Raw genomic sequence first — 134,659 nt, 5'->3', positions numbered from 1 at the left:
ATTTCTTTCAGTTGCTCATTGTCATCATTTGTAGTCCCTTAGGGTGTAGTTTACAAAAAAGTTTAACTAAAATTGATGTTTTCTTCATCAGATAAAATGATGGAATCCCATGGATGGACATGACAAAAATTGCCTTAAAATAGCTTAAACCAAGTTTAAGGAAATTTAATCAAAAGATTTTTAGTTTCCAGCTGTTTAGCAAATTTTATCAAAATCAGTTTAACTTGCTTGTACCTCAGTTTTAAATGTGGCTTACGTAGCCTTCACTGAATGGCTTTGTCACACTGACTTTAGCTAAGTAGGTGTATTCATAGACCTATGTTGGGGTAGTTTCTAGTGCTTCCATAAAATACTTTAAGAATAATTGGAATTGTTAACAAGATTCATATCTTGTATGGAATGACTTGACTGATGCATAGGCCCATGGGTACCGCAAGCTGTTTGAGTTCACACGTGTCCTAAAAGCAGCAGTCTTACCTTTCCCCAGTCCTTGGCTCTGGGTCTTGTGCAGCGTGGTAAGCAGGATCAGGTCTCACTGGGTTGTTGCTTTTTGACACTTAACAATTTTTAAATGTTGTTATTTTTGTTCTAAGAGCTTGTCAGTGCTTTATCATAGTTCTCCAGATCCCAGAGAGCAAGATGAACTCTGAACTGAATGTATATATACAAGCATTTCTTTTTGCATATATTACTTATGTATAAAAGAGGAGAGAATCTTAAGAAAGCTCTTAGTCAGATAAATCTAACCATTGCACTATATTTATCAATAATTTGGTTATCACGGCATGCATACATAGTTAGTAATGAATACTTGTGTTGCCTGTTATTTTGATCCTTTCTGTTGTAGACTAGGACTGCGCTTTCCCAGACCCAGTGAGATGGATGGATTGCTGTCTTGCTTTGTCAGTCAGCTAGCAGATGATATACGGTACTAATGATAATAGTAAATACTCGTGTCAATATTTCATTTTTCAAAACTGGCACAGTTGTTTCGTTGCTTCTTAGTGAAACCAGCTTGTTTTAGAGCAGAGCTAAGCATTTGTATTGGTAGGTTGAGGCACAGTTCAAGTACTTTTAGGAATCTGTGCGTTTCAGAATAAGTTGGAGCTAAATGACTTAAGGACTTGTCTGCTCTGCCACTGCTTCTGTGTAGGTGTTCTTATAGAACAACACGTCTGAAATTCTGGGAATTTGATGCATTTTTTTTGAGCTAGCTGTTTTAAATGCAAAAACCCTTGATCTGATTCTGTTTGCGCTAAAGGTGCTTGCCCTTCTGCGAGGATCTGCCCTTGACATGAGGTTTATGGGTGTGCTGGAAAGAACAGGCCGTGCTTGATTGGACTCGAGTGGACTGCCCCTGTATTTGGGTAACACTGGCTGATGAGATGGGATGTTTCAGTATGGTAATTGAAGTACTTGGTGTTTACGTTTGATGTCCTATAGATTTTGTCTATTCTGAAATTTCCAGGGGAAGAGTGAATGAAAAGGATCCATAAACCTGCTAACACTTTTTATACTGCTCCACTTGCAGAGTGGTTTCCTACTGATGCAGATGACAGCATTAAGTACAAACTGGTCAGAATTCACTGGCTCTGTCCCAGATGAGGTTGATGGAGAGGATGCCAAGGAAGACTGCATGGCAGAGCTGCTATTTCCAGTTTGCCACCAGCTCTGGCCTGTGGCAGTGTGAGATGCAGGAGAAAAAACATGCTGTGAGTTTGATGTGACTGGTAATGGCTTGGGAGCTTAAAGATGTGTAAATCATTATGTATGGAGCTCATCCTGTATAGGTGACCTGTAGGCTTGCAGCTGAGCATGGAGAAGAGGATGGCAGTTATCCTTTGCACACTAGTAATCCTGGGTTGTCAAAAGTCTTGGATCCATGTCCAATTTTGGGACTTCAATAACTGGAGTTGTTGGGAGGTATGGGAATGGTAAGGGAAGCCATTGTTTGTCCTTTGCTGTCTGTGAACAAGAGATGTGCAAGAAGTGGTCATCGTCAGTGCAGGCAGAGGGGATTTCCCTGTCCTATCTGCCCTGACACGTGCGTAGAAGTTGTGCATAATCAGAAAAGGCTTTTCAGTTTGTTCATTATGTGTTTTGTACCAGTGTTACCTTCTTATTGTTCTCGGCAATGTGCGAGACGCTGAATGCGCAACATTAAAATATTTCAAGCCCTCTGTAGACACAGACTCACAGATGTGCACTGATGCTGCAGAGATACAGGCTGAATCTCTCTGTCCTCCCCCTGCTTGCTACTTGCTTTATTCTTGAGTCTGTGACTGTGGGAGAGTGCAAGGGGAATGGTCTGTCCGCCCTGAGATTGCATAGCATCACCTGAGCAGCACCAAACAGTGATGGGGTCTGAGCATCTGAATTTAGGTAACACATGCAGTCTGTGAGGCTGTGCCCAGGGTTTTGCCTGGGGGGTGAATTTTTCACAGTGCTCACACCTATTTTGTAGAGTCCTGTCACCAGGTGTTGCACACCTCAGGTGCACAGAGGTGTCTGTGAGACTGGGACGCTAGTGAAAACACGAACGACCACATCTTGAAGAAGGAAGCTCTAGTGAGCTGTTTAACTGACCATGCTTGATTGTCCCTGTTAGTACTGACTTTTAACACCACAAGTAATGAAAAGAGTTTCCAGCAGTAAATTTTCTGCATCTGCTTTATTTGTAACATGGCCGACAGTGGTTGTGGAAGTGAGCCAATGCAGCGCTGCGGCTGTTGCATCCTAAACAGAGTTTTGAAAATTAAATTCATGGTTATAGCAGGTGTTGCCTAACCTTCTTTGCTTGGCCAGCTTAGATTTATTACAGTCCTTTCCGTTGATCCAGGATGTTACCTCAAATAATTAGATAGCATATATTCACATTTTTGCTAAGGCAACCACTTATGGTTTTGATCTGAAGGTGGGCGACTCCTTTGGTGTATGACTTGTGCTGAGTGAGAACTGGAGATCCCAACACTGGGGTGGCTGTGCGAGTGGATGTTCATCTGGGCTGTTTTGATGATGTTGGGGAAGACCAGGTGTCTTTATACTGGTATGACTGGTTAAGGAGTGTGGGGAAAAAAATATATCTTTAAATCCTGCGTTTTCAAAACCAGCTAAATAATATTTACCTGTTAGGCCATCAAAACTCCTGTTTCCATTTGATTTCAGGAAGAATTGTGTCATAAGGGAGGCAGGTTTGTGCCGTGGTCTGAAGCTCGTCAAATTTGCATTAAGACTCTGAATTTTAGGAAAACTTCTTCCAGTGGCACTGGAGAGAACTTGGTGTGACTTTTTTCTTCTGTACAGCTGTATATTTTTTGGGGGGGGAAGGAGCTTGGGGATTGTATATACAGGAAATTAGCCAGTTCGATGGGTGAGCATTTTGATCTCAACCCCAGTATCTTCTGTGCAGGCTCATGTTTTGGGTGTTACCAAGTTTCATGAAGACCAGACTGTAATCTAACCCAAAGGTGACGCGGTCTTGGTCAGCACTTGAGATTGGTCTCAGCGATTTGTTTTGAATGTTACGTTGTCAGAGTTGAAAGTACACATAAAACAGCAGCAACAAACAGCAAAATCTGAGTATGGGTGATGGTTGGGCAAGTACTGCTGGGTCAACACAAAAGCGACTGAACTGGAATTTGCCTTGTCTAACCTTTCTGTTTGGTATTTCGTGTTTCTCCAGTAGTCTCTTTCCCAAAAGTGGGAGTAACCAGACTGTTTCAGTGCAACAGCATTTATACAGTATTGATGGAAGGAGAGTTTCTTATGAGAAGTGGCTGAAAACTTGTCCCAGTTACCCCAAGACTGACCAGATATCCTGTGACTCTCGAGTCCAGAAGCTGCACCTGCAATCCTCTGGTTCTGCTGAGTCACGAGTAGGCAGGAGGCTGGAATTTGTCCTGATGAAATCTCTGGCTGCTGCCAGCTGGGTATGGTCATGGCAAAGGCAAGAGATCAAGGCGGGGGGGACGGGACGGGGACGGACGGACACGGGACGAGACGACGACACACACAGAATCTAAGCAGATATTTTAAAAGATTTGGGCTGGAGCAGAGAGTTTTCTGTGTCCCTTAAATGGGAAGAGTGCTTCAGACAGTGAGAAACTTGTCCGATTTCTTTTAACCTTGTGCCAGAGTTTTATGTGACTCTGGGTTGACGCAGGGATTGATGTCCGTAGCTTTTAACTGTATTTTAGCAGCAGTTTGTCTCATCTGGTGTCAGTGTAGAAATCGCAATTCTGTCACAAGCATGAGAAAGGATAAATGAGACACTTCCTAAAGGTCCTTTTATTTTTCTTTTTATTTTTCCAGAAAACACACTCAAGGACACCTGGGCTGTCTTATGTTTGAGCTGCTTGTGAGCTTAGTCCTGCCAGTTTTCATCTCCCACCTCCCTCTGAGACCATTGCTTTGGGGCATAACAGGGAATTGCCACAGACCACTTAGAAATCTTTACGTGCTACTTCTGTGATTTGCTGTATGCTTGTCATATTATCAGAAGGAGTTCTCTTAGGGATGTATACCGAAGAAGGAAAATATTTCCTTGCGCTGAGAGAAGTGGCCTGTCTTTTAAGACAGGAAAAGGCAATACAGTATGTGACATTTAAACTTTCTGACTCTCTCACTCTTCCTTCATTTGCCCTTGTCATGAGTGTATGGTTTTGTGTTTCTGGGGTTTTTTTTGTCTGTTAAACAATGGCTGGACTATGGTGTCCAAAGGCAGTTCCCTGTGAGAAATTCACTACCCACAGGAAAATTTGGCTCGCGGCCTCTCTGTAACCCAGGAGGGTTTGCTGGCAGAGCCCGTGGGATGCCGAGGAGCACGCAAGGGCCGGCTGCGAGGGCAGGCTGGCTCATCCCTGCTCAGGGAACAACTGTGGAAAGTTATTCAAGGCTGCCCTTAAAGTTTAACGTGCAGAGAGGTAGCTAAGTTGTCTCTGCTTTTCCTTGGTTTTGGAGCTACATTTGCCTTGTGCGGAAATGCAGCCTTTCTCTGTGTCGTGGGGGTTTTCTCTAGAGCTGCATAGAATAATAGCTCCTTTATGAATGTCTGTGTTATTGAGGTTATTTACATAACGAGGAGCTGATCCCGTTTTACCTCCGTCCGCCATCCGACCCTTGGAAGTTGGCGTTTATCGGCAATTTTGTTAGCCGCTAGCAAAGCACTGTGGTCGGTGGGGAAGGTGGGGCACGGGCTTCCCTGCCGGCCCGAGCATGGCCGGTGGCTGCTCCCCATGATGCTGCCGTGACTCACCCCGGCTCCCCGCACCGAGCCAATGGCCCCGCCGTGCTCCTCGTCGGAGCGGCCTATGCGCGAGCGCCCAGATGTCTGACGTGGCTCTGCCGCGGGGAGGTGTCAGCCGGGATTTCGGAAAGTCTGGGCCCGCTGCGCCAGGGCTCACCGGACTGAGTAATCAGTGCAGAATCCAGGACGGACCTCACTTGCCGAGGGGAGGCCGCTGGTGGCGTGTGGGATAGCCGCTCTGCCGGTTGCGCTCGCCCGTGCCGTGGGCCCAGCGATTGCAAATTGAAGCGGATCTTGAGCAGGAGGTCTCAGCTCTGTCTCATTGTCCTCCCAGATGGGGCTTTGCCTGCAACTTGTTTGGGGAAGGAGTTAGGAAATGCTGATGGAGGGCTGTGGGTGAGAGGTGACAGCTGCTGCTTGTGTGCAGAAGCAGCTAATAGATTGCTTATCTGGTAATTAGTCCTAAGTTTAGTTGGGGGAGGGGGGAACTATCATTATCGGCTTTATAGCAGAGCAGATCATTGCATGTCAGTCCAAGACTGTAAGGAAAAAAAAAAAAACACCTAAAACCCCACTGAAGTACTACCGTCTACCTCTTCCCTGGCCCTACATGGAAAATGGAGTAAAAATGATGCAGCATGTCACTGATGGAAATCTTTTTCTGCTTCTCTTTTGCTGTGAATGCCTTTTTTAGGGATGTACAGGGAGACCTTGTCCTGTAACAGAGATGCAATGCTTTGTTTCTGCCCCGGTAGGTTTCCCCATGTCCGTGACGTGTTGGCCGAGGCTCTGCGGCTCCTCTCCGCCCTCGGAGCGGCCAGTCGCTGCCCTCTGGACTCCGTGATCCCCGACGGGCGTCATGAGCATTGCAATCCCTCTGGGAGTCACCACACCAGATACGTCCTACTCCGACATGGCTGCAGGATCGGAGTGAGTGTTACCCCATGGAGGAGGAGGAGGGGAGGGCATCAGAGGGCTGTCCTGGAGTGGGGCTGCAGGATCAGGGCCGGTGCTTTCTCCACTCGGGAGAAGGGAGGTGCTGGTCCACTGGCTGTGTGAGATGAACGCAGAGACAGACTCTGAGTGTTCAACAAATGCAGTGTTACAGAAGTCGGTAAGTGTGACAGGAGATGGGGGAAAGGAGAATTCTGACAGTATGAGGCTCTCAACCGTGGGTTTTGTGTCAGTTTGGCTAGTAAGTCTGTGCTTAAGTGCAGGCAGTTGTGAGTTTGCTGTACCCATGCTTGACGTTGACAAGCTACAAGCCAGCTCCTTTTCCAAAAGCTGTGTTATATGAGGGATCAGTGTGCTGAGCGTACTAGCTCAGACTCAGTACCCGTCTGAGGTGACTGATTTCTGGCCCCTTCTGGAGCTTGGCCAGAGATGTGAGACAGCATCAGCCTGTGTAGACACCTTTATTTTGTTTCTGCCCCTGAGCAGGGTCCAAGAAGCGCATCTCAGTGGGCAGTCCTTCAGAGTCCCTACCATGGGACCCTGTGCAGGGCTTTCATCGCGGTCCTGTCTCTGAGGGCTGTTGGAGGGGACATAGCATTTCTTTTAAAAGACTCTGCTTCTGCAGGAGTCGGGAGCATTTCAAATCCAGAAAATATGGCATTGTGGTATTTTCTTAAAACCCTTGTTCGAATGATGTCAGCTCAGATGAGTACTATGTTTTTGTTGGGGGCGAGAGGGAGGGCTCAAGTTATTTCTGTGTGCTTCTACCTCCTGCTTTGCTGCATCTTTCTTTGAAATAGGAACAGTAGCACCTCTCTACAAAAATTTACAAAGGACATTTTGGACATAGATCTCCCCCATGTATTATTTAAAGGTACCTACTGTGCAAATATCTGTGTGTCAGATTGATCAGTGTAGAACAGATACTACTCCAGACTCTATTAATTTTGAACTGTAAGAGCAGTAGGCTAGGGTATGACTCGTTTTTCCCTTCCATCTTGCCCTGATTTGACTATGCATAGAGTCTGACTACACAGTTGCACTCTCTGCAAGACTGCTAATGCTCTTTTTTGTCTGTCTTGGCACTGGTCCCATTCTAGGCATTCTTCTTCATGATGCTTCATTCCATCCTAAAGCCTGTATTTTTACATGTTGATTTTAAATGGGGAGTCAGATTCTAGTAAGTCACTCATCTGCGGTAGGTACTTGAACCTTCAGTTTTCGAGATTTAACATTCAGTATTGCTTGTCACCACGCTTCTCCCACACCAGCTCTTTCAAGACTCAACATACAGGAATTTTAAACTGTTTATGACAGGAGAAAGCGTGCTAAATAGTTTACTCATGTACTAGGCACTTTGCTTTTAGAGCTGAGCATGATAGAGAGGAGAGCCAGATATATCTATGCATGTCCCTGCTAACATTTAAATATCAAAAAGACTGTCTGTAAACCTTCTGCAAAGCATTTTCTTTTTCCCTGGTTGTAAGAAATTTGTAGGTCCGACTTGAGGCTAGGCTGGAGTGCTTTGAAAACAGGTTTTTGAAGATTGCTGAATTGGTTTCTCTGTTTTCTGAAAATTGGGAATGCCATGACTTTATTCTCCAGGCTTTGCATTGATGCCCTGTTACTTATTGCTGAAATGTCCTTCATGAGTCTGTTCAAAGTTAAGGCTATCCTCCAGTTCTCCTTTGAAACTCTAGTTTGATGCATGAAGTCTGGGGTAGCTGAACTTCTTGTCTCTTGATTTCAAAGATGTGCCTCGTGAAGGCAGGGGGAAGGTAAAAGGAAAAGCAGCTGGCCCTCTTCTCAGGCTGAGCTTCAGCATCTTACCCTGGCCTCTCGTACAGAAGGGAGGTGAAAATGCTGAAGGGTGTTTGTATTCATCTGAGGGTGACATGGAGGCCACGGGGTAGTTTTGCTGTAGTCTGACTGCATATTGGAAGTTGCTGAAGCTCCTTGGCAGGCTGCTGCTGAGGAAGCATGGGCCCCAGCGTTGTTGCCCCTGGACACGGTTGCACCAACAATCTTGAAGTTTTATTGCTAATGCTTGCAGCAGCATTGCTGGTATTCCAGGCTGACTGTAGTTAGGAATGTGGGGGACTTGGACAGAGGGCTGATCTGCTGCTTAGGTTGTTTAGGCTCTTTTTCTTCTAATATTGTTTCTGAAAATACGATTAAACCGAATGGATTTAACTCTGTACCAATCTGGAAGTCCTAAAGGACTGTTGCAAAGATCTAACAAGGCTGGATTATGCAGCAAGCTCTACACAGTGTCTTTTATTAAGAAGTGTATCCTCTGAGAGGTATCACCACCTCTATCTCCTGCTTTTGACGATTTAGATGGCTTTACTTATACTGAAAACCATCTGAATTTATCAGTCATGCTCCTGAATCCTGAGCTACAGAAGTGTGGTTTGCATAGGTTTAAGGTCTTCTACTTTCTGCAGTTCTTCGTACAATAAATTATTGCTCCTTTATGTTTGCAAAGGCAGATCCACCTTACTCCAGAATAAGCCAGAAGCTCAGTGTGTTGGAGAGTATATTGGGTTTAGTAGCAGGGTGGGGCAAACTTCAGTGCAGCAGAGATTTCAAGAGCTAATAGGAAGTCCAGAGGGCACAGGGGTTAGTGTTCTTGGGTGGTGCCTAAACGCTGCCCCACGCGTGACCACTGGCCGTTGTCGTTTGAGTACTGCCTGACTCACACTGACAATGTAGGACCCACTGCGAATCCTGCAAGATCTCACCAGAGCAGCAGAGGTCCAAGGTAAAGTTTTCCTTTCCTGTATTTTTCTTTCCTGCTTGCTCAGCTCCATGCTGTAATTTTGAAAAATATTTCACCTGCAGACAAGATTCAGTAATTTTCTGGTGTATTCTGATATGGGCCCCGCTTCTGATGTGTGCTGAGGTTAGCTGACTTGTATCTTCTGCTTGTAACAGACTGTGTTTCCTTGCTGGTATTCTGTCTGTAGCCTCATTATCTAATATTCCCTGCATTGAATTGCAGCTGTCCCTTCTCTGAATAGGGTTTCTGCAGCTTTCTGCTAAGGATATACCTATCATTTTTAGCTGATTTTTTTCACCACCATGTGGTGGAAGAGTGCATTGTACCTCAGCAGCAAATTTCCTGTTCAGCACGTTGCACACCCATGTTGCTGCAGAGAAAGCGCAGGGCAAACCTGATTTGTCTGTGGCCACTGTCTGTCCAGGTCCTGAATTTTATTGCTTCTGTGTAACAGGAATCTCCAACTCCTGGTAGTTGCTGTCAGGACAGCTGCAGGTTTCGTGCAGACTTCATCACAGGATGTTGGACTCAGCTAACAATTAGTATCTGAGGGAGAGAGAAACAAGCACAGATGCAGGAAAGCTGCTTAGCTGCTATTTGAAATAAGCTGTTGCAGAGATAAAGTGGCAGTACTGTTCAGTGGCTTTGAGATTAAGCTGACTGAGTTCAGATGTGAATGCTGAACTAGACCCAACTTCCTCAACTATAAGGAAACTGAGCTTCTTACATGCTAATTATCTTTTTAACTTCCTAGATTGAGACCCAGTTTAATGAGTTATCCAGGGTGGCCCTTAGTTCCTTCCCTCTGAAAGCAGGTTCATCCTGTACAACTTCTGCACACATGATGCCTGGTGAAGCGCATAATAACACCTCGATTTCACGAAGTTTCTTCATTTTGAGCTCATGTGTTGAATAGAAAAGAGCAGTGAAATACTGGCACTAAAAATATGATGTTGTATTGATGGGTTTTACTTCTGGCCCTTTCTGCAGCCCAGAGTCTGTGGAAGCTAGTCCAGCTGTCAGTGAGAAGAATGTGTACTCCAGCCACGGCTATGGGGCCACCCAGAAACACAGCTATCGCGGGCTGCCTTACGCAGTGAGTACTCTCTCTGCAGTGAATCAGCTCTTTACTGTCTACTTTACTTTTTTCTCCTTGTTCCGTAGCTCTTTACCTGTTAAGCCTTGGCTTATTTATTAGGGAACACTGAGTTACAGCTGAGTTCTGCCATACATTTTGCATTTGTGTGTTTATTGTTTGTGAAGTCTTGCATACTCTATAGCAAGTTTTATTAGTGTTCTAGGTGATAGATTTTTAACTGAATGAAGTATTTGAATGAAGTGTGAATATATATGAACACGTGATATTTTCCTGGTAGTAATTTTATGCCCTGTTCGGTTTATTGTGCAGTATTTATACTTGTTTCAATTGTGCAGATTTTTATATTGGTAATTTATAACTATGAGAAACAAGGAACAGTCAGGAAGAGTGGGAGCATGGCTTGAAACTGTGGGATGAACAGGATGTCACAGAATCATTGAGGTTAGAAGGGGCCTCTTGAGATCCCGTGATCCAGCCTTCCTGCTCAAGCTGACTCTGCTTGAGCAGTTTGCCCAGGTCCGTGTCCTGTTGGGTTTTGAACATCTCAGCAGACGGAAACTCTACAACGTCTTTGGGCAACTGATCCCAGTGTTTGACCACTGATGTCATCTCAGATTATTAGCAGTACCACAGTTAACGCCGAGATAGCCTAGTTGTTTTCATAGGTTTTGAATGTAATTCATTGATGCAGAAGATAACCATTCACATCTTTCAAAGCTATTGCTTTACCTCCTTGGTAGATTGAGGAATTCAGGCTACTGTTTTACACCAGTTGTTAAATCGTAACCTGGGAACTGTGGATTTGGGACTTCAGTTTCTAGGCATCATATCTTCATGTTAAAAGTAGTACTGCAAATGCTCGTTTTCAGGATCATAATTATGGAGCCCCTCCTCCTCCAACGCCGCCAGCCTCTCCTCCTGTCCAGACCATTATACCTCGTGCAGAACTGAATGGCCTGCACTCACCTGATGAGGAGAACTCCGGGGACAGTGAGAGCTCCTCAGAAGGAGAATCAATTCCCACTTGGTGCCACTGCAGTGTCTCCCAAGATGGTTTCCTCCTCAAGTGTGAAAAGTGCAGGTAAGCTTTGGTGCAGTGCAGATCTGGACTGCTACTTGTGTTGGCTTCTCATACTGAACCGTGTCACGTTTGGGCTGTGGGACAGACTTCCTTTTGCTAACTGGAGCATTCTTTCCAGTGCTTTACCCAGTATTGACCCTCCTCCTTTGCGTTGTCAGCCTGACAAGTGTTGGTGGCACCAGGAGTGGAGATGAGGATGTTAAATCGATGTTCTTATCATCCTGGGCCCCACTGAGGGCACGCATCTTGTGACATCCTGTTGAATTTCAAGTGACTTTACTCCTACAAACCAGCTTCAATTGTGCATTCTCCTTTGGCAGAGGAATGAGCAGGGGGAAGGTGATCAGACTCCGCCGCCGGAAGCAGGACAACGTGTCAGGTGAGCTGGAAGTTGTAATTCTGATAACGGCGACTTTTGCTTTCTTTCTACAAGCCCTTTGTCTTTTGGCTGCTGTAATCATCTGACTGTGATCAGTGCCTGCTAATGTTCTTTGCCTCCCAGCCACTGGGATTTTCTCCTCTTCTTCTGCCTCACCTCTGCTCTTGGGAAAATCAGATTACCTTGTGAACAGAAAAGGGAAATGTTCATCAGTGCCATTCTGTGAGATATCCGAAGTTTGGGAGACCTGTTACCAGTTTGGGTGGGAAAACTGAGGTGGTATGGTTTTCTTAGGGAAGAGCTATGCAGGGTCATCAAGTCGTCTTGATGAATATGGGCATAGGGGTAAGCTGTTCTCTCTGGGATGAATGAAAATGTTGCTGATGAAGCACTCCTCTCTATAGGTGGGGACAGCAGTGCAACTGAGAGCTGGGATGAAGAACTATCTCCCTCTACAGTGCTATACACAGCTACACAGCACACCCCTACAAGCATCACGCTGACTGTCAACCGCGTCCGTAGAAGCAAACCTAAGAAGAGGAAGAGGAGTACAGAAAAAGCTCGCGCTGCTCCGAAGGCCAAAAAGATCAAGGTATGTGGAGTGAGACAGGGTTGCTGCAGTACCTACCGAACACTGTGTGGACTGTTGTTGAGACCAGGTTGACAAGCTGGCAGTAGACAAGAAACTTTTGTCCTGTCAAGAATTTTTTTTTTCACCTGTAATAATGTGATGCCTTGTATTTGTGACCTGCTAGAGTACGTGGCTGTTGGTTTAAAGATTACCTTACTGGAACTCCACCTTTATTTCCCAACACTGTTCATTCATGCTCAGAGCTTAGATTACATATAGATAGATTACATATAGATTACATATGTATTACATACATAATAGATTACATATTTTCCTTTCTGCTCTTTTAGGATTTGGGGAAATAGCTTTTGGAGTCTGTCTGTGGCAAAGGGGCAGACTGAATGGAATGAAAAATGAAGGGAGCATGGCATTTCTTAGCAGGCTGTGTTAAGGAATCTGGGCTGTAGAGCTTCTTGGCACTGTTCTTCAGGGACAGAGATAGTGCCTGTGTGGAAAACTATGTAGGTAGTGATGAACATTTGTTGAGGGATGACTTTACTGTTTTGTTTGTGAGGGTTTAGGGACTGAAATAATTTTGGATTGCTTATATTGGAATGAAAGTGTGTGAGCAGCTGGTTCTTTCCCATCATCTGCTAGCTTTACCATGATTTTCTCCAGGTTAGTTTTCCCTTGAAGTTCTTCTGGCAAGCACTGATAAAATAAACGACTGGGAGCAGGAGCCATGTGAGGTCTTCAGGTCTTTTGTCATGAACCAGCTTGATTCTGTTGCTGGTCCTTTCTTCTGTCGAAGCAAGTGGGGTTGGTTGGGACAGTTTTGGTTTTGATCTTGACGTTTTTACTAAGTATGAGGCAGGTCTTTTTAGTTCAGAAATCCTGGCCATCAAGCTTTTCAGCAGTTTCCACGGGATTTGCATTGCAGAGTCTTTTTGTTGAAGTCCATTGCTTCTTGTGTAGGTACTCCTGTAATTCTTGCTGTCTTTTGTTAAGGCTTGGTCTGTTGCAATAAGATCTAGTGTGGTTCTGGGATGCTGATTTTGAGGAAGTATGTAATACTTGTTTTTTTTCTCTCTTTCTCTCCTTGTTCGGGGGCAGGCCTTTCGAGAGGGCTCACGAAAGTCTCTGAGGATGAAGGTGAGTAGAACTGTGAATCCTCTGTGGTGATGGTGGGTTTTTTGCCCTGTATGTTGTGCTCCTCTTAGTTTGCCTGGGGAATTTCTGATTGTGGGATCAGCCTCAGAATAATCTCAAGGCTTACTGTGTACCATAAGCAGGCCTGTTCAAAAGCATATCACAGGAATTGCTCCTTGAACCTTGCTTTTGCTTCAGGTAGCTTTCTGTAAGGTAACGTCATCCAGTTCCAAGAGAGATGACTGATTCATGACACTTGGGAGTGGGGTGTTTGATGTAAGGCATGTAGAACTGGTTGTGGCCACCCTTCTGTGAGGTCAGTTATCATTTGATTGCATCAAAGCTGTTTTAAGGCTCAGCATCAAAGTAATACACTAGTTTAACGTTGGGAGTCCCTAGCAGTGTTGCCTTGTTTCTCTCCACATCCTCTTACTAGGGATGGATGGGATGATACCTTGATCTGTGACTTTCTGCAATATTGGTAGGTGTGGTTATCTGATAGAAAGTTTATTTGACAAAAATGTAACTTGCACTTTGTTCTAGGAACACTAAATGTGTGCCTAGAAACACACGAGATTCCTTAAAGTTCACTGAATTCCATCTGACCCCAGTACTGTGGCTGACAGTGGCTTCTAGCAGGTGGCTCAGGGGAAATAGGACAATCCTGTGGTGTGTCTGTCTGTGTGCATCTATCTCCATAGTATGTAAGTGCCTGGAGAGGATAAAAATGCATGAAAATTCTTAATGCTTTTAATATATATGATGAAAATAATGATTGTTCTTCAGTGGTCCTTGTCACTAATACCTCAGTGTCACATATGTCTGAGTCCGTTATGACGACAGTTGAGTTACTGACCTCTGGAATGTTGCTTGTTGAGTTACTTCAACTATTGTCAAGTAAAGAATGAAGTTTAATTTTTTTTTTTCCTACCAGCTTCTTTTTTCCCCCTCCCTTACCAGATGGTATAAATGGATTACCTGATTTTGTCCTCTCTTCTTTACACTGCCTAAGACTTGCAGTTTTAACCCTCTGGGTATTAGCTTATGCTCTGCATTCAGTTTCTTGAAACCCTGATGACCATTTAGCTAGGAGGTTCAGAATTATTTTTGGACCTGTCACTGCCGAGATTGAGATGCAGTCAGCATCATCTAGCATTATGTTGGACATGAGTGGGTTGACTGTAGGACAAGCCTACATGAGATTTATTTGCCTTTGTGTGTTCTGTTCCTTTGCTTTTTTTAATCTACTTAATTATTTTTCCAAAGTGATTTAACAAACTTTTTCTGGCCATGTACTAGCTTAATTTTCTTGTATGTAGCAGTGCCAAGTACCAACTGTCAAGAGGTCTTAGTCCTGCACAGAGTTCTTCGTCGATGTTCTGGAGGATGCAGGTTCTGAAAAAGGTGTCCTCATAACTGACACTTTCTTAGCTTGGAATAGATTTGCCCTTTTTTTTTTTTCAGCATGTTCAGATGCTCAGAGCACTGTGGATAGGTCTTTCCCATTGTGTACTAGCTGTTCACTCTTTGCTCTTTGGTGCAGAATTCCCCTTCTGAAGCTCATGCCTTGGATGAAAACACAGCTGAAGGGTGGGAGAATCGAATACGACTCTGGACAGATCAGTACGAGGAAGCCTTTACTAATCAGTACAGCGCTGATGTACAGAACTTGTTGGAGCGTCACCTCAACTCTAATAAAGAATATGTGGGCAAAACCGCTATGCTAGACACAATCAACAAAACAGAGCTGGCCTGCAATAATACTGTTATTGGGTCCCAGATGCAGGTAAGAACCATTTGTGACAGCAGTGGGGTAGGTCAGGTCCTCTGACGTGAGGTGTGGGCATGGGTGAGCAATATCATAGCTGGTCATATAATTTCAGACCAAGAGGTATGGATTTGATGTAAAAGAGAACAGATTCAGAAACACTCATGTTCACCCAAATCAGTGTTGCTAAGTTTGGGATAATTTTGTACATTTCTGTGATATGGTTCACAGGTATCTTGCCATAAATGTTTTTGGTCACTGAATGGCTTGAGGCAGAACCAGATCTGTCACTTGCTGGAGATAGGAATTTCCCTACTTTATTTACTGTCTTTTTTTTTTTCCCCTCCTGGCTCACGTTGTGTGGAAAGCTATTTTAAAGAACTTTTCATCATTATTTCAATGTTTTGGATGCTTATTTGGACTCTGGTAACTTTCAAATACTGCACAACTACAACTGATTTTAGGGAACTGTCTCTCCCTAACTTTTCTCTTCCGAGATGTGCAGTGATTGGTGTCTTGCCGGCTTTATGGAATGCACGTAGATGAGGAGAGGCAGGAAAAGGATATTGTTTGTATGGTGTACGTCCTCCCCACTACTCTTCTCAGCTGATGTTTTATCTGGTCTGTGCTTTAGTGAACAGAGAGCGGCATTTCCACTCAGCTCAGGCTTTGTGGGGCTGCTTTGTTCGGGAGAATGAAGGTAGGGCTTCCTTGTCTAGGAGAGTGGAGATAGGTGCAACTGAAAAGGATGGGCTTCAAAACAGATGTGGGGCACCTCTTCTGTAGAAGGGGAGCAGAGTCAGAAACCTGAATATCAGGTATATGTTTGTGCTTGAATCATTCTTGTTTATATCAGCTGACTCACAGCTCTGTGAAGTTCACGTGCTTCCTCCCACCTTTCCCTCTGCTTTCACGTAGGTGAAGTACATCAGGCAGAGCACAGATATTGCCAGTAAGGGAGAGTGCAGAAAGAGGACTTTGGACCCAGCTTCCTTCCACTTTTGCCTCTAGTTCTGCAATAAGAAGATTTCGGGGGGGCTGGGTAGAAACACTTCTACTTGGCTGTGTGAGTAGCCTTCCTAAAGTGAGCAACTGAGGAAATATAGGGAAGAAAAAGTTCTGCTTGTCTAGAAATCTTAATATTTTCTGAGTCTAAATGTAAACTCTTCTATCTCCTTCACATGACTTTTCCTAAAAGTCCTGAAATAAGTAATAAAACATATGCTGTTTCTTTTTATCACCTTCATATAGTAAAACAGGACAGATTGTCATGCTGTCTTGCCCTCTCCCTTCCCTGTACAGACATAGGTTTTCCCGCAGGGAAAAGTGGCCAGCATTCCAAATCAGAAGACTCCGAATGTGACATATCCCAAAGAAAAAGATAGAAAGTTGCAAAGCTTCATAGTGAGCTGCAGTTACTCTAAACCAGCTGTAAGTAGGTACCTGTCATTGTTCATGCTGGGAAAGCATAAAGGGACTTAGTGGCTTTGTAGGTCCTCTCGGATACTGAGGAAAGACCAGGTGGCTGTCCCGGGCTCTGCTTGTCGGCCCTTATGTCCTTGTTTTCTCTGCTCAGCAGATGGCTGTGGGGTGTTGCGAGGAGGCTAGCCTGCACAGGCACGGAGTGCGTGGTCTCATCCTGTGCTTTAATATTTTTGTTCCACTCATTTGCCTCATCTTTGTTAGACAAACTGAGAGGGCTTCTTGGTTTGCATCAGTTGTCTTTTAACTAGATATCATTACTGGATGTAAAAATAACTTTTCTCAGAGATAAGGAAATAGGTACTTTGAGCTAGGAAAAAATGAAGGAGGTTGTGTCAATAAGGAGATAGCAGCTGTGTGTAGAAGAGGGGTATCATAACTGCTCTATTTGGCCATGAAGACTCTGGAGAGAGGAGAAAGGAATAAAAATAGAATGTTTTATATGCCTAGTATACTGTCCCAGTTGAGAGTTGTTTGGCTTGGGTAAATAATGATGCAAGTGTATACTTTTAAAAGAGGGGGGAAAAAAAAAAAACAGAGTGAGAGAAGAAAGCGTGACCTAAAAGCTTCCCCCAAGCCAGGAGGGAGTAGGGAAAGATGGGTTAAGAGTTATGCATGCAGGACATGGGATTTTGATCATTGTAATATTTTGGATAAACCATTTCTGAACTGTCCTAATGATGCAAAGGGAAAGTTGTGAAAATATGAAGCTGTTCAGTGTCATGAATAAAATCGTCTTAGTGCTGGCTGCCACCAGATGCTTGACAAACTGAAAGCTGTGAATCATTTTTCTGCCTGCTGTTGCCAAACCAAACCCAGGGTCAGTATTTGCCCTTTGTTGCCTCTGATAATTGCTGACTTGAACTCAAACCCCTGATTGATTTCACATTTTGAAGTGAAAAGGAAAGGGCCTTTATAAAACAGAGCCACTGAGTATTATGCAGATGTTGCTCTGCAAACATATCAGAACAGTTTTGTCTGATTAGCAGTCAGCAATCCCTAGCCTATGACACGAATAAAATCATTTGTTCTTTTCACACATGAAAGCATGGCAGCTAATCCTCTTCATATTTCTGAATTCAGAGAACAAAACCAAGCTGAGCTAGGGTCTTATTTGAAATGCTGTGAGATCATTCCTGTTTCACCAAACTCAGATAATTGTTAAGTTTTTACAGATGCAGAGCTTCTCTTTCCATTATGGGCTCCCTTCTCCCACCACCCCACCTTATCCCACCTGTGTTCCCCAAGCTGTTTTCCAGCATCAGAGCAGTAATGCAAGTCAGTCCTGAGCCAAAGGTGAGAGTGAAGAGTGAAGGCTACCAGACATTAGCCCACGTGTCTGAAAGATACTAAGAGAATTTGATAGAGTAGTAGAGTAATTTGGGTTGGGAGGAACCACTGAAGTTTGTCTGGTCCAACCCTTCTGCGTAGGGCCAGCTTAGATGAGAAGCTGATTATAACAGCAAACAAGTGGTAGTACAGAAACAAAATTATTCAACTGGAGACATGCTTGTGTCTCAGTTGTAATTTATCTACTAACTTGAGATATTTTCTCCTTATCTCTCTCTGTCACACACTAACAAATCTAGTCCCATTCATTTATTCTCTGTTACCACAGTTGGATAGCACAAAATGTATCCAGTGTCTTAAAATAATTTTACGTTATTACTTAATTTATAATAATTATATTAAAATACACTACTCTCAGCAGTATAAACAGTCTTATCCTACAGTTCATTCGTCTCATGGGTTTGTTGATCAGAAATCAAGGCTAGCAGTGTGGCTTCTTAGTCTGGAAATAACATGTTTCTTTTATGCCAGTTCGGTGAACTTGGGAAGTCCTCTCTGAGGCCCTATCAGGACCCAAGATATGAAGAGGTAAATGACACCCTGCAAGGCTTTTCAGAGTCTGCAATACATACATGCAGGTTTTTCCAATTGCTGGCCGATACAGTGGTATGAAAGAGAGATACACCCCCATAGGGGTGATAAATGTAGCACTGGATAGATCTCTAAGAGGAGGTCTGGAATAGAAAGACCATTACTCCCTCTGCATAGGTTTCAAATGAATATTTTTATAAAACCATCTTTATCCTGGGCCTGAGTGAGAGAAGTCAACAAGTAGATCTGTAGTGTAACTTTATTTTCACAAGTTTAGAGCGTCACGTGTTCTGTCATTGGCCAGACTGAGCCGCTTCTTAAGCTAATGTGATGTTTATCCATTTGAGCAGACTGCTCGGTAGCTGTTTCTAACAAGAGAGTTTTATCAGGAAAAGGTAGGTAGATCGCTGTCATTGTTACTGAAGTAAGAACACTTATGCCTCAGTTCACTCCAGAAAAGTATCAATGAGCAGTGAATAGCATGCAAGAGCAGCCACAGCTCTTGTGGTGAGGCAGCCAGCCATCTTCACATAATTTTTACTTGCAGAGAAGTTCAATCTTTTAAGCCAGAAAAGTTCATTTTTTATGGAAGAACTATTTCCTATGTCGTAGTGCTTATAATAAAATGTGTTGTATTTGGATGTCTGTGCTTAAAGAATGTTGTGGTTTCATAATATTAAGACACATTGTTGTGAAAATCCATTGTAATAGAGCTGTAGATTTTAACATAAAGAAGATTCAGCAAACTGTCACTACTTAGTTAAAAATGTATTTCTTCATGTTATTAAAAAAAAAAATCCACAGCACTAGTTGAGCAGGCAGATGAAGATAAGTTTCTGGGTGGAAATAGAAATTGCCAGCTTAAGCCTCTGTCCTGTTAGCTAGAATTTACCATCCTCTGCAGAAGGAAAAGCTTGTTTTTTCCTTTGAATGTGTGACAACCCACAATTTAGGAAAGATTTGAGTTACTCCGACTGTGAAAGTGGCCATAATTGCAGAGTAGTTCCTTGTTAGCAGCAACTGACAGGTCTGGTTATGCCTCCTAGCTGCAAGACTGAAATACTTGGTCTGATAGATTTGTGAGACTTACTGTTGAAGGAAAGGAATAAATACTCTTTGCTTTTCATAAATACAGTGAAGGTTATTGGTCGTTACTAAACTGTTACAGAATAAACAATATATTTTCCTGGCAGAGTTTCTGTGTGTAGCTACTAGAGTAATTTTTCTTTTTATGTAGGTAAAATATTTTTCATGAGTCAGAGGCCTTTGGTTGAAATTCTCATATTTTGCTCTGGTTTTTGTTACAGCTGCAGCTGGGAAGGGTGACTCGGGTTCAGAAGCACCGGAAGATCCTGAGGGCAGCAAGAGACTTGGCACTAGATACCCTTATAATTGAGTATCGAGGGAAGGTTATGTTACGACAGCAATTCGAGGTCAATGGGCATTTCTTCAAAAAGTAAGAGTACTATGAAGTGATTAGTATGAGAGAGCATCATGGCACAGAGAGACTAGTGTCTCTATGGGATAATGCACACCGACAGGGCCCTTGTCAGCTGTGCCATCCGTAGAAATGTGAAATCAAATGTACAACCTCAGCTTGATGCTCTGCTTATGGACCAAAACCCTCTGAAGTAGATCTGTTAAACTGTGATGATGAAAGTGAATAAGCATCCCAAGCAATAGCACTGGTGGAAGCGCTGCTTCCAGTGAAGTGAGGGATACCTGTTTTAAGGACCATGGGAATTGGGTATTTTGGGATTGAGATGTTCTGTTACTTCTCCAGGCCATATCCCTTTGTGCTGTTCTACTCCAAGTTCAATGGCGTTGAAATGTGTGTTGATGCCCGCACCTTTGGTAATGATGCCAGGTTCATCAGGCGTTCCTGCACTCCAAATGCAGAGGTAAATTCTCTCTTCACCATCACTGTAATTGCAAATACTGTTTTACACAGGCTTAGTGCATTCCCTTTTTACGAATATTCAAACTAAAATGCAGTAAATGGGGTAAATTCTCTGCATCTTTTGCTTGTTTGGTGGTTTATACTTGGAAGATGAGAAAGTTTGGGAACATGAGTTTTTCTTTGGCAGGAAAAGGTTTCTTTTGTGACTTTCCTTTGGCTGCAGAATGATAGGGTAAGCAGGCAGTAGTAAGTGTAGATGGAAAAGCACAGAACGAGATGAGCGGTGAAGCAGGCTTTTCCCTATGGAGAGTTTAGGACAATTATTCAGGGAATAGATAAGAGCTACTTTGCAGAAGGAGGCTTCCCTCTTGGAAGTAAGAAGTGCAACTTGTGTAGATGTTAGTTTCTCTCTACTTTGTTTAACAAGGTTCGTCATGTGATTGCTGATGGGATGATCCACCTGTGTATCTATGCTGTTGCCACCATTGCCAAGGACACAGAGGTTACCATCGCCTTTGACTATGAGTACAACATCTGGTGAGTCCTTCACCTCGCCCAGGAGCTCTCCACTGCCCTCCTGGACTGGACATCTTCCTCCAGCCCTTTCCTCGCATTCTACATTTTGCTCCGTTTTCTACTGAAATGCATTTTCCGGCTATTCTGTCCAGTTCTGCTGGCATATTCTACAATAGAGGCCATAAGGTAGCCTGCTGTCCTTGCTTGGCACGTGGTGAGATGTTTAGTAGGAGATGCATTGAATGTCTCTGTGCAAGGGTTGAGAAATGAAGAGTGACACGAATTATGTTTGTGTTTTGGAGCAGCAACTATAAAGTGGACTGTGCGTGTCACAAGGGGAACCGGAATTGCCCTGTGCAGAAACGTAGCCCAAATGCTGCAGAACACCTACCTCCACCTGTTTTAGGCACACTGATTGGGGCAGAAACACGCCGGCGAAAAGCCCGTCGAAAGGAACTAGAAATGGAACAGCAGGGCATTGCATCGGATGAGAACAGCAGTCAACAAACAGAGGAAGTTCCTGAAGGACCTGCAGCAGTCAGTGACAATGAGGTAAAACCCTTGACGCTTTTTGTTATATATATATTTTTATCATTCAGTGCTGTGGAATGTGATCCAATACAGCACTGGGGTCTTCAGAACAGAAACTGCAGGAAGCCTTTTTTAAACCTTTAGCACCCTTGGGTTACCATAGGAATCTTGATAACTTTAAAACTGGATTTTGTTCGACATACTAAGTCTGGGCTTCTCCTTCAGGTGGCAGAGAAGGAGGAGAAACAAGAAGAGGAGAAAGAGGAGCCTGTAGATGAACAGGGAGCCTTGGTCCACAGCCGACGGGCAAGTACCTTTCTCAGTCTGGGTATCATCCCCCTTAGGACTTGCTTCATGCAAGTGACCAGCAGGCCCAGTTGGTTATTCCACTTGTTTCAACGCAAATTTCAACTGTCAGTGGTCTTCAGTTATTTGATTAAAAAACAAACCCAAAAAAACCTCCACAAACACCCAGGTTGAGTCCGCATCACAGGATTTATGTTAGGGTACTGCACATTAGAAGGTATGCGACAGATTTGTTTCCCAATTGAAAGGTTTAACTGTTGCTTTCAGAGCTATTCTATAGTCTAAACCATACGATTAACAAGACAATCAGCACCAGATTCAAAAAAGGTAATAGCACCTGTTTTATGTTCCTGCTGCCCTTCCTCATTGCCAGTACAAGAATTTATGGAGCCGTATAGAATCATAGAATGGTTTGGGTTGGAAGGGACCTTTAAAGGTCACCTAGTCCAGCCCCCCTGCAATGGGCAGGGACATTTTCAGCTAGATCATATGATGAACCAGAACCAGATTTGTGTTAAAATTTTATCTGTTTTGCTGGGTTAGGTTTGTTAACCTATATCTGTTCCCTGTATGGGTTCATAAACATGTTGCCACACGGGAAAAGGGCAGGATCGAGTGACAAAAGTTGAGAGGTACTCCACCAACAGCACTGTTGGCACAAGTCAACAAAATTTGCTGTATTCTTTATTAGGAAATCCCTTTGTGCTTCCAAATCACTATTGCCTTAATCAGTCATCTTGATCAAAATATTTGATCAAAATATTGTCCGGGCTATTCTCAGTGGTGCCCAGCAACAGGACAAGGGGCAACGGACACAAGCTAGAACACAGGAGGTTCCACTTGAGCGTGAGGAAAAACTTCTTTACTTTGAGAGTGGCAGAGCACTGGAACAGGCTGCCCAGAGAGGTTGTGGAATCTCCTTCTCTGGAGATACTCAAAACCCATCTGGACATGTTCCTATGTGACCTGCTTTAGGTGAACCTGCTTTGGCAGTGGAGTTTGACCAGATGATCTCCAGAGGTCCCTTCCAACCCCTAACGTTCTGTGATTCTGTGACAGTCCCTTCTCAGCCGCCTTCTGTACTCGGTATAGCTGGGGTTTGGGGTTTTTTTATTTTTTTTTTTCCTTGTGCTTCTTATGGCACCTGGGATTGCTCCTTGGATTAGAATGCTTTATGCATGTGAATGGAGCTGTTCCGGCTCTACTTAATTCATTAATTAAAAAAAAAAAAGAAAAAGAAAAAAAAAAAAGTGCTCCCATCCTTCTACGAGCCCATAAATGTATTGGAGCTAGGAGTTCCCCGTTTTTCGTTTGTTCACCAAACACCTTAATCACCCGTCTTTCTCTAATCAGAGATGTGGATCTTCCATGTGTAAATTTCCTGAGAATGCTTTAATGGTTAAGACAGTGCAGCAAATTGCAGAGCCGAGGGCCATCCAGTGGAGAGATTCTTCAATTATCTCATGGATTTTTTTTGACCAGGCAAGATAAAGCAGTCAATTTCTACTGAAATTTGAGTAAGAGGAGCCATCCGTCAGACTGGCCTTAAGCTTGGAGGGAAAATTTCATTTTAATGCAGGGAAGCTGATCTCTTACTGGAACAGTGTATTTCAAGAAGACTAAGTGAAGTGTTAGTTTCCCATGAGCCTGTAAGCCCTTTTCCTGTACGTTGCACCAGTTAATCTCCTTTAATGAGATTCGGTTTTCTATAGTTGGCACCAGGTAAATACCTGTATCTATAGTTTTCCTAGTCTCTAATTTTTTTGTGTGTATCGAATATTTTTGAACATAAAATTGTAAAGGTTAGGCTGCTGTGGTTGAGTACTGCTGTGTGCTTCAGGATACTTTCTCCTCCATGACAAGTCTCAGAAGGCACTTGATCCCATTTCTTAAAATTCACTTGATTCAGCCTGGTTTTTGCCAGTCACTGCAGCATTATAGTACTGGGCCTTTTATGTGCATAATTACTAATTATTTCTGACACAACTAGGTGATAAGATTTCCTGACCTTTCTGTTTACCTAATAAATACCTTTGTTTTGCCTTTCTATTATCTCCTGTTCTGTTTTTCTCATCCGCTGTGTAAGCTGCTTAGACAAGAGCTTTTATTTTTGAGCTGGGTGATCTCCTGACATCAGAGAAGGAATGAGTCTGGATGATTTTAGTCAGTTTGTGTGGTACTTGCTGAAAATTACTGATTCACTTACGTCTGTTGCCTCTGGCTTCTGTTTGCTTCTAATGCTTGGTCATTAGTGAGTAGCTCTATTTGTTTCCAAGTTGTCTCTTCACTCTATTTATTCTTTCTTACGGTTTTTAGTTCTTCAAAATTATGCATTTCCTTGTGGCTGTTTTATCACTCAGTAGTATCTGAGTGGTCCTATTTAAGAACAAAGTCTACTTCTTCTAGTTACTCTATGAACACACGATTATGTTGTTGTTATTCTGGGAAATTTGCCATGTTGCAAAATGCAAATATCTGAAAAGAACTGCTTCTCTCTGTCCCCTTTCTGGCTCTTGTCTTTGCTGTTTGGCAGTTGTTCTCCTTCCTGTGCCGCATCCCATGTCTGTTCTTGTCTCCGCCTCTTTATGTGCATAATTTGCAGTGCTGACTTAAATTTACTCTTGTGTTCTAGTCCCGGGAAGACCGGAAGGTAGAAGCCATCATGCACATGTTTGAAAACTTGGAAAAGAGAAAAAGGAGGCGAGAGCAACCATCAGACCGTAACAGCACCGATGCTGAAGTCAGCATCAGTTCTGAAGCTCCTGAGCTGGAGGAAGTAAAAACGGAGACTCCTGAAACTGAAGATGGAAGTTCAGCACCAAGTGCTGCTGCTCCAAATGTTTCTAACAGTAACAACAGTACTGGGGTGAACACGCGACGGTCTTCGCAAGTAGTGGTAAGACAAAGAATGGACTGTTTAGTAGCTTGTAACCAAGCTCAGATGCAGCATATCTGATCATAAGATCACTCAGGTTGGGAGGAGCTTCGTGGGGCTGCTAATCCATTCTGTGTCAGGCAGGGTCAGCTCTGAGGTCAGACCACGTTGGACAGGGTCTTACCCAGTCTTATTTTGAATACCTCCAAGGATGGAGATTGCGCAGCCCCTCTGGGGATCCTCTTCCAATTCTTGACTGTCCTCACAATGAAAAAATCTTGCCTTGTTATTCAGTCTGAACCTTTCATTTCAGTGTATGTACATTGATGGACCACTGCATCTTCTTGGTGGCCTCGATCTGGATGCAGGAAGACTGCTGTTAGGTCCCCATAAGTCTTCTCTGGGCTGAACAAACCCAGCTCCCTCATCGAGCGGGCCCCTTTGGTACTGGCGTGAGCTTAAGTTGGACGCATAACTGCAGTGATTGAGGAATTCTTTTGCTTTTTCTTTGTGTTTTTTGGCCCACTCTACTTTGGATGCATGGGTTCCCGTTATATGGCAGGGCCCAAATACTTGCCTGGAATGATACCTGTCAGCTCAGAACAGAACTAAGAGCAGTTACCTTGAAACGAGGGGCAAGTTTCATACTGCTGCTTTCTTCCTTAGGACCAATGTTCTGGTTGACCCCTTTAAAAACACAGCAGATAAAACAATAATGCGCCAGTGTTTTAGAAGGGTCCCCAAAGTTATCTTATGAGCCAATACAAACGGAGTCCAACCAGATTTTGAGTTAGATAGTGTCAATAAATAAATCTCAATCCTTGATACCATATGCAGAGAAAAGGAATACTCTTAGAGGTGCTTGGACTAACGACAGTTTATATTGTAGGATGCTGTCCCTGAAAAAACGGTTACTAAGCCAGCTCCAGCAAAACCCTCCAGGCCTCGACCAAAAAGTCGATTCTCTCGATACCGGACCAGTTCAGCACAACGACTGAGAAGGCAGAAACAAGCCAGTTCCCAGCAAGCTGAACTTGCACAGGCTGTCCCAGAGGAAGGAAGCACTGCCAGCTTGGTAACCACAACAGATGTCAGCAATGTAGAAGGTCCAGGAGAAGGCAGACAGTTGACGGGATCTGACCCAACTGCTGTCCTGGCTGCAGGATCTCAGTCTAATCGAGCTGCAGTAAAGTACCCCAAAACTAAAAAGGTAAATATGATCAAGTGCTCAAACTAGAGAGGGGAAAAAGAGGTTTTATGTAGCCCTTGGGGAAAAGTTGGCTTGGGGGAAACAGTTCTTCAAAATAGTTGGAATTATGTGACTTTATTTACTGTATTATTTGTTCTATAGTGGCTGTCAACCGAGAAAGCTACCTTAAATCAGGCAGCATAGAGGTGTAGTTAGACTTGCTTAAAAAAACCCAACAAAACCACCTTGAAATAACCAGGGTGTTGCACCTTGTGATGGATAGTAAAACAAAAGGTTCTCTTGTGTATACCAGTAAGAGAACAAAGAGAGAAAATTGGAGCCATTATATAGTAAAGATTAGTTGAAATTTAAAAATAAATTTAGAATGGCATAAAAATGTATTTGATGTGGGAATCAGCGGCAATATCTTTTTGGAATGGGGTGGGATGGCAGGCTGGAGGGTATTTGTTTAGGACAAAGTAGGAGAGGTTAGCTTTCAGCTTACAACTGAAGACCAAGAGGGAGTGTGACTGCAGATTATAATGTACAAGCTGGGAAAAACTTGTAAGGGAAAGGAGGGAAAATTGCAGAAGCTAGCAGGCAGCTTCCCCATACTGGCTATAAATTAGCCACTAATACATTTAGGCTTGCAGCTAGAACCTAGTTTTGAACAAGGTGATCAAGTTTTGGGAGAACCATCTAATAAGATTAATGGAGCATAAAATCGAGCTGCTTCTGTAAAACCGGATTACCTGTTGTGCCTGCAACAGGTGAAAATTGTGTTTGATGCAGGAAGTCCTGGCCGTGTTCCTTCCTGTTAAGGAGGAGGGAGGTTTTAGCATGGGGGCTGACCTGGGCGTTGCTTCCCCATACGCCTTTGTGCCATATTATTCCCCTTCTTCGCCTGCAGTAGTTGCATTGACATGTGTGTTTTGTCCTTCAGTATCTCGTTACCGAATGGCTGAACGACAAGGCAGAAAAGCAGGAGTGCCCTATTGAATGCCCTCTGCGCATTACTACAGACCCAACAGTTTTGGCAACTACCCTAAATATGTTGCCAGGTCTCATCCACTCCCCGCTGATTTGTACCACACCTAAACACTACATTCGTTTTGGTTCACCTTTCAACCCTGAGAGACGACGAAGGCCCTTTCTGTTGGATGGAATTTACAGCTCCTGTAAAAAGGTATGTTTGCTCCTGTCTTACCTTCAGGGGCTATATACTCATCAAGCTCTTACTGGCACCCTTGTAAAGTTATGTCCTCTTCAAGCCTATTTCCATATATTCCTGCTGAGCTGGCCTTGCCTGTTGTGTCGATGCAGTGTCCAGGCCATCACTGCTGACCCTCTCCTAGCTGCGATTCAGTCTTCATCCTTGCGTTTTACCATGGTAGAACAACTGTTCTGTGACTCTCCTCTTGGCAACATGTACTTTCAAATCCGCAGTGGCTGTTTATTATCCAGCATGTGCAATTCAAGGAGTTTTAATCGTTGCCCTTAGAGCATTTTATGTTACTACTTTCACAGTCAGAGGATGGTTGGCATTGTGGGGATAGGACAGTGTTGCAAAAGACTTCAAGAATACAGTGCCTTAGTCAAGATCCATTGTCTTTGGAGAGCCTTTCTCATTCAGCAAAGCTTTGAGTTTGCCTGTTCACAAGAGCAAGCCCGCAGCTCTTTGTTTGGATCATAGACTGTCTGTCTACACCAGATACCTGTGGCCATGCAGGAAGCCTGAACTGAGCCCAGCTGAGCACTTCATTCCTCCAGAGATGGTATGTGGCCAGTAAATGCTGGCATTTACCCATCCACAGGGAAACAGTAGCTCAGGTTAGTTTTCTCAGTCAGATTTTTGTCAGAACCCATCTTGGCCTGTCACATGTCAGCTTTGCTCAGAGGCTCTTCCAGATCCTGTGTGATTACCTGAGAACAATTTTATGGAAATACTTTCTGATCTTCAAGTCTTAGTAGCTTTCGAAGTCATGTACTGTGTCCTGGTTTCTTTGCCTTCCTTTGAGGGAGTTTTTCCAGAGAGAAGCTTTGGACTTCACTGTTTTCCACCTTCAGCCAATTTGTTGTCATGCCCTAACAGGCACCTACAAAAAGAAGCTAAGGTCTCTTTTGGGTATTTCCTTCGTAGATAAAGCTCTTGATGGTTTATATATACTCGTATGAGCAAAACCATGTTTGTTTCCATGTGCCTGGGCAATCTCGCTGTGCATCTTTAGCTGAGAACTGCAAGGCTTGAGCTGCTTTTTTGAACCTTAACAGTGTCTTTGCGCCTCAGGGAAGAGAGAAACATCCAGAGCAAAACTGGCAGGGTGATTCCGAGTTCTGTGCTTGGTGCATTTGCTCTACAACTAGCCAGCAAGCTCTCAAGTCAGTGAAAAATGTTGTCATGGAACAAGTCTTCCAATCTCTTGCTACATTTGGCTGTTTTCTAGACGTATGATAATTCTCACTGCTGGAGAGGGAAAGGACTAGTCTCCCTATGGCTAAGTTGCATTTAGTCCACATGTTCCGTGAAGCTGAGTCCAAAACTGGATGTTTGTAGCAAGTGATTGTTTCTGGCTTTGGTACTTTGTTCTAGCCTGTGCTGAGCTGTGTCCTGCTTGTCCCCACCCATTTACCAATTTAGTAGGAAAATCTTGAATACTGACTTCTAGCATGTTCTTGTTTTGCCCAGGTTGGCGTCATCTGAAAACTGGAGTACACTGCCTGTTCCATTATTTAAATAATAATAAAATACTGAAAGGTTCTGTGTCCAGAACAGGTGTTGCAGAAAATAATTTGTTAGATTTCTCCTTCTTGAAAGTAGGTAACTGATAACTGTTCTAGTAAGGGCTTTCATCCACTTCGTAGGAGTTTCCCAGCTTTTTTATGGAAAATGCTTGGTAGCATTCGGTGTTTTTTAGCACTAACAGTCTGGAGATGTAGAAGAAGTCTGCTTTTCATGTTCAGGAATGTTTAGAAAACACTCAGAGGGAAGACCTCCTTTTCAGCCAGCTGAGGGCTAGAAGTGGTCCAGAACTCTACGACATTGCGCTCTCAAGACCTGATCATTCTGTCTTGTCTACTTCTGACTACTCGATCAGGAAGGTTAATTTATAAAGGCTGTGGAAATAAATCACATATTTTCTTGGATTGTCAGCAGGCCTTTTCCTTAAACTACTCAGGACTGTGCCAAAAAACCTCAGCTGACGATCTCAGTTTGCATCCAAAGCATGCCAGTGACTGAACCTCACAAGGAAACTGAACTGTATAACCTGCTCACATTAATCACACATTGTACAGTGACATGGCTGTCAGGTCAAATGCTGCATTTGAGGTAGCAGTGCTCCAGACTGGCTGGCACTTCTCACTTCTCCTGGTGGCCGCAGTGGAATCCATTGAGTTATATTTGAACAGAGAAGTAGTCTGCTGTACAGTAGGGAAGGCCATTGAAATAGATCCTGTCACCTGCTCTTCATCCTCACATTGAAGTTTTCTCTTCAAGGATTGTGGCCACTGAGTTTCTGATGCACTTTCATAATAGCTTTGAGGAATCGTAAGACATATATGTGTATCTCTAATAGGATACGTATTGCTGGGATGTAGATGAACTGTGGATTACTGAAAGGTAAACTTAGTATTTTAAACCTCTCTGGAAGAAGAAAAGGCTGGTAACACGAGTCCCTTGGGTAAACTACACGAATGAAAATTACTGTTTGGTTTTTTTTTTCAGCAGCTTGATTTCATTTTAGTGAGTCACCTGGGTGTTTTCCCTTATAGTGTGATAGTTATTTTTTTATAGTAAAGCAAGCAAAGGTTTCCTGCCTGCCATCAGGAGTCAGTTTGTGTCAAGACGCAGGGCTAGCACACCCACTGCAGCAGCCGATTTGCTGAAACTTCAGTTCACATTCACTTGCACGAGATGTGAAACATTCTGTATTGCTGTGTTGAGAAGACCGCTGTGACTTGTATCTTTTTTATTAGTAGCTGAAGAAAGGATTTGCCTTTATTATTCTCTTCTTGTTTTAGCCCCCTTGAAAACTGATGCTTGCATTTTCAGGTGTTTTTTGCTCTTTGTTGCTGGCAGCAAGCACAGTCCTGGAAGAATTGTTATGTGATTGAACTCATCCACTTCTCTGCTGGAATTTTTAGAGCAGAATCTCTATTAAGTTCTAAGTCTTAGTGGAGCAGGGGGACAGTGTGTTTGTGGTCCTGGGCAGGAAACAGCTCTTTTGCTAAAATCAGGGGTTTAAGATAGTTCATCATATTTATCTCCCTTTGCTTTTAATTAAGATTGCTTTTAATAGTTTTTAGCTGCCAGAGTTTTGCATTTTATCTATTTATAATTTGCTCTTCACTTATCTTTGTGTTATTGCTGAAGACTGGTGATCCTCAGAATACATCTCATCAAGAGCACATAGTCAGCCCCATCACAGTAGGTGGCAGACTCAGTGCTAACAGCTGTGTTCTAGCAGGTTCCTGTCTGAGCGCACGCAAAGGAGGTAATATCAGTGTTCTGAGCAGCCTGCCCTGCTGCACGGAGGTGTAGGAGTTTGAGTGCATCCTGCAAGGTTGCATAGAGAGTACCGGAGGGGTTGCACGTTTATGTAGTCTCGTTCTGTTTCAGCGCTGGATCAAACAAGCCCTGGAAGAGGGGATGACTCAGACCTCACCAGCTCCGCAAGAGAACAGAACCCAGTGTCTATACCAAAGTAACGAGAACAGCAGTTCTTCCAGCATCTGCAAAGATGACACAGGTAGGTGCTCAGCACCATCAGGGCAGCGTGGGAGCTTGAGTGGAACTGGGGAAGCTGCTGAATAACAAAGGCAGCTGTACAGGTTGACATCTTAACATGTACTGCTGCTTGATGGCACAGCTTTATGGCAGGTGAGAATGTTACTTTGCCATTCATTCAAATTTCTGCAGACCCATTCTAGCTTGAGCATGTGTAAAGTTTCTCAGTATTTTCCTGTGAAAAGATAATCACTTTATCTTGCATCATCAGCCTCAGTGTGATCATTTGTCCAAGGGGGGGTGGGGAGGGCAGGGGAAAAAAGAATACAATATCATCTCTTTTCAGCAGGGTGCTGTTAGATGGACAACTAAATGTCTGCTGACTATAGGAAGATATAGCAAAGTCTCACAGGCACGTATGTAATAAGTGAATGATTAAGTAAGTCTCCAAGATGGAGAAGCTAAAATCTGTGAGTAAAGCAGCAGAATGGTTAAATATTGTGTCTGAATCTTTCTACAGAGGAGGGTGAAGATCTGCCCAGTCAGGGATCAGTTTTCCAAGGATGACAGACAGGAAGCTAGACAACACACAGATAATACAGAATTGATTATCGAAAAGTTAGATGAATAGGAAATGAACAGAATACCAGAACCAAGAAATGCATGTCCCTGAGCAAGACCTGAAGAAGCAAATAACTGAACTGCAGTATTTACTGAATACTTTTTTTTTTACACTGAGCATTAAAAAATAGTAGTATTTTGAGTAGGGGTAGGCCTGAGGGAAAGGCATTAATCCTTTGTGGGAGTGAAATGGGTTTGGACTGTATTGACGTAGCCTATAGGGAACTATTGGGTTCAGGTAATAACTGAGCTGCCTGTGCTTTGTTCATAGCAATGACAGTGACACGTCCTCTGACCCCTCTCCTCTTTTTATCTCTTCCCGTCTTCCTTTCCCCTAGCTCCCTCTCGTGCTTAGTTCTAGTTGAAGTATTTCCTTTCCTTGTTCACTGTATATTCCTGATTATGTATTGTTCTGTTGTCAGTATCTAGACATGTCTCAAAACTGGTATAGAAGTACTTCAGAGGTACCTCAGTTTTAGGAATCTTTCCTAGTCACATTAGAGACTCATGGGCTCTGTTTGGTCTGGGAGTAGGGGGAAGGAGACAGTGTGTGATTTGCACATGGTTAATGGTTAAGGTTAATGGTTCAGCCCTGTCCTCAGCTCAGTTTGTTTTTCAGACTTGCTGAGTCCCCTGAAGAAATGGAAGTCTCGCTACTTGATGGAGCAGAATGTGAAGAAGTTGCTGAGGCCGCTGTCTCCCATCACCCCTCCACCTCCCATCCCTTCAGTTCCTGGCTCAGCGAGCCCACAGCTGGCTACACCCTGCTCATCGCTGCCAGGAGAGGAGGAGAGTCGCAACGGTTATGGCGTGATGTTCTCACCCATTCCCTCTCTGGCTGCTAGTCGCTGCAATACTCCACTACAGTTCGAGGTAAATCTGACCGGGGACTGGGATTGCTAAAAAGAGAGGAACTGGAATATTTGCGGCACGGGTAGTGCTAGGGACACCTTTTTAAGTATGTGGCTATATTTGTGAGCAGCATCACAGTGTCAGACTCAAGAACACTGCTGTCTTTCTCCTCTGCTCCCCTTCTGGCCAAATCTGCTGCCCTATTAGATGTCAAACCTTGCTGCAGCCCAGCCTCCCCTCACTTCGTAGCTATAAGGAACATTAGTCTAATTCTTTTCTCCATTTCTGCACAGTAGCTCCCAAAACTTCACAAAGGCTGTCTGACGTCCTCAGCTCCTCTTTCCCTGAACAGCTTTCAGTAACCCCAGGCATTGTAGAAATACTTTACATCAGCTTCCACTATATCCTTTGGTTTTCCTTTCCCTTGATTGGGTAGAAGGAAAATATCTTACACCTTTGATTTCTTGGTAGTTTTCCTTTTGCAAAAATTTTCAGAAGTACTGAGCAGGCTCTGTAGGTGGTTTCCCTTGCTCTGAGCTCTGTGGGAGAGCTATCAGCATTCATCCAGCCAGGCCCTTCTGCTTTGTGTTGCTGCTCTGTGCCTGTGCCTAGGGATCACGCTGTTTGCAGTTTTAGTTTTATTTTCTAGTATTGCATATTTTCATGTGAAAAAATGGAACTCTTTGGGCCGGCTGCTCACGCTCTGCCAGTTAAAACCATTAAAAAAATTTGTGTAGTGACAGACTGCTCCGTACTAGGGACTGTTTTGCAGGAATCCCTCATCTGTTTTGCAGCAGGGCAACCAGTCCTTTGTGGTATTTTTAGCTTAGTGTGCTTTTGATTATTTTCTTTGAGAGCCCTTTCTTGTAAGCTGCCTGAGAGACAGATCTGTAGAGGGTAGCAGGGAAGGTTGTGGAGCATTGAGGAGAGAGATGAAAGACTGTTTCAGGCAGAGAGCTTGATTAGAAACAATCCTTACCTTGGCAGATCAGGGCAGCTTTGCCATGGACCTCCACAGTCTAGTCACTGATTTCCTGTCCCACCTTAGTGTTAGTTATTTCTGTTGCCCTGTGTAAGCCGTGGGAAGCCTGGATTTTGCTGAACATCTATACCTTACTTGTACCTTTTACCTTTTTTTCCCTTTGAAAAGAGTCTAACAGCTCAGTAGACCATAGGCGGCTTTGAAACTTCTGTATTTCCCTCAATGCAGCTCATTTGTAATATCGACGTTTTAACGTCACGTCTGTTTCATGTAGTTATCGTCAATTTTAACTTGAGTGAATACATCTCCCCATGTGTAAATCTTTATACTTCAGGCCTGTAGCACTGTGGTAAGAGAACAACAGAAAGATTCTTCTATGAGTTCACAAGCTTCCTCAAGCAAGTGGAAGATGCCACTTGACAGCTTGGCTTGCTGGGGAATGAATTTTTGAAAGCTGTGGCTTTTAAGACATTTCCTTCTTGATTGATTTCCTAGCTGCTCTCTGAAGAGCTTGTATCATAAGTTTCTGAAGCTCTGGTTGATCAGGTTTACAGACTGAGGTTTTTCGCACTCAATTTTGGGACTCTTTACATTGAAAACAAGTTGAAGGGTGCTTTAGCCTGTCCCATATTCATAGGAGTAGCTGGAATCATGATGACCTGCATCTGTGTTTTCTGTGGAGTTTGTCAGAAGCTTTTTTTAGCTAAGAAGCTTCTGAGATTCTTTGGTTTTCTGAGTGTTTCTGCCTTGCAGAGGGCAGTGGCTCCTGCTGTATTTCTCTTCTGGGAAACATTCTTCCTTTCTGATTCTATTTTAGGCCTGCTCAGTAGCATGGAAAGGAAGGTGCTTGGGAAGGAGTCCTTAACCATGCCCTCATGTGCATATGCTGCCTTCCACTGATAGCTGCTCAGATGATGTGTTACGGCATTTCATGAAGCTGTCCATTCACACCTATTCTGTTGACTTTAGCTGGCAAGGTGGATTGAAGGAGACATTTTGTTTTGTAGCGTAATGAATGTCTGTGAAAGTTCACTACGGTGTCTGGGGGATCTTAGTTTACTTTTTGAGCAAAACAGGCTTCCCATCTCTCCCATGTTTTCAGACTAAATGCCATAAATGGCTTTCTCTATATTTCATGGTGCAAACTCTATCTGATAGCATCAGAAATATAAAGAATAAGATGCTGCTTTTCTTAACATTTTTGTCCTCTGTTTTGGGTACTAAGTTATAGCATGAAACACGGTAACCCAGTCCTGTCTCTGTGCTTCTAGGAAGCTTTAGAAACCACTTAACCGATGGAGTTGCCGTCCAGGCTGGGGCCAGTTCCTGGGACAGTCTTTGTTTAGAATAGCCGTTGCTAACCTTTATGCTTGTTTTTTAACTGATTTTATTTTGCTTCATGACTTTTTGAGTAGGTGAATAACAAGATGCTTTTCCCTCCTCTAGAACGTATCCTCCCCTGAGAGTTCCCCTGCGCATAGGCCTGAGTCCATGTCACCCGAGGTAGTTATCGCACCGTCTGAATTGCGTTTGACGCCGGGAGCGTGTGTGCTTGTGTGTGTGCATGTGAGGCCATGGTGGGAGGGGAGGGGTGAGAAGTGCAGAGGTGAGTGGGAACAAGGGTGGAGCATTAGTCACAATGAGCTGAGGAGAGTTTTCAGGGTTATCGCAGGAGAGCAAACAAATTGAAGACTGGAATTTATTACTCGCGTGTTGACGCTGGTGGGAAACAGGCAGCGTGAAGACTTGGTGTGTCTCAGCTACTGAGATGAAGGCCAAGAGGTCTGGGGACCCTGGAAATACCATAATCAACTTCAGCCCCAGCCCAGCAGATAGATAGGTGGTGTGTGATATTTACTCAGTAGCAGCAAAATTACTACTGGGGAAGAAAAGGGAAAGCATTTGCTGCTAGTTTTGACTTAGGAGGACACAGTGGTGCGCCTCACCTGCTCTCTTCAGCCTTGATTTATCACCTGCTCACTTGCAGACTTAAAATGTTGAGGAGATGCCAGAAAATAGTATTTGTTTACCTCCTGGCCTGTTGTAAAATATGAGGTGAAGTAGCTTGCTCAGAGACTGTTTCGTAGTAGAAAATACGCGCTTGTCTCCAATGTGGCAGATTACTTGGAGCTGTAATAGAGCAGAGGAAATGTTCTCGGCAGCAGCAGTAGGACAGAGCTGGCGCATGGTGCTGCTGTGTTTTTCCCTGAGCGCTGTAGTCCTGCAAAGAGGATGAAATCTTGTCAGTTATGCTCATTGTCTGAGATCCTGACATATTAACATTGTGAAGGAGATGATTATGCTGTTGCCCTGGAGGGTTTTTGGCATTTCAAGTAGATAAATGGATATACCATTGTGTCAGTGCCTAGTGCTGCAGAAACTGACAGCGCAAAGATGATGCCATTATGGTTTTGTTAGAGAATGTAAAATGTAGACGTGCCGTATAAATTAAATGAATGTACTATTGTCAGAGACTTAGAAAGCTCACAATAAATGAAAACAAATGGCTTGGAGGTCCTGGATATTTTATTGTTAGGAGGCTGTAGTGGCTGACTTGGGACAGTCAAGAACTTGGCTAATAAAACAGCAAATGGACAGCAGATTGGTTTTGTTGTCTTCTCATAACGAACTTAGCTAGTACTCTGTGTTAACATCAACTTTGGGACATATGAGGCAATTGAAAATGCTGGGTTTTCTTCATTGACTGCCTGGGAATAGTGCTGAGCCTTATCCTCTTGCTGCAGTAAGACTGCTAAAGGGGAAAGGACGTCTCATATTGTTTAGGCTCAGTCATTCCCCCCTGTAGAATGAGCAAAACAGTTCAGGAAAGGAACTGGAAAGCAGTAAGCTATCATTGTACAGAGTACTTTCTGACTGAAGCTTCTCTCCCCACACTTGCCTGACCCTTTTCCTGACTTCCCACTCCCTTCCTATATCCTTCTCGGATTTTCCAGCTCTGCCTCCGATCCGACCTGGATTTGAAGGGTGGGTACCTGGATTCCAGTACAAACACCTGCCCAGAACGGCCGTCGCTGCTCAGCTTTGGATCCTCTGATCTGGCTCCACAACCCTCCATAAACTCTACTTCAGAGATGAACTTCCCAGGGAAAAGTGGGGAAGCACAGATGCTGCTACGAAGCTCTGATCAGGCTTTTCGGACAGAGTTTAATTTAATGTATGCCTTCTCCCCATTGAACGCTATGCCACGTGTAGATGGGTTGTTGCGAGGGTCTGCTCCTTTGGGAGAGAGGAAGCCAATGAATTCGGAAGCAGGATGCTGTAGCTCTCCTGCCGAAGGGTATTTCAGCAGACACGAGTCAGGACTGCTTAAAGAAGTGGTGCATGGATCCATGTCTCCCTGCGGCGAGAGGGCTTGTGAAGGCGTCAGATCTGCTCCCCAGAATCCGCCACAAAGGAAGAAGGCAAGTATTCTTGAAAAGAAACTCTTTAGATTGCAGGAACTTCAGTGGGTACAACTAAAATACAGTCTGGGCAAGTAATCCAGGTATCCAGTGCCTGGATGAAAACAGTCTGAAAGTTGTTAAAAGAGCGTGAGCTACCCTTTAGGCAAGATTTTGATGTGAGAGGTGGAAGAAAAAGACCACGATGAAAATTCCTCTTCTGGGAGCACAGAAAGGAGAGCACAATGCCAGCAGCTTTTGTAAACAGTTGTTAAACTGAGACGAGACCCAGAGCACTAACACACTGCAGCTATACTAGTTGGTGGAGGTGTTATTTGTCAGCATGAAAAGGGTCCTAACGAGGAAAAAGGGTCTAATGTTTCAAAAGAAAGCGTAGGCTGTTTATTAGAACATATTAGAATATTTCCATTAGCATGGGAACATAGTAATGTTGCAAGAAAAGTACACGAAGGTTACTTCAATTTTAGCTCTTTCAAACTGAAAACACAGGGATATTGTTTAAAGAAAGCAAATGCATACTGGTTTCTGATAGCAGGCCAGTGACCCTCATGGGACTAAAACTGAGTGAAATGACAAGTCAGGCGCTGCTATGATAAAACTGGGTACTCATGGGACAAATAAACATGTGCTTGTGTAAATGTGTATCGGTGCCTTTTCCTGTGCTTGGAGATTTATTTTTTTTTTTATTGCAAGTGTGGTAAGTCAGATCACTTATATTCCATCCACCTGGACACAAATACATTATTTCCATTCCATTTCTGGAGGGTTTTGATTTTTTTTTTTTTTTCCTTTGGCTTTCTTTTAAAGTTAAGCTTATCTTAATACCTTTATATGTTGAGTTACTTTTGGCAATATCCTGTTCAATATTTTAGCATCATAAAGCCTTCTATGCAGGCATTGAGTCATAGCTGATAAATTCTTCAGCAGAGCTGCCTTCTGTGAGTCCTTTATGGCTCTGTGCCTCATGGTAACTCTAAGGGCAAGGCGCGCTGAAAGGTAAGTGCTCAGCTCAGGGGTATTCTTGGTTGTGCTGTCCTTGTGTTATGAGACTGCATTTTCTGGGACCTTTTGGTTCATGTCTGACAAATCTGGGACTGCTTTGCACAAAATACAATCTGCCTTTGCTAAAAGTCGATTGTTTAGGTGGTAATGCTGGAAGTTTGCAATACCGCCATAGCAGGAACCTGCTCTAAGTGGGTTAGAATTCTGTGCGAGGCTTCACCAAGATGTTAGCATGAATACAGCTGAACTAGTACAGATAAACAGGACTGTCTGAAGATACCAGTTCTGTGAAGACGGCTCTTATTATCTGTTTTGGAGGTGTACAGATACTGATACACATTTTATATAAAGTCACAAACCAGAGAGCTTAAGTGAAAGGTGTTGAGAGGAGGGAGGGTATAGAGGCTTGATGCTGGAATGTGCAAGCATATACTGAAGTAATGTGAAATTCCAGGTTGTTAGAGAAGCAAACTAGCTGGATATTTCTGCTGAAGTATTGGTCATAAAGAGTAAAACGTGAGTGATCGTGTCAGTGGGTGAGCGGTCCAAATTTGTATCACTTAGCTCATTTTCCAGAGTGCCTGCAGATTCAGGAAGATTTTATAATCCCAATATGCCTTTTAAAGTTTTATCTGCAAAACCAGAGAAATAGATTTTTTTTTTTTTTTTTTTTAAATGGTGTGGGGGCGTGTTCCTCCCCCTATCCTAGTCCACTGTGTTCCCTGACTCATGGCTGTATTTTTCTCTCCCAGGTATCTCTGCTAGAATACCGCAAGAGGAAACAAGAAGCCAAGGAGGGAGGCGATTCAGTGCGATGTACAGGGACTCCCACCCGACAGGGCAGCAGCAGTTCTGTGACTGACACAGATGGCAACAGCCTGCCGGGCTCCGTAGTACGAACCCCGTCCTCCCCACAAAGTGGCTTCTCCCCTTCTCATCCCTCCCTGCCTCATGTAGAGGACGTCAGCCCACCAGACTCGAGGGGGGCTAGTTCCTCAACATCACTCAGCAAATCCCAGGAGAACATCAGCAGTAGGTGGTGAGTGTTACCCTTCCAAGCAAGCCTGAGATTGCTCCACCGAGGAGGACCAAGCTCTAGGGGGCATTTCCATAACAATAAGTGCAGTTGGATGGATTCGGTCGGGTCTCTTGCCATTGTTCTCTTTTGTAATTGCTAAACAACCGTGAAGGATACCAGCAGCCTTCTCAGCCTGTCCTTTAGTTCTTGGTTTAGTTATCAAAAATCTGTCTTGAAAGATACAAAGTTAAACAGTTGTCTGTCTCTTCCAGCAGTTTTCTTTTAAGGTTTCAGGCTTGAAGCTCTTGCGATGAGAATTTAATCCAGGTCTTTTCTCACTGAACCTCCACTCTTTTTGGACATGAGTGATACTAAGTCAGCTCCTGTTCAGAAGGAAGCTAACAGAGCCCTCTGCAACTTTGTGTTTGAGAAGCAGGGACAGTGAAACAACTCCAGCTTTCCTAAGGCCTTGCACGTATAGCTTGAAGAGCAGCCACCAGGCTGCAGTCGGTGGCTTGCCAAAGGCATGGAAAAACCACCTTTATCATGTTACCATGAGAAGGTTTGATAAGGGGAAAGGCCGGTCTTCAAAAACTTTTGAACCTGATAGTAATGTCTGGTCCAAAAAATTTAAGTGTTGCAGCACTGAAAATGTGGAATATTGCATTATAGTGTCAATGCAGTGATGGTGAGGAAGTTCTGCTGATTGGAGCTGTGTGCTACACTGGCTCTGCTGCTTTGTGTTCAAGTGCTGTTCGTGCACATGACGGGCAACAAGGCATACCTGTCTTACTGCTGTGCCGCTGCTCGTGTCATGGCAGGGGGATGGCAAGGGAAGGGGTGCTATGCGATGCTGAAGGCAGTGAGAAGTCTGTTCAAAGTGCTTGAGAAACACTGTTTTGGGTGAATTTGCAAGAGTAATAAGATCTGTTTCCTTCCCTTTTCCGTCACTCTTCAAGCAGACTTTAATAGAAATAATTTGTCTTGTACCTCTCTGACAGTACTCTGTCTACCAGATGACCTTCTGCCAGATGGTGGGGCTGGCCACAGCTGAGGCAGTCTGATGATTGGTCTATAATCATCAGTTTATAGTCAAATATTATTCTGTGCAAGTGTTGATACCCTGTGCCCTTCTCCTGTGCCACTTCCTTCTGCCTGTAAAAGGGTGAAAGAAAAACCTAGCTGAATGGAAGAAAAACGTAGTTCGGGGTGACTTGACAGTGTGGCAACCTTGTTCTAGTACCATGTTTTATACTGTCTGAGCTTCTTCTGCTGCTTCTCAGCGGGTGCTCTGGCTTCAGTTTCTCACATGGTTTCACGAGTAAGTATTGTGTGGGGATAAAGATTGTGTTGTTACGGGACGCTGGGTATAAAGTTGAAACCATGCTGATATGTTTTGAAATGGGATTGAGCAGATTTGCTGCCTTTTAAATTTTTGTTCTTCTGTGTTTTAATGGGCAAGGCTAACAAATGTACAGTCACCTTCTGCTTTTAAAAAATATATTAGAAACTGCATGTTACTGGGTTAAAATTGTGACCCAATTTCATCTTCAACTCTGAGCCCTTACATTTCAGAGATTTTTCCAGACATTCACAATGATATAATAATAGGGACAGAAGAAAATGGTGGGAGCTAAAATTACATGCCGTAATTTTTGGAGTTGTCCAGATTTTTGCTGAATTCTACAATAATTGCCAATAGCTTTCATTTAAAAAAAAATAAGTTTCTGTCTCTTTCAGTTGCCAAGATACAGCCATCACAATGTAAACAGATGTGCTGCTGCCCAGTAAACCCAGCCTTGCAGAAAACTGTCTCCAGCAAAACAATAGCAGCAACGAAGGTGTGAATTCACCCCCTCACCCCATTCACCTCCATGAGGTGTGAACTCTGGCCCCTTCTCCCTTCTGCTTCAGTGAGGGGTGAACTTCAACGTCTGGGCTATTTGTTAAAAAAAAAAAAAAAGCTAATGTAAAGCACAGTTTTCAATCTATCTTTAAAAAGAAAAAAACCTAAATACAGAACTCTGTTAATGTGGTGTTAAGCTGCATGCTTCCCTGGTATGCAGTGCATTTAATATTATACTAAGTGTTTCAATTCAGCTATTTTTAAGGCGCATGTTCTTCAGTGTCTAGGGTAAAGGCATTGTGAGGCCCTTGTCAAGGTGCTACTATCTCAGAGGTTAAAACATGTATTTCTAAAGAGCTTTGGATGGTCCTGTACATGGTAGATGGAATATTAACCCAGGGGTGTGGGGTTTGTCTGTGGCTCTTGTTTTTGTTTTTTTTTTTGTTTACAGATTGGCTTTGGGAAAGCCACTTCCCTTCTTTTTCACCCTCAGACCAGGTACATGTAATATATAATGGAACAAGATCTAGCACCAGTCTTGGGAGTTTTCACATTACAAAATAAACGGGACAAAGTAACATTAATGGGTAAAATGGCCAAGCTAGCTCTGCTCCAGGAACGTTGCATTATCTGACTGTACTGTCTTGACACTGTATTAGCATAAAGGTGTTGGGTTTCCTTCTTTTAGTTTGAATAACAGTAATCTATGCAAAATAACTGTATCTAATCTTAAAACGATACGAGGAATTTTCAAAATGCTGTTGAATCTCAAAACAGTTTTTCTGGGAGAAGGTGTCCTGTAATCAGGTGATCTAGTGAGCTGGATGTTTATGCCATGTTTTTGATGAGAGTAAAGACTTTGTCTTTCGGAGGGCAGTGCTATCATGGTAGCCAGTGACTGGCAGTCTAAATCCCACAGGAGGTTATTTACGTTGCAAAAGCAGTTCAGAAGTTTGTTCCTCGTCTGCGTAGAGAGCTGGTGGTCTCTGATCCCTCCCTCCTGTGGTAGGGGTTTGCATTGGCACTAACATTATACCAGTGAATTTAAGCAGAGACTTTAAAGACAAACCTGTCTCGTGATTATACCAAGGTCCCCACAGCCCCTCGTGCGCTGGTCACGTCGCTCTCAGCTGCGTAACAGCGATCCTCAGCGGTTACCGGGTTTTTGTTGCAGGATGGTCCCAACATCAGTGGAGAGGCTGCGAGAGGGCCGAGGCATACTTGAGAAGGTGCTGCGAAGTGGTGCGAAAGTATCCCAGAGGAATGCATCCTCACCTACCTGTGACAGTGCCGTTGAGAGAGATGCAGGTAGGAAGATGAAACTTCTGAACGCTTGGTTGGTGGGAAATGGTGGGCTTGGACAACTTTGCGAACTTGTCTGTGAAGTTAGTTGTGCCTTCCTCTTTATCAATGACTTATAAGAGCCCTCTGCAAACCATACTTTATTGTTGTTCAGATATTGCTCGAGCCTGTATCCCTCTTCTGTTAGACCTGGAAGACCTCCAGGTTTCTCCAGGGTTTGGATTCAAGGCTACCTGCATCTTGTCTCTGGCAGGGACAGCTTCTTTGTCCTTGGATGGATGGGCTAAGCATCATTGCCTCAATTGCCCCTATGTACTGAGGATGAAATTGCTATCATTTAATAATTCTAGTTGGCTGAACATTCAGATAAATGTATTATCACACTGAAGTGCAGGTGTAGGCTTTAGGCAGTGCTAAGAACTAATTTAGCTTCCAAGCCTTACTTCAGCTCTTTGTGAAGTTACGTGATTCCCAGAGTTATGCTATTTGTCAGTTTTGTGAAATGCACCTCCTCACTGAGATGAATTCAGTTCTGTGTGGATGTTCCTTTCTTCTCTGAACAAGGCATTGTCCTCGCCAAGTAGCACGCGGGGTCTGCGTTTGTAACTTGAGCTGAAATTATACCCGGCTCTTACCGTCTGTGGTCTAAAGGTGAGGTGTGACTTTGAGAGATGGACACATCGCTTTGTTGTTGCCTAATTTCTCAGCTGTGAAATGGAGTTATTTCTTTTATTTGTGTTGCAGTCTCTGTTGAACATGATTGTTTTTCCCTAACAGAGCCCTCAGAATCCTGATCGTTCTTGGGACTTAGAGCAGTGGATCATCCTGTTTAAATAACTTTGTGTGTTGCCGTCATAGCTGAGGACTGTTGTTAGAGACTCCTGGCTGGTATGATTACAGCTTGCTGATGGTCTGTAGTAGGGATCTGAATCTCTGGAAGCCAGAGCCTAGTCATGTTGTGTTTTAGACATGGAAAGACTAGAGCCTCTGACCCAGGCTGGCACAGAGCGCTCTTTGGGTAATTCAGCAGCGACAGTGACTTTTTTCTTTGGTGTATCTCATTTCTGAGCATTTACGGGCAAGTGTGTATTTACTTCATTCCAAATCAGACTTTTTTTCCCCCATTTGAAGATGTATTTGCGACCACATTCTGAAAACTGGCCTCTCATCTGGAGTTTTCCTGGTTTTGTACACCTGAGTGCATCTCAATTCAATGCATTTTCTTCATCTAGTCTTGAGAGGGGATCCTCTACCCTGTCAAAAATGTCATGGTTTTGTGACCCCACTGGGAGTCTTTTTCCTGTCTTTCTCATACCAGTGGAAGTGGCTTTCTTCGTGGTTATTTTTCAGAAGGGCAGGCAAAATCCAGGCTCTTGGAACAGATCTTTTGCCCACTGTAATCTGTACAGCTCTGGGTCTTCAGTCTCACCCAAGAGTTAGGCTGGAGTTAAGCTTTCATCTGCATCGATCCATTCTTCTTTCTTGTTACATAAAACCCATCCCACTCCAAGTTGTGAAACCTTAACGCTGTAGCTGGTAAAAGTGGTTTTGTCTCTCGCATCCTAGCGCAGCAAAATATTTTAACCTTCTCTTGCGTGCTCCAGCAATTTCTTCACTGGCTGGTTTAGATTCCAAGAGCCACCTTCCCTCCCCCAGTGGCTGGTTTGCTTCCTAATGAAGCAAAAGAGGGCTGAGTCCCTGCCATTCCCGGTGTCACCTGTAGGAGTTGTGAAGATACCCGTGCTTACTTGGTGCTGTAACCGATGGTAATACGAAGGGAACTGAAAACCCCAAACTTGGATGGTTTGCCGATGGGGCGTGTAGGAATGAAATGGAATTTGTGTGTATGCCACGCTTCTAAGAATTGCGGCTGCTCTCAGTTAAAACCGTCACTTCATATATGCTTTAGGTTGACACAAGCCAGTACTGCCAAGGAAAGCAGTTCTTTATGTCCTTCCTTGTGCAGGTGTTAAGAAACGGGAGAGGAAAATGTTGGCTTTATCTCTTAAGTTTACATAGAGCAAATTCAGGAAGGTTATCGTTTGTCTACCCTTTGAAATTTAGTCTTTCAGTAGTCTTTAACTTGTCAAGGTTTTTTCTGTGAACAGGCACTGCCAGTAAATTGTGCAGCCCTGCTGGTGTGCCTGGCCTTTTAGGGAACAGTTTCTTCCAGAAATCTTTAGTTTTCTTCCGATTCTCATACTCAACTTCTGTTAATCACAACAATCTCCTGGATCGAACAGTTAGTCTCTTCTGTGCATGACTGCTTAACAAAACATGCCTCGGACTTCCAAGTGTTGCCTTTCTGCAGTGCAGTGCTCGGAATGTCACCTACGGCAGACAGCTACTTGGTGCATCAGATGCCATTTCAGAAAATGGAAGGTGGCACGGGACGTGTGCTGGAAGCTTCACGCCCCGGTCTCTGTGCAGGTCCTGTGCCCTGGGGAAGACGGCTGCCGAGCCTCAACAGCAGAGGAGACAACTCTGTCCAGATCCCCGTTTAGCGAAGCCAGCGGCTGTGGTGTAGCACAGAGAGGACGACTGCAGCGAAGCCGTGGGCGCTGCTGACACTGATGCCTGTGCCAGTGCATCTGGTGCCAAGCCAGACCTGTCTGGCAGGAGTACAGAGCGGACTAAGGCAGCGTGTCCTGTTTTGTGACTGAGACACATCTGTCGTATAAATTTGATACTAATACCGACACACTTTCACCAAGGCATTTCAAACGCAGCTGCTGAGAATCCCTGGGATGCTGCAGATAAATAGCTCTGTCTTACTAGACTGTAACACAACTCTGATGTGAAATCTTCTAGTCCCCCAGTCCCACTCCCTCCTAAAGAAAGCACCATCGCCAGCTACACCCCATGGTTACCGTAGCAGGCACATGTGGCAGAGTGGCTGGGTCACTTGCAGGGAGTACTCCTTGCCTACCCAGTTCAGGTGGTTATTTGGTAGGACGAGAAGCTCAGCCACACTCTAAGATACGGGTGCTAGAAAGGCTTGCTCTGTTATGAAGCAGCTTGTTCCTCTTGATCTCTCGCATAACTAAGGCAGATCAGTGTGTACTGTGCTGCTGGTTCCCTTCAAACCTCAAAACGTTTTCATTGTCTTGGCCTGTTTCAAAAATAGGTGTTTCTGAGAGTAACTCTGTTTGAAACAGCTCAATTGACTTGTAAAGCATAATCCCCGGAACAGCAGCAGGGGTGCTGTCGGCCTTGGCAGCGCAGGACCTCGGTCTTCGGCAGCGTCTGGATCTGCCTTTGAGGAAAACCTGCAGCAGGATCCTGCTGGCAGCCGTCTAAGAAGGGACAGTGTTGTCTCCCCGGCTGTAACTGTAGCCAATGTGGATTCCTGTGACCAAGGCTGAGTGGAGAATTGCTGGGTCCTTAGAAACTGTCTCCTGCCTCTCGTATCCTTCTGAAGAGCCGAGGGAGCCCGGGCTGTGCCCGTGCGGTGTCAGATAGGCTGGTCCAAGGCAGGAGAGCTTTGCACTACACCAGGGAGCTGGTGTCGGGAAGCAGCCGTTCCTAACGCGTACGGCTGGTTTGCACGTGCTGAGGTTTTCCAGTTGCCTTTTGCCAGGGTTCTTCAGCTTCTGAAACGCTGATGCTGGAGAGGCTGCTCTGGGCTCGGCTGTAGCTGGGTGCAGAGCAGGACGGCTGGGGTGTGTGCAGGTGTCGTTTGAGAGGGAGCTGCTGTGGCCTCGGTCCTGAGGGTGAAGTTTAACGTCTTGCCTGTGCATTGCAGACACAGCAGAAGGAGACACTCCAGAAGCCCACAAAGGACCAGCGGTTTACAGTCCTTCTCGATACAGCTACCAGGTAAGTTCTTTTGTATATTGTCCGCCCATTCTGAAATAAAGCTTTTAAGAGGATTAGGGGGAAACCGGCTTTGGCTGCCAGTTATTCCCAACCCTGCTGCCCTAAGCACCTGTGGCATGAGCAGGAGGTAGGAGATGGGGCAGTCGGTCTGACGTGCCTTTTCTTTCTTCTCCCCACCGACTTGTTCAGCTCCTGCAGTCTGACAGTCCCCAGGCGGAATCACAGACCCTTCTCCAGCAGAGTTCCTCCCCCTACAGAGGACACCTTACCCCATCTCCTGGATACAGCTACCGAGCAGCAGCACAGAGGACAGGACACAGCCTCTCTCATGGTTCCTCAGAAACATCCCTCTCCTCCACCTCATACTCCAGCCCTGCCCACTCGGTCTCCACAGACTCCTCTGCCCTGTTTGCAGGGAATTCGGGGTATTACAGCAGCCAGCAGCACTCTGGCAGCGGCAGCAGCAGCCTCCTGAAGAAGAGCTGCCCTGCTGCTGCCAGCCCAGCACAGCAGACGGCTGTGGACTCTCTTTCCTCCGAGTCGGGCTCCCAGCCCTGCACAGGCACGTCGGGCTCCACCTCCGCTCCCCAAAGTGCTAGGTCACTACAGTCAGACTTGAGGACTATCAGTCTCCCGAGTTCTGGGCAGTCTGTTCTCTACCAGGGCTCCCGGGGGGCAGTGATTTCCAATGCACAACACTATCCGCACCGCGGGGGAAGCAGTGTCCATCAGTACAGACTTCAGCAGCTTCAAGGTTCTGGAGTAAAGACTCAAACAGGACTTTCTTAGGGCTGCTTGGACTCCAGGAGGACAAAACTGCCCATAGCTCCTTCCAGTCACCTCTGGAAGTGGCTCCTGGGCCAGTGTTGGGAGCTTGCACCTGATACTGGGGTGCCAGGGGTCAGAGGCTGAGGTCTGAAATGCACGGGTGAGATTTGTGAGCAGTATTGGCCTCTGGCCTTGTAGGAGAACACAGATTTCTCTGAGGCAGAGACTGTAGCAAAGCTGTTCCCTGACACATGGGTACATTGGAAAAAGAGGAAAAAAAAAAAAAAAAGGCAGAAAAAAAAAAAGCAAATGGTTCAAGTGCAATGACTGTGGTGCAGCCTCTGTCTCTGGTCCGTGCCCATGGCCATAGTCACTCACGCAGTACGGACATCTTTTTGCATACGAAAGCAGTTTAAAGGAAACGTTGGGGGACGTTGAACTCCAATCCCAAAGCTCTCTTTATAGGTCAGGTTCTCAGTGCGTTCTGGGGAGGGCTTTAATCCGTTACGACCATTCCAGTCACAAGCAGATGAGCGCACGCGGCTGCCTTTGGGCCTAGGTCACGACTGCCGCGGTCGGAGCTTTTTTCCGGGGCAACAAGAGTCTCCGCAAATGTGAACTAGCACGGGGGTGGGGGGGCGGGCTGGAGTGTGTGTGCCTGTCGCTGCAGAGGGTCTGGGGTGCACTGTGGCGTGCTGCTCTGATGGGGCGCGATCGCAGGTCTGTGAACGGGAGCATTGCTGGGGCGGCGCGGCCGCCGCGCCGGGGGGTGTCTCTGGCTGCCAGTGCGCAGACACGCTTGGGGGGTGACCGGGGGCCTGGTAAGTAAAGTGACGCTGCGGGGGCCGCTGCGGAGAGGCGGGGGTTAGGTGTTGGGTGGGGACCCCGATCTGTGCCGAGCCAGAGGCTCTGCGTGCAGCGCCGTGCAGGGTGTCTTTCCCAGCAGACGTCGCCCGCCAAGCGCGGCAGCGGAGCCAGCCCAGACACAGTGCGCTGTCTGTTCAATTCCATACGATTGCCAGCTTCTTTCTCACTTGTTTACTGTAATATCGGGCGTGTTTTTATTTATCTAATTTTATATTCAGTTATAACCATAGTAGGTTAGCTAATATACGACAGGTGTCATCCCTGGTGCTGCAGTGGAACTTCTCCTTTCTCTTGGATAACATAATGCTGTGAGTCTGTCTCCCCTGTCTTTTCAGATGCACAGAATTCTTCCCTTTTTTAGGACTGTTACAGGTTTCTCTAATTCACAATTGAAATCAGGTGTTTGTTCAACCTAGGGGAGACTTTTAAAATATTGAAACAAAGAGTAACTTTCTCACACTGTCTGGCTGTGAGCGTGTTGGGATGGAACTTGTCACCCCGCAGTTGGGTGTCTGTATACTGTATAAAATAGGTGTAAACTTCACTCGGCTTAGCCCTGGGGGTGCAGCCTCCCCTTTCGTGCTCTGAACAGCACAGGGCATGCGGGCTCTGCCCTGCCGGGCGGCGGGAGGGAGCCATGGGGGGCCCTGCCCAGAGGCTCCAGCACCTTTGGGCGCAGCAGGGGGGCAGGAGGGAGGGACCCTGGAAAGCTCTTGGAAAAGTGGGGGCTGTAGCTTCTTACTCTAGTGGAGTTTTTACACCATGCTGTAACATTTGAACTTTCACAAGAGATGTAATAATTTTGATAATAAAAATACTTAACTTGAAAACCAGTGTTTTTGAAAGTTTCTTTCTGTTTCCTTACCAGTTTGAGCGCTGGTGTGTGGGACGACGGGGATGCATGTTGGTCTCTCTTCCCTGTCCCTGCAGGGTGAATGAAACCTCGCAGGAGGAGCCCTGCAGCCCTCCCTTTTGCCAGCATTTCAGGTGAAGCCTGCGGCTGCTCTGGGAGCTGCCATTCCCGAGGAAAGGGAAATTCCCCGAGTGCCCTGGCCGGAGTTGTGAGATTGTGGCTACGCTGCTGCTCTTCTCGCTCAAAGTTCATTTGGGGAGGAGATGGGGTGGAGGATGTTCCCCGCACTACTGCACCTCCTTCAGAACCTGGTTTCTGGAGCGCTGGTGCCCAGGGTTTTAGTTCTGACACTGTGTGCCTTTTCCTTAGGAAGCCTGAGACGGGCTGAGCCTGGAGCGGGGCCCACCGGGTGCTGCCTCCATGTGCTGACCCTCGAAGCTCGCACGTCCGAGGTGCCCATCACCTCTGGTGCTTGACAGCGCTCACCGTGAAAATGTCCCCCCAACACCTTCTGGGACAGCGTCTGCTGTGGCTCATCCTGTCCCCATGTGTCCCCCAGAAGAGTCTGGCTCCATCTCCTCCACGCCTCCCCCCACAGCAGCTGTGGGCAGCCACAAGCTCTCTCCTTCTCTCCCGGCAGCTGACCAAGGCTGTCCCTCGGCCTCTCCTCCGTGCCGTGTGCCTGCGTGGGGCTCGCCTGGGCTGTGAGTGTGTCCTGTACTGGGGAGGCCGAAGCCGGCCAGAGCTTTCCAGATGGCCAAGAGGGCCCCAGGCTGCCCTCGCGCTGGCGTAGCCTGGAAAGCTGTCCCCACTTCTCTAGCAGAGCGCCGCTGGACTGACAGGCCATGTGAGCTGTTCTTCTATCAAGACGCAGGAATTGGATGAATTTCAGGAGGCTCCTACTGGCCTGTGTCAGCCCCTGAGCCAACAGACCGCCCGTGGCGCACTGCGGGGACCCGTGGATGGGCAGAAGGGGGAGGGCTGAAATGCTCCTAGGGATAGCAGAGACCCCTACCCCACCTCCTGCCTTGCCACAGGGCAGGACAGACCCTTTCCCTGGGGATGTGCTCCGGCCAGGGACCCGCCTCGCGTGCCAGGCTGTGTGGATGGAGGTTCAGCCCCGCGGGGCGCAGGGTGGGCTCCCCACCCTCCCGTCCCCACCATGGCTCTGGTGCCCACCCAGCCACTCTCCCTGCCCCGTGTAGCTGTGCTGCGGCCAGCGCCCACGCAAGGTCCTTTCACCTCCTTGCGTCAGCAGTGCCTGGAAGAGCCTGTCCCAGCCCTCCCCACAGCACAGGGCTCCGAGCTCATCTGGTTTGAATTATATTTTTCAATAAGGTTTTGTGAAACACTGTATCAAACTTTGTACTAAAATACAGATATATTACAGCTACTGTATTCCTTTCTCCACTGATTTTCTTCGTTTGTTTTTCCGATTCAGCCGGCAACAGCACTCACAAGCTGGCAAGACCCGGGCGCGGGGGACTCCTGCCGGCCCCGCTCCAGGGGGGCGGCTGCCGGAGGGACACGGGCACCGCCGGGCTGGTGGCTGGCAGAGGCTGTTGGCAGGAGCGCCAGCACCCACGCCGTCCCCGGTGACTTTGGCTCCCAGCCGGTGTTTGGGCACAGCTCCATCCCTCACCGCCGCCCCGCAGGGCCTCAGGGCATCACTTACCTGCTCCTGCCAGCCCCGGGCACCCTGGCTCACCGGGCCGGGCGATGGTTCCCGCAGAGCCCTTCATTGCCATCCCCCGGCAGCCTCCACGCACCATGGCCCAGCCCTGTCGGCAGCAGCTCCTCTGCCTGGGGCTGCCCGTCCTGGGGCCGTGGTCCCGCTCTGCTCCCGTCCCATCCCCTGGCCTGTCGCTCCCCGGGGACCTGCCCTGCTTGGGGCCCTGCAAACAGTCCCCAGCTACTCGCCCTGAGACGTGGCCAGTGCTGAGGACTTTATTGCGTTGCAAGGGCTGCGGCGACCCGAGCCCCCCGCAGCCAGGACCTGGGGAAGCCCATGGCACCAGTCTGGCCAGCAAAGCCGCAGCTGGGCTGCAGCTGCCCGTGCTGGGGAGGGTGCCGAGGGTGTCAGTGCCGGCTCTTGGGTGCTGTGTGTGTGCGACTGAGGCTGGGTCATGCTTGGAGGCTGCCGGGCTCAGCGCTGCTGTGGGCAGCTGCCACCAGCTCCCCAGGGGCCATCACTGGGTGCGAGGTGCAGCCAGGGGACCTGGCCAGGATGCTGGGGTGGGTACAGGAGTGCCTGGGTCCCCCCCGGGCCACGCCGTGTGGCAGGGAGAACCTTGCCGTCACCAGTGGAGATAAAGCACCGTATGGGGATGGGGAGGGAAGGCATCTGGCAACAGCCCGCGGCCGGCTCGGGGAAGGGGATGGCGGGGGGGTCCTCCTGCGCCCACCCAGGGGTTTTGCATGTTCAGCTGCTCCCACTTACCAGGGCTTACATTCAGCGGCGGCGCGAGTTGGGTGTCCCAGCGGCCGGCAGCAGCGAGGCCCCTGCAGTCCCCGTGCTGGGGGCAGCGAGCAGCAGCCTGCAGCCCCGGCCCTGCGCCAGGAACCACCACGTCCTGGAGCTGGGCTCCCGGGGGGGGAGGCGAGGGTGCTCGAGTCACTTTACCCTGTTTAGAGAATATGAATTTACACGTAAAAGTAGGGGTTGGGCCCCGTCCTGGCCGCTGGGTCCCTCAGCTGTGGAGACAGGATCATGGAGCTGTACAAAATGGGAGCGGGGAAGGGGCCGGGGCCTGGAGCAGCCGGCGTAGGGCATCACTGGGCGCGCGTTCGGGAGGGAGGCAGCGGGTCGGAAGTCCTGGGGATGTAGAAATCTGTTAAAAACTCTGTTTTTTCCTTGAAACAAAACCGCAGTTGGATGCTGTTCTTGAACGAAGCAGGTTTGGAGCATCCTCCCCCAGCGGCAGCCCGCGGGCGGCGGGGGGTGCGGAGCTGGCAGGGTGTGTGGGATGGCGATGCCGGCGTGAACGTGGAGGTGGCCGTGGATGCGGCGGGCGGCCGGCACGTCCCCGGCGTGGGCAGCAGGGCCCGGGGGGCGGCGCGGGACGCTGCGTGGCCGCTGGCAGCAGACGAAGGGCAGGATGGGGAAGGAGCGCCCAGGCTGCCGGCTGCGGGAAGAGGGTCCTGCTGCGGGCGCTCGGCCTTATATCCTCTGTGGGGAGAGCACAGCGGGGCGGGGCCCGTGTTGGGCAGGCCTTGGGGCACCATCATGCCACCAGCATGTGCCACGCACACGCCCGTCCCCATCCCTGCTGCCCCCTTGTCCCTGCTGCCTCCCTTCCCTGTCACCCCCTCGTCCCCGCTGCCCCGCACAGCCAGCGTCCCCCCATCCCACCCCACGCGGGGCCACCCAGCACAGTCAAACGCCCAGACGCGCCGCATGGTCAGGGCAGGGGGACGGAACGGTGACATTCAGGACTTACCGCGGTGCCGACAAAATCTGTGGAAACAGAAGAGAGGGCGTCAGGCAGGGCAGGGGCACCGCAGCCTGCTCCCACCCTGCCCGGCCTGCCTCACTTTGCAGGTGGCAGTTAAGCCCGTGGGACCCTCGCCCGGCTGCAGGCTGTCGGAGGGGCTGAGCCCCCCAGGCTATTCCCACCCAGGATCCCACCCACGGGCCCTGGGACCCCCGGCAGCACGGCGCTCACCTTTGCTCTCTGTCTTGAGCTCCTCATGCAGCAGGTCGTTCTGCCGGTTGCCGAGGACGAAGGCCAGGAAGGAGAGGATGAGGGCGTTGAGGATGCCGATGATGGCCAGGATATAAGCCCAGCGCACGGAGCAGTCGCCCAGGGAGTACTTCCCCGTCTTCTCCCCGCACATGTCCCGTATGGTCTCTGCATCCCAGCCGTCGGGAAAGATCATGCAGCCCAGCACCAGGCAGAGCGCTGCGAGGTGGAGAGGGGGGGAAAGCATCAGAGGGGACACAGGAGTGGCAGTGCTGGGTGCTGAGCCCCCCTGGTGGGTGTGTGACTGCAGGCTGTGCCTGGCAGGGAGCCCACCTTGGCCCCACGACAGCCAGGTGGCACAATGGGTGACAGCCACCACTGCCCCAGCAGCCCCGGGGGGGCTGTGTTCGCTCGTGGCTGCCCCAAACCTCACCCACACACAAATGGGGACTTCAGGGTCTTGGTTTCTTCGAGCATCAGCCACAGGATCAGCGGTTCCCCACGGGCCTTCCTCATCACCACAGGCTCCCTGCATGCTGCAGGCAGGGGCACTGCCTGCCGAAAGGGTTGTCATCCCCAGGAGCCCCTGCACCCAACTGCCTCACAGCGTGCAAGTCTCTGTCCTGCACACTCCGTGCCGAGCAGGGGGACATCAGGGAGCACCGGGACGAACAGGAAGGGAAACGCTGAGACAAAGCCCACGGGCCGTCAAGGTAAGGAGGCGATATTTTTCCTAACTACAGCAAGTACAAAAGCTCCTCACCCTGTATCAGCTGGGAAGGCTAAAAGAATGAAGGATGTTGGAGAGGGGCTGGGGCACCCTGCGAGTGTTGTTGCCCTGGGTTAGGGAAGAACCAAGAGGCTTGTGCCCGCACAAGGAACAAGATACCTCCCCATCCCTCATTGCTGGAGGGACAGCAAACACTCTGCTGCCACGGCGGCAGCCCCGGGGGACACGCAGCCGGTGGTCTGGCTGGCAAGCTCTCAGGGTGCTGACTGCTCTCGGTAGGGAAGGGAAATCCCAGAACGGTGGGAAAGCGAGCGCAGGGCTGGTGCAGGGCATCTCACCGGGACTCGCAGCGGCCGTCGCACCCCGATGAGCTGCGCTGACTGCCCTCCCCAGGAAAGGGCAGGGATGCCGAGGCGAGTCGCCCTCGGCGGCCCATGCACCAGCACACAACAGCATCCACCAGCTGCTGCCTCGTCTCTGCCTCCTCCATCCACCTTACAAACCTTGGTAAAGGCGTCTTTGCAGACAGAGGCGAGCTCTGCAAGATGATTTACCACCGTACGCGGTCCCGGTGCCACGCTGGCACTGCATGACTGCACAGGAGCCGACAGGCTGGCATCTCCAGCATGGCTGCGTCTGAGGGACCTCCGTGCCCACGGGGACTGGACCAACCCAAACCCATCCCCTCTGGAAGAAAATGGATAATCAGCACCAGCGCTTGCACGGCACAGTAAATGGTGAGGAGCAACCTGGCCCGCCTGCTAACCCGGGCACCTTCAAGCTAGGTGGCCTTTAATTCAGTGGTGAGGAGGAGCAGCAGACCTGTGCCAGCAACTCTTCCCAGGAAAGCAGAGATGCCAAGAGGATTTTAGGATCCACTGAGCTCCCGGTGCAGTGCAGCTGTGAAATAAGCTAAGGTGCTCTGTGGCCACCCCGCGGCGAGGGGGTGGGTTTGCTCCCACAGCGCGGGTCAGGCTGACACGACCCAGCCTGGAAATGGGCACGGCTGTAACAGCTCTGCTGAAATCGGTGAGGAGGAGAAAAGAGCTGCGAGTGCACGGGGAGGCTGGAGGAAAGCACGGCAAGCAGCGAGGCAAGCATTCCAGCTGCCTGGGTGGGCAGCAGCCTGCAGCCCAGGAGAGAAGAAACAGGGCTGAGCTCCAGGGTGGCAGAAGGCAGCAAATGTAAGTAAAAAACCAACCAAACAAAAAAACAAGTGCCAGTTTTACCTGCACCAGCAAGGGCTCGGGTGGGCTCCCGGCTCTTGTGCACGGCCCTCGGTCCGTCCTTCACAGGAGCAGAACGGCAGCCCCTGGGTCTTTCCTTGGACTCCGCTAGCATTGATATTTCCTCTGCATTTCTGAGCATTTATTTGGGCTCCAGGTGGATCCCACTGCCCAGGTAAAGCAGGAGCTCACTGAGAGCTCGCCACTCTGCAAACACCACAGGTGCACGCGTGAGGGTCTCCTAGGACATCAGGAGGTCCCAAATGGGGCAGTGACACTGGAGGCAGTGGATTAACGTGCTGGAGGGCTACAGCACTCATGGAGGACGCGAGAGAGAAGGGTTTAAGGTGAAAGCAGAGAGCGGCTCAAAAAGGTATGGGAAAAACATACAGTACATGAGCCATTGGTGCAGTGGGTTGTCACAACAAAGCCACAGGGGACAGGCAGCCACGGCCACAGCCAGGACCACTGGGGCCGGCTCTAGCTGGCATCTGCCTGCCCTCGTCCCTCCTGTCCCTGTGTGCCTGCTCTGCACTGGCTCATGGAGCAGGTCCAGGAGCTCTGCCCGAGATCTCACAGCCCGCTTGCCAGAGAGAATTAAACTACAAATCTACTGCCAGGGCAAAGGAGTGTGCCCGAGTCACCGCATGTACCCAAATGCCTCTGCCCAAGGCTGACCAGCCTCTTCCTGGGCTGGGAAGCGTGAGGGCTCAACACCCCTCGCTGCTCTGCAGCTCCCCAGGAAGGACCCACGCCACAGAAGGCAGGTCCTCTCCCAGAGAAGAGCAGAGCAGGTCTCTCCTCTTCCCCTCTGTCCTACACGTTCCCCGCAGCAAGCCGAGTCCTCTGCTCTGTCACAAGCAATTCCCTTTTCCGTGTGTCCCCAGGCCGCCCCATGTCCTGGAAACACCTTCCCGTGCCTACAGTGAGGAGTGACATTGTAGCACAGAGCAAGAACGAGGAGGGGATCCCTGCACAGGCAACAGACCCCAGCGCTGCCCTTTTCAACAAGCCCCTCACAGCAGGTCTGAGGGGCGTGAGGATGGGGCGCTGCCGCCCGTCCCTCTGCCCACAGCACCGTTCCACCAGCATCAGCCTCCAAGGTCCCTTGCAGACCTGCAGGAAAACCTTGGGTTTTGTTTAAAACAGCCTATTTATGCCTTGCAACCACATGAAAAACACCAAGTGATGATTCCTATAAGAGCTGCTATTAAAAAGGGAAAAAAATAACCCAGCTCCCATTTATTTTGCTCTTGATTCCCCTTCTTCTGCGGCTGTGGTGCCAGTCCCCACTGCCGGTGGCACCGAAGACAGCCAGCTGCTTCATCACACCCCACAGCTGCCATCCCTCCCCCAGGCCTCAGGCTCCAAGCTCCCTCTTCCAGTTTTCCCAGTTGGAAAGATGGATTTAGGGCATTTTGGTGATCACCGGGGCAGGGTATGTGTGGAGGGAGAACAAACCAGCTGCGGTTTGCAGGGCTGCCCACAGGATCCTGCTGGGGCTGGGGCTCTGGCCCTGGGGAAACAGGCATTTCTCAGCTTGGTTTTGCAGCTGATTCACAGCTTCCCACTCGTCAGGGCCCCCTAGAAATTAAATGGGCATTTCAAGGGCTTTTGATATCTTTGCAAGAGAAATTAATTGAAGGGAATTCAACGTTATAGCTCAGGCTGCAACACTGGAGCAAGATTCTAGGAGAGAGGGATGAGGAGGCTCCTCCTGGCAGGATAACATCCCCTGGTAGAAGGTACATTCAGCTAATTTGGACCATCTGAGTAACCCGTGTGTTTGCTGAGCACCACAGTTATTCCAGCACCGCCACAGTCCCCTGCAGTTGTGCCTGCAGGATTAAAATCTCGGTTTTTAATCATTTTTGCTGCCTAGTTTATTCTGCAGGTTTGGGTGAAGACTGGCTTTTACTGTTCTCATCCGCCATGGGTGGAAGGGGCTAAGGACATGCCCTGCAGCTGAGAGACGTGGCCTTCCCCCGAGCGTGGGCATGCGGAGCATCACACTGCCACAGGACACGCGTGGGACTGAAAACCAGAAAATGTGGGGTACGTGGGGGGAAATCAGCAACTGCTGGGTCCCAAAGGAGTTCGTTAAACCTGGCTTGGTGACAGCGAGGTCCCCTGGGCATTGGCTTGCTCTCCCTCAGGTTCAGCGAGCTGGCTGTCCCCTGCCCTCATGCACATCGCCCCACTGTCACCACAGACACGTCTCTCTGCCGGGGGTGTTTTGGTGACCCGCCCCAGCCCCTCACATCTACCTCGTGCCGAAGGGGAGGAAGCTCTGGGTGCCATATCCCCCACTGGGCCCACAGCCGCTCGCCGCAATGCCGTGCCATCTCACATCGGGGGTCCCTGCTGGAGATCCCCACCACGGTGCCCCTGGGCACTGCACACCAGCCCCGAACCACCCCCACCAGGGGAACAGGGGCTGTGCCGTGACTTGGGGGTCTGGAGTGGCTGCTTCTCACTAGGAAACCTCCTGAGAACTCAGCACCAAAAGGGACAAACACAGCATACCCCCACCCCCGCTGAAAAAAAATAGAACTCCCTCAAAAATAGATGAAAATTAAAGGCAGCATGCTTGAGACAGCTAGCACCGGCCATTTACACAGACAGGAGCTCCCTTACGGCATTTTGCTCCAAAGGCTGTTTCCGAGCCAAAAAATCAGCGGGATTCAGAATAGAGTTATGAGTTTGCATGAATCAGAACTGACAGTTACTTTATCTGGAACAACAGTCAAGGGATGTAAGCTCCAGGACACGAGCAGCTCCGAAACGCCCGGCTCAGCCCCTCCCTGCGCAGGCACATCAACAGCTACTACCGGAGAGCCACCCTGCCTTCCAGAGCCCGGGGCTGGCTGCTGCGGAGCACAAGGCACTGGGCGGACATGAGGTCTGCATCGCCTCCCTGCTTCTGTCCCTGCTGCACGACAGGAGTGGCAGGGGAGGGAGAGGAGAAATCCTCAGGAAAGCTTTTCTTTGGCACCAGAAGCTGGTAATGCAGCAAAAGCAAACGTTTTTTGCAGTGATGTCTTCTTTTTGCTGCAAGGTCAGCAGGTGGAAGCACTTCACCTGGAAGATCACGTATTGGCAATATTTCTCCCTTGGGCAGAGAAAGGGCTCAAGGCTACTTCACCCTCGTTCCCAGCAGCTGTCCCAGCTCTTAGCCGGATTGGAGCAGCGGTGTGTGTCTCGTTTTCTTCATTGAGAATTTCAATGAATGACTTTTATATCCATGAAAACAATTTTTTTGAAACCTCAAACTCCCTCTGAGAGGAGCTGGCTCTCCAGCAAGTCCCAGTCGGGAAGACAGGCCTGTCCTGATGTGGCTCAGGAGAGCCACTGCATTACTGCCCGCACTGGGGAGGGTTCGGGGGCTGCGGCGTTCACTTGGGCCAGACGCTGCTCTCCCCTAAGGCTGCAGCTACCCCGACACACCACGCAGCTCTGCCTGGCAGCTGGCAATGGGCTCCCTAAACACTCCTCTCCCCGGACGTGCCGAAACGCTGCCGTACAGCTGCGCCGTGTGAGGGGTCCCAACTCGGAGGTGACAAACCCAGCTCGAGTGCAGAAGATGAAGCCGCTGAACAGGGCTCTGCCTCTGCTCCCATTCACGAGCTGGCGGGTGGGAAGGGCCCATCCGAGAGGTGAGTGTGGCTCTGAAGGGGGTGTCCCAAAGGAGAAAAGGGTTGGGATGGATATGTATTATCACGTTCTCCATCAGGCAAGGTGCCTGGACACAGCGCAATTAACTCCCAAGTGCCACTGACGAAGTCAAACCCCAGTTCCACGGCCAATGACATGGCCCCGGGTGGAAAGGCTCCCCATGTGTCATGCTTGTGGAGCCGGCAGGTCTCACCACACTGACTGCCAGACTTGAAGCGTGGGGAAACACCTTCGAACGTGGCCAGTCACTTCCTCCGTGCAAGAGGGCTTGTGTGCTCAGCTGGCTGCTCTTTTGACCCTCAGCAGACAGCAAGTACAGAACCAAAGCCCCTCTGAAAAGAGAGCCCCGGACCCGCTCGGAGTGACCATCCCCACGTCTTAAGTCACAGCAGAGAATTAGGGAATCGGAGGAAATGCTCAGGCTCCTGGGCAGCAGCCTCAGTGTGTGGTGGCGGTGGTGGTGTATTCCTGGGCTCTGGTCTCCAGCAGATGACTGCTACGTGGTGGCTGGAATGGAGGCACCCACAAAATCAGCCCAGATGCCTTTGTCTCGCTCCTGCACCTGCCCTCCATAGGGGGCAGACGAGAGGGCTCACCCATGCAGCCCATTTCTCTTCAAGCAAGCATCATCCCATGGGACTTCTGAAGGAGCTCCTCCACTAATTTTGAGGACTGGGGTGGCATCCGGGTGCTGTCAGTCATACAGTTGTTGACATGCTCACGTTAAAGGCCCAATCTGGTTTTGTAACAGAAGGATTTAGCAAAATCTCCAGTTTTGCGTTACTGGGATTTCGAACAGGGCAGATGGCTACATTTCTATTTGCAATAAAGCAGAGTCTTTCCTCTTAATTAGATCCAGTTTCCTCCTAGGGGGGCAGTGGCTTTTGAGCTGGAGCTTTCTGTGAAGCTCTAATTAAACCCTTCCTTGATTGTCGTCCACTAATTAGACATTGATGATTTAAACTTTTTTTTCCTGAAAGAGATACTAAATTCCTGATCATCCTCCTCTCCTCCTCCCCCACCTTCCTGCTCTTGATTTTTCCTCTTCTGAAGAGTCCATTCATGCCCTTGCTCAGCAGCCCTGTGTTCTGCACCGGACATCCCACAGGGTCAGAGTGCACCCAGCTCTGCCCCATCTTTCTGCCTTTCACCTCGTTTACCTGGTTTTCACCAGCGAGACCATGAAACTTTGGGCCTCACTGTTGCTTCTGCTGTAGTGGTGCAAGTCCTCCTTCAGCTAAAACCTCACTGAGGCAGGAGGAATGCCTTTCCTTTCTCTGCCCTTCCAAGCCCTCTGCTCTGGCACGGCCCTCCCACCTCGCAGGCGGGTGAATCTCCCAAGTCTGCCATCATGCTGTGCTGGAGCCTGTGTCGGACCACATCCCTTCCCTGCCTATGGGATTGGGCCCACAGTGTCCTCTCCGTCAACCACGGCAGCTCCTTCTCCACGCGCAAGGTAACACATCCACCCATGGCTGCCTCTGACAGGCCCAGGGATGTTCGGCCCTGCCCAGCTGCCCTCCCAGATGAGGCTCCCTCTTGCCAGAGACACACCGCCTCTGTGTTCTGGCCCTCCCTGATGGTGACACCAGCCTCTCCTGCACAACAGGAGCTCATCTCAGGGCAGGGTGGATGGCCACTCTCTGTTAATGCCGTCTTGGACTTTCCCCGACACAGAAAGGCCGTCTAGCTGTGCTGCTTTGGGTGAGCTCCGAGTCAAGCCTGGGCTGGCTGGGGCCAGGAGAGCCGGCCCATGGCCCCAGCAAGCCAGGCACTCGGGGTTCTCAAGAGTGCAGTTGTGAGCGACACAAGGGTCGCCACAAGGTGCAAACTGTGAGCAGGGTCAAGCCCCAGGGTAGGGCAAGGGGTACCTAGAGGTGGCAGCAGCAGGGTGCTGCCGTGGCCACCCAAGCCTGAGCCAGGGCAGGACAGGAGGCACTGGGGAGGAAGCCCGGGGCTGCCTGCGGTGCAGTGTCCTCCGTTACGCAGCTCCCTGTGCAGCAGCAGCACCGGCCGGGCGCTCCAAGCCACTTGATTAAGCTGCTGACAATCAGTAGGATTTGGGCTCTGAGCTTGCCTTAAACCGGTAAATCTTCGGGACAGGGAAAATTAAAGATGAAGGAATTTCCTGATAAGCCAAGGCAGCTCCAGGTCTGGCTGTGGTCCTGATCTGGGTGAGGAGAGGTCAGGCTTTCCAGCCCAAGCCAGCTGCAAGGGAGAGAGCCAGGCTAGCTGCAAGCCCCTACCATGGGGGGCTGTATCCTCCCACATCAATGACTGGGGGTCTTCTCCCAGGGGGGGTGGATGGGGGTCCTTTCAGCAGGAATATGGGGGGGTCTCTGGGTCCTTCTGGTGGAAGTTCTGGGTCTGTTCACACTTTGTATGCAGTGGGGAGTAACACAATGTCTTTCCACGCATGGTAAAACTGGCGAGAGAAGGAAGTGAAGGGTCCTGCTACCAGGGGAAGTTCAGTATCTCTTCTCAGGGTCTATCTTCCAAAAGGACAGACCCTCTGTGAGGACAGCTTGGAGGTCTGTGCACAAGGGGCTACTTGGAATCCTCATCAATATAAGCAACATGTCCCCTTCTGGAGAAAAGTTTGAGTTATTGTATGGTGTCCCTTTGAGGAGTGAGTCTATGAAGGTGTTGGAGTACACCTATGGTGAGGTTTCTTTCATGAAAGGAGCTAAGGAGGACCTATAGACAGGGCCACTTTTGGGGGGAATGACTGGGCTTGAGCCTGTGGTCACTTCTGAGGAGACATCAAGGTACATGTATGGTGTCCCTCTGTGGGAAGCGCTGTGCTCGGGGTGTCTTTATGCAGAGAGCTGGGGAAGGTCTGTCCTCAAAGCCCTTTCATGATCTTGGAAGGAGGGAGGGAGGGAGCCTGTGCACATCTCTTTAAGGGAGAGCTGAAGGGTCTGTCTGTGCACAGGTGCTTTTACAGGGCTTCACGGGGGTCCATGCATGGGCTCCTGCCAGTGATGGGGTCCCTTCCAGGGCTGGGAGTTCCCCTAAAGTAGGTATTCCCTGGGGGCAGGCTTGCTCAAGGATGCCCTTGGAGCTGGGTAGATAGGGAGACTAGTCCTTGATGTGGGGTGCCCTGGGGGCTCTGGGTCCCCAGAGGGCTGCTCTCATGTCCAGGGTGTCCTAGGGCATCCTTGTGGCTGGTCCTTGACTCTGTGGGACAGGCCTTGTAGAGTGTCCCAAAGCTGGTCCCTGAGTGGGGTGCACTGGGGAGCCCCAAGGCTGGTCCCTGGCTCAGGGTGTCCTGGGGTGCTCCAAGGCCAGCACCTGGCCTGGCTGTCCTGGGGTGCTCCAGGCTGTCTAGGTGCCCCAGAGCTGGTGCCCATTCTGGGGTCCCCTGAGGCAGGTCCCTGATCCAGCTTTCCCGCTGCATCCCAGGGAGCCTTGTGGTTCCCTGGGGTCAGATCTTGCCTGAGGAGCCCCGGGTGCCAGTGCCCAGAACGGGTGCCCATTCCTGGTGCTCTGTCAGTGCTAGTGCCTCGCCTGGGTGTCCCATGAAGCCCTGGAGTGCCCTGGGGACGGCTCTTGGCTGGGATGCCCTATGGCCCTGCAGTGCTTGTGCCCAGCCCAGTTTCCTTGAGCAACCTGGGTGTTCCCTGTGGCCAACCTCTGCCCGGGGAGCCCTGGGTGCCAGTGCCTACAGATAGCACCCACTTCTGCTGCTCTGTCAGTGCCAGTGCCTGGCCAGGGTGTCCCAGGAAGCCCTGGGGCCAGTTCCTGGCTGGGATGTCCTATGGATCCACAGCACTCGTACCCAGCCCAGCTACCTCGGGCAGCTCTGGCGTTCCTTGTGGCCAGGGGCCCTGATTCCAGTGCCTAGGGAGCCCTGGGTGCCAGTGCCCCGAGCTGGTTCCCATTGCTGGTACTCTGTCAGTGCTAGTGCCTGGCCTGGGTGTCCCAGGAAGCCCCGGGGCTGGTTCCTGGCACCACGGCCCCGCAGTGCTTGGACCCAGCCCAGCTTCCTTGAGCAACCTTGGTGCTCCCTGCAGCCGGGGGCCCTGCTACCAACGCCTGGGGCTCCCCGGTGGCCAGCGCCTGCTGCCCGCGCTCGGCACGGCTGTCCCGGCCGAACCTCGCATCCCCTACACCCACCACCCGCCCCAACTCCCGGAGACAGCCGGTCGGGGGACCCGATGGCCGCCGGGGCCGGGTGGCGGCGGGTACCTGCCAGCAGCTGCATCCAGGCGCAGATCTTGTAGACGGTGGCGGTGTTGCAGAAGAAGAAGAGGGCGAAGCAGGTGATGCAGCCCAGCGTCAGCACCATGGAGAGCAGCACGAAGAAGGCCGCCGCCTGGAAGGCGCCCGAGGGGATGGTGCTGAAGTCGGTGAAGGAGCCGCGGCACGACAGCTCCCGGCCCGCCAGCCCGCTGCCCACGCAGTAGTGGAACAGCCCGAAGTAACCGGGCTTGGGCGTGTTGACGCTGTCGCCCACCCAGTAGGGCTGGATGAAGACCACCACGTTGATGATGGCGAAGCAGATGGTGAAGATGGCCCAGAGCACGCCGATGGCGCGCGAGTTCCGCACGTAGTTGTCATGGTAGAGCTTGGAGGCTTCCTGCGAGGGCAGCATCCTGCCGGCCGCCGCGCTGCCGGAGGGGACGGAGGGAGGGAGGGAGGGAGGGAGGGAGGGAAGGGGAGGGAAGGGGGGGGGGAGCCGCGACGGCGGGGAGCCCGCCCGGGGCTGGGGCGGGGGGCCGGGGAGAGGGGGGGCCGCGGCCTAGGCGCGCCCGCGGGCTGCCGGCCCCTGCGCCACCCGCGCCGCCATCTTGGCTGCCGCCTCTGCGCCCCGCGCGCGCCCCCGCCGCGCGCGGGCGCGGGCGCGCGCGCCCCCCGCCACTGCGGAGCCGAGCCGAGCCGAGCCGAGCCGAGCCGACCCCGCCGCCGCGCGCCCCGCGGGGATCGGGCCGCTTCGGCCGCCTTCGGCTCCGCCCGCCGAGGGCTCGGCCGGGTTCGGCTCGCCTCGCGACGGGCTTCGGCGCCGCTCAGAGGCGTTCGGCTCGTTCCCCCGCGGCTCGGCTCGGTTCGGAACGCGCTCGGCACCTTTCGGCTCGGTTCGGGCCGCCTCGGCAAGGTTCGGGGCGGGTCGGTGAGGTGGGGCTGAGGCGGCGGCGGGCCCGCTCCGGTACCCCCGCCCACCGGTCCGCTCCTCGGCCCGCCCCCGCCCGGTGGCGCTCTGCTCAGCCCCGCCGTGCCGCGTACGGGGCAGCGCCTGGGCACGGCCCCGGTTAACGCCAGCGTGGGCGTGCTTGGCCGAAGCGGGCCCACAGGGAGGGCGTGCAACCTCCCGGCCCCTCCGCCACGCCGCGGGACAGCAGCGGGTTGGCGGAGGAGCCCCCCAGGCGGGCAGAAGGCCTTCCCGACGTGCTCGGTGGGGCCGGAACAAGTGAGTTGCCGCCAAGGTGGCTGCACGGGGAACCGCAGAGCCCAATCCAGCACCTCTCGTGTGCCCCGAGGGCGCAGGGCCGGAGTACAGGGCTCTGCCAGGTCGGGGACATGTGTAGGCTGGCAGGTGCCCTGGAAAATCCTCCACCTGCCCCGGCAGCCTCACGCTGGCCCCAAAACAGCAGCCGAGTCCAGACCGTGCCGGGCCGGTTTTCTTCTCGGTGCGGCGGTGAAGATGCACCGCTGTAGCGGCAGCTGTTGCTGAACGCAGCTGTCACGAAGGCCTCTCTCTGGCAAGGGTTCGCCGCTGATTTGCAAACCAGACACGTGCAGGCGAAGAAAACCTTTGCGTTCCCCTGCAAGCGCGAAGGAGCTGCCTGCTCCGGCGCGACGGCAGTGTCCGGTAACCCCGGCACAACCACGACCAGCTGGCACTGTGCCTGCGCCATGGCGCTGCCACCCTCCCCGCTCCCACCCCGGGCACACAAGCCACGGCCGCGCTCCGGTGCCCACGCTACCGGTCACCCGGCAGCCGCCACCGCGCCTTGTGTGTGCGGTGACGCCCCGAGAGGGGCTTCTTTAATGAGCGCCCGTTTCGGAACAGGCTTTATGAAGAGCGGCGCCACCGTCAGACCCGTCTAGCGGTGCCCGCCCGCCTTTGCCCCGTCTCTCCGCGGGCCTCAACGTGGTTTAACGCAAAGCCCCGGCGCCCCTCACTGCAGCTCCGGTGCCGGGGAGCACAGCCCGCCCCCGAGGGCCGCCCCGCGTCTCGGCCGGGCCTGGCTCTTCCCGCTGCACCGCTGCCACGCCAGGCCCCGCTTCGGGTTCGCACCGAGAGCCAGGCGGCTCCTCACCCGCTGGGGGCTCAGCGGGGGCCGTTCGCTGCCCGGTGAGGCCGGACAGGGCTTGGGGGAGGGTCCGAAACGGAGCGTGCGGCAGCGAGAATGAGCGCGTCGCATCCCGATGACGCCCTGGGGCGGGCGGAAGGGGCGTGGCGCGTGCGCGGCGGTGATTGGCTGGGCGGGCGGAAGCGGCGGCAGCGGGCGGAAGCGGCGGGCGGGGCGGGGCCATGGGCTGGCGGCGGCGGCGGTGTTGAGCGGCGCGGGGATGGCGGCAGCCCGCGGCTGCCCCCCGGCGGGCTCCGGGGACCGCGCCCTCGCCGAGCTGCTGTTGGAGTTCTCCCGGGCACAGTACCGCGCCAAGGACGGCGGCGGCGCCGCCGCTAAGGTGAGGCGGGCCCGGACCGGGCGGGGGGCTGGGGACCGGGGACCGGGGACGGTGCGGCGGGCGCTGACTGGTGGCTGTGCGCAGGTGGAGCGGATCGAGCGGCGGTGCCTGGAGCTCTTCGGCCGCGACTACCGCTACAGCGTGATCCCCAACGCGCACGGCGAGGTCTGCGCCCACTACCCGCGGCACATCGTCCTCCTGGAGCGCGACGCCGGCCGCGACCCGTAAGGCCTCCGGTCCCCCCCGCCGCCTCGCACGCCAGACAGCCGGCGGAGGCGGCTTCGCGGTTTGCCCCGGGGAGCTTCCGCGCCTGCCGTCAGCCATTGACGCTCCGGGGCTCCCGCCGGCCGGGGGAAGCCCCGCCGGGCTGCGCTGCGTCTAATTATAGCCGGCGGTGTCAGCCGCTGGGTACGCCGCTCCCGGGACACCCCTCGCTGCCTGCCGGGGCTGCGCTTGGCTGCCGAGCTCCCGGGGGGCTCCTCCGAGTCTCTCGGGCTTCCTTGGTGAAAGCTGCGAAGTTAAGCCTGTAACTTGAGGGGTGTGAACGAAACGGGGTGCCCCGGGGCAGTGCCAGCCAGATCCTCGAACAGACCCTAATGATGGCTGTGTTGCAACTCGCCCAGGTCTTGCTGGAAGGCCTCCGATTAGAGAAATTTTAGTCTGGAAAGCATCTTGGGGCAGGGGGTGCTGATAGGAGCTGGACAGACAGGACAACCTCGGCAGCAATAGTCTGCCCCCACCGTGGGTCAGTGGGCGCTGAGGTTTGTGGGTCAATGGGAAACGCTCGCTTGCGGTTTAGTGCGAATCTGAGCCAGTGCCTGTCCGGACTTCGACCCACAACTCCAAAATCACGTTGGTCTCGCTTCTGGCTGAGCGGTAGCTGCTCCCTGCAGCTCTAGTGACAGCCTCTCATTTTTTATTTTCTCTTCCAACAAAACATAACACGGTCTTCGCTGTGTCCGTGACAAGAGTGACACGTTCAAAAGGACGGTGGTCACCGAATTCCCCTGGCATGTCCAGATGTTTTGGCTGAGGAAGGCAAACCGCCAGCTGCTGTGCTGGCACGTGGGCCGGGTGCTGTAGGAGAGGGTCTTTGGAAAACACAGTTCATTGTCAGGTGGGAGAGTTTCTGCGTAACGGTTAGATCAGATTAGAAAAGATTAAACCCCTTGCTGCCAAAAAAGGGAAATGAAGTCTGAAGCTGTTGATGTAACTAGGGGTGTCTTTAGGGAAGAGAAACCAAATGCTTCTGCTTTTCCTGTTCTTGCATGAGGAAAGGATGCTTGATTTTTCTAACGACGATTCGAAACAAGTATACTTACACTTGCTGCCCCGTTTTCTTCCGAGACTTTTACAAGCTAGCAGCGGCAATTAACGTTTTAAGTGCTGATTCATTCCGAGTCTTGATTTGCTGTCCCAGAGATGCACAGAAGCAGACTGCTCTTCATCCCTCTCCTCCTGATTTCTGTGTGATAATCTCTGTAGAAGCTGCTAAGTAACTTTTAGATAAATCCGGTTTTTGGTTTCATCGTTGTGCTCTATGGAATAATTATGAAATAGACTGTTGCACCTCTTGTGTTACAGAACACAAGAACCTCTTCCAGTGAACGGGAGACTCCCTCTAGGACCGAGTGTCTTTGGTTGCCTTTCATCTTTGTAATGTTCTTAACTGGCTGGTAAGGCCTCCTTGAAGTGTGCAGGGTGCTTTGCACCTCTGAGAATACTAAGGGTTTTTAGAAACAATTCTCAGTTATGTGACCTCTGCGCTGCCCCATCGGTTCTGCTGGTACAGCTGCTTCTGAAGCCATGCTGGGAAACAGCAAAAAATGGATATTTTTAACCCAGATTGGTTTCCTGATCCCTTTTCATTCTGAGCAGCTGGGGGGAAGAAAGGGTGTTGCTTCATCAAAGTTTGCTAGCAGTACTGTGAAACCCAGGCAGGCGCAGGAGGAATTTGGTGTGTGGGTTTGGCCTGTATGCCCCTTGGCCGGGTGCTGCTCGCGAGGAGGCACAGAAAGTAGCAGAGCGCGTCTGACAGCCGGGAGCACCTTCCCTGTGCTTGGAAATCGGCAGTGTCCCCCAGGAGGAGCGGGCAGAGGCTACAGGCAGTGGAAACAGAAGGATGTGCTCAGGTCTTTACTCACTGTCTTAGAGTTACTGTGACTGTGCTTAACGAAAACATCCGGATCTGAGACACAGGCCACATCTTTGGTTTCACCTGGCAGTTCTGTTATGTGTCTGCACGCCAAACAAATGTGGTCGTAGTTGCACGTAGTCTAATGATGTGAGAGGAAGGCTTTGGTTCCGATGCTGTTACGGCTACCCAAAGAGAAGCATCTCTGCTTCAGACCTGTCTAAAATACACAGTTGCCAAACAGTTGCTTGCTCTTATAGGAAATGTTTCCCTTGTTTAAAAAGATTAATTCAGGTTTGGGGTCTGATTTTGGGGGGAGGGTGGGCAGAGAATTAATACAGAGATAGGGTTGCCAGCAGTATCTTCTGGAAAACAAACTTTTTAAGGAAAAAAAAAACCAACCCAAACCACCTGAAAGTCCTAAAAAGAAAGAGTTAAGATACACATCTTTCCTTCCACCTCATTCTCTACCTTGTGCCAAGCAGCCTTAATGATGATCTTTCACACTGCTGTTGGAAGAGTGCCCTGTTTTCTGAACCTTTTTGAGTAGATTTTACTCCTACCTATGTGGCGTTTGATCACTCATACCTGTAAGAGCGTTGCCCCTGTCCTTCAGAGCAGCCTTTCCCCTTCCTACAGTAGTCTCGGTACAACTGTGTTTACTTTCCACGTTCATCTCTGGCTCCTGTTTGTCTCTGGCTTCACTGACAGTGATTCTTGAGACGAGAAGATCCAAGAGCCCTGTTTGTGGCATGGCATGACGGGTAGCAGAGGGGGTCTCTCGGGTGGGTGTGCAGGTTTCCCAAGGAGCAGACACAGGAGCCTGGGAGAAGGGCTCAGCCTTCCGTGTCCCCGGTGGGGCGCTGGGCTTCCTGCTCGCCCCGTGTCCCAGGTTCCTGCCAAGCTGTTCGGACTGATTCCCCAGGGCTGCGATGCCTCTCTGGGGAAGCACAGTTCGTGTGCTGCGAGGTGAAACCTGTTGACTTGTCTCAGCTCCTGGGGATGTGCTTCTCTTATAATTTCTGATCTTCCAGGCGTTTGATTTTTGCTGAATCTCATCTTCTGTACTCAGAAGCAGTGCCATGGAGCTACTCTGGTAATACCTTATTAAATTTCTTGCTTCCCTCCGTATTTGCTTTTGCAAAGGAAACATAAAGACAGCTGGAGCAGAGTGCAGGATGTGTCTCTTAACTACGTGCATTCATTTAAAAACAACCCCACAATGAAATCTGTACGTCAGAATCTCTCGAAGTTTCAAAATAGTTTGGTATTGGGAATGATGCAGGAAGGCATCTCTTCTCAAACTGCTCAGAGGCCGTTCCTGGGGTGTGTGTTAGCCCCATGCTCTCTGAGGAGGGAAGCAGATTGTGGGGCGGAGCTCTCGGCTGTTTGCAGTGAGAGCGATGAGCAGAGTTGGGGTTGGGTTGGTCGGGCACGTGCTCCTCTCGCCTGCACGCAATCTCACGTACTCCCGTGTAAAGTATATTGTGTTAGCATTTTCCTGCCTTTGTGCTCGGCACCCTCAGGCCCACAGCTTTTAAAGAAGATTAGTCTGAGTTCTTGTTCTTTAAATTCTGGCATATGTCAAAGCTCTCTGGAGGTAGACAGCCAAAATAGTTGTGTGTGTAGGGAAAAATGAAAACCTTAAGCCTCCACTATGAATTTCAAGAATTGATCCCTTTTAAAAAAAAAAAAAAAAAAAAAAAAGTAGGATTTGAAGGTCTTGTTTGCTTCCACTGTCACTACCTTGTGCAATGTTTTCCATAACAGATCCATTTCCCTGTTAATAATAGATTAATTTTTTTAATCCTTCCCAGAATGGCAGCTGCAGGTAGGTTGCTCCACACTCTCACTGATTCTGAAGCTTAGCAACTTTCTTTTCACTTCCAGCATAAAGATATCAATTTTTTCTTAGGCCACCATTGTCCTTCACCTTTGAGTTCTTCTCCCCCTCCATTGTGGGTTCTCTCCTTCACCCTAATGCATATATTGTGTCCTTGCTTCATCTCCATCTGCTCTGCCAATCAATCTGTGGTGGTTTCTCTTGCAGAATACACTGTCCCCTGGCCATTCTAATCATCTTGCTGTGCCTTTTCAGGCACGGGCAGGTCACTGGAATCAGATGCTTTCTCTCCACGGAGGTCTTGTGCTTTTCATAGTAATGCTGGTACTTCTACATCCCAGTGGAGAGTTTCCCAGATCTTATTTGTCCCTTTTTTCAGACTTACCGTGTTGATAATGTGCAAGCATCCAGAGATCAAGCAGTTCATCTGAGCTTCTACTGAGCTTCACTACTGGAAAGGGCTAACTGGAAATGCTTGTTAGTCATCTCTAAGTGCATGGCCATGCAGTTTCGTATGTCCAGGCTTCATCTGTTTTCTATTCTGTCGGTGTGGATGCTTCTCCAGTTCCTTGTGGAAACTGTAGTCCTCCCTGCATTGGCAGTTCCTCCTGAAGGTCTGTGTAGTCCAGAAGTCAGTCTGGATTCCTATCAAATGTAGACCGGTACTTGGACAAATTGCAGCAGTTTTAACTTGTTTCCAAAATGCCTCTGACTCGGAGCACGTTTCTGTTTTAACTTTAACCAGAGAACCAAACAAAACTTAGTGATGGAGCTGACATTATTCTAATTACCCTGCTCAACCCACCCTGGCAGCACAAATGCTCAAGTGACCAGAACTAAGGTTCATTGGGTGTTCAAGTTTTGATTCTCTATTTTGTTTATTTTTCCCTGCAAAATTATCACTGTGGTAGTGAATTCACTCTGATGGTAGTGCTGAGCTTCTTTTTAATGGAAAGGTGGTGGGAAAGAAAGCAGAACATGTATTTTTGTAGACACTGGCTTACTCTGGTAGTCCTCTGTTAGTAATCCACATTTGTCTGTAGCAGACCATTCTGATGACAGTCGTATTCCCATCTCCTGAAGATGCTTGCTGTTACATACTGTGCAGCTGGCCTTTCAGAATAAAGAAAAGGAGGCAGAAAAGCATCCATACATGTTGTATAGCAGCGGAAGCAATTCTTAAAGAAAAACTTCAGAGGTGGCTTCTAAGCGAAAGGGATGGGGATTACAGTGCAGGGTGTCTGTAGCAGCTTCGCTGAAAGGCATGTGGGAAGATGCTCTGTGTACTGAACCAAATCTCTGTCCACTAGGTTTGAGAGCACTGTGCAGGTTGGCAAACTGCAGGACCTTATCAACCGAAGTAAGATGGCGAGGTGTAGAGGACGATTTGTTTGCCCAGTCATTCTGTACAAGGGAAAGGTAAAGCTTCACGGATTACCTGTCTTAACTTAGAAAATGACCTTTCTCCCTGCTGTTTGAACTGTGCAGCCGCATCTTCAGCTGGTTGTCACCTTTCGGAATGCTGTAAAAATCCATTCTTAGGTACGAGCAGGCAGCCCGTAGTAGTAGGTAGCATTTACTGTCTAGGCTGCATAAATCATCTGTGGGGACTTCAGGCTGTTTTACCCCACCATGTCATGAGCATTGCATCAAAGACCTAGTGTTTTCTCCATATATATGTCCCTTCTAAAGGACCAAAGATATTTGGTCTTTGAGAGGGGAAAGACAACTGTTGTCCCTTGCTGTCCCTTCCTCTTCCCAGCAGTGAGCTCCCTTTGAATAACTTTTCTCTAAAGAGAAGTTTCCCTTGTCTGTTCCCTGGGGAGGCAAGATTGCATAAATGGTCTTATGAATGTGTGGGCTTGTCTGCAAGGGGATCTGTAAGAAAGTGAAATTAGATTCATTTTTATGTGGATTACTGAAGCTGTACTGAAGCCCTGTAGGAGTAGCTGCATTTAGAATTTAAGTAGCTTAATTCAGTTTTCTTAGTTCAATTTAGAAGCACTGTGGGAATAGCAAGATCATACCTGTGACAATTTTAATCTGGTTGAACTGAAGCCATCGTGGGCTGAACCTGCTGACCTTTTTCTGCAGGAGCGAACTGCCCAGAGTCGTACTGGGACCATCCATAATCTTGTCCACAGGAAGGTGGAAAGCAAGGCTCAAGCAGGGTATTAACAGAGCATGGCTGTTGCTAACCTGGCAGGAATTGACTGTATTAGTGAATTGGAGAACTGGAGATGAAAATGTGATTTTTAAAACTAGCTACAGATAAAGGCACTTGGGAGTTTGATGTGTTTGGAGAACTTGATCTGGACCAGGGTTGCAGGGGAGACTGCTGAGTGGCGGTAGCTGTAGGTACCAATCATTTCTACGTAACATGACAGCAAATAGGCCAGAGACCTGATAAGGGAAAGACTCCTGGAGCACGTGTGGTTAATAACAGAATCTTCCTGCAGCATATTTGCAGATCAGCAACGCTGGCCGGCTGGGGAGAGCTCTATGGGCGCACTGGCTACAACTATATCTTCTCAGGTGAGTGAGGAGCCGTTTGTCACTGTCTGCCTGGTGAGGCTCGTCACTGCTGGGACAGTGACCTACACACGAGAGCAAGCTCTTCCAGAGAGCTGATATGGAGCTCTAGCATGGACCTGCTTGTATCAGGCATAGTAGAGCAAAGACTGAAATCTCATGTCCATTTCCAAGGACCATACTACAGGACAGAGTTCCATAGCTTGTAAGAAGCAGTGACAAAAGAACTTGAGAAGCATGTAGGCAAGTAAGGCAGCTCAAAGGATTCAGGGTGCTGATTCCCAGACATCAAGGGTGGAAATAATGGAAGAAAGAGGGTGAGAACTTGCTGTTGCTTGGCTAATAATTTGGAATCAAATCCTGCTAGTGGTGAGATGTACTGGACTCTAAGGAAAGCTCTTCAGGGGAGTATTGGGTGTCTGTAGCATGGGACCTGAAGCTTGGTTTAACAAAGCACTGTGTAGCACTATTTGGGTGTCCTTCTGGCTGTCAGTAGTGGGTTAGACCTGCCTAGGTCCTTTGCAATGACAAGGGAAGAGTGGGCTGTGTTAGAAAACAGGCTTTTCAGGAAGAGGAAGTGTGGGGATCTATTGAGAGCACTTATGTGTGGAGAGAGGGTGCCAAACTATGACCTTTTTGGGCACATGCGTGTCTTCTCAGATTGGGGATTGAGTTGGTTTACACAAGGTTCAGTTCTTAATGCCTTCCTTGCAGGAGGTTCTGACGATGCTTGGGCAGATGCAGAAGACATTTCAGAGGAAGATTCTGCACTTAGGTTTGTATGCATCACTAGGATGGGGAAAAGGGAGTTTGGACCAAAGCTGACTGGCTCAGGCACTCGGTTCTGCTCTTCCCTAGGCTGGGCTTTGGATACAGGCTTGAGACCATCACTGAGCTCTGGGTCTTACTTTCCTTGCTTTTGAAAACATCTTGGATACTGATAGCTCATTGAACCCAGTGTAACTGAAGCCTGCTAATCTGTTGCCAGAGGGAAGGGCTGGAGACAGGAATATGTAAAGCCATTTAAAAAGGTGTTTGAATTACACAGAAGTGTTTACTTCATCAAAAAATACATCTCCAGGCTGGAAAACTTGTTCTGTACCTTACGTGCTTGTTGCAGAACAGAGTGGGACGTGGGGAGGGACTCTAAGCACAAAGTTTTCAGTATCAGTTCATTGCAGAGTCTGACTCTGACCTGTGGAGACAAGGCTCGTGCTATGCAGCTTATGGCTAGAAGCAGTTCGGGGAAGAACTGTGGCAGTATTGTGCAAAGAATCAGACTCAACGTGGTTGGTCGTTCATGCTCGTCTTGCTTTGCCTTGTTCTGTCTTGCAGAAATGCAGACTCCCAGCTGTTTGACAAGGTCAGAGGGCACGACATCAAGCTGCTTCGGTACCTGTCTGTCCGATATATCTGTGACCTGATGGTGGAAAACAAGAAGGTGAAGTTTGGCTTGAAGTGAGTCTGGGTTTATTTGTTTTTCTGCAGGCTTTGGGTTGCGGCTAGTGTAGCCCTCTCATGTGAATTGCTGTTGGGCGTGCACTCGGCATCCTGGGAGCAGTCCCTGGAAGAGTGCTACAGCAGGATCAGTTAGTTGATGCTGTAAAGAGAACCTCAGGGTATTAGGCCAGAGAAAGCTGTATTGATGGGCAAGATACCCTCTTTCATCTGTTTTCTGCAGTCTGAGTAGGTTTTCTCTGTAGAGCTTGCAGTGGTGTGACAGTCAGCCCTTCAGAAAGGGGAGAGGAAAGGAGCCCTCTGCTTGTGTGTGGGAGAGGAAAGGAGCCCTCTGCTTGTGTGTAGGAACAGAGGGAGATGTTTCTTCTGGTTTTCTCTCAGCGGAAATCTTTAGTGGGTTTGGGCTATACCTGTTTGTTTGGATGTGTTAAGTAATTTCTACCCCTGCTTGCTAATGAGTCAAGTCATCGTGCAGGGAGATGTGACAGGTAGTTTTTTGTGTGCTAGTATCACTGTGAAAAATACTCTACAAATGTCTGCTGTTTTCCTCTCATCCTGTGCAGTGTGACGTCTTCTGAGAAGGTGGACAAAGCTCAACGTTACGCTGATTTCACGCTTCTCTCCATCCCATATCCAGGTACAGGACTGATGTCCAGAGGGACTCCCGAGGGACAGGTGACAATCTGTTTCTGGGGACTGGGAACTACCTCTGTGTGTGTGTGTGTGTGTGGTAAAATGACTGAGGCTTGCTGAATGTTTCCTGTGCTCCCTCTGGAGAGAAGCTCTTTTAAGAGAACAGCGCAACTGGATGCTCTGGTGGTGTGAGTCAGCGTTAGGCTCTCTTTGAGGTGGCAAAATAATTTCTCAGCAGTTCTGATTAATTCAAGTGCAGAGAAAAGGTCCCAGAGGTGGAGCTGGGGTTAAGATGGCCTGTGGCACCCCTACAGCTCCAAACTACTACTTGATGCAAAATATAGATCTTGTTCTGTGTTACGTAAAACTCCAATTCTTAGGAGTATTTTCTAGCCCTAGTGTTCCAGAGCACCACAGTAAGATCTCCCAGTGCTAGGCGGAACTGTTAACCTGAGCCTGCAGTGTATGACTGAGATGCAGACCACTCCAGCCCGTCTGCCGGGCTATATTAGTCCCTGTGCCTAGCAACCGCTGCTGGGTCACTTGCTGCACTCTTACAGATGAGCTGAATGTTGCTGCCTGCCTGCTGATGTCAGGCTTGGTGGTAGGACTGGATGTGAGACTGCTGTGCTTGAGGTCTGTCTGCAGGAAAAGGACTGTTCTTTCTCTCTTGAGCTCAAAGAAACAGAGAGGAGAAAACAAAACAAAACAGAAACCAATAAAACATGTGGGTGATCCAAACCCAAGCTTTTCCTTGTTGCCCTTAAACATTTTTTTTTTTTTTTCCTAAAAGGTGTATTTCCTTTCATACAGAAATCAGTGACAATTCAGAGAAGCTGCATGAAGATTTCTGTTGAGTTTGCCGAGGTGTACAGAAATGAGAGTATTACTGGTTTCTGTAGCACGTGGCACAGGTGTATGTTGATGCCTCACCAAACTTAGAATGTGAGAGAGACAGAGTACGCAGGTCTTTTGTAGGGTTTGTAAAGAATGAGGAAGTGATTCTATAGAGTTAAGCTACAGAGTTGTGACTGTATGGTGACTTGCATATTGTATGCAATATTCAGCGATGGTCTTTCCTCTTCTGCCATCTGGGACAGCTGCTTTCTTAGAGCGGCTCTTCGCTGTCACGGTAGAGGAGAACCTTATAAAACTGGAGATTCTCCCTGCAGATGTTGCCTGATTTCAGCAGTGCTGGTCCATAGGGGAATGTTGTCATTCTGTTAAATCTAAGGCATACACATCTAAGGATCAGCAGCCCCTCTAGTGACTGGCCAAATGCTGTGATACATTCTTATTGATGTTTCCACGTTCGCATTAAAATAATTTCTGGTTTGTAATTTGTCTCTAAAGTGATTCTGAGATCCTGTTGTCTTAGGTGAGCAAGACAGTGTCCTACCCTCGAGCAGAACACCACTTCCGCCCAGCTTGGTGTTGTCTGCAAACTTACTGAGGGCATGTTTGATCCCCTTGTCCAGATCATTGATAAAGATATTAAACAGAACTGGCCCCAATACTGAGCCCTGGGGAACTCCACTTGTGACCGGCCACCGACTGGATTTAACTCCATTCACCACCACTCTTTGGGCTTGGCCATCCAGCCAGTTCTTTACCCAGTGAAGAGTAATGACTGCCTAGGGTGAGACATGGGTTAAAATGGGGTATCTGTAGAAGCTTTTGTGCTCTCCAGAGAAGAAAAAACGTCTTTTCCATTCGGCTGGTAGTTGGCATTTGTAGATGCCAGTACTTACTGCTATAATCCCGCATTCTTTGCTTTAAGCCATTGTTTAGTTGGAGTTAAATCTCAACTGACAGATTGCTTCCTGACTCTGTGTTTTGAGGGCTAGTCCTGTCCTTGCACAAAGATATTTTTTTCACCAGTGGAGTTACTTGTGACTTGCGGGGTAGGAATCATTGCCTGGCACGGGGATGTCTTGAAAATGTGGGCACTGTGGCAGTGCTGGGGCATGCAGAGTACAGTGGGAGAGGTATTTCGTGTAGCCTGCAGGCAGCCGCAGTGCTAATGGTGCTGCTCAGCTGTGACTAAGTGACTGCAGTTTGCAGCAGAGACTTCAAATAGTTGTTTAAGAATGGAGCCAAAGGACAAACTTCAGGAGGGGAGAGCTTGGGGGAAACCTTGGAAGTGGTTATGTACCTGCTTCCTTCAGATAGGGCAATCCGTGTGGTTGAAAGAGGGGACAAATGTGAGAGAAATCACAGCTGCCTTTGACAGAGCCCTTTCTTGATAGCTGCAGCAGATGCCCTGTGAAAATTGGCTCTGCCAACACCTCCTTTTGCTGATTCCTTCTCAGTCAGAGTGTCAGGCTGATGCCTTAGATCTGTCCAAAAGCCAGTGGCCGTGGAAAGGATAGCTCCTTGGTGAAGCCTCTTGTTTGGGAAAGAATGAAATCGGTCTCTCAAACTCCACTTTTGCTGTGTGTTCAGAGTTTGCCCTTTGCTGTGTGTGAGGTGTGTTCACTGCTGAGCACTCTGGGTTGTTGCTGCTGTGAGGCTGTGCTGCACACTGTACTGATGATTACTGTTCTTCCCTTTCCACAGGTAGTAGTTTTGATTGGTTTGGTGCTCTGGAGCCCCGGGCTGCAAGCACTTGCAGTCCCACAGGGCACTTCAGTTGTCAGGTTATCAGTTAGCTGAAGTGTTGTTCATTATCTGTTTTTCTCACAGGCTGTGAATTTTTTAAGGAATACAAAGACCGGGATTATACAGCTGAAGGTCTCATATTTAACTGGAAACAGGTACATGAATGGTTCAAAATGGAGCACTGTGGGCTTTACTGGGCTTAAGTCTTGCATCAGAGTTCCTGAGCGATGGTGTATATGTCATGTGCCTATTTCTCATCGCAAGGAGGAAGCCAACAGGATAAGCAAAACAGATAGTGAATGTATTAAATTATTCATTGTAAAATTCAGTTGTAAAATAAATGAATCGTTATCCTGAGGTCCAGGATGCTTGACCTCTTGTGGGGGTATGGGCTGCTCCTGTTTATGAGTTTGGGAACTTAGCCTCTGCTCTCAGTTCTGTCTTCATATTTGTCTCCTGCTGAGGGAGGTGGTTGAGTGGAGCAGCCCTAGAGGAATTCAGAAACTAACATGCCTTGTCTCTAACTTTCACTGTTGGGAGCACAGAAAAGCTGATCTTGTCAACTGGCTCCTCTAAGAGGCTATGAGTTAATTCTTACCGCTTCAGGTTTTTGCATCCAAAGATGCTTTGCTGAGATTTTTTTTTTCTAGACACACCATTTGGCATTTGTTTTGTTTTGTTTTGTTTTGTTTTTTTCTGGAGCTCACTGCCTTCAAGTCATGGCTTTTCTCTGACTAGTTGTGTTTGGACTTTCTGCAGGATTATGTAGATGCTCCGCTAAGTATCCCAGTTTCTCTGACCCAATCTCTGAATATTGATTGGAGCGAGTACCAGGTGAGCAAAGCAGGCATTTCTGTGGGAGGCCAGAGATTCGTTTGGGAAGCATCAGCAAAGACTTGAAGTCTGGCTTGCCCCTGTTGCAGTAATCCCAGTGGGAGGGAGGCTGCTTACTCGACTGTTCAGAATGGCAGTGGAAATCCTTTACCCAAAAGCTCCATCTCTTGGTGTGTCCCGAGGCAGCTGACTGGAATGTCAGATCTTTTTCTGTAGTTTGCATAAAGCTTGCAATCCATTAGGGAGGTGTGTTGCAAACAAAGGTAAGGAACATGCCAGGAAATGGAAAGCAGTATTAGCTGTTTGCAGTCTTTGCTCGGCACGTGCCTGCAGTGGGCAGACTTCCTTGTCTGGTGAGTCTTGAGAGAGGTCAGCCTTCCCTTACGTGAACCGTAGCCAAGTGACTGGGCACCTACTTCGTGGCTGTGCAAGGTGCCTGTCCTGTGGGAGAAGAGTAGAGAATCATAATTGGCCATAGCATGTCTCCCTTCCTTGTTACTGTGACAGCCTCGCAAATAATAATTGAACTCTTACATTTGCCCAAGCTTCAGGGTTACCTTTGTCTGTTCATACCAGGGAGCACCACCTTATACTGCTGATTAGTGTGCTTCATTGCACACATCAGTGGACCTACCAATCCCCCCAGATTTTGGGATGATTGAGTGTGCTAGAGCATGTCTGCTTGTGGCTGGAAGCACCACAGAACTAGCAGAGCTCCCCGTGCTGGGCCAGTGATGTAAATAACATTTTAAGTGCCAGCATAAGCAGAATCACAGAAAAGTAGCTTGCAGTGTTGAAGCAGAACTAATGGGACCACAGCTCACTTATGGCTTGTTCACTAGAATACTGAGCAGCCAGTATTTTAAAAAGGATATTAAAGATTGAAGAGGGGTTAATAAATAGGTGCAGAAATTATCTGAGGACTGGAGAAGGTGCTTTACTTAAAGCTGAAGTTCTCAGTCTGTTTAGCTAATCACAAAGGTGATGAAAGGTTGACTTGATTAATGTGTAAGTACTTTTGGAGGGAGAAAATACTAATTCAATCTGGGGAAGAAAAGCTGCACAGGAAGCAGTATCTGCTGTCTGAAGTCAGACAAGAAGGAAAGCAGTCTTGCATGTTATTTTTGAGGATGATCTGTGGGAACATGCTGCCAAAGGAGCAATGAGCTGTCACCCCTAGTTGAGTTTGCTTCTCTGGGCAGAGATGAGCCAAGTGCCAGCTTCAGGCTGTATTTGGGGCAACTGAGCAAAACTTCCTGGTGTATAGTATAGAGAGATCAGACTGGATGATTAGATGATTCCTTCTGGCATAAGCACAAGATGGGGTTGAATTGGGCAGATAAAAGACTTTGGAAGTATGTGTTTGTCTGCCCCAGGCTGAGTGTGTTCCCCATTTCCCTACTCTTTTGTTGCTGTGCAGGCTTCATGGCAGAACGATATGTTCTTTGTCTGACAGTAGTCTTAAGCGTGGTTACACGCACACGTGCACGCATGCAAGCACACAGCAAGTGTTCTACTGCTGGTAGTTAGATGTCACTTATACCGCTGACACTGTCACAATGAAACATGCGTCCCTCTCCTTGCCTTTTCCTTGCCAGTGCTATCCTACTTTCCTTGAGCTAGTTCTGGCTCCGATCAGACCGCTGAAATTCCCTGCATCTTCTCACGGCACAGTGGCCAGGAGTGGCACACTTGAGCTTGTTCTGATGTTTTTCACCTGCATCTCTTGTAGAGATGTGCTGGAGGTCTCTGAGTTCAGAGCCCTTCTGTGGTGTTGCTGCTACTTGGGTGTTACTGCACAAGTCCAGCGCCTGTCTGGAGCAGCTAGGATCGGGTCAGTCCTCGCAGGCAGCCTGCTGGGGCCATTTACAAGGGCCAGAGGGTTTTGAGACAAGTGCTCGGGTTGTGGGAACAGGCTGCTGACCCTGGCCTGCTCCCCCCGTCATGCTGCTTGCATCACGTACGCAGCTGTAGCGTGGCTGCTGAGCCATTTGGTGAAGTGCCCGCGTGCGGTGGGCTGCGGAACTGGGTCAGCGCTCCGGGGTGTTTGCTGGCTCATGTTAGTCTGTCTGTGGTCTGCTTGGAGCTTTGGGGCTGCAGGCAAACAGGTGCTGTGCCAGCCAGGCAGACAGTAGAGGTGGCCTTTTATTATGGTTGTTTTCTTTCCTGGTCTCTTGTCCCAGAGTGCCTTTTGCAGAGGATGGGGGGGTTGATTAGAGCACCAAGGGGAAGGTCTGTTGCTCTGAGGAATGGCCACGAGGTTATTTCTGCTTCGCTGCTGTTCTGAATAGAGAAGCCAAGAGCACAGCAGGCTTTGAACTGCAGAGCAGCCATTTGCTGTGGGCAGACCCTTACCATCAACATTTCTCTTTCTGCAGAGCTGGGACCTTGTACAACAGACACAGAACTACCTGAAGCTGCTGATCTCCATCATCAATAGTGATGGTAAGGCAAACTCCTTGCTCCCAGTGGTCTAACTGGAGCAGTCACTGTCTCTGGAAGAAAAGCTGATGGTATTGGTACCACTGTGGATCAATTCCCAATATAGAAGAGTCACTTTATAGAGAGCTTCACTTCTCTCCCTTCAAAACAGCGTGATGGTCTTAGCATCTCAGGGCTCCAGCTCCCCTCTTAAAGAGGGACTTGCTGATTCCTTGAAAACCTTCTAATCCCAGGGATGGAGGGATCTCTGAAAACTTTACCTAATGTTTTACCCCTTTAAAGCTGAAGAGAAGAAACATTTGTTCCTCTGCTTGTTGACTCTTGCTCTTATTTTGCTGGACACCTGTGTTTTGTCACCCCAACTCAGGGTCCCATTAGGTGCCTATTTAAGAGCCCCTTCCACCCTCTGTCATCGCAGTCACCCCAACTCTTTGAAGGGTGTATATTGCCCTATGTTGGCATCCCATTCCCTCTGGGTACTGTGACTTCGTACCTAGCACTGTTGGATAGATGGAGCCCAGCCAGCATGGCCAGTTGCAGACTCTCCTGCAGTCATTGTGTTGGGACACACTGAATTTTCTGGAGAGCATCTGAGCTGTGCCCTGTGTGTGCCTCTGCTCAGTGTGTATCACTGGTGAGACTGAAAAAGTGTTCAGTTGCAGCAGGTTTCTCTCTGATGTGGGGATAGATTGTGATAGTGGGTTGCAAATGGGTAGGTGTATGTTCTGGGTAGCAAAATGATGTTCATGCCTGGTGACTTCATGTCCTGAGCAGCTGTCAAGACCAGGACAGCACATCAGCTGGGGCTGCTGATGACCCAGGACACTCTGAGCAATTTGTTGGCTGCCGTATTCAAGACAAAATGTTCTGGCTTGGTGGCTGAGCTCTGCTCTTGAGCCTGGACTGTGGGGATGGAGGGTAGCTTGTCTCTACAGATTTGCCATAAGGAAAAGTCATTGCTCTTGTTGCAACATCCTTTTTTTTTTTTCCTTCTCCTTCCTGCCCCTGCCTGGAACAGATGACAGCGGGCTCCTGGTGCACTGTATATCCGGCTGGGATCGAACCCCTCTCTTCATCTCCTTATTGCGCCTCTCCTTATGGGCTGTGAGTACCTGGCTGACCTGCTCTGCTTCTGGGGGTGATTGCTGGGATGGTGAGTGACTATGTCACCAGGAATTGGTGGTAGAGCAGTTAGTGTTCCTTTTGACTATCTTGGCTTCAGAGAGGGTGTGGATTGGCTTTGATGTGGAGCCCAACTTGCTGTCCTGCCATCAGACGCGGTATCGCAGGCAGGTAGAGCAAGCTTGGCGTCTTGGATCATGACAGTTTTCAGTAGATCATGAATTCTCAAGTCCTGATCCCCAGGGCTGCTGCCTGAAGGCTGTTCTCATTTGCTTTGCAGGATGGGCTGATCCATGCGTCCCTGGAGCCGTCTGAGATTCTCTACCTGACAGTGGCCTATGACTGGTTTCTCTTTGGGTAGGCACACTGAGTTTTACTTGCATGTACATCCCTGCGCAGCAGGGGAGACGCCTTCAGGGGGATCATCTTTGGTGTTTGCTCATAACCAAAGGTGGATGTTGGGGCAGCTCCCAGTGAGCTGCAACAAGAGGGGCTGATGCCTTTTTTTTTTTTTTACCTGGAGGCTCAGGCACCGGGCCATCCTTGACAGCTTGTGCTGTTCTGCTGATTCTGTCTTCCAGTGTGTGACTGAGCTTCCCTTGCTCTCTTTCCAGGCACATGTTAGTCGATCGACTCAGTAAAGGAGAAGAGGTGAGTGTCTGGCCTGGGGCCGTGGCTGAGCTCTGCTTTTTGTTCTCAGGGTACTTGTTTATGGTAGCAGCATTCACTGCCTGCTTCTGGTAATACCAGTGGTCTGGCTGGGCTCTAAAAAGATTGTTCAGGTGCTGGAAATATGAGGTAGCAGCCTTGCCCTGTCACTTTCTGATGAATACAGCATGGCAGTGTTTTTTCTCTCAGGCTACAGTTTGGTTTGTGGGTGTCAGTCCTGCCAGTTGCCCTCTGTGCCATTGATGTTCAGGCCCCTGGAGAAAGGGTACTAGGACTTGCTATTCAGCTCAGCAATGAGAAGGGATGCTTAAAGCGTGTGACTCCTGGGAGCTTGAATATAAAGCTGTATAGTCTTGTGTGGCTGTCCTGAGTGCCAGCCCTTCTGCCTGGGTGCTGCAGCTTGTGCTGGTTCCAGTGTGTGTATTTGGTAAGGTATATCTGTGGGTGTACACGTGGGTCTGGGAGGCAGTCAAGATTAGTGGAACAGCAAAAAAAACTTGTTTAACAGCAAAAAATGATTGCTCTGGCTGTAGTTGCAGTACACTGCGATACCGTTTTTGATCGAAATCAAGAGGCGGGGAGTATGTCTAACCCTGTTGCTGCTCTCCAGACTCTTACCTCACAAGGGAATCCTCTGCCTCTGAACAACAGCTGGAACCCTGGCCTATTTTCCATCTTTCGGGGGTCCAGGACCCCTGTATTAGTATCATTCCTCCCATTCATTCCTTTCCCAGAGCCCTGCTGGCTCGAGCCTGGCAGCTCTGCTCTGCTCTGGTGCCTGCTTGGCTGCAACAGGAGAGGGGGTGCATGGCTGCCTGTGGCACTCCCTGCTCCCCACCGCAGGAGGAGAAGGGCTCAGCTCTGTGCAGGAGGCCGGGTGGCAGGGAGGCACAACGGGGTGAATGCTGCAGAGCAGGCTGGTGCGTGGCGGGGCACGAGCTTGGGACCACAGAGGCCGCAGGTACCGCATGCTTCCAGGTGTGGTACAGCTGTGGTGCCGAGGTGGAGCATGGGGCTCGAACCCTGCTGGTCCTGCTGGCTTTGCTGCTTACCTGGGTGTATAAGCAGCTGCTGGGGCCCATCTCTTTTCCTTTCTGCACTGATGGCATAAGTACCTGCCATGTGCTTGCAGCATGTGTGCAAGGCATTGATAAGGAGATTTGTTGTACACCTTCCTTTCTGGGCCTCCCGGTGGCAGGGAACAGAGGGTCAGTTTAATGTGCAAGAGAAGGCCCAGGATGGGATGGTAGCAGCCCATGGCGCATTAGAGGCTGGTAGCTCCAGATTTCTTGCTATCTCCTTCCTACCAGCACCTCCCCAGCAAGATAAGAGGCTGCATGGAGCCTCAGGTTCATTCCTGAACCGCTCTTCTCTCTCCCTTTGCTCAGATTTTCTTTTTCTGCTTCAATTTTCTGAAGCACATCACCTCTGAGGAGTTCTCTGCTGTGAAGTCGCAGAGGTAAGGAGCCTGTGCCTGCTGCTGCATGGGCTGCAGAGCCAGGGAGCTTGTTAGTGCTGTTTCTTTGGGGAGATGGAAGCCCTGGTGTCCTGGCCCAGTTTTCTTTAATTTATTCTGCACTCTGAAGGCTGCAAAATGGGGCCGAGGCTTGTGAGGTGCCACGTTGTGCTCTGAAAAACTGTCCATGCTGAAATGTGCTCTCTGCTTAATGAGTGTCCGTGGCTGCTGTGGCACGGATGAACCCAGAGATGTGTGCTCTGGCTCAAGCAGGCTGCGCAGCACGCTCCATCAGGCACTGCTGAGGGGGAGCCCCGGGGACTGGTTTTTTACAGACCGCTAAACATTAACCCCTTCCTGTTTCAAGAGGGGCAGAAAGAAACAAAGCCCACCCTGGAGGCTCTAAGCACGTGTCTGCCTGCAATCTGTTCCCACCCTCTCAAAGCACAGGGTGTGTGGGCTGGGACTGTTAGGAGAGTCGGATACCGCACACCAGCCCCATCCCCTCCCCTCTGCCCCCGCACAGCTAACTCCCCACTGCTCTGATCCACTGTGTGCTGCAGAGATCTGGCTATGGCCAGCCTCCACGCAGCCCTGAAGCGTGGCTGAGGTAACTTTGCCTTTCCTTCCCCAGAAGGAAGAGTTTGCCACCTGGCTTCACCCTGGAAGAGATCTGCATGCTCAGTGAGTGCTGCTGCCGAGCATCAGCGCCCCTGGGTGCTGGTAATGGTTGATCGTTTGGGGGCTTGGGTTCCCAGCGTCAAGGTGACTACAAATGGGTATGCTTCCCTTGGGGCCTTGCAAGAACACAGCCCCAGGGCACGTGGGAAGTGTGTTGCTTAAAGGGAGAGAAAGTGAGTGAGACCAAGCTGGTCTTCAGTTAGCTCTGTTTTCTTTTCTCTAGAGCAGAGAGACCGAGGCAGCACCACAAGTCTGAGCAGCGACTTCTCCCTGGGGATGGAAAGCTCCCCTGGAGCAGCTGGGAGCTTCACTTATGAAGCAGTGGAGCTGATGCCAGCAGGAGCACAGGCTCAAGCAGCATGGTGAGGAGATAACCACTCAGTGGGCTGCAGAACAAAAAGGGCAGGCTCTGAGCACAGTAGAAAAGGTGTTTCTGAAGTCCCTCACCCTCCAGGTCTGTGGCATGGGTTCCTTACAGTGGAGGGAGGAATTTGACTGTCAGAGGATTTGCTGCAACTTGTGCTACAGAACTTCTGCACCAAAAATTGGAGACCACCCCATGTTAAAGACTGTCAGGCTTCTGTGGAGATGCTCTTGAAGTTTGTCCCCTGATGAGCATAAATCAGCTTTGTTTCATTTTCACTAGTTTCATTGCTAAACTTCATCCAGAAAGGATTTAGTTACTTCTAAAAGATTGTTCCAAACTACCAGAAAAATGGCATTTGGCAGCAGTCTCCCCAGGGAAAAGTAGAGACTGTTTAGCTGCCCTAAAATGAAGCTTAATCAGTTTATGGAAGAGATTATACAGAGGAGTGTCTGCAGTTAGTGGTAGGTGGGCTTGCTGGCCAAGAATCCCCATAAGAGCACGAGGTGTGTGATCTGAAAGCAAGTTGCTGCCTGCAGCGCTGCTTAGAGATACTTCTGGGGGAGAATACTAAATTCTCAGTGTTCCCTGTTGATAGAGGGTCCCATAGGACTTGCCTGGGGATGCGGGTGGCTGTCAGAAAGCAGGGACTAGGGAAGGTGTCTGGTGACTCTGCTGCACTGGGACAGGTGTTGTGCTTGCTCTGGTGCTGTTTGGGGATTCAGAACCTTGCTGTAGGGTTGCCCCTCTCAGTTTAATTTTTCTCTCCTCTCCCTCAGCACATGTGAAGAAGCTATTTTATATTGCAATTATTTTAAATTAAATCTGGGTTGTGCTGGAGGCAGTTGGAAGTCCTCTGGGACTTAGCCTGCAGCCATGCTAGTGGCAGCAGCCTTTCTAAAGCACATGGTGATTCAATTTATAAAATGCTGAAGAGGGGAAGAGAGAATCTTCCTGCAGAATCACAAAATGGAGAGTCCCAAACTGCATTTGCCAAGTGAGCAGCGCAGAGTCCTTTTTAACACGCAGAGCCTGCCTATCCACAGCAAAGTGACTGCAGGAAGTAGAGAACAACTTTCCACTTGCCTGGCTGCTGGGTAGTAAATGGAAGCATTTACATTGCTCTGAGTGCTCTGGACATATGGACTAGATCCTGCAGCACAAAACCTGCACGTGATTTTCACAAGACGTGAAGTGGCCAGAGCATGCTGGAAGAGATCTGCTGCACTTGGGTGACATGTCTTCTGACTCTGGTTTGCTTTCATTCCTGTTGGAGACCCCAGGCGGTGTTGAGGCTAGCTGCTGCTACCACGGGGGTGGCTTAGGCCCATGCTGTGGGCATGAGCTTGGGGAAGGGAAGGCTGTGAGCCTTGCCACGAGTGCTTAGCGAGGGGACTGGTCACAGATGTCTTGCTGCAGGCTGTTGTGGCTGTGTAATCTGGAGAACAGGTAGGGCTCGCTACAAGCCGGGTGAGCTGGGCTGCGCGTAGCATGAGCGGGGAGAGGAGGGGATGTGCTTCATTGCATTGTCCTGAAAACAGGTGGCCTCGAGGTCTCCTTGCAGGGAGAGGCATTTGGTTTTCAGCTGTACAAGCCTGTTTCTGCAGGCTGTGCTTGGAGATGTTGGCAGCTATGATAACATGAGATGAATAATGCTTGAGAGAGGCTGTGGTGTGATGTTTGAGGGTGGACACACTTCAAGAAACGAAGAGAGGATATCATGCTTTCCACTGCACAATGAGCCCGTCTTTAGCTGCACTTGCTGACAGTGCTTGAGATCTCGGTCAAAGCTGAGATGCCCTTCCAGATGCCAGGAAGAACAGCATCTTTTCTCCTTGAGTCTGTTTGCTTTAGCCTTTTCCTGTTTACTTGTGTACATAGGGAGGTATTGGTCCAATCCACTGGTTTTGGAAGGGGAAAAATTCTTGGGACTTCCAGGGAAAAAAAAAAAAAAAAACTAACGTAAGAAAGAAAATCTTCTGAACGTGAAGCAGCAGTGACATGAATTAGTCCCAAATATGCATGCCTGTTTGGCATGTAGCTGCATGGTACTGTGAGGTAAAGCGTGATGCAGCAATGGACAGTGAGTCGTGCCTGAGCCTGAATGTGCTTGCCAGAAAAGAAGCCAGAGCAGTTCTGGGCTGTCAGCACAGACAGGGAGAGGACTGAAATGCACCTACATCTGGAGTGACTGTCAGCTCCGAGCACATGGTCAGAAGTGTGGTCAGTGGTGCCTGAAGGGAATCACTAAAAGGGAAAATAACACTGCTGGTGTGTCCCTGTCACCCTCATGAGTGCACAGCAGTGCCCACCTGGGCTGAGCTCCTCCGCTGAAACACTCTGTAGAGTTGGAGCAGATTGAAATGGTCTTTCCCTGCTGGGAGGCCCCTTGCTCGAGGCATTTTTTACAGCTAGACTAAACAAAGCGATCGCTGTATGTGTGTGGGCTGATGCATTCTCCTGTCTCTGATTTCCAGGTCACGTGGATGGTGATTTATAAAAGAATGGGCTAAGATGGGTTGAGCTCAGTGTACCCTTGTCACTGAGCAGTTACCCGTGACTCATGGTTCCCTGGGAGGGAGGAGGGCAGGTTCAGTGGGAACAATAGCTTGTAGCTGCTGCGGTAAAATCCAGCCTGTTGTGGAAGGGCTTCCTGGTTGGAGTAAGTGGGAAAGCCAGCTTTCTCACCCAAGTCTTCCATCCCACAGGAGGAAGAGCTGCGCATCGTCACCCCAAGCCGTGCTCTGGAGCAGGGCACAGCAGTCTGAAGACAGGCTGCCTTCCGCAGGGGTGGTCGAAGTCAAGTCCTCCAGCTCCTCCTCATCCACCCATTCTGATAACTTCCTGAGGATTGGAAGCAGCCCACTGGAAGTGCCCAGATCCAGGTGAGGTGGCACAGAGAAGAGCATTTCTCAGCAAAATGAGTGTCTGGTAGAGGGAGTGCCGGGCTGCACTTGTGTGGTTCTGAGAACCCTGGAGCACATGTGTTTGTATCTACTAGCAAGCCTCAGGAGGCCTGTTCCTCTCTAGCCTGACCTCATATGAAATGCTGGCCATTAAACACAGAAACTCTGCCTCAGCCTGTTTAGAGGAGTGAGGAACTGTGCCTGTAACAGCTAGGTGTCTGTTCTGCCTGTCCTCAGTGCATGCCTCGACTCCATGAGCTCTGGCGTCTCTGCATCCTGCATGCTTGGAGCTCACAGCACTTTCTCTGTCAAATGCATCCACAAGGGTTTGAAATGACAGTGTTGTGTCCGGGAGGAAGCCTTTCAAACCAAGCAGACCTCGCTCTGCTTCTGTCTTATCCCCCTTTCCACCTGCTGACCTTCCTGACACTGCAGGGTGGAAAAAACTCTGGGTGCTGGTGGCAAGCAGAGGTAGAATCTGCTGGGAGCAAGCTGCGAGCGCTGTGCCGGCACAAAGGATTTCACCCGGAAGGCTGTGTGTTCCTGCTGGGCGACTGGGGAATGGGGACCCTGGACCTGAGCCTAATCTCATGCAATAACAAAGGATATTCTGGCACCCTTCTGGAGTCTGATGCTGTGGCAGGGCAAAGTCGAGCGGTGAGCTAGGGCTAGGGAAGAAAGAACAGAGCCTGTGGAGCAAACACCATGTGTTTAGGCTGACAGGGGATAAAGAAGCTCTTAGATAAGAGGTTGCTGTTAACAGCATCAAATGCTTGTGTAGTCTCTGCAGGTTTTCCAATGAGTCTTTTTAGTGATTCCCTTCAGAAATAGCCACCAGCCAAATTTTAGTACTCTCTCATCACATGGAAAATAAAATGACAAACAAGTAAAGCATTGAAAATTTATAGGACTTTCTTACCAAGTTCCTTGATTCCAGAGAAAAATTACTGTCTTGACAGTTTTCATAAATGACGGTAACTGTTCTCCCCAGGGAAAGAGTTCAATAGGGTGGGTTTGAGTGTTGCTGGGGCCCACCTCTACATTCTCTGTAAGATGAAACAAATCTCCCAAGAGAAGAAAACACTGAAGAGAAAACAGATTGTCTTGGGGGCTGCTTTTGTTCATGACAGCAGCATGGATGTGTGGTCTCATGCCATTCCCAAGACCTGATGGGCTGTTTGGCGCTGGGCTGGTAGTGAGCTCACAGCGATGCTGCAGAAGAAGCGGTTTATAATGCTTCAGCCAGGGTCTGCTCTGTGAGAGCGAAGAGGAGAAACAGAGTAGGCAGCAGAGCACCACAGGAAGGGGCTGAACATGCAGTCCCTGGGATTTGTGTTCTAGGGGCTCAGAGTTGGTAAAGCCAGCAACTGTCTTTCCTCTGGCTGTGTCTGGATGAGGCATCTATAAGCTTTTGGATGATTAGTGCCCGTTGGCATCGGGCGTTCAGAACCGGCACCCCCAGGGGCTTGAGGCAGCAGGCAAAAGTGGTGGGGAAGCTTGTTACTTGCAGGCCAGAATCCCTGGGGGTGGCTTTTCCCTATGCCAAATAGATATCCCTGAGAAGGAGTTGCAGTATTCTGTCATTGTAAGAGATAAACATTCTGTGAATTCCACTCTAAACATTTTTCTGACTTTCATGATGGCTTCTGCCGTGGCAGAAAGCCTTTATAACCCTTGAACGCAGCAAGGTTGCACCAGTCCACTCCCAGGCTCTGTTAGCAGTTGTGAACAAGGCAGTGCGAAGGGCTGGGCTAGAAAAAATTATGGGGGAATAGGGAATAAAAGGGGAGCAAACGCCTTGCACGGCCTGGAACCAAGGGGACAGGAGAAGGGAATCAGTTGTGAAACCAAAGTGGTGAAATTGGCTGCCTGCAAAGATGATTAGCCTGCTACACTCCTGCTGAGTGGAGGCTGTACACCTGTATGCTCTCCATCTCTGGTGTCGCCTGGGTTTGCCCTTCTCTCGGTGTGCAGGCTGGAGGAAATAAGCCTAGAAACCATGCAGGGAGTGGGTGGAATTGTCAAGGCAATGGCTGAACCGAGCTCGTCTTTCAAACCAAATCTTCTGGCACATACATGCTCCTTTGCCTCCTAGTCCATTGCCAGGTCAGTCAGGCTGTGCCCTGCCTGCCTTCCCTGGGGTAATGCTGCTAACAGCTCCGCTAGCTAAGGACTTGAGCGATGTGTTGCCTTGTCAGATGCTGACATGGCCTGCACTTTTTGGGTCCTGAACATGGTGTGTTTCCTCCAGAGAGAGGAGTTACGTCATTCCGCTTGGCTTTGGTCTCACCGCTTGCCCTGTGTTAGTCTGAATTTGTCTGGTGAGCTCCATGCAGGTGATGGATATCACAGTACCTTCAGCCACCATTTTCCATCCTGAAGGAAAGGATGAGTCCCATTTTGACAGGAGAAGGCGTGTGTCTGTGACGGAGGGAAGAGGTAACTTTTGTCCCTTCGCCCCCTGAAAAATTGCGGGACTAGGATGGAAAGGCTGGAGCACAGAGACTGATCAGAATGCCAAAAATACCTTTATCTCTATAGTGCCACTGGCAGGTTAGCACCCAAGGCTCTTAAGATGAAGAAACTACTGTACTTGACTTCCTGATCCTCTGGTTGTGTGGCCATAGCAACAAAACACTTAACCACTGCAGCAGCAGTTGAGGAAAAATGGTTGCTTGTAAAATGCCAGCAGGTGCCCTTCAGGTGGTTCACATAAACAGCCCAGTCCAGGTGCTGGCAGGCAGGAGAGCTCTGGAGGGAAGGGGGAGGCAAGCTGGCAGAGAGGGATGAGCAGAGCCTGGGAGGGGAACTGGGGTGTCCTAAAAGAGGGAGTCAGAAGTGCCGAGTCAGCCGGTGGGAGCCAAGCCCCTGTCCTGGCCGGGCCATGTCAGCAGTCTGCTGCTGCCGTCACCTCACCAGCCTGAGTCCTGCTCTGATCCAGAGGTCCTGGGTACCTGTAAATCCTGGGATGGTGCTTGTTAGGCAAAGCAGTGCAAAGGCAAATTCCTAGCAGTCTTTCTAGTTTATCCCAGCACGATGGTAAGGTCACATCTGCTGAGGGCAAACATGCATGAAGATACCGCATAGATTATCTGCGGAGCAGAGCAAGGTGCTTCTTGTTGTACAAACAGAGAGCTCTGAGTATGGCAGACGGCGTGCATTGAATTGAACTCCCTGCCTGCAAGTGGGTAGCAGCTTGCAAACCGTGTTCTGTGTTTGCATTTGACACTAATAGTCTGAGCGTCCCATGACGCTGCAGAAAAACCCTGTATCTGTTTCAGGGATTTAGTGTGTGTGTACATAGCGCTAATGTGGATTAGCAGCTGGATGATCTTTGGTTGAATGTGCTTTTGCTAAGTCAATTAAACAAAACCCAAAGTACTGTGATCTGAAGAGTTGAGATCTGCAGGAGTTAAATCGTGGAGGATCTGCTTTGGTCAACAGCCACAGAGAACTCCCTAACTTAAAGGGCTGCAGATGGTTCCACTGTGGGTCTGGAGGGAGTGCAGTGAGTGCAGAGAGGGACAGAAAAGCTGCAGTCCCTTGTCTTTGGGTGTTTTGTTGATAGTGATAAGACTGCAAGTGCAGTATGTGTCTTGCTCCTTACAGCCACCTGGCTTGGAAGCTGTATCTGATGTGATGACTTGGGATAGCGATCGCAGCAGGACAGGAGTTGTTTACAGGAATGCTTTCTGGAATTATTGCATGACTATGCCACAAAATGTGCTTGCTGGCTGGCACGTGACTGTGCTGCAATCAAAAATGGTTGTGCTCGCAGAGGACTGGCTGCTCAGGCTGCTACGGCACTAACACAGCCTGTAGATAGCTGCCTGGGACTCAGCCAGGGCTCCCGGTACAGCGCGCTGCCAAGTACTCCTTGCCAGCATTTCCCACGCAAAGGTGGGAAGGGCTGCACTTTACTCCAGGTTGCCACAGACTGCCTGTGCATACAGTACCTACTTCAACGCTTCAATCTGAGGCACACAGCATATGCTGGCAAATGAGCTGCTTCCCAAATAATCCTAGGTGTGTAGAAATACGGCAGGTGAGTGGGGAGCAGCAGGGGGCAGGCAGGATGAGAGCCTAGCTGTTGGCACCCGTTTCAGTTACATATTAAGAAAGGGAAGGATCCCTGACTGTTGCTCTGCCTCCGGTGTTGGCTCTCCTCTGATAGGTGAGTGCCCGTGTGCTCCGAAATACTGTCTCGTGCAGCATGTTGCATGGGGAAGCACTGACCTAATTAAAAGGAACCATTCCAGGCTAGGAGTTGCCAGTTATGGCCTGCTAGAGGTCCTTCCTTGTGTGAAGGAACAGCTTGCAGCTCATATCTGTTTTGCTAATCTAATTTTGTTAATCTTGCACTTTTGAGGGAGTTTCTTCCCACTCGTGGACCTGAAGAGGTGGGTGTGTGAAGCTCACTTTCATTCTCTTTCTGTCTGCCATTAGACGTCTGTGGCAGAGACAGTGACTTGAAGACTTGCTCTATCTCATCTCCCCTAACCATGTCAGCTTCACTGTAGTCATCCGGCTGCTTCCCAAGACCCTCCACGCTGCCCTCGCAGCTAGCCGGCCTCTGGCATGGCTGTAATGTGTTACAAACCTGTTGTTCTTACAGGCTTGGGGACTGGTCCTGGTGTCCCAGCAGCCCCAGCTTGCTCTGAGGGGCCCCACTGAAGCCCTTTTTCGGCCTCTGCAGCACGACTTTACAAGGAACCTGCAGGGACAGAAATAACAGGAAGACTTTCACATCTAGCATTGACTGGATTGCACTGGGATACAGTCACGCTGGAGAGTTGGTCTTGGTCTCAAGCCAAGCTCAGCTTTTAAGAAGTTCTGGTGCCCTTGCAGTGCAAACGCCAGATTTCCCGTGCCGTGCCTTCCCTGCCTATCTCGCCCGGCCTTGGCCCCTGTTGTCTCTTGAGGCTGTTGAAGATGCCTGTTGGTTGTGACACTTCCTCAGGAGCCTCCATTGGCGATAGAGGGGAAAGTCAGGCACAATATTTTAGCCCTGCTGGCGAGGCTCAGATATCTAAGCCAGGAGAGAGATGACCTGGACTCCTTGCAGAGTCAATCAGTTTATTCAAGTAATTGACAAGTGTTTATTCTGCTGTCTGGAGGCAAGACACAGAATGGGCTGCCTTGAACTCCTAGACTCCCGTGCTATTAGGTTAGATGTAACTTGACTGAGCTTGCACAGCTGCTGGGCAGGGTCAGGGACTCCAGTGAGGGTTAGAGGGCTAGAGGGCCACTGAGAGTGAGTCTTGCAGGAGGTACACGATGCTTTTATCAGCCTGTCCAAGAAAGGATTCAAGAGGTGACTTGATCCACCTGCAAGAGGTAGGATCAGTCTAGTCTTAGCTGACAACCATGGAAGGTGACCAGCAGCTGGAAGCCAAGGCCACACACCCAAAGCAGGAAACAATTTTCTGCTCACCCTCTTTAGCACAGACTTCTCTGACCGGTGTGGTTGATGATACTGGGCAGAGGGACATTTCTACTGCCCCTGGAGTCCTGGATCATGTCTCACTCCTTTGCTTGCCACATGGGCGCAGGCTCCTGATACTACTCTCCCTTTGCGAGAACTGCAGAGATCTTCACCTTCACCTGGACATCCTGCCGTAGCCCAAGCCCTCCTCTGCCTCTTCAAAATCTTTGTTTCTGCCTGGCCCCAAACCTATCGGCAACTCATTACTTTTCTGACAGACTCATGTCCCTGTCTACTTTCAGCCCAAGCCCATTGCCTATAGACCTCCTTACCACTTTAGCTCAAATTCTTGTCACTGCGTGTGAAACTTGCGTTTTTCATGTCTGGCTGTGCTGTACTCTCAGGGAGGCGATATCCTCCTCTTCTCTCGGCACTGAAGCAATGTTCCTCTGTGCTTCTCCCTGGCTTCCTGCACTGTTCCCGCTATGCTTATAGTATGGCACCGTGCTCTGGGTCCAAACGCTCTGCCCGCTCTCCTCCTTCACGCTGACTTCCTTGGCTTTATCTTCCAAAGGCATGGAGAGGGGTAGATATCACTGAACAGCAGCTCCCTTTCCCTTAGGAATTCCTTGCATCCCAGGGAAGGTTATCCCTGCCTAATCTCCAAAAGGTCTTTCTAAGAGTATATGCTGCAGTTCCTCTTTCAATTAAATGCCCTTATTCTTAACTGCAGTGTTACATGCTCTAGGAAAAACACCTTTTTGCAAGTCCTCCCAGTACTCTGAACCTCTCTCCTCTTTGAGCAGTCAAAAAACAAGAGCTGTGCAAGGCAGGTGAAGCCCTGCTCTTCCAGTTTTCTGCTGTGATGCCCTTCCAGAGGATGAACTTCCAGACAGTGGCGTTACCTCCAAACTGCAGCTGCAGGACTGTCAGCCCTGTGATGGGAAGGTGACATGCGAGGAGCTCTGTGACTTCCCCTTCTCTGCTTGTGCAGCCAGCTCAGGACGGCGTTTCAGACTTCTCAGACTTGGCTGTATTGATCAGACTAGTTAAAAGGCAGGCTTGGAATTAGGTCGAGATTGCAAATAGGTTTCCTGCTGTGCATCTCTGCCCCCACCCTTGCCTTCCAGTCTCACTGAGGTCCTTCTTGCTGTGGGAGATCCTGTCTTGCTAGCTGTTCTCCTGGTCTCTTGGGGAGCAGCTGCAGTGCGCCACTGCTATTCTTAGCTGCGAAGACAGCGTGCAAGTACCTGGCCCGGCAGAGCTGGAGCTGGTGCGCTGCTATCTGCCCAGCACATCTCAGATAAATTATCCAGAAGATCTTGGTAGTGTGTAATTGAGTAGCTCTGCCACAGGCTGTGCTTCCAGCTATGTACGCTCTGCTGTACAGTGGGGCACAGTAATTGCTTGCTCCCCAGAAGCCAAGAGCTCTGGGTTCATCTCAAGTGATTGTGTCCCCTTCTCTGAGATTTTGCAGGGACCCCGCAGATTCACTTACCAGATTTCTTGCTTCCTCCTTTCCTGGTGGGAGGTTGCATACATCGAACAATTATCCTCCCTTGGCTATTTTGCCTATCCAAGATGTTTTGCCACCTGGTTTCTGGCGCAGTCCACTCTTCTAACACAGAAATTAAAAGATCTTCAGATGCTGGGGGCTGGGGGGGGTGTGCCCTGGGGATGACTTGAGCAGTGACTGGCTCTGTTCAGATCTGGTGTTAATGCCTTGGGAGCGATCTGCTTGCTAAGGGCTGCTGGACCAAGGATCTCGAAGTCTTTCTCGGCACTAACCAAGTGACAACCTTGATTCTCCGTCAGGCCTTGCCGCTGCCTTGGGATGTGCTAACAGCTGCAACAAGCAACGCCGGGGGATGCCCCTTGTACATCACAACGTCCACGTCTGTGAGGGATTTGGGGCAGGACATGCTGTTGCATCTCGCTGACGGGTTTCACAGTTCTGCATGGCCATCTGCTTCTTGCTGGCTCTGTCCTGTCCGGCTCCCGGTGCGCTCCTGCTGCTTTGTTGGCCCCAGCCAGCTTGGCTCTCCCCTTGCTCTCAAAGGAGAGGCTTGGCCTGGGGCCCAGCCAGCGCTGCATGTTGCACCCCGGTCCCCGTGTCAAAGCTGCTGGCACGGGCGCTGCTGGCGGTCAGCCCGGCGGGTCCCTGGCACCAGCGTTAGTGAAAGGCCTGCGGCTGAATGACCTGACTGATGGCGCCGTCTCCCTCTCTCTCTGCCCCAGATCAGCGGACCATTCTCTGCCCGGATCTTCCGTTTCCACAGACTTTGGCAGCTGGCAGATGGTGACAGGGTGTGGCAGTATTCGGGAGCAGGCAATCCTGAGCGCAGACGCCTCTCTCCCTTGCAGCTTCCCGGATGAGTTCCCTAGCACTTGCCTGTAAGTGTCTCAAACGCAGGATCTCTGCTTGAGTGTCTTGGCTGGCTGTGAGCACTGGAACTTTGTCACCCTGGCACTTTCGAAGAAGCCTGGGAGCGCGTAACAAACTGTCCCGTCTTCTCTGCCTTGATGTTTTCCATCCACAAATTCAGTCACTGAGCACTCTTTGCTTATGCTGAACTCGGAAAGAAAACGGCATTTTCTCTGCCTCATGATGGGGGGAGCACTTTGCTTTCTGTAAGAAGAGGCTTTTCTCTCTTCCCTGAAGACGCTGAATTTGGGCATAATTGGGTGCATTTGCGGATGCATGCTTGTCAGGACAGGACTGGTAACCCAGATTTTCTTGCTTTTGGATCTTGCTCATCTCCGCCTCCCCGCTGGGGTCAGGTCCTTGCTGCAGTAAGAGAGGGGATTTCCTTCTGTCACCGCAGTTTTGTCTGACCACACGCAGCATCATTTGCAGGTGCTGCATCTGGCCAGTGCGGAGCAGCAGAGACCCTGCATCCTGCCGCATCTTGCCGTGTAAAAAGGCTGGGAGGCAAATGTTCCTCCCCAAATAAAAAGCCACCTCTGTGGAAGCTTGAATGGGAGGAGGTACGCTTTAATTGCTGTTAGAGGAGAACCTTGGCTTGTGCCTTCGGGCTGCGAACTCTCGATCAAGAATCTCAAAGACCAAATCAGGGGCTGCCGCTAGCTAGCTGTGCTAGAGCTCCCCTGTCAAATGGTTGCGGTCCCTTACCAAGATCTGAGTTCACGCTTTGGAGGCAGAGGGCAAGCGATGTGAAAACCAACATCTCCTGTGAGACAGAGTAGCTGCTCTGGCTCACCTTCTCATGTGGCTGTGTGCTGTGTCACTGAGCAAAGCAGAGCAGCTGCCCCCAAGTCACGGTGAAGCTACAAGACCCATGAATTGGCAGATCAAAAAAAAATCAGGAGAGATGTCGGACGTGGCCTGGCCAGGATTTGCTCTCCTCCTTTCATTACACGCTGAGTGGCTCCTGCAGTTGTTTGGAGGTGGGTGAGGGAGCAGAGGGGACTGAGGGATGGATATCTGAATTAGTGACTGCTTTACTGTGCCCTGAACCGGGCTGTGCTTGGCAGCTGCTGATCACCAGTGAGTTGTTGCTCCACTTGGAGTTGGATCTAACGTCAGAATAGGGAATTCAGTAGAGAAGCGTGAATTGAAGCTGAGCTCTGAGTCTGCCTGTGCTGAGGCCTTAGGCTCCTGCCGTTTGGAGTCCGGCTGCTTGGGACAGACAGGTTCAAAGGGAGGGGAGCAGCGGTGGTGCCTCTCCCTTGGGTGTGCAGCAGATGCTGTGAGTGCTCTGCTCTGTTCGGCTCTGGACGAGAGCTCTGGGGTGCTCGGGGGCTGGGACTAGGTGCTGTGTGGAAGGGGATGAAGAGTTCTGTAGGATGTTGTGTTGAGCTTAACCCAGGGCCTCCACTCTCTCTCTGCTCCGCATCAGGTCTGCTTGCTCAGGAGCCCATTGTGGGTTTATCCCAGTTTTTCACAGCCCAACACAGTATGAGTTTTTGGAAAATTAAATTCCATTTAAGTTCCCACTTTACATCTCAGCTGGCAGCAGCTCGATGAAGGTACGCTTTTCACAGCCTACTTCTTGTGCTTGTGTGGGGCTTGTCAGGGCTTACTTTGAGCTGGGGCTTTGACAGCCTCCTCTCATCCTGCACCCCAAGCTGCAGACGAGCGGGCAGGCTGTAGGAAGTGTAGCGGGGCAGAGTGCTGTGGATTTGGCAGGGAAGCACGACCTGCCTCCCTCTTCGAACTGTCGGAGTGAAATGGTGCAGGCGGTCTGAAGGGCTTGGTGTTGGGCAGCGGCTGGCCGCTTGACCCTGCATGCTCACTCCATGAAAGAGAACTAAGAGTCTAAATACAACATTTGCCCTGTGAAGAGGCACGAGAGCCAGAAGATGCAGGACCTAACTGCTGCACGCCCTCGCTTACCTCTGCATGTGACATTTAAGATCACAGCACTCGGGTGCAAGTAAGTCCTGCTTTCATGTAGCTTATTTTTAATGCTAGCAGGTTTGCGAGTTACACGTCCTAATTAGGTTGCCAAAAAGCATCTTTTTAATGTGTTTAGATATGTTGCCTTTTTCCTTTGCCCTCTGGCTTTTCTTTATTATCAGACACTGTAAACAGCGGCCTGGTTGGCTGCCTCGGCATCGCTTGCTGTTTATAGGCCTCCCACCATATCCTCTTGCTGCTGTTTCCGGACCGAAGCTGTTGGCTGTGGGTGGTTAACACTTCCATTCAAATGAGCTGTGCCAATTTATAGCCAGCCCAGGCGCTGGAGAGATTAAAGAGAATTTTTTATGGGGAAGGTTCGCACTGTGCCCTTGGGGTGACCTTTGAGGAATATCTTATTCTCTCTGGGAACCACTGGCACGTCTCAGAGGCGCTGCAGCAAGGACTGTTTCAGGCTCGAGCCCTTGGAACAGCTGCTCTGGACCCTGTTCTTGCTTTCCCCTGCTCCCTCAGCTGAAATACCGCCTTTGCTCTGCTCTCGTCCCCCCCGCCCCTAACCAAGAGCATGGATCAGCTGGAGAGGAGAGCAGGTCCCAGGGGAAGCCGTGCCCTACTCTGCACGTAGCCCTCCTGCCTGCAAAGAGCAGCCGGGCCGGGGAGCAGACGTAAAGCGCTGCTCAGCTCTGCTCTTTCCATGGCTGGAGCACTCCTTGGGGCTTTTGTCACCTTGTCTGCTCCCTCTCATCCTCCCTTCTCCAAAGCTGTCTGTGCTGCCACAGGCATGAGAGGCTGGGGCCTGTGGAAGCAAGAGATGGTCACAAAGAGGTTGGAGGTGACTGTCCAGGCACGGCACATGTGGACAGGCTCCATCTGGGAACGCTGTGCGAGGAGGGGAGGGAGCTGGCACGGGGGCTGACGTCAGCCAGCACCCACTTGGCAAAAGCAGCAGTTTCTCTATGAACCATGGCCTCGTGCACACCGTGGAGAAACTGGGGGGGTGGTGGTGAAGGAGGAGACTGAGGGGAGAGCAGGAGGCTGGGGCTGCAAGAGGCTCCATGGGAGAGCGTTGGGTTGGGTTGGACAGGGCGGCAGCGGCACCAGCTGCTCTAGCTGGAGCCTTTTGGGAGCGGTGCTTCCTCAGCTCCTGGAGCCCCCTGAGCACCACGGCCCGGCAGAGCCCCAGCCCTGCTGCCGGCCTCTTCCCCCCCGTCAGGAGTGAGAGCTGGGATGGGGAGACTGATGGCTGCAGTCGCTGACCTCCCGCTTCTCTCTCCTAGGCTGGTGTCAGCGAGCGACCGCGAGTCCCGGCTGGAAGAAGTGCGTTCCACCTTTCTGGCCAGCTACAGCCGCACCATCGGCCTGAAGGCTGTGCCCCCCAGCCCCTCAGGCTCCATCGGTGGCCTCCTGGAGCAGTTTGTGCGGGGCGTGGGACTGAGAGGCAGCAGCACGCTCTGAGCGTGGCCTTCCCTGACAGCTTGGTTGGAGAACCGGGGCTGCTGAATCCCCCGAGCCCAGCCCCGGGACCCCCTTTCCTGGTGCGGGCACCTGTGGCACCCAGCGCTCGCTGCCACCCACCCCTGCCCGGGGCTGGGGGAGCGCGGGGGGCTCTGGCAGCAAAGTCTCTGCAGTAAAGACACCCGAGCTGTGCCCTCTCCTGCCTCCTGTCTGGGCTGCGGGCGGGGGGAGGCGGGCGGCGGGGCTGAACCGGGGGGGCGGCGGCGGCGGCGGGAGTCGCTCTGCCGGGGGCGCCGCTCGCTATAAATAGCCCGGCCCACGCTCCAGGAGCGGCGGCATCGAAATAGCACGGAGCCGGGACCGGGAGGGAGCCCCTCGGCGGGGCGGGAGTCGGGGTTGAGCCTCTACCGCACCGGGCTGGGGAGCGGAGCGGAGTCCATAGCCCCGGACGGGAGGTCCCGGTGGGGTGGGCTGAGCCGAGCCGAGCCGCGCCGGGAGCCCGGGACTGAGGCAGCCCCTCGCCGTGCCGGGACGCGGTCCCGGGGCTGAGCCGTCGCGGGTCGTGCTGGTCCCCGGGGCTGAGCCCCCCGGTGCCCAGGGCGGCGCTGCCGGCGGGGCCGGTGTCGCCGTGCCCGTGCCTGAGCCGAGCCGTGCCGTGCCGTGCCGTGCCCGCCCCCGGGCGCGCCCGCCTCGGCGGCGCGGGAGGAGGCGGCGCGGAGCAGCGGCGGCGCCCGGGCGGGGATGGCGTCTCCGGGAGCGCTGGAACCGGCGGCCGGCAGCGTGCCGGGCACCAAGGTGGAGCTCACCGTGTCCTGCCGGTGAGCTGGGAGTGGGGCGGGGGAACGGGCGGGGGCCGGTGCCCGGACTCGGGTGGGTGCGAAACGCACGGAGATGCGCTGCGGGGTGCCCGTGTCCCGAAGCATCCCGCTGTTCGCCGGTCAGTCCCGGGGGCCGGGGGGGGTCCCCCTCGCTCCCCGGGTACCGCTCGGTGCCACGGCGTGTCCCCAACGCCCCTCTACCCAGCTGCCACCCTCGGGGAGAGGTCCTGTCCCCTCCGCCGGGTCCCGGGGGATACCGGCACCGGGCACAGCTCCGCGGCGCGGCTGCTTGGAGGGACCCGCTGCCCTTACCCAGGGTCGGGGTGAGGGACGGCCCCGCTCGGGGTGATGCTGGCGAGGCGCGGGGTGCCGGTGCTGGGCGGGGGCTGCCCGGCTCCGCCCGGCTCCGCGACCCCCGTGCGGGGCAGCAGGGCCGGGATGGGTCAGCGTGGGGCCACGGCGGGACGGGGGCTGCGGGAGAGGGGCTGCTCGGTGCCTCTGGCTGCCGACGGGGTCCGCGGGGCAAGCGGCGGCTGCTGAGCCGGTCTGTCGGTGGTTAAATTTAGCCCGGCAGAGGCACCGCTGCCCTCGTCGCCCACGGCCGGGGGGTCCTGCCCGCAGGGATCAGCACCCGTGGCCTCCCGGGCAGCAGCATCCCTATGCCGGGGGGTGAGGGAAGGCCTGCAGCTGGCCCCACAAAGCCCCCTGCCCCGGGTAGGCAGCTCTGGCACATCCCCGAGCCCTCCAAACTCCAGTCTGGGCCAGGGGCTGCCGTGCCCCCTCCCTGTGGCTGAGCCCCTGCCTACCCTGCCAGCCCCTCTGGGCAGCAGGCAGAGGGGCTGTGGGGCCTGGCAACTCGGGGTAGGGGCTGGGGTTCACTCCTGGAGATGGCCCAGGGCAGGGTCAGGCTTCGGCTTCGCAGCCCCCCAAGGGCTCAGCCCCATTCAGGACCCTGGCGGGGGGAGTCTCTGCCCTGCGTGCTGGGGCCAGGAGAGCTGGCTGAGCCCTGCAGCCCCCAGCCACGCCTCAGCCCACCCTGTGTGGAAAGGATCCCAGCGGAGCCGGTGGCAGCCCCCAGCACTTTCCGGTGTCACACCGTGCACAAGATGACTATCAATCGCTCTGCCGGTGGCTGTGTCGAGGGCACAGAGCTGGTCCCCGCCAGCTGCCCAGCCCTTGCTCCAAGTGTCTCCTTTCTTCTCACTTCTGCGCCCCGCCATTAGCCACGCTCCTGCTGACGGGGTGCGGCGGGCACTCAGCCGGCGCCGGCGGCACAGGGAAAGGTTTCATCTTCTAAATGGGTTCCCTGTCATGTTCAATCATCGTCAGCACTAGAGATGCTGCTCCCTGCTCGCCCTGCTGTCCCACCGAACCTTGCGGTGGGAGCAAGCGTGTCACCTCAGAGTGCCGGGGCTCTTGGCCCCGGGTGCCAGCACAGCCTTCTGGCATGGTGCTGTCCCATGATCAGGGAGAGGAACGTGGGGACCCGCTGTGGGGCTGGGTGGGTGGCATCCAGGGTGGCTCACACCTGGGTCTTTCCCCCCAGGAACCTGCTGGACATGGACACCTTCTCCAAGTCTGACCCAGGTGGGTGGCAGGGCTGGGCAGGGGGCACGGCATGGCACGGCACGGGCACAGCATGGTACAGACATGGCACAGCAGCCTGGCTCTGCTCCTCTCTCCGCAGTGGTGGTCCTCTTCGTGCAGGGCTCAGGGAGCAGCGAGTGGAAGGAGGTAAGCTCAGCCCCTCTTGCCAGGTGCCTGGGGAGGCTCCCAGCCCCGTGTCAGGGGTGCTGCCACCTCCTGTGTCCCTGCTCCTGGCTAATCCCCGGCCGGGTTAAACAGGCCCATATGGCCACTCACGTCCACACTAATGATCCCTCTGCGTCCACGCTAATGATCTGGCCCCACCAGCAGCGCTAATCCCCCACTGGGATTAATGCCAGGGCAGCTGCGATCGGGAGGGGTCCGGGGGGGGGCCTGCCCTCACCCCTCTCCACACAGTTTGGGCGCACCGAGGTGATCGACAACACCCTGAACCCCGACTTTGTCCGCAAGTTTGTCCTCGACTACTACTTCGAGGAGAAGCAAAACCTCCGCTTCGACGTGTGAGTAGGATGGCTGGGGAAGGGCTCGGCCCCGCTCGGGGTGGAACAAAGTGCCAAGTCGGTAATAAATGATGATAATAAATAAGGATGATAAATAATGATGATAAATAAGGATACAGTGGAAAAAAGCCCAGACGGGCAGGGAAGCAGGGCTGTGTGCCAGGGCACCCCTGCGTTCACCTGCTCAGGGCTCTGCTCTCCCACCACCAGCTACAACGTGGACTCCAAGAGCTGCTCCATTTTAAAGCAGGTGAGCACAGCCCATGCTGGGGGGATGCGTGGTGATGCCCCAGTGTGACACCCTGGTGGGGCACCCTGAGGCCATGGCCTGTATGGGTGCTGTTGGGGGGGGGGTACAGGTGCCCCTCAGAGGGCTCTAACCCACTCTCCATCTCTCCGTGCCCCATGGGGACTGGCAGAAGGTAGGTGCCAGCTATGCACCAGCCCCTGCTATGGCCCGGGAACCCATCCCTTGTGGGGATGCCTGGTGGGACAGGGTGCAGGATGAGGCCAAGGCACACCACAGGGGCGGCTTTGGGGGTGCAGAATGGGTACGGGTGTAGGGTGGCCCGAAGGGTGCTGGATGGGTTCAGGGCATGCAAGGTGGCTCTGGAGGGATGGGTCCAGGGCACATGGGGTGGCTCTTGGGGGACAGGGTGGGTCCAGGGCTGTGGGAGGGCCCAGGGGGCACAGGGTGGGCCCAGAGCACATGGAGTGGGCACCTGGGGTGGTCCTGGCGGGTGCAGGATGGGTCCTGGGCAGAGGGGTGGCTCCCGGGGCACAGGATGCGTTCAGGGTACTTGGGGTGGCCCTGGGGCTGGGTGGCTGTAGGTCCCATAGGCACATTGGGAGGGCAAAGGGCGGGTATGGGGGGCTGTGGCAGGAACCCCCAGGGTCTGACATGCTGTGCTTGGGGTGCAGGACTTCCTGGGGCAGGCGTTCGTGGCACTGGGGGAGGTGATTGGGTCCCAGCGGGGCCGCCTGGAGAGAGCCCTCACGTGAGTCACACCCTGTGGCAGGGAGAGGTGGGGGTCCCACACCGTGTCCCCAGCCACCCGCCCCATGGGACCCCTCCCTACATGTCCCCTTCTGGGGACACCGGTCATGCTGCCAAGCACCAGCCATTGGGCATGAGCCCCAACCCCACCTCCTGCCCCTGTCCTGTCCTCCTTGTCCCCAAGCTGACCCAGCACCTCTGGTCCCAGGGGGGTCCCAGGGAAGCGGTGTGGGACCATCCTGCTGCTGGCCGAGGAGCTGAGCAACTGCCGGGTGAGTGCCCATGTGCCGACACCGGTGAGGTGGGGGCTGCATGGTCCCCCCGGCGTGGGCAGCTGCCGGGGCCAGGGATGAGGAGGTGGCCGGTGGTGATGGTCCCTGTCCCCAGGACATCGTCACAATGCAGCTGTGCGCCAACAAGCTGGACAAGAAGGACTTCTTCGGAAAATCTGACCCCTTCCTCGTCTTCTACCGCAGCAACGAGGATGGCACGTGAGCACGGGGGCCCGGCGGGGTGGGCAGGGTGCTGGTGTCACCGTACAGCGTGCCTCGACCCTGTCCTGTCCCCACAGCTTCACCATCTGCCATAAGACAGAGGTGGTGAAGAACACGCTCAACCCGGTGTGGCAGCCCTTCACCATCCCCGTGCGCGCCCTCTGCAACGGCGACTACGACCGGTATGGGGACGGGGACAGGGGCAGCTGTGGGGCCAGTGCAGGGTATGAGCATCTCTTCACAGGTTGGGCCCTGCAGTGGCAGGCAGCTCAAAATTGGGTCCTTATTGGTTTTTTTTTTCTTCTTTTGCAACCCAAATTACATAAAGGCATCCCCCTCCTTTCCAGGGCCCCCACCGTGACCCAAATTTCCCGCTTCCCTCCCGGCAGAGGCGTGGGCCGGGCAGGCGGCTGGCAGGCAGGGTGCTTGCTGCGGGGTGGGCTGCGGGGCTGGGTGTCCCCAAATCAGAGGGGCTGGGGTGGCCATACCAGCCAGGCCAGCGGCTCACCCTCTGCCCACCTTCGCTTTCAGGACGGTGAAGATAGATGTGTACGACTGGGACCGGGACGGGAGGTGAGGCTGTTCCCATGGGGTGGCAGGGACATCGGGGTGCCCCTCATCGGGGTGCCTGGCCACACCAATCCCGTGCTCCTCCTGCAGCCATGACTTCATTGGGGAGTTTGCCACCAGCTACCGGGAGCTCTCCCGAGCGCAGAGCCAGTTCACGGTGTACGAGGTAGGGTGGCGGGCCACGGTGGGGGGCCTGAGGGCACCCCATGCCAGGTCCAACCTGCCCCTGCACCTGCAGGTGCTGAACCCCAGGAAGAAATGCAAGAAGAAGAAATACGTGAACTCTGGCACCGTGAGTGGGGCTGGGGCACCCCTGAGGCTCCTGTCTGTGGGGGGCCGGGTCTGACACCCCCCTGTGCCTGCTGGGGGAAGGGGGTCAGGGTCTGACCCCCCGCTGTGCCTGCAGGTGACTCTGCTCTCCTTCTCCGTTGAGTCCGAATTCACCTTCGTTGACTACATTCGGGGCGGGTGAGTGGGGGGCCGAGTGCCCCCCAGCTCCCTGAGACCCCCCCACGGATGGGGGTCTCAGGGTGAGGACGGCAGTGACGGTGCAGGTGCAGCCTGGGGGTGGTGAGGGTGCGGTGGGGCTGGGGAAGGGGTGCAGGATGGCAGCCCCAAGCTGTGGGGTGCTGGGTGGGGAAGGGGGGGCCCAGGTGATGGGTCCCGGGGCAGGGGCGGACACACACCACGCCGTGGGGCTGGAAGGCAGCACCCCTGCGCCGTGGGGCCGGCAGCCTCCCTCGCTCTCCCCCCAAGGACGCAGCTGAACTTCACCGTCGCCATCGACTTCACGGCCTCCAACGGTAAGTGCAGCCGGTGCAGGGGGGGTTCCCCGTCGGTGCAGCCGTGGGGCCGGCCATGGGGCGGTTGCCGATGGGCACTGTGCCGCAGGGATGCCATCGCAGCCCACCTCGCTGCACTACGCGAGCCCCTACCAGCTGAGCGCCTACGCCCTGGCGCTGAAGGCGGTGGGGGAGATCATCCAGGACTATGACAGCGACAAGCTCTTCCCCGCCTACGGCTTCGGTGCCAAACTCCCACCCGACGGCAAGATCTCCCACCAGTTCCCCCTGGTGAGCCCTGGGGTGGGGGGGGAACACCGGGATGGGGGTGCCCACAGCAGCTTGGCAGCGGGAGGGAAGCACCCTGGTCGCATCCTGCCCCGGCATCCTGCAGCCCGGGGCAGAAAGCCAGAAGCCATGGTCCCCCTCCAAGTGCCTGTCCCTGTCCCTCAGAACAACAACGTGGACAACCCCAGCTGCGCCGGCATCGAGGGTGTGCTGGAGTCCTACCTCCAGAGCCTGCGCACTGTCCAGCTCTACGGTCCCACCAACTTTGCCCCCGTCATCAACCAGGTGGCTGGGTGAGCACCGGGGGACTCTGTCCCCAAATACTAGCTGTCCCACAGCAGGGCTGGCTGCCCTACACCAGTGGGGCTGCTGGAGAGACCCCATCCCTTGTCCCCGTAGAGCGGCTGCCCAGGTGACCGATGGCTCACAGTACCACGTCCTCCTCATCATCACTGATGGCGTCATCTCTGACATGCTGCAGACCAAGGAAGCCATCGTCACCGTGAGTGAACCCTCGTCGCCATGAGTTCACCCAGTCCTGGGTGATGCCCCAGCTGCCACCCTGCCTCTGCTTCACAGGCTTCCGCCTTGCCCATGTCCATCATCATCGTGGGAGTGGGTCCGGCTGAGTTTGAGGGTGAGTTGGGGCTTGGGGACACCAGGGATGGTGTTTCCGTCCCCGGTGGCCACCCCACCGAGGCTCGGTGACACCGGCTGTCACCCCCAGCCATGGAGGAGCTGGATGGTGACGAGGTACGGGTATCTTCCCGGGGACGCTACGCCGAGAGGGACATTGTACAGGTAACACTAGCATTAAGCCTGGTCCCACCACGGGTGAGAGATGCTCAGCCTCTCGCTGACCCCTGCAGCCACAGGGTTGTTTCCAACCGGGCTGCAAACTTCTTTCCCTCTAAGTTTGTGCCGTTTCGGGATTACGTGGATGACTCGGGGAACCAGGTGCTGAGCATGGCCCGCCTGGCCAAGGACGTGCTGGCCGAGATCCCCGAGCAGCTGCTCTCCTACATGAAGACCCGCGACATCAAGCCCCGCCGGGCGGACCCCCAGTAGCTCCTCCACGGGCTGTGGGGCCGGCCGGTGGGGTGAGGACACGTGTCACCTTTCTTCTGCCGATGGCTGGGGCTTAACCACGGAGATGTGGCCCCCACCAAGGGCGATAACCGGCTGCTGCGGCTGGAGAACAACAGGGCTGGGACCCTCCTCTTCTGGCAGCGAGACCACGGGGCTGGACGTCCCCAGCCGCCATGTCCCGCCATGGCGGTGCTGGCTCGGACTGTACTGTCCCTCAGCAGCGCGGGCAGGGCCGGCCTCTGGGCACAGGCTGTTGGGGGGCCATGGCGTGGGCTCCACGGAGGAGGCTGACCCTGGGGCCAGGTGCATACCAGGGGTCCCGGCCCCACCGGCTCCTTGAGGCAGGGGGCTTCACCCCGCTCCTGCCTGTGCCCCGTTCCTGCCTGCACCCCACTCCTGCCTGCACCCTGCCGCTCAGCCCAGCGCCAGCACCCCGGTCCTCCGGCTCCGGTGCCCCGACGCCCCGGTGCCGGCCTGCCTGCCTGCCCGCCCCACGGCCTGCCCTCGGCGGGGCTCTGCCCCCGCAGCCCGGGGGTGCCGGGGCGGCTCGGCGGGAGGGCAGGCGGGGTTCTTGTACCGCATTACCGACTGTAAATAAACTGCTCCAACCGGGCCCGCTGCCGTGCCGGTGCCGGTGCCGGGGGACGGAGGGAGGGCCGGGGCGGGGCGGGGCTGCCTCGCGGTGCCTGTGATTCCGAGCGGCAGATTCGCCTCCGTCGGAGCGGCGTGGCGCGGCCCGGCCCCCGCCGGCCTTCCCGGGACCTCCCCGCTCCCGCCGTCCCCTCCGCCGCCCCTGCCCGCCCCGCCGCCCCCGCTCTCCCCCCAGAGCCCGGCCCGGCCGTGCCGAAAGTGCGGTTGCTAAGGGCGGCGCGGCGCTTTACCCAGCGGCCGCCCCGCGCCAGGCGCCGCCGCCGCCGCAGCCTCCATTGTTGCGGCCCGGCCCGGGCCCGCCGCCGCCGCCGCCGCCGCCCATGGAGCCGCCGCCCGCGCCCGCCCGCTGAGCGCGGCCCCGGGGCCGGTGAGCGCCGCTGGAGGGAGGGGAGGGAGAGGAGGCCGGGTGGGCCACCGCCACCGCCGGGGCCCGGGGAGGGGGCGGCGGGGCGGGGGGCCCGGCGTGGGCCTGGGCTCGCCTCAGCCCCCCTCAGCCCCGCTTGGGCGGGCGACGCCATGGGCGTAGATTTCGACGTGAAGACCTTCTGCCACAACCTGCGGGCCACCAAACCCCCCTACGAGTGTCCGGTGGGCACCTGCCGCAAGATCTACAAGAGCTACAGCGGGATCGAGTACCACCTCTACCACTATGACCACGACAACCCCCCCCCGCCCCAGCACACCCCCCTCCGCAAGCACAAGAAGAAGGGGCGCCAGGCCCGCGCCGCCAACAAGCAGTCGCCCAGCCCCTCCGAGACATCCCAGTCACCGGGCCGTGAGGTGATGACCTACGCCCAGGCCCAGCGCATGGTGGAGGTGGACCTGCACGGCCGCGTCCATCGCATCAGCATCTTCGATAACCTCGACGTGGTGTCCGAGGACGAGGAGGTTCCCGAGGAGGTGCCTGAGAATGGCAGCAATAAGGAGAACACGGAGACCCAGAGCGTCCCGCCCAAATCCGGCAAGCACAAGAACAAGGAGAAGCGCAAGGACTCCAACCACCATCACCACAACGCCTCGGCTGGTACCACCCCCAAGCTCCCCGAGGTGGTGTACCGGGAGCTGGAGCAGGACACCCCCGATGCCCCGCCTCGGCCCACCTCCTACTACAGGTATTGTCCATGGTCGGGGCGCGAGGTGGCTCCCAGGCAGCTCTGGCTCTGCCCTGGGTCTGGAGGCGGAATTGGCCCTGCTCTGTGCAGGCAGCTTGTCCGTGGCTTGTGGAAATGGCCTCTGTCTGCCTCTCCCGGGTCCCGTGGAGCTGGCTGTCCTGTGACTTTAGGCTCTCGGAGCTCTGTCTGGTGTCACACCCCGGTTTTGAGAGGTCCATGTGCCCACAGAGCTCTCGGTTGCTGCTTAGGTGATTGCTGGCAGTTTGATTGCTGCACTCTTTCCTTGCTGGGACAGCACATACAATCGTAACAAAAAAAGAATCTTCCTTCTACCTTCCATACTGCTCTTTGGAAGTATACTGGGACAGCTCTAGAGCCCCCTGGCACCAAGGTGTACCTGTAAGATGTGTCTGTTTGTGGGCTTAATTCTCTTTATTGTCCTACAGTTTTCCATGAGTGGTTTGGTGAGTGCAGTGGCCCAAAGAAATACCTCAAGCAGGGAGTTAATACTGAACCAAAGTAATGCTTGTGTGGCCACCCTGGCCATCCTAGTCATACACGCCCCGAGAAACCAGCACTGTGTTCCAGGGATGGGATAATGACGTTATTTTGTGTCAGGGTGTTAGAAAAGAAACCTTCCCCTGAGGTGTCTGCGGTGCCGCTCGCTGCGATGACGGAGGGGCCGTTTCCATCAGTCACTGGAGCAGCAATCTTGGGGTTCCAGCTTTTCCCTCTAAATAACATCCCCTCACCCAGAAGTGGGAGTGAAAGAGAAAGGGGCGCAGCCACCCTCACTAGAATTAAGGAAACGTGGTGCCTCCGCACCTGGTTGCTGTTGTGTCTTGGGCACGAAGCTGCTGTCTCCAGAGCATCTGGCACCCGCTCGGTGTCTCGTGCAGGCTCCCGGCTTACACTGATGAGTCTCCAAGGCCTGTAGCTCGCCCATTAGACGAGTGTTGTTTTGTCTGTGTCGTGCCCAGTGCGGTGTTGTGCTGCTGCACTGCTCAGGGTGCTGCTTTCTTCACGTTCCTGCCTCATCCCTGGGTTTTTTTTTGTTTAACATACGGCTTGGCTGTAGCGTTTAAACGTTCGCTCAGCCGTGGCCTGTGGGAATTAGGGTTTGGCAGCTACGAGCCCCCACCAGCTGTGCCCTCACCCTCCCGTGCTGTCTTTCCAGGTACATTGAGAAGTCAGCAGAAGAGCTGGATGAGGAGGTGGAATACGACATGGACGAGGAAGATTACATCTGGCTGGACATCATGAACGAGCGGCGGAAGACCGAAGGCGTGAGTCCCATTCCTCAGGAGATCTTTGAGTACCTGATGGACCGGCTGGAGAAGGAGTCCTACTTTGAGAGCCACAACAAGGGGGATCCAAACGCCTTGGTGGATGAGGATGCCGTCTGTTGCATCTGCAACGACGGGGAGTGTCAGAACAGCAACGTCATCCTCTTCTGCGACATGTGCAACCTGGCCGTGCATCAGGAGTGCTACGGGGTGCCCTACATCCCGGAGGGACAGTGGCTCTGCAGACGGTGCCTGCAGTCGCCCTCGCGAGCCGTGGACTGTGCCCTCTGCCCAAACAAGGGGGGGGCCTTCAAGCAGACGGACGACGGGCGCTGGGCACACGTGGTCTGTGCCCTCTGGATCCCGGAGGTGTGCTTTGCCAACACCGTCTTCCTGGAGCCCATCGACAGCATTGAGCACATCCCGCCCGCGCGCTGGAAGCTGACCTGTTACATTTGCAAGCAGCGCGGCTCCGGGGCTTGCATCCAGTGTCACAAAGCCAACTGCTACACCGCCTTCCACGTCACCTGTGCCCAGCAGGCCGGGCTGTACATGAAGATGGAGCCCGTCCGGGAGACGGGGGCCAACGGTACCTCCTTCAGCGTGCGCAAAACTGCCTACTGTGACATCCACACGCCGCCGGGCTCCGTGCGCAGGCTTCCCGCCCTCTCCCACAGCGAGGGGGAAGAGGAGGACGAGGAGGAGGAGGAGGAGGGGAAGGGCTGGAGCTCTGAGAAAGTCAAAAAAGCAAAGGCCAAGTCTAGGATCAAGATGAAGAAGGCACGGAAGATCCTAGCGGAGAAGCGAGCCGCAGCGCCCGTGGTTTCTGTGCCCTGCATCCCCCCACACAGGTACGACCCGCCTCCCTCCCTGGGCTGTGGAGAAATGTCTCCCTTGCTCCGTGCCTCGTGTCCCGCTTTCCACGTGGGCGTTACCTCGCTCCTCTCCTTAGCTTTTCGCACAGGTACTTTCCGCTTTGTTCTCGCAGCGGGCTGTTGGTGGTTTCCTCTGGCAGTCCTGTGGAGAGGCAGGGCGATGTGCTGCCCCGCAAAGGCAGTCTGGGCCCTCGGTGGGGCAGGAAATAGCTGCTGTTAGTTTGACGGCAGAGAACGAACTTGGCCGGACAGGTCAGGAAGCAGCTGGGGGTTCCCAGCGCTCCTTTCCTGTTGCACTGACCTCAGGCACTGGAGTAAACCGGGAAGGGAGGAGGGGGCTGCTCTCCTTTCTGCCGAGGTTTATTTTCTCCTGGGGCTGTGCTGGGGAGAAGAGGGAAGCGTGGGAGCAATTCAGGCCTGGGAAATGGGCTAACCCCGGGGGTTGTTTTGGCTCTGGAGCGGAGAGGTCTTGTGTCAGGATCCCTGTGCCCTGCTGAACACAGCTCATCCATCCCAGCAACCGCTTACCCCTTGCTGGGCTTCCTCAGCGCTTTGTGCCGGTCGCAGGCAGCAGCTCTGCCTCGGTGCTGCCTGTGGGAGCGGGGCTGGGCGGCAGCGGGGCGCAAGGAGCCTCGGCACAGCTGCCTGCCAGGGGTGGCTGGAGAGGGCCAGGACTCCTGCCTGCCGAGGGGCGCGACTGTCGTGAGGTTCACAGCACGAGGGCATGGCAGGTGATGTCGGGACGGTACCTGAGGCCTTGCCAAGGGGTCGCAGTTGTGTCGTGTCCTGACCCTGAGTGCTCACAGGAAGACACAAACACCCGGTAATTGCAGGTGTAGCTGCTGTGTGTCTTGCTCTGGTCTGATCGTTGGGCTGGCTGTTTGCACACCAGCAAATCCTGAAACAAGAGCATCCAAGAGCCTTGCCAGAATTTTTGTCAGTGTAGTTTATAATGCTGGGTGTCCTCGGCAGCGTGCAGAAGCACATGGAAGCGTCTTAGGGCGGTTTTGGATCTTGCTGTCACCCTGCAGCAGGCATCACCCAGCTGAGGCGCTGGTTGGGCACGGAAGCATTTGCCTTCGTGGTTGTGAGCCACCCCCCCTGAGCTGCTGAGCTGTCCTCCTCCTCCTCCTCCTCCTCCCAGCGGTGGGAGCTGTGCCGGGGGCGTAACCCCGTGACACCCTGGCGCCGTCCGTACCTGCTGGCCCGCTGAGTGCGGCTGTGACAGCGCAGGGACATGGGACCGCCACTTCCCTGCAGACCCTCAAGGCTATCTCCCCTGTGGTTGGAGGGGAGCACGCAGCAGCTGTGGGCATTGCTCTCTGGGCAGCGTTCTGGTGACTTGTGGAGGCAGGTCTCTGCTACGAGGCTGCTGGCTTTTTGCCACGGTCTCTTTGTGACCTGACTGTATGTTTTTGCTCGCTCGGGGCTTGCTCGGAGCTTCTTTTCTTATGTGTGGACGCGTTGGCAGGTGGGTCGTAGGCTCTTGCTGCTGTCGTTGCGCTTGCGGCGAAACCCACACTGAGCTAGAAGCTGTTAACCTCTCCCCAGGCCTTCCTGTTGGGATTAATTATTCTTCAAGGGCTGTTGCCAGAATGCCAAATGTCTTCCTGTGGGAGCTGCGCTTGGCCGGCGATGGCACAGGAGGCTGCTCTTCCCAGCCCCTTCAGCCAGGGCTGATGCAGGTCGGATCATCCCCTGCAAAGAGGCGTGGAGATGCTGGGAGTTCGTCCCTTCGGCTCCCCACTAGCAGGGCATCTCTGTCCAGCTTTGCTGAATGAGGCTGTCCCAGCCCCTCCAGGCTTTCTGCTGTTGTAGAGAGTAGGAAAATCCCTTTTGTGGTGTTCTGGGCTCTTTAGGGTAGTCCTTCATTAGCTCGGATAGCAGCTCTGTTGTGCTTGTGCCTCCTGTTCCCTGCTCATGCTTTGCCAGGTTTTGGTCAAGTTACAGGCTCCCTGGGGCTCGTGTTTGTCTGGTAACGTTTGACCAGGGCCTTTGTCACAGCAAGTGGCCCTCTGCCAGGTAAATAATGGTTTTGGGATAGGAGCGCTGTAATGCTCGCAGTCTCAGGGACTGTGGGAGCTGTTAAAGGCCCCTGATACGGCTGTGTTGTACCCCGACCCGGTGCAGCCTGCCCCAGGCTTTTGCCCAAGAGTTGGCAGGAGGTAGAAAGGAAAAGTCCATTTTGGAGAGGCAAGGCTGGATGTTTCCTGGCGTTCTCCATTGTGATTGACTTGGGGGTGAGGGGCAGCTGCCCTGCATGACTTGGTGTTACAGCAATTCCTGCCATGGGAAAGGGTGTTTTCTGCCCGAGGAGCTTCTCAGCTGCTCTCCTTGCTGCTACATCCCCCCCAGCCAGGGCTTCTCCTGCAGCGGCCAGGCGTGCCTTGTTGATGGGGTCTGTGGTTCCTCTCCCTTCTTCAGGCTCAGTAAGATTACAAACCGCTTAACCATCCAGAGGAAGAGCCAGTTCATGCAGAGGCTGCACAGCTACTGGACTCTGAAGAGACAGTCCCGAAACGGTGTCCCCCTGCTCCGCCGCCTTCAGACACACTTGCAGTCACAAAGAAACTGCGACCAGGTAAGGGCGGCTCGTTGGGGCGCTGCAGGGAATCCTGCTTGCTTGGGAATCCGGCGTGCTTCCTGCGCCGTCGGAGCCGCGGGCTCAAAGCCTTTGCTGCATGCGGTGCCTGCAGGCGCAGAACGGGGGCCGGCGGTACAAGCTCCCGGGTCAGGGAAGGGCAGCCCCAGCTGCTTTTGCTGCTTCACCTTCTCCTCCGCTCTCGGCATCCGGAGATTCGCCAGGCAGTGACGCTGCTGGCGGCCTGCCACGGGAAGGGAATCCTGCCCTCTCATGCTGCCACGCCGAAGTTAGCTCCTTCCTTGTGCCCGCGTTTGGCCGGTGGCGATGGCAGACCTGTCCGAAATGGCTCTAGTTTGGGGCTGCCGTGTCAGTGAGTGTTGAGAGAGATGGCCGGAGAGCTCCAGAAACAGTCTGGAAGGAACCAAGGCCTCACTTCGAGTTTCTGAAACCGCTCCAGGAGCACTCCTTGTGGGTGCTGCTTCCAGCCCACTGTCTGCCTCAGCCCTTAGTCAGCGCTTCACAGATGTGAAGTGTCTGGTGCCAGAGAGGAAGGTTTTTCTTCTGGCTCCCTGTCTGAGCTCTAAATCTTTCTTTCTGAGCCCTTTGAAGACTGTGATTGGGCAGGGATTTCTCCTGCCTTTGCCCCCTCTTATTTGCTGGAGAAGAGTTGAGACTGCTTCTGCTCATCTTTGTCTACGGCAGAATAAAAGTAGGCTTTATTTTGGTGCTCCAGAAGTGAAAGCAACCAGAGCTGTGTTCCCTTTTTGCCCTGTTGCCCTTCACTGGAGCTCTGAGCAGCAGCACAGACCCTTGATTGTTGATCTCTGCTCTTGGGCAGCTGCAGGCAGTTGGTTGTGTTAGGAGGAGTATTTCCAGAGGCTTGGGATGTCCGCCTCCTGGCATCCTAAGGGCTTGGTGACCAAGGAGCGGGTATTCAGCTCTGCCCAGAGGTCGGACTGTTTCTGAGCCACGTGCCTAGGTTACAACAAGAGAACCAGGACCTTTGCTGAACCAGCGGGTCAGGCATGCCGGTTCCCTTTGCCAGGGACACGGTCAGGAAGGCAGAGATGGGAAGGCATCTCCTATCTGCTCATCGTCTCTGATGTTCCTGCAGAGAGACACTGAGGATAAGAACTGGGCCCTGAAGGAGCAGCTGAAGTCATGGCAGCGCCTCCGCCATGACCTAGAGCGTGCACGCTTGCTGGTGGAGCTGATACGCAAGCGGGAGAAGCTCAAGAGAGAGACGGTAACGATTGTTTGCCCCTCCTTGGGGAGCTGCTGGGGTGGGCAGGAGCATGGGCTCTTTAGAGTGCCGTAGGGCGAGCGCGGGGGTCCCCTCAGCCGTGCTGCGCCCTGCCCCGGGGGCTCTGAGCAAAGGTGGCTGCTCTGCCAGGCTGAGGTGGGACGCAGGTGCTGGAGCTGGTGTGACGCCGGGGGTGAGGGGCAGTCCCTGCCCCTCGCATGAGGAGAGGTGTCGTCCCGCAGGACTGTGCCGCTGCTCCCTGGGGCCTGTCCCTGCTGCTGGGCCCAGGGCTCAGCCTGGCTCCGTTGCTGTGTTTCAGATCAAAGTGCAGCAGGTGGCCCTGGAAATGCAGCTGACCCCCTTCCTCATCCTCCTCCGCAAGACACTTGAGCAGCTGCAGGAGAAAGACACGGGCAACATCTTCAGCGAGCCGGTCCCTCTGTCTGAGGTAACAGAAATCTACGAAGTAAGAACCCCCTCCCCCAGATTTCTACTTCACTCGAACTTGTCCCTTGCTTGTGCCAAGGGCTGCCCGGGGCGCCCTCTGGTCCGGGGGCTCCCCCGCGCAGCCTGGTGCTGGCTCACAATCCCAGCACCGCTCACCCAAGGGGGGTGAGTGTGCAGCAGTGCCCCTCCTGGGTGAGCCAAACGCAGAGCAGCTGAGCTGGTGCCGGCCAGCAGCCCAGCGCTTGGCTCGTCCTCTGCGCATCTTGCTGGTGACTCCCCAGTGTCTGTGAGAGGCTGGGGATTCCTGCTGGGTAAGGCAGAATGCCGGCCCTTGGCAGGCAGCACGCTCTTACCTGTCCTCTCGTGAAGGCCTCTGCTAGGTGACAGACCGAGCACAGCACAAAAACGGGTTTGACCCCCAGACTGTCACTGCTGGGGGCAAGGGAAATGGTTCCTGACACTGTCCAGCCCCCACCTGGGGAGGTGGGGAAAGGCCGTGCTGGCTCTGCACGGCTCTGGCAGCAGGTCGGCACGGAAGTGTCTCGGCAGAGCTGGGCAGGAAGGCTGCACGGTCCCACCTGCAGCCATTGCTGCTGCCTGGATGGTTTTGTTTTACCTACTGCACTCACCCTCGCCCCCGGGGGCTGCGCTGGCAGCTTCCTCCCCCGGGCAATGCCGTGTAGCATACCCAGCTGCCCACAGACAGGAGGAGAGGACGGGATGCTGGCGTGTGCGCCGGAGCCGTAAAAACGCTTCCGAGTGCGTATCTGCTCTAACAGGTTGAGCACAGCACATGGGCTCCCTAGTCCGGAGGCGTTACTGTGCCTCAAGCTGCAAAAGCAGACGGCATTCCCCGATGTGCATTTGGGCAGAACGCAGGGAGCGGTACCTGATTTCCTCTAACGACTGTTTTCTTGGAGCAGGTAATGCTAACTGGTGGCGCCGGGCTCTTAGCTCTGCCTCTTTCCTCGTGCAGGTCCCAGACTACCTGGATCACATCAAGAAGCCGATGGATTTTCAGACAATGAAACAAAACCTGGAAGCCTATCGCTATCTGAATTTTGATGACTTTGAGGAAGATTTCAACCTAATTATCAACAACTGTTTGAAATACAATGCCAAAGACACAATCTTCTACCGGGCAGCCATCCGTCTGCGGGAGCAGGGAGGCGCCGTTCTCCGGCAGGCTCGTCGGCAGGCGGAGAAGATGGGCATTGACTTTGAGACAGGCATGCACTTCCCCCACTGTGTAACGGTGGAAGAGGCTCAGGTCCAAGACATCGAGGACGGTGGGTACTCATGCCCTGTTCCGGCGGAGTCAGGGCACCCGGGGCTCTGTTCGAGCTGCCTCCCACGGGAGGTTGTCGGACGCCTGGGCTGTGTGTCCCCGCTCCCAGTGGGGGAGGCTTTGCTAGCCAGGTGCCTATCGGCCCCTTGAGGCTGGGTCTAGGCAGTGGATGTCCTGCCGGTCCCTTGGTCCCTCGTCCTCCTCTTGGTCACAGCAGGGGGCTGCCTGGGACATGACCTCCCTGGCCAGCGTCAGGGGTACTGTCTCTCACCCTGTCCCCGGCACTGGCTGTGAGCTGCTGAGGCTCCTGCTGTGCTGCCCAGCTAGAAGGGCTGACTCCCCCTGCTCAGAGCTGTGTGCTTCCCCCTCTCTCCCCAGCTGCAGGCTTTGCTGGCTGCTGCACAGCTCCTGATACCCCTCAGCCAGATCTCACTGGCTCCGTGGTTGTAGTTCTACTTGTCTCTGGGCAGTGGAGAGCACCACCAGGAACAGCTTGTCAGAGAAGGATCCTTTTAGTGTCCCCCCCTCTCCCTGCTCCAGCATGGGACGGGCTCAGACAGGGGAACTTCCCTGCTCTGTAATGCTTCAGGATCCCTTTGACTCTTGTTGTGCCTGTTAAGATGGCCTTTGTTTTTCCTGCTGTGTCCTTGCCCCAGCTGATGGGAACCCTGATATTCTCCAAGCTGCTGATCGGCCTTCTTTCCCCACTAGTCCCAACTGGCGTGCTTCCCACAGGGCTCCTGCTGCAGGCTTTTTAGGGTAACTTACCATGTTCACAGGCGTTTGGTACCATGTCAGCTACTTCCCGCCAGCAGGGAACCTGGACTGCACCACGCCCTTTCAGGCAGAGGAGCTCCAAAGAGTTCCTGACTTCTTCACCCATCGGCTTCCCTTTGTTCCCCCAGAGGACGTGCGGCTGCTGCTCTCAGAGAATCAGAAGCACCTGCCCTTGGAGGAGCAGCTAAAGATTCTGCTGGAGCGGCTGGATGAGGTCAATGCTGGCAAACAGACCATAGGACGGTCCCGCCGGGCCAAGATGATCAAGAAGGAAATCACAATCCTGCGGCGGAAACTTGCTCACCCGCGGGACTTGGGCCGAGACGGGCTGGAGCGGCACGGCTCCTCTGCCAGGGGAGTCCTGCAGTCGCACAACCCCTGCGAGAAGGACCTGCAGACAGACAGCGCTGCAGAAGAGAGCAGCAGCCAGGAGACTGGCAAAGGTACTGGGCCCTCCAGAGCGCTGCCGGGTCTGGGGAGTGGTGGAGAACCACCTCTGGGCAGGCTTGGCTGGGGCAGAGGCCGCCTTGTCAGGTGCCTCCCGAGGCAGGAGGGACTTGCGAGCAGCTCCTGGCACAGCCCTGCTCTTTGCTCCTCCTTGGGAGCAGGGCAGATGGCCTCTCAGGGGACAGCCCCTTATCTCCCACTCCCCTGTGGGGGTCCCTCGTTTCCCGTAGTGCCTCCTGTAGGGGTGGCTGTGGAGTACAACCTCTGCGCCTCCCTGGGCTCCCTCCCGGTGCGCCCATCTGACAGTGCCCCAGCAGTGCGTAGTTTGCAGTGAGCCGTGCCAGCCAAGCAGGGGGGGACTGGCAGCCGAAGGAGGCCACCTCCTGCGTCTGGAGCAGCCCCAGTTGGCCTCTGGGAGGGTCGGCAGGTCGCTGGCGTTCGCAGCTGCGGTCAGCGTTCACCTGGTGAGCTCGCCTCCCCTGCGGCCGAGCAACTGGATGTCATTCCAGAGACTGAGAGTCCCAGCTGTGACACGTGGGGCATGAGATGGATTGTCTCCTCCTGCCAGGCCCTGCCAGCTCTGCTGTGCTGCCTGGTGTCTCTAGGGACGTTACGGAGCAGGCTGCCATCGGTGTCCCTCCCTGCTTGGGGGCACGGGAGGGAGTTGCAGCAGCACTGACTGCCGAGCTCCAAACACCCTCCCGGGCCAGCCGCCAGCTCCCTGGTCTCCTGGACGGAGATGCTGAGCTGGGCTCCGTGGGGAGCACAGTGAAAGCTCCAGGCAGAGCTGCCAGGTGACACAGGAGGTTTGCCACCTCTGTGTCCCAGCCCTGCCCTCCTGGGCACCGGGAAAAGCAGGCTTTTCTGCAAGCAGGGAGCGTTTTAGGGCCTTTGTCTTTGAAGGGTGCAGTGGAGCTTCTCAGGTGCTGCGTGTCGTGGGAAAGGTTTATTCCTGCTTGCTTCCTGTTCTTGACTTCTGTTTCTGTGAGGTTGGTGCCTGGGAGAAAGGAGGGCGTCCCTGGCTGGTGGAGTGTTCTTTGATATCCCCATCTAGCTTTTACGGTCAGCAGACTGGATAATTTGACGCTGAGGGTGCAGGCATGGCAAAGCTTGGGAGGGAGAATCTTCCGAGATAACGCTCCTGAGAAATGAAGCTGTTCCTTGATGCCACTGCTGTGTGGTCCCTGCCACATCCCATGGGCTGCAGGTGACACCTTCTTCTCCCTCTTCCAGGTCTGGGTCCCAATTCTTCTTCCACCCCAGCACATGAAGTTGGCAGGAGGACCTCAGTGCTCTTCTCCAAGAAGAACCCTAAAACTGCAGGCCCTCCAAAACGTCCAGGACGCCCCCCGAAGAATCGAGACAGCCAGATCACTCCCGGGCACGGGAACAGCCCCATCGGACCCCCCCAGCTCCCAATAATGGGGTCCTCCCAGCGGCAGAGGAAGCGAGGGCGAAGCCCGCGCCCCAGCTCCAGCTCGGACAGTGACAGCTATAAGTCCACCGAAGACGCTCCCATGGGTGGGTGCAGCAGCCCCCCCTGCACAGCCGGACGGCTGCGGCCCTGCCGGGAGCGCGTGGCGGGGGTCCCACGCGGTGGTAACGCTCTCCTGGCGGGGTGTTTTGCAGACCTGCCGGCCAACGGTTTCAGCAGCGGGAACCAGCCAGTGAAGAAGAGCTTCCTGGTGTACCGCAACGACTGCAATCTCCCCCGGAGCAGCTCTGACTCGGAGTCCAGCAGCAGCAGCAGCAGCAGTGCCGCCTCAGACCGTACCAGGTACCGGCCCTGGCCTGGCTCTGGTGGCACCGATGCTGCCCGGGGTGGCAGTGGGTGGCTCTCAGCCTGGAGCTGCCAGACGAGGAGCCTGTTTGGTGGTACCAGTCTCGTTCACCCTCCTGCGGCCCGGCTGCTGTTAGCTAAACCCTGGAAAGCGGCGAGTTTTGTGCCTTTTTTTAACGTAAAACCTGAAGGTGCGAGTGTACAGCACAGGGCTAGTAGGGAGCATGAACGGGGAATTCCCTCCTGGCACAGCGGCTGCTCCAGCACCGGCCCTTCCAGCAGGCTCCCGCCTGCGCCTCTAAGTCGCGTCAGTGCACACCCTCTGGGTGAAACTGGGTGAGGGTCCGGCCAGCGCCCTGGCAGAAGCACCATCCCACCTTCCTTCCCAGTACCCCTGCCAAGTCCTTCCCAGTGCCAAGGCCGGTGGTTGGACCCCACAAGCCCTGGTGTGCCCCCCTCCTTTTCGAAAGCGGTTTCTGGAAGCTTATCATGGCTCCTACTGACAGCTCTGCTCCCTCTCCACAGCACGACGCCCTCCAAGCAGGGCAGAGGGAAACCCTCCTTCTCCCGGGTGAACTTTCCGGAGGACAGCAGTGAGGACACGTCGGGGACAGAGAACGAGTCCTACTCCGTGGGCACGGGGCGAGGCGTGGGGCACGGCAGTAAGTACCGCGGCCGCGCAGCGGTGCAGCCGCGTGGGGGGAGGACACGCGGTGACTCCCCTCTCCTCTGGCACAGTGGTGCGCAAGGGCATGGGGCGCGGTGCAGGATGGCTCTCTGAGGATGAGGATTCCTCCCTGGATGCCCTGGACCTGGTGTGGGCCAAGTGCCGGGGTTACCCCTCCTACCCGGCGCTGGTGAGTACCGCTGGCTGCATGCTCCCGCTCCCAAACCCACATGTGTGTGTGTCCCCCCGCCCTCACTTCCCACAGAGCGGCGCTGGGGGTTCCCCGTTCCCCTCTCAGCCTTGTCCCGCTCCCCTCGGCAGATCATCGACCCCAAGATGCCGCGGGAAGGCATGTTCCACCATGGTGTCCCCATCCCCGTGCCCCCCCTGGAGGTGCTGAAGCTGGGGGAGCAGATGACTCAGGAAGCACGCGAGCACCTCTACCTTGTCCTCTTCTTCGACAACAAGCGCACTTGGTAAGGCCGGGGGCTTGGGTGGGCGGGCAGGTGGGTGCCCGGAGACGATTGTAACCCTCAAACGAGGTGGCCCCCCGCTCCCCGCAGGCAGTGGTTGCCGCGGACGAAGCTGGTGCCTCTGGGGGTGAACCAGGACCTGGACAAGGAGAAGATGCTGGAGGGCCGCAAGTCCAACATCCGCAAGTCGGTGCAGATCGCCTACCACCGTGCCATGCAGCACCGCAACAAGGTGCAGGGCGAGCAGAGCAGCGACTCCAGCGAGAGCGACTGAGCCGCCGCCACCCAGCCCCGCCCCGCCGCCGCCGCCGCCGTATCTCAGGGCAAACGGGGCTCGGGGAAACACACCCCCCCCCCCCCCCCGTGCAGCTGGTCTGCACCCACCGGGGGACGGGGGGGGGGGCTGGAGGGGCGGCCCCCCCGTGCCCCTCGCTCCCTCCCTCCCTCCTCACTCTCACATTCCCGGTGCCCGCTCCCCCAGCCCGCGGCTCTCCGGGATGTTGTTCTGGCCGCCGCCTCGCCCCGGGGCTGCCGCCCCCCACCCCTCCCCTGCTCCGCGTTGCCCCCCCACCCCCGGGCCCGGCCCCGCGCTCGGACGTTGTTTGTATTTATTTTGAAGGAAGAAAAAAAAATCTATTGATTCTTAGAAAATAAACCTCCGCTGCGGGGGGGGGAGGGGACGGGGCGGACACGTGCGGCCGCCGCTGGGCCGCGCTTCCGGGGTCAGGCGGGCCGCGGCCGGAAGTTGGGCTAGAGCGTCGCCGGCGGAGGCGTGCGCTCTGCCTGCGCGGAGAGGAACTCTATGGTGAGAGAGCGGCGGGGATGGCGGGAACGGGGCTGGGTAGGGGGGGCGGCTGGGAGCCCCGGGAGGGGGGGCTGTGGGGTGGGCGCGGGCAGCAGCGGGGGGTTTCGAGGTGGCACGGCGGGGGGGAGGCCCGGGGAGCTGGGGGGGGTGGGGGGGGCGGGCGGTGCCTGACCCCCCTCTCCGCGTCCGTGGGGCAGGGGGGCGCAGCCGGCGTCCCACGGCCCCCATGAAGCTGCGGGACACCCCCTCGGCCTGCCCGTCGCTGTGGCGCTGCCTGCCCTGCCCGCCGGCCGAGCTGCGCCTGGACCTGGTGCTGGCGTCGGGGCAGACCTTCCGGTGAGACAGCCCGGGGGTCCCGGTGCCCGGCGTCGCCGTGACCACCACCCGGTGGGGGTCAGGCCCGGCCGCGACGTCCCCGTGTGCGGCAGGTGGCGGGAGAGCAGCCCGGGGTCCTGGACGGGCGTGATGGGCGGCCGCGTCTGGACGCTGAGGCAGGACCGGGACCACCTCTGGTACACGGTGTACAGCGAGGAGGAGGAGGAGGACGGGGGTCCCGCCGAGGCGGCGAAGCCGGACGGTGCTGAGACGGACCGGATCCTGCGCGACTACTTCCAGCTGGACGTGGGGCTGCCGGCCCTGTACCGCGCCTGGGGGGCGGCCGACCCCCTCTTCCGTAAGGTGGCTGCCGAATTCCCAGGTGAGGCGGACGCGGTGGGACGGCCGCAGCACCCACCCGGCGCCTGCTCACCGTGTCCCGCTGGCAGGGGTGCGGGTGTTGCGGCAGGACCCCGTCGAGTGCCTCCTCTCCTTCATCTGCACCTCCAACAACCACATCTCCCGCATCACCGCCATGATCGAGCGCCTCTGCCAGGCCTTTGGCCGCCGCCTCTGCCACCTCGACGCCCAGCCCTTCCACGCCTTCCCCTCGATCTCGGCGCTCACAGGTCTGCCGTCACCCCGCCGCTACGGCCCTGCCACGGCCTCGCCTGCATCCACCCACGTCCCTCCGCTGTCTCCCTGCAGGCACTGATGCCGAGGCCCGGCTGCGGGCGCTGGGCTTTGGGTACCGGGCCAAGTTTGTCAGCGGGAGCGCACGGGCCATCGCCGAGGGGCTCGGCGCCGAGGGGCTGCACCGGCTGCGCGCTGTCCCCTACGCTGAGGCCAGGAGGGTGCTGTGCACCCTGCCCGGTGTGGGTGCCAAGGTGGGTGCCGGGGCGGGAGGAGGGCGGTGGGGAGCAGGGGCCAGCGGCGGGGCTGACGGTGCTGCCCGGCAGCAGGTTGCCGACTGCGTCTGCCTGATGGCCCTGGACAAGGCGGAGGCGGTGCCGGTGGACACCCATGTCTGGCGCATCGCGCGGCAACGCTACGGCGCAGCGGTGGGCGGTAGGAGCTTGACCCCTCGGGCCCACCAGGAGATCGGTGAGGGCAGGGCTGGGCCCTGATGCACGACCCATAGTACCGGTGGCCCTGGCGCTGGCGCTCACTCTCTCTCCACAGGCGACTTCTTCCGGGGGCTGTGGGGCCCCCGAGCTGGCTGGGCGCAGGCGGTGAGTACCCCCCTCCCGGGCACCCCGGGGCTCAGCCCTCGCCCCCCACCGCGGCCATACCCACTCCTTCGTCTCTCCCCACACCAGGTCCTCTTCTGCGCTGACCTCCGCCAGGGCCAGGAGCCAGCCGGCAGCCAGGATCAGGCCTGGAGGGGCCGAGGCTGTGACAGCCGTGGGGACGGGCCCCCCTAGGGACACCCCAGGAGGAACAGAGCCCCCGAGTCAGCAGCTTGGCGGGTGAACACCGCACCTGCTCCCACCCTGGGATGCACAGGGGTGTGGGCAGCTGCCTGTCCCCTGCCCCCTGTGTGCTTGGGGAGAGCTGCTGCCCTGGGCAGGGAGGCTGGGGGGGGTCGGGGCTCTGTCCAGGCCCCCCCCAGGGCAGAGCCGAGCCAAGCCGCGTTGGCCTCTTGCCTTTATTACAAGCAATAAAATAGAAACATCCATTTGGAAAATTCTCCTTGAACATGCTGGGGGGAGGGAGTGTGGCGCAGTGCCAGGGCAGGCGTAGGGGGGAGGGAGCGGGTGGGGGAGGGAGGGGGGCCCGGGGCACAGCCCCGAGCCGGGGGGGAGGCTCCTGGGGACCGCCCCTGCCCCAATGCAGAGCTCTGCTGTTGAGCCTGTGGTGGGGGTGGCAGCCCCACACACCCGGCGCAGGGTGCCCCAACACCGTCCCCCCTGCTCCAGCACTGCGGGGCCCCCACCCCACGCTGTGTCCACAGGAGGGATGGACCCACCCCCCCCCCCCCCAGACCCCTCCGTGGCCCCCCCCCCCCCGGGATGTGGCTATGCGGGGCGGTGCTCAGTCTGGCAGGAGGCGCTGAGCTCTGTTCATGGGCAGGCGCCCGCAGTCCGACCCTGCGTGGAGGAGAGGGGTGAGAGCCTGACAGCAGCCCTGGGAGGTGTGGAACGGGGATTGGGGGGGGGTCGGGGCTTACCATTGCTGGTGCCCCCCCCGAGCCGCTCGCCGGGGCTGGTGGGAGTTGTCTGCCCAGGGCCCTCCTGGCTGGTTCCCAGCTGCAGCTTCCTCATGTGTCTTACCACCGCCGTGGCGTTGAAGGCTTGCTGGCGACGCCACAGCGTCCATCACCTGGCATGGCGTGCCTGGGGGGGGGTCCCACTGACCCCCCCCAGCAGCCCCCCGGCACCCCGCACTCACCTTCCACTTGCTCTTTGCAAAGTTCTTCTTGATCTGCTCGCTCACCGACTGGTGGATGTTCTTGTCCAGGGCCGTGTCCCCAGCGATCCTGGGGTGGGGTGGGGGGGGGTGTCAGCGGGGACCTCCTCTGCCCCACAGCTGCCGTGTGGTGAGCTGAAAGGGGGGCAGACAGCAGCAGGATCCCCCCTTACCAGGGATGCTGCAGGGCTTGCTCACAGGTGAAGCGCTTGCTGGGGTCTTTCTCCATCAGGTGCTGGATGAAGTCCTTGGCTGGGACGGGGCACGGGGCAGCCGTGAGCCTCACCACTGCCCCCCCAGCTACCGCAACACCAGGCCAGCATCCCAGCCCCCACCGCCCCGGTGGTCCCGGCTCACCCGAGTCCGAGATGTCGTCCCAGTAGGGTGAGTCAAACTCGTACTCGGCCCGCAGGATCTGCTCAAAGAGCTTGGCATCGTTCTCGTCGTAGAAAGGGGGGTAACCGCAGAGCCTGGGGGGGTGGGGGTGGCGGGGAGGGGAGGGGGACGCTGGCCCCGGGTGGCCCCAGGGGCCCAGGCCCCCACAGAGGGGGGTAGGGGTGGGGGTGGGAGGTACGTACAGGATGTAGGCGATGACCCCGATGGACCAGCAATCCACCGCCTTGCTGTAGGGCTTCTGCGCCAGCACCTCGGGGGCTGAGGGGGGGAGGGGGAGGGCAGGGGTGAGGGGGGACCCCAGCCCCGGGGGGACACACCCCAATCCCGCACCGGCAAGCGCTCACCCACATAGCCAGGGGTGCCACAGGCCGTGGACATGACGCTGCCGCAGCCCTCGATCTTCGACAGCCCAAAGTCACTGATCATGATCTTGGAGTCCTCATCCAGGCTGTAATAGAGCAGGTTCTCGGGCTGCGGGGAAGGGGGCATCAGGGAGAGGTGACACCGAGGTCCCTTCCCTGCCACCGCGACGGAGGGGGGGGGCTGTGTGCGTGCCTCCCCACCCCCCCCCCCTCACCTTCAGGTCGCGGTGGACAATGCCCATGTCGTGCAGGTACTTGACGGCGTCGAGGATCTGCCGGATCAGGGCGCTGGCGTCCCGCTCGGTGTAGAAGCCCTTCTCCACGATGCGGTCAAAGAGCTCCCCCCCCGAGACCCTGAGGGAAGGGCAGCGCCGGTCAGCACGGAGACCCCTGGACCCCCCTGGACCCCCCTGATGTCACGCACAGCTGCATGATGAGGTAGAGGTGGGTGCCGCTCTCGTAGATGTCATCCAAGGCCACAATGTTGGGGTGCTTGATCCTGCGGGGGAGGGGAGACACGGGGGGTGAGGGGGCTCCCAGCTGCCCCCCACCCCACCCCCCACCAGACACGGAGCAGCTGGGCTCTGCCCCGTGGGGTGTCACGCGCCGCCAGCTATTTTGGGCGCTGCCGATAACACCCGGCGATGGGTGCTGGCAGTGGGGAGCTGTGCCGGGTGCTGGGGGGAGCGGGGAACGGGGATGGACACACAGTGCAGAGTGGGACCCCCACCCTGGCACTGGGACAGCCCTTACTTGTGGAGGACGGCAATCTCGTTCTCGATGCTGGTCTCCTTCCCCTCCAGCGCCTTTTTGGTAATGCACTTGATGGCCACCAGCTTCCGCGTCGCCTTCTCCTCCGCCAGGACCACCTCGGAGAAGGCCCCCCTGGGATGGGGGAGGGGGTGAATGTGAGAGGTGAGCGGGGCAGGGGGTGCTGCCGCTGCCGTGCCACGATTGCCATGGTGACAGGCAGAAAGTCCAGCTATTTATAGGAAAAAAAAGCAAATGGGAGCCTCCCGCTGGGACAGCCGGACATGGGCCCTGCTGGGGATGAGTGTCCGGCATCCCTCGGCTGTGGCTGCACCGTCCCCTTACCAAGCAGGATAAGGCCGTGGCGCTGCCGGCAGTCAGGGCTGAGCCGTGCCGGCGCTGAGCCCCCAGGTGGGTTTTGGCAGCCCTGTGGTGGCACCTGGTGGTGCCCAGGTGGGGCAGGTGGCGGGCAGCGTGCTCGCACCTCGCCGGGCCCTAAGCCTTGCCGTAATTAACCTGCTAATCCGGCCTAAGAGCCTTATGGTGCTTCGGGCACCGCCAGACACCCCTCCGCGAGCCGGGTGACCACCACCGGGCCACCCTCGGTGCGGCATCCCGCACAACCACGGCAGGCAGCACCCCAAACCCCCTACCCCACCACCCCCCCCGCCACGCCAGTTCCACGCACCGGGTTTGGCAAAGCCGTAGGGGCCGGCTTTTCGGCATCACCAGTGTTTTTGTCACCGGTGGGGATATGGCACCCCCCCCCACCACCCCACCCGTCCTGCGACTCACGTGCCCAGGACCTCTCGGAAGTCGTAGATTCGCCGAATATCGTCGGTCCTTTTCTTCCAGCTGGGCCCATCTTGCCCCAGCGGCATGGTGCCCCGTGGGGACACCCACTCCCACCTGTGACACGAGTGGGGGAACACACGCTGGGCCCCCTCCCGCTGCCCGCCTGCCCCGTGCCTGCCGGGCGGGCGCGGGGTGGGCGGACAACGGGAGGGAACCGAGAAACACGTGTGGGTGCTTGCGGGGTGGGTGGCTGTCCCCACCCACACGTGTCACCGGGTACAGCCGCCCCGGGCGGGACACGCGTGGGAAAAGGGCTACGCACACCCCCCCCCCCCCGCCGCCCCGGTCCTTTACGCCGCCGCCGGTTGGGTTCCGCGCGTGGGTATCGTTTCCGCGCGTGGGTACCCCGCCCCCGCCCCGCCCCGCCCTTACCGACGGTGCTGCGGTGGCGGCGACGGCCCCGTCCCCGGAGCGGCGGTGACTCCTCCCGGCGCGGACAGCGCTGACGTCAAGGGGAGGGGCGGGGCCACGCCCAAGCGCCGCCAATGGGAGGGAAGGGGGACACGCGTGACCGCGGGGCGGGTGGACAGGGACGGGGACACGCGTGGCGCGACGGCGACTGGGGGGGGGGGCGCGGGAAATGCGTCCGTGGGTTGACACGGGTGGGTGCGTTGAAGGACAGCCCCGGCGCTGCCCACCCACCCTCCCACAGCCCAGGGGACCACCCAGCTCCCCCCACACTGGCAGGACACCCCCCACACCCCCCCCACGGCGTCCCCAAGGCCACCACACCATCACCTGCACCGGGCTGCCTTTATTGCCCATGCACGTGGCAGCAGAAACGACCGGTACATGGAGAGCACGGCCACCCCCCGACACTGTGCCCCCCCCCCCGCCCACCCTGTGGAGGTCGAGATTCCCCCCGCGGGGCCGTGGGGAGGGACAGCGGACCGTAGGAGCTTGTCCACCACATCCGTGTCGTCTGTCCCCCCTGCCACGGCCTGGCTGATGTCACCCTCCCAGAATAACAGAGGGAGCTTGGGGGCGGGGGGGGGGGGGCAGAAGTCGCCAGCCAGGAGGGGGCATTCCCGGGAGGGACCCCCTGCACCTCCACGGGGTCCCCAGTCTGGGTCGGTGACAGCCCTGTGCAGGGAGGGGACAACAGCCGTGACCTGCGTGGGGAGGCCGTGCCGGAGGGCTGTGCCCCTTCCATCCCACGCCGGCAGGCAGCCTGCGGGTGACGAGGGCACGGCCACCACCCCTGGCTGCCGAAGTCCACGGCAGGGAGGGGGGGCGGTCCTCGGCCCCCCCCGCTACCCATCCAACAGCTTGAGGATGCTCTCCCGCTCCTTCAGGGTCTTCCAGGCCTGGTCCTTCTCCTTCTTGGTGGGCGTGCGCTTCTTCTGCCGGGCGGCCATGATCTTGCGGAAGGCGTCCATCACCTCGTTGTCGGCCATGCGGACGCGCTGGCGCAGCTCCTGCCGGTGCAGCTCCTCCTTGGCCAGCCTGGAGGACACACAGACACACACCGACACACACACAGGGGGTGTCAGGGCCCGCCAGGCGGCCCCCTGCCCGCGCCTGTCCCTGCCCACTCTCACCGCAGCAGCTCGTGCTTCTTGGCCCGGTTGTGCGCGCTGAGGGCCTTCAGCTCCGCCTGCCTCTTGCGCAGCTCGGCCAGCACCTCGTCCTCCGAGTCCTCGGCCGGCCGGTCCTCTGACTCCAACAAGCCCTGGGCCACCAGCTCCTCCTTGATCCGCCCCTCCAGTGACTTGGTGTGGGGGACGCTGCCGAGGCAGAGAGCGGCCGCTGACCCACCACACGCCCTTTGCTCCCCGTGACTCGCTGGGGCGGGGAAGCCATGGGCAACACTGAGCTCTGGGCCCACCTCAGCTGCTCACCTGAAGGGCTTGTTCTGGCTGCGGGGAGACGTGCCGGCACCGTCGGCTCCCGAGTCCTTGCCGGCGATCTCAGGGATGGGGGAGTCCTCGACGGGGGAGATGATGTTCTCCTAGTGAGAGGAGCACAAGGGAACGGTCAGAGCGCTGGACTGTGGCAGTGCTGCCCCGCAGAGCCAAGCCACGGCACAGCCCCACGGGGCCCACTCACCTCCACAAGGGCCTGCAGGAGACGCTGTGTCAGCGGCCCGAAGGGACACCCGTCCTCTGGCTGCTCATGCTGGGCCTCTGACTTCTTCAGCAGAGCATCGACGTCTGGGAGGAGGCGGGAGGGGGAACAAAATGACCCCAAAGACACGGAGGTGAGCAGCGGGGCAGGACAGCCTCTACTGCAGGGGTGCAGGGTGAGGGGCCAGGGCTCAGCTCCACTGGCTGAGGGTGCTTGCAGCCCCTCTGGGCAAAGGGGGGTGGGGGACAAGGGCACCTTTGGTGTCCAGCTCGGTCAGCGGGCCCAGGACGCCTTTCTTTTTGTCAGCAGCAGCTGCCGCCCGGGCTCCGTCCTTCTGCTCCTCCAGCAGGTCCTCCTGGGCCCAGCGTTGGGAGTAATGCTTCCCCAGGGGTGGGATCTGTGAGAGCAGGGTTTGGCACAGCTCCCAGAGCCCCTCAACCTCACCCCCCGCCTCCTGCCCAGCACCACGGCGTCATCCCCAGGCAGGAATATTCGCTGTGAGGCGCGGGAGGGGATGGAGCAGCCAAGGGATGCAGGGAATGGGGAGAGAAGGCAGGGAACGGGAAAGGGAGGCACCATGTGAGCTCGGGAGTTTTTCACCTTGTAATGCTCAGCCTCATCCTCCGGCGGCTTGAGCAGCTCCTCCAGGACTCTGACCTCCTCGTTGGTGAGATCGGCACAGTACGGCTCCACCGACGCCCAGAACCTGCAAGGACGGATGAACTGTGAGGAAGAGCTGCAGGGGAGCTGACACACCCCCCGTTCCCCCCTGGGGTACCTCTTCCCTCAGGCTGGAGGCAGCCCCTTGTGCCGGGTGCTGCAAGGAAGGAGACGGATGATCCCAACACCCCCCAATCGCCACACACCTGTTCGGAGCATCGTTTTTGGGAATGCGGGGCACGTCAATGGGATCATCCGGGAACTCGTATTCCTGGATCTTGGGCTGCAGGTTCTTGGACTTGGGCCGGCCGGGGCCAGGCCCGGTCCCGTGGCCCCCTTTGCCCTCCAGCTTCTGCTTCTTGGGCTTCCCATGTTTGACAGAGGGGCCCACATCGTGGTCCTTGCTCAGCTTCAGGAACCGCCGGTCGCCCTTCTTGTCCTGCCAGTCCGTGAGGATCTGGAAGAGAGCGATGCCCCGTCGGGTCCCGTGCCCGGTGCTGGTCAGGGATGGACCGGAGGCAGTCCCCTTGGCAGGAAGGAGCAGGACAGGGAGCCACCCTATGGCTGCGGTCCCGGCACCTGGGTCTCGGCCTCCAGGACGCGGAGGCGGCGGCTGGCGGAGGACAGCAGCGTCTCCAGCTCCAGCTGCAGCGTGTCCAGCTCCTCGATGCCGATGCCGTCATCCTCGGAGCGGGCCAGCACGGCCGTGTACCGGGGGCACACCTTCACGTGGTCCACCGACTTGAAGTCGTGGAACTGCAGCGGGCAGTCCTTCAGCTCGCTCATGGCGGCGGGGTCCGGGCACCGCGGGGGCACCGCGGGGGCACCGGGGGCGCTATGGGGGAACAGAGGGGGGCACGGGGTGCTACGGGGGAACCGTGGGGCACCGGGGAAACCGTGGCCAGGGGAAGCTGAGAGGAAAGGGAGCGGAGCGGGAGGCTACGGGGGAGCCGGGGGGCACCGGGGGCGCTGAGGGGAACCGGGGGCAGATCACCGAGGAGCTGAGGTGAGCCGAGGGGTGGATCACCGGGGAACAAGGCGGGGGACGGCACCGGGGCGCTGAGGGACACCTGAGGGCTCTGCACCGGGGCGCTGAGGAGGCCGCAGGAGGCGCGGAGGAGCGGCGGGTGCCGCGGGCGGGGCGGGGGCGGCGGGATCGCCGCGGGGCCGGGCCGGGCCTAGGCCGCTCGCCCTTTCCGGCCGCCGTACGCTGCGGGTGCCCCGCCCCGCGCTCCCCCATTGGCGCAGCCGCGCCCAACGCCCACCGCTCATTGGTCCGGCCCTCTCTCCATCTCCCTTCCCTAATATGGAAGCGATGACAGGAGCGTACCAAGCGCGGCAGGGCTCAAGGGGGGCTGTCTTGTAGGATCCCGCCATCGCCACGGGCCGCCGCCACTGCGACCGTTCCCCAGCGCCGCCTCGTCGCCGCATCGCCGCTCTGTCCTGCGGACAGAACACTCTGTGGCTGCCCGGGCCCTAGACGCGGGGCGGGAACCTCCCGCCTCCCCCCGCCCACCGCAGTGGGAGTTCCCGCGCATCCCGGAAGAGGGGACCGGCCACTTCCGCCTGCCGGGACCGGACCGCAGCCGCCACCATGGTAGGGCGGAGGGCGCCGGGGCTAGGGCGGAGGGCGCCGGGGCTGGGCCGGGGGCTGGGGTGGCGGGCAGGGATGAGGGGGCTGGGGCTGGGGCTGGGGCTGGGGCTGGGGCTGGGGTGCAGTGGGGTCGGGGGGCAGGCGGCGGGGCCGGGCCCAGGGCGGGCCGGGGGCTGACGCCGCCGTGTCCCCGCAGACCGCCACGCTGCGCCCGTACCTGAACGCGGTGCGCGCCACGCTGCAGGCCGCGCTGTGCCTGGAGAACTTCTCCTCGCAGGTGGTGGAGCGGCACAACAAGCCCGAGGTGGAAGTCAGGTACGGCGGCGGGAGGGGTGGGGGGGGACACACACCGATGGAGCCCTGCTTCGGCCGGGCTGCCTGCCCCGGGGATGGCTGGCTGGTCCTTGCCGTGGTGCTGCCGGTTCGCTGGGCAACGCGGTTGCAGCCGTGCAGGCTTCCGTACGCACCGGCTGCTGCCCCTTAGTCACAGGGTTGGTGGCAGCAGGGAGCCGAGGAGCCGCAGGGAGGATCTAGCAGGGGACCGGGGGAGGGTGTGCCTTGGGGCTGGGCGCCTCCAGGAGGCAGAGAGTGTCCTGCAGCAGCGTGAAGCAAAATCTCCGCGTTTCTGTGATGCCTGCGGCTCCCCATCCCCGTGTCTGACCAGTAAATGCCGCCTTCTGAGTCAGTTCCTGCCCTTCCTCTGCTTGCAGGAGCAGCAAAGAGCTGCTGTTGCAGCCGGTGATCATCAGCAGGAACGAGAAGGAGAAGGTCCTCATCGAGGGCTCCATTAACTCCGTGCGTGTCAGCATTGCAGTGAAGCAGGTGAGGTGAGGGCGCGGGCAGCGGGCTGGCAGCTCATGCCTAGGGCGAGGGAACCTCACTTCCCTTTCCTCAACCCAGGCTGATGAGATCGAGAAGATCTTGTGCCACAAATTCATGCGCTTCATGATGATGAGGGCCGAGAATTTCTTCATCCTGCGCAGGAAGCCTGTGGAGGTGAGGTGACAGGGAGGGGGCAGAGCAGCTCTTGGCTCTGCCCCTGACACCGGGGGTGGGGTCTCTGGTGAGGAACTGAGATGTCAGGTCTCTTGGTCAGTGGCCTGGGCACTGATCCCTAGGGCGCTTCTCTCTTCCTCAGGGCTACGACATCAGCTTCTTGATCACAAACTTCCACACGGAGCAGATGTACAAGCACAAGCTGGTGGACTTTGTCATCCATTTCATGGAGGAGATCGACAAGGAGATCAGCGAGATGAAGCTCTCTGTCAATGCCAGGGCCCGCATCGTGGCAGAGGAGTTCCTCAAAAACGTGAGGCTCTCCAACGCGAGGAGGCGGGCCCTTTCTTTTGGGAGCAGGGTGTAGGGCTCAAAGCCAGCGTGACCCTCGTGCCCAGAGCCCCTCCATCCCACCTGTGGGGACGGTGGTGACGTTCTGCCCAAGGAACCTCCTGGGGACGGGGCGGGGAGGATGCCCAGGGGTGCTCACACCCCCTTTGCTCCTGAAGTGCCAGCTTTTGAGACCCCTCAGGGCGTGTTCAGGGGCGGGCAGCAGCAGGACGCGGCCCTTTCGGTGCCTGCTATGATGAGACGTGCAGTGGGAGGAGCTGAGCCTGGATCTGTGGGATCAGCGGCCGCCCTTGGCCTCTCCGCCCCCCCCCCCCCCCCCCCCCCCCCCCCCACTGACAGGGAGGGCGAAGGGGGCTGGAGGAGCACCCTGGGGACAGGGACTGATGGCCGCGTGTCTTCTCCTCTCGCCTTCCAGTTTTAGGCCGTGGTGCAGGACCCCGTGGCTCCCCGACGCTTGTGCCTGCCGGGCACCGTGCCTGCGCCTGCTCCCGCTCCCCCCGCGGGCGGGTGGGCCGGGTCCCGCTGCCCCTCGCTGGGCCGGGAGCAGCCCCCGCCTGCGGCAGAGCGGCCCCGGTCGCTGTCCCTGTCTCGTCTCGTTTTTTAAACGGTCTCGTTTGCTGTAACCGCTGCCTCCGCCTCTTCCCTCCGTCCCGCCGCGCCGGAGGGACCTGCGGCACCGTGGGGCGGGCGGGGGCGGGGCCTGGCGGGCGGGGGCGGGGCCTGGCGGGCGGGGGCGGGGCCTGGCGGGGCGCCGTGGCAACGGTAAACAGAGGGAGCGGCAACGGCAAAGAGAGAGGGCGGCACCGACGGTGCGGGCAGGGCCCGGGGGTGGGAAGACAGGGATATGGGAGGTGCCTGGAGGAGAAGGGTGTGAAGGGGGGCTGGGGGGCACCGTGGGGGGTGGGAGGGGCGTCTCTGGGGGTGGGGCATGAAAGGGTTTGTTGGGGAGTGCAGGGGAGCTGGGGGGGGGGCTGTAGGCAGGGGGGTGTGGGCACAGGGGGACTGCACGCCTGGCACTGAGGTCTGGCGTTTGTTCCCCTCTTTGGGGCGGTGGAGCCAAGGGCTGGGTCAGGGGCCCTGCTGTCACAGCAGTGCTGGGGTTGGGGGGCTGCATGCTGCACTGGACCCCCACCTTAGTCCTCAGAGGGGTGAGGGTTTGGAGGACCCACTCGGCGCCTGGGGGAGGCAGAGACACACGGAGCTCCCCTTGCCCTCAGGCCATTGTTGGACAGTGCCACAGGGAGAACAGCACGGGGAGCACGCAGACTCCTGGCCAGGAGCGGTGTTTGCCTTCGGGGGGGCTGTTGCCAGAGAACGAGGTGTCCTGGCTGTCCCCCGTTCTGCCAGACTGGGGATAAGGGCACAGCAAGGAAGCCGGTCATTTTGGGGGGCACCCAGGGCACCAGCATGATGCTCAGCGGGTTGGTGAATGCGGTGCCGGGGACCCCCGGCTTGGTCAGGCAGAGGCAGGCAGGTAGGTGCCTTCTCCCCCTCCCTGCCCACCCCACGGGGCTGGGGACGTGGGGCCAGCAGCTCAGCTGGGGCTGTGCTCACAGGGCAGGCAGCGCCCGCCACCACTGGCCGCCGTGGCTGCCGCCGCCCCTTGCTCGACCCTGAGAGGCTCAAGAGGGCCAAGCTGCACGTGGAGAGGGCCATCAAGGTGAGGGGCCTGATGTCCCACCCCCCAGCACGCCTTGTACTTGCATTTAGTGCATCTGTGGCTCGGGGCTGAGAGCTGAGCTGGGGGGAACCAGGGTGGGGCAGGCTGAGCTCTCGGGTCCCTCCCCAGGAGAAGAAGATCTTCTCGGTGCTGGGCTCCTACCCCATCATCCGCAGCCTGCTGCGGGCCCGGGGCTGGGTGGAGAGGAAGCTCCCTGGTGTGGGCAGCAAGCTGGAGCAGCAGCATGGCAGCCAGAAGAAGCAGCTGCAGGTGGAGGAAGAGGAGGAGGAGGAGGAGCAGCAAAGTGCTGGTGCTGAGCAGGGGGAGGCAGTGCTGGACCCAGCGCCAGAGTCAGCATGCTGTGGGGCACAGCCTTCCCTGGGGACCCCAGAGCCCCTGCGCTCTCCACGGCCACCTGAGGAGGAGGAGGAAGAGCTGTGCGACGAGGACCCTGATGGCATCCACGACCTCATGGTTAGCTGAGAGGGCCTAGGCTGAGCCCTGCCACAGACCCCAGCACCCTTCCCCTGGGGCCCACAAGCATGGGGCCAGCCTGGGGCAGGGGGTGAGGGTGGGCTGGGGACTCCATGCCTCACCCTGGTGCCCCCTGCGCAGTCCTGCCTGGTGCGGAACCAAGTGCCATATTTCATGTGGATGAACCGCCGCGATGCCGTCGACTGCCGGCTGCTGCAGCAGGACCAGGTGGTGAACCACTATGCCCGGGTGGCTGCCTTCACTACCAAGGTGGGAGCCTGGAGCCCCCTGGGGCGGGGAGGGAACACGACAGGGGTGTGGGGGGCCAGCAGGACTGCCACCATTCTCTAAACAGGAGGGGCTGTGCCTCAGCCTGCGAAACCTGCCCTGGTTTGACCAAGCCGACCCTGACAGCTTCTTCCCCCGGTGCTACCGGCTGGTGGATGCAGACGAGCGGCAAGCCTTCATCGGTGAGCTCGGGGCCAGTGCCACCCTCTCCCCCGCCCGGGGCCGTTGCCCTTCTGCCCTCCCAGTGCTGGACCGCGTGAGGACAATGCCCCCCTCTTTGCAGAGGATTTCCGCCTGACAGCAGCTCGTAGCCTGCTCAAAGTGGCCCTGGAGAGGGCTGGGGACATGCCAGCAAGGACGGAGCAGCACCCAAAATCTGTCGAGGGGCCAGGTGACTGTGGGGAGCTGGGCCTGGCGGGGGGACAATAAGGAGTTGAGGGTCAGAGACACGTCCGGGGGCTGAGCTTGCGGGCTGAGCCTCTGCTCGGGACTGTGGCTTGGGACCCCCCACATTCCCTCCCGCCAGCCCACCTTATGGGTGCTCTTGCCCTCTGCCCATCCCTGCGCACCCGCAGCCACCCGTTGCAGAGGGAGGCTCTGCCGTGACCCCAAGGGTGGCACAGCAGGTCCCCAGAAGCCATGTCCCTCACCCCATTCCATCCGCAGCGGGGCTGGGGGCCCCTCTGCCCCCCCAGCTGGTGGAGGAGGCCCTGCAGGTCTGCAAGCAGCACCTGGGCAGCCTGAGGCACGAGGACATCGATGGGGACCCCCCGTCCGCCCGTATGACGGGCACCGCCTGGGAACGCTTCCTGCGGGGCTACTACAGCGTGGTGCAGTGAGTGCCGGGTGGGATGGGGGGGGACGCGGCTGTGGGGCTGCTGCTGAGTCCCGCCATGTCCCCCTGCAGCCAGGGGGCTGGGCTGGCGCTGAGCGGGGCGCAGCAGGAGCAGTGCCGGGCCCTGCTGCGGTGCCTGGGAGAGCGGTTGCCCCAGCTCGACATGGAGGGTGACCACAACGTCTGGATCCTCAAGCCCGGCGCCAAATCCCGTGGCAGGGGTAAGAAAGGCTGGGGGAAGCGGGGGCGCAGGCTCCCCGCCGAGGAGGTGTCCCACTGTCGCTGTGTCCCCCCAGGCATCGTCTGCACGGCGCAGCTGGAGGAGGTGTTGCGGCTGGCGGGGGGCTGCACGGCACCCTCGGCGCAGGCCAACAAGTGGGTGGTGCAGAAGTACGTGGAGCGGCCGCTGCTCATCTTCGGCACCAAATTCGACGTCCGGCAATGGTTCTTGGTGACTGACTGGAAACCACTGACCGTCTGGTTCTATCGAGAGAGTTACCTGCGCTTCTGCTCCTGCCCCTTCTCCCTCCGCCGCCTGGACCCGTGAGTGCCCCCTACCCCGGCACCCCCCACCCTGACACCCCGGCACCCTACTGACCCAGCCCCGCTCTCCCTGCCCCAGCACCCGGCACCTCTGCAACGTCTCCATCCAGAAACAGTACAGGCCAGCACGGGGCCGGCACCCCCAGCTGCCCCCCGACCAGATCTGGTCCAGCCGGCAGTTCCAGGCGTACCTGGCACAGGTGGGGCGGGCGGATGCCTGGCACCAGGTGATGGTGCCCGGCATGAAGGCGGCGGTGTTGGGCGCCCTGCGCAGCGCCCAGGACTTGGTGAGGTCCCGCAAGGGCAGCTTCGAGCTCTACGGGGCCGACTTTATCTTCGGGGAGGATTGCCAGCCCTGGCTGCTGGAGATCAACACCAGCCCCACCATGGAGCCCTCCTCGGCGGTGACAAGCCGGCTCTGCGCCAGAGTCCAGCGGGACACGCTGCGTGTGGTCATCGACCGCAGGGACGACCCCACCTGCCCCACCGGTGCCTTCGAGCTCATCTACAAGGAGGAGGTGTGCTGGGGGGGCTGGGGGGGGGGGGGGCAGGCAGTCCCCAGGCACCCTGAGTACTCACTGCCCACCGTGTCCCCCCACAGGCAGCCATGCCCGTGCCTCCGTACTTGGGGCTGAAGCTGATGGTGGAAGGCCGCTCCCTGACGAAGCCCCCGCCGGCACAACACCAACCCCAGGGCCAGCCCCGTGTCGCTGTGCCCAGTGCCCCCCAGCCCTCGGTGGCCACCGAGGTCCTCCAGCTGGGAGAAGTGCGGGGCAAGCTGGCTCCTCTGGAGCGACGGGGCCGCTGCTGCCCCCCCAGCTCTACCCACCCTCCATCACTGCAGCCCCCGGGGGGCTGCGCCAGGAGCCAGAGGCTGCCGCAGCTCAGCCGCCCGCAGGGGCAGCCCCGGGCAGCTCTGCCCCCGCTCAGTGTCTGTCCTCCGGCCAGGGTACCCATCCCGCCACCCCGGGGAGCCCCTGGGGGCCCTCAGGGATCTGCAGGACGGCATCCCTCCTCCTCTCCTGCCAGGGTGCTGCGCGTACCCAGGCTGGCACCCAATGCCGGGACCCTGGGCACTGCTGCGGGGAGGGGGCACCCAGCAGCTCCCACGGGGATGCAGAAGAGCTGTGGCACTGAAGGACACCCAGGAGGGAACAGCACCCTGCCCGTCCTAGCTGGGCTGACACAGCGGCACCCAGCTCCCCCTCACCCCAGCCAGTCCCAATTGCTGGGTGGGGGCACCCAGCTTACCCGCCGCAGGAGGTACAAAACACAGGTGTGATGGGAAGCCTGGGTGTCCTTCTGTGTGCGGGAGGGTGTGGGCACGGACAGGGCTGCACCGGGGACAGGGCTGCGGGCAGCAAGCGGGGCAGCTCCTCGGCTGGGGGCAGAGCGGGCAGGAAAAGCCGCCTCCGCTCCTGCCTGCCTGCAGTCAAGCCCTGCCAGACAGAGCCAGGGCAGCAGCGATGCCACCGTGCCCCGGCACTGGGAACCAGGCCGGGCACGGGGGTGGTGGCAGGGCTGCTGTCACTGTCTCTGCTTGGGACAGGGCGGTTGGTACCCCAGCAATGCCGCAGGGATAGCGACGAGGGACGTGTCTCGTGTGCCAAGAAAAGAAACGGGCGCTGAGCGACCCCAGCAGCAGGTGGGGGATTTAATGGGGTGGCAGAGGGGAGCGGGTTGGGGTGGGGGTCCCCCCATGGGTGCTAGGGCTCCTGGTGCCCGGGCAGCCCCAGGCGGTGCAGGGTGCACAGGAAGGGGGCAGGCGGGGGGGCGCAGAGCGGTCCCTGGGGCAGCACCAGCTCCTGCAGGTGGAGATGGAGCGGGAGGTGTCGGAGCTGCTGCGGGGAG

At 54.2% G+C, this 134,659-nt stretch overlaps 9 protein-coding genes across 21 annotated transcripts; 6 read left to right on the top strand and 3 right to left on the bottom strand.

Annotated features, from left to right (window-relative positions):
* The first annotated feature begins 6,076 nt into the window (after positions 1 to 6,076).
* Positions 6,077 to 46,688, top strand: SETD5 (SET domain containing 5). Of its 6 annotated transcripts, XM_009954072.2 has the most exons (23): positions 6,077 to 6,175; positions 9,972 to 10,077; positions 10,950 to 11,161; positions 11,482 to 11,540; positions 11,945 to 12,132; positions 13,225 to 13,263; positions 14,804 to 15,046; positions 19,699 to 19,847; positions 20,175 to 20,292; positions 20,719 to 20,828; positions 21,113 to 21,359; positions 21,564 to 21,644; positions 24,277 to 24,540; positions 25,409 to 25,729; positions 26,652 to 26,894; positions 30,327 to 30,456; positions 31,675 to 31,928; positions 34,336 to 34,392; positions 35,844 to 36,311; positions 38,066 to 38,352; positions 41,352 to 41,485; positions 45,225 to 45,298; positions 45,488 to 46,688. In XM_009954072.2, exons 1-23 carry the CDS (start codon positions 6,105 to 6,107, stop codon positions 46,085 to 46,087), a joined length of 4,455 nt encoding a protein of 1,484 aa, XP_009952374.1. In that variant the 5' UTR covers positions 6,077 to 6,104; the 3' UTR covers positions 46,088 to 46,688. The 6 variants fall into 6 exon arrangements, with proteins under 6 accessions (XP_009952374.1, XP_086325836.1, XP_086325837.1 ...); XM_086469710.1 differs by lacking the exon at positions 13,225 to 13,263 and having other exon boundaries at positions 11,007 to 11,161; XM_086469711.1 differs by lacking the exon at positions 34,336 to 34,392 and having other exon boundaries at positions 11,007 to 11,161.
* Positions 46,689 to 50,400: 3,712 nt separating this feature from the next.
* LHFPL4 (LHFPL tetraspan subfamily member 4) lies at positions 50,401 to 61,697 on the bottom strand. The gene is made up of 5 exons (XM_086470334.1): positions 61,292 to 61,697; positions 51,452 to 51,688; positions 51,227 to 51,243; positions 50,572 to 50,735; positions 50,401 to 50,536 (listed from the first exon to the last, which is right to left on the bottom strand). Exons 1-5 carry the CDS (start codon positions 61,695 to 61,697, stop codon positions 50,401 to 50,403), a joined length of 960 nt encoding a protein of 319 aa, XP_086326460.1.
* A 1,919-nt stretch (positions 61,698 to 63,616) lies between these two features.
* MTMR14 (myotubularin related protein 14) lies at positions 63,617 to 96,772 on the top strand. Its single transcript, XM_086470603.1, has 19 exons — positions 63,617 to 63,736; positions 63,821 to 63,960; positions 69,024 to 69,132; positions 70,173 to 70,248; positions 70,960 to 71,020; positions 71,581 to 71,703; positions 72,267 to 72,340; positions 75,022 to 75,092; positions 75,697 to 75,771; positions 78,150 to 78,216; positions 79,232 to 79,317; positions 79,616 to 79,692; positions 79,950 to 79,986; positions 81,393 to 81,463; positions 82,095 to 82,144; positions 82,365 to 82,503; positions 85,214 to 85,390; positions 93,075 to 93,230; positions 96,495 to 96,772. The coding sequence occupies exons 1-19, from the start codon at positions 63,617 to 63,619 to the stop codon at positions 96,670 to 96,672; spliced, it is 1,887 nt and encodes a 628-aa protein (XP_086326729.1). The 3' UTR covers positions 96,673 to 96,772.
* A 641-nt stretch (positions 96,773 to 97,413) lies between these two features.
* On the top strand, positions 97,414 to 103,797 carry CPNE9 (copine family member 9). 2 transcript variants are annotated; one of them, XM_086469730.1, is made up of 20 exons: positions 97,414 to 97,490; positions 99,037 to 99,077; positions 99,178 to 99,224; positions 99,495 to 99,598; positions 99,809 to 99,848; positions 100,520 to 100,596; positions 100,804 to 100,867; positions 100,983 to 101,086; positions 101,167 to 101,271; positions 101,621 to 101,662; positions 101,750 to 101,825; positions 101,898 to 101,951; positions 102,066 to 102,127; positions 102,416 to 102,462; positions 102,551 to 102,732; positions 102,895 to 103,022; positions 103,129 to 103,231; positions 103,309 to 103,366; positions 103,457 to 103,530; positions 103,645 to 103,797. In XM_086469730.1, exons 1-20 carry the CDS (start codon positions 97,414 to 97,416, stop codon positions 103,795 to 103,797), a joined length of 1,638 nt encoding a protein of 545 aa, XP_086325856.1. The 2 variants fall into 2 exon arrangements, with proteins under 2 accessions (XP_086325856.1, XP_086325855.1); XM_086469729.1 differs by having other exon boundaries at positions 103,457 to 103,534; positions 103,625 to 103,797.
* A 1,188-nt stretch (positions 103,798 to 104,985) lies between these two features.
* On the top strand, positions 104,986 to 117,722 carry BRPF1 (bromodomain and PHD finger containing 1). 7 transcript variants are annotated; one of them, XM_086469722.1, is made up of 13 exons: positions 104,986 to 105,581; positions 106,759 to 107,718; positions 110,167 to 110,323; positions 111,441 to 111,572; positions 111,889 to 112,017; positions 112,993 to 113,305; positions 114,210 to 114,524; positions 115,762 to 116,049; positions 116,158 to 116,305; positions 116,834 to 116,970; positions 117,047 to 117,165; positions 117,297 to 117,451; positions 117,518 to 117,722. In XM_086469722.1, exons 1-13 carry the CDS (start codon positions 104,986 to 104,988, stop codon positions 117,720 to 117,722), a joined length of 3,654 nt encoding a protein of 1,217 aa, XP_086325848.1. The 7 variants fall into 7 exon arrangements, with proteins under 7 accessions (XP_086325848.1, XP_086325850.1, XP_086325849.1 ...); XM_086469724.1 differs by having other exon boundaries at positions 111,889 to 112,035; positions 117,539 to 117,722; XM_086469723.1 differs by having other exon boundaries at positions 111,889 to 112,035.
* Positions 117,723 to 118,479: 757 nt separating this feature from the next.
* OGG1 (8-oxoguanine DNA glycosylase) lies at positions 118,480 to 119,992 on the top strand. Its single transcript, XM_086470333.1, has 7 exons — positions 118,480 to 118,589; positions 118,682 to 118,950; positions 119,018 to 119,197; positions 119,277 to 119,455; positions 119,531 to 119,672; positions 119,751 to 119,800; positions 119,888 to 119,992. The coding sequence occupies exons 1-7, from the start codon at positions 118,480 to 118,482 to the stop codon at positions 119,990 to 119,992; spliced, it is 1,035 nt and encodes a 344-aa protein (XP_086326459.1).
* Positions 119,993 to 120,602: 610 nt separating this feature from the next.
* Positions 120,603 to 123,730, bottom strand: CAMK1 (calcium/calmodulin dependent protein kinase I). Its single transcript, XM_086470536.1, has 12 exons — positions 123,713 to 123,730; positions 123,281 to 123,394; positions 122,489 to 122,620; positions 122,160 to 122,234; positions 121,951 to 122,089; positions 121,718 to 121,844; positions 121,556 to 121,631; positions 121,335 to 121,447; positions 121,151 to 121,229; positions 120,960 to 121,047; positions 120,739 to 120,865; positions 120,603 to 120,658 (listed from the first exon to the last, which is right to left on the bottom strand). Exons 2-12 carry the CDS (start codon positions 123,364 to 123,366, stop codon positions 120,603 to 120,605), a joined length of 1,098 nt encoding a protein of 365 aa, XP_086326662.1. The 5' UTR covers positions 123,367 to 123,394; positions 123,713 to 123,730.
* Positions 123,731 to 124,593: 863 nt separating this feature from the next.
* TADA3 (transcriptional adaptor 3) lies at positions 124,594 to 126,853 on the bottom strand. Its single transcript, XM_086470167.1, has 8 exons — positions 126,647 to 126,853; positions 126,274 to 126,524; positions 126,008 to 126,113; positions 125,663 to 125,804; positions 125,390 to 125,493; positions 125,182 to 125,291; positions 124,882 to 125,067; positions 124,594 to 124,786 (listed from the first exon to the last, which is right to left on the bottom strand). Exons 1-8 carry the CDS (start codon positions 126,851 to 126,853, stop codon positions 124,594 to 124,596), a joined length of 1,299 nt encoding a protein of 432 aa, XP_086326293.1.
* A 790-nt stretch (positions 126,854 to 127,643) lies between these two features.
* On the top strand, positions 127,644 to 134,391 carry LOC104345624 (tubulin monoglycylase TTLL3). The gene is made up of 15 exons (XM_086470332.1): positions 127,644 to 127,664; positions 127,858 to 127,976; positions 128,372 to 128,483; positions 128,562 to 128,657; positions 130,798 to 130,885; positions 131,060 to 131,142; positions 131,284 to 131,412; positions 131,498 to 131,612; positions 131,714 to 131,827; positions 132,097 to 132,265; positions 132,338 to 132,486; positions 132,562 to 132,808; positions 132,888 to 133,326; positions 133,410 to 133,757; positions 134,158 to 134,391. Exons 1-15 carry the CDS (start codon positions 127,662 to 127,664, stop codon positions 134,389 to 134,391), a joined length of 2,445 nt encoding a protein of 814 aa, XP_086326458.1. The 5' UTR covers positions 127,644 to 127,661.
* Positions 134,392 to 134,659: the final 268 nt, after the last annotated feature.

The sequence above is a fragment of the Leptosomus discolor genome, chromosome 9 (genome assembly GCF_034619465.1).
Source record: "Leptosomus discolor isolate bLepDis1 chromosome 9, bLepDis1.hap2, whole genome shotgun sequence".
NCBI lineage: Eukaryota > Metazoa > Chordata > Aves > Leptosomiformes > Leptosomidae > Leptosomus > Leptosomus discolor.
This window is presented reverse-complemented; position numbering and strand designations above follow the sequence as displayed.

Coding starts and splice junctions, on each gene's coding strand:
- MTMR14 (XM_086470603.1), top strand. CDS start 63,617: ATGGCGGCAGCCCGCGGCTGCCCCCCGGCGGGCTCCGGGGACCGCGCC. Junction 70,249..70,959: donor CTACAACTATATCTTCTCAG/GTGAGTGAGGAG, acceptor CCTTCCTTGCAG/GAGGTTCTGACGATGCTTGG. Junction 93,231..96,494: donor GAGTTCCCTAGCACTTGCCT/GTAAGTGTCTCA, acceptor TCTCTCTCCTAG/GCTGGTGTCAGCGAGCGACC.
- CAMK1 (XM_086470536.1), bottom strand. CDS start 123,366: ATGCCGCTGGGGCAAGATGGGCCCAGCTGGAAGAAAAGGACCGACGAT. Junction 121,448..121,555: donor GGGGTCATCGCCTACATCCT/GTACGTACCTCC, acceptor CCACCCCCCCAG/GCTCTGCGGTTACCCCCCTT. Junction 121,230..121,334: donor GGACGACATCTCGGACTCGG/GTGAGCCGGGAC, acceptor GCCCCGTCCCAG/CCAAGGACTTCATCCAGCAC.
- CPNE9 (XM_086469729.1), top strand. CDS start 97,414: ATGGCGTCTCCGGGAGCGCTGGAACCGGCGGCCGGCAGCGTGCCGGGC. Junction 99,599..99,808: donor CAAAACCTCCGCTTCGACGT/GTGAGTAGGATG, acceptor TCCCACCACCAG/CTACAACGTGGACTCCAAGA. Junction 103,535..103,624: donor GAGGGACATTGTACAGGTAA/CACTAGCATTAA, acceptor CCAACCGGGCTG/CAAACTTCTTTCCCTCTAAG.
- LHFPL4 (XM_086470334.1), bottom strand. CDS start 61,697: ATGCTGCCCTCGCAGGAAGCCTCCAAGCTCTACCATGACAACTACGTG. Junction 51,689..61,291: donor CTGGATGCAGCTGCTGGCAG/GTACCCGCCGCC, acceptor TCCACCTCGCAG/CGCTCTGCCTGGTGCTGGGC. Junction 50,537..50,571: donor CCGCTGCCTCCCTCCCGAAC/GCGCGCCCAGTG, acceptor CGGCTGCTCCAG/GCCCCGGCCCCTTCCCCGCT.
- TADA3 (XM_086470167.1), bottom strand. CDS start 126,853: ATGAGCGAGCTGAAGGACTGCCCGCTGCAGTTCCACGACTTCAAGTCG. Junction 126,114..126,273: donor AAAAACGATGCTCCGAACAG/GTGTGTGGCGAT, acceptor CCGTCCTTGCAG/GTTCTGGGCGTCGGTGGAGC. Junction 125,292..125,389: donor TCCTGCAGGCCCTTGTGGAG/GTGAGTGGGCCC, acceptor TCCTCTCACTAG/GAGAACATCATCTCCCCCGT.
- BRPF1 (XM_086469723.1), top strand. CDS start 104,986: ATGGGCGTAGATTTCGACGTGAAGACCTTCTGCCACAACCTGCGGGCC. Junction 110,324..111,440: donor CACAAAGAAACTGCGACCAG/GTAAGGGCGGCT, acceptor ATGTTCCTGCAG/AGAGACACTGAGGATAAGAA. Junction 117,166..117,296: donor ACCCCTCCTACCCGGCGCTG/GTGAGTACCGCT, acceptor TCCCCTCGGCAG/ATCATCGACCCCAAGATGCC.
- LOC104345624 (XM_086470332.1), top strand. Junction 128,484..128,561: donor TCAGCATTGCAGTGAAGCAG/GTGAGGTGAGGG, acceptor TCCTCAACCCAG/GCTGATGAGATCGAGAAGAT. Junction 132,809..132,887: donor TCCCTCCGCCGCCTGGACCC/GTGAGTGCCCCC, acceptor TCCCTGCCCCAG/CACCCGGCACCTCTGCAACG.
- SETD5 (XM_009954072.2), top strand. CDS start 6,105: ATGAGCATTGCAATCCCTCTGGGAGTCACCACACCAGATACGTCCTAC. Junction 25,730..26,651: donor AGTACCCCAAAACTAAAAAG/GTAAATATGATC, acceptor TTTGTCCTTCAG/TATCTCGTTACCGAATGGCT. Junction 36,312..38,065: donor ATCCGCCACAAAGGAAGAAG/GCAAGTATTCTT, acceptor TTTCTCTCCCAG/GTATCTCTGCTAGAATACCG.
- OGG1 (XM_086470333.1), top strand. CDS start 118,480: ATGAAGCTGCGGGACACCCCCTCGGCCTGCCCGTCGCTGTGGCGCTGC. Junction 118,951..119,017: donor GGTGGCTGCCGAATTCCCAG/GTGAGGCGGACG, acceptor TCCCGCTGGCAG/GGGTGCGGGTGTTGCGGCAG. Junction 119,198..119,276: donor CTCGATCTCGGCGCTCACAG/GTCTGCCGTCAC, acceptor GTCTCCCTGCAG/GCACTGATGCCGAGGCCCGG.